Consider the following 144,179-nt stretch of genomic DNA (forward strand, 5'->3'; position numbering starts at 1 on the left):
TGCTTCCTCTATTGGACCTGATCGCCATAGCAGAGCTGATGGGTTTTAGCACACTTTGATCAGCTTTGCCTGTGTACCCCAACAGGGGGCTATTTTCTATTGCCACTGGGGCACCTTTGGATGCCCCTATTACAGTGGAAAAGTACAAGATACAAAAAAAAAAAGTCTAAGTGTCCTCAGAGACCTTTTTAATGGCTGCTTGGGGGACATTATGTGACAAAAATATAAATAAATAAGAATAGGTAATAGTGATATTAGAAAATAAGTAACAATAAATAAAATACAGATAAACCAAAAATGCCCTCGCCAACTGAAAGCATCACCGTAGTTGGTCCGTGCACATTAAACCATACATAATATACAGTGCTGCCCATAATTATTCATACCCCTGGCAAATTTTGACTTCGTTACTTTTATTCAACCGGCAAGTAACTTTTTGACGGGAAATGACATAGGTGTCTCCCAAAAGATAATAAGACGATGTACAAGAGGCATTATTGTGGGAAAAAAAACATTTCTCAGCTTTTATTTATATTTGAGCAAAAAAAGTGTCCAGTCCAAAATTATTCATACCTTTCTCAATAATCAATAGAAAAGCCTTTATTGGCTATTACAGCAATCAAACACTTCCTATAATTGCAGACCAGCTTTTTGCATGTCTCCACAGGTATTTTTGCCCATTCATCTTTAGCAATGAGCTCAATCTTTCAGGTTGGGGGGTCTTCTTGCCATCACCCTGATCTTTAGCTCCCTCCAGATTCTCAATCGGATTCAAGTCTGGACTCTGGCTGGGCCACTCCAAAACGTTAATGTTGTTGTCTGCTAACCATTTCTTCACCACTTTTGCTGTGTGTTTTGGGTCATTGTCATGCTGAAATGTCCACTGGTGCCCAAGGCCAAGTTTCTCTGCAGACTGCCTGATGTTGTCGTTGAGAATCCTCATGTATTGCTCTTTTTTCATGGTGTCGTTAACTGTGATTAGGTTCCCTGGTCCATTGGCTGAAAAACACCCCCAAAGCATTAGGTTCCCACCACCATGTTTGACAGTGGAGATGGTGTTCTTTGGGTTGAAGGCTTCTATTTTTTTACTCCAAATGAAGGAAACATCATTGTGACCAAACAATTAAATTTTTGTTTCATCTGACCATAACACAGAAGACCAGAAGTCGTCTTCTTTGTCCAGATGAGCTTTTGCAAAGGCCAAGCGAGCTTTTGTGTGCCTGGTCTGCATCCATGGAACCCAGCAGTGTGCAGTGTCCGTTGGATTGTCTGCCTTGAGACATTGCCACCAGCAGAGCCCAGATTCACCAGGATGGCCTTGGATTCTTTTTCACCTCTCTAACTATCCTCCTGGCCAGCACAGGTGTCACTTTTGGCTTCCGACCACGTCCTCTGAGATTTTCCGCAGTGCAGAACATCTTGTATTTTTTGCTCAAATGTAAATAAAAGCTGAGAAATGTTTTTTTCCTCCCACAATAATGCCTCTTGTACATCGTCTTATTATCTTTTGGGAGACACCTATGTCATTTCCCGTCAAAAAATAACTTGCTGGTTGAATAAAAGTAACTTTAAGTCAAAATTTGCATGGGGTATGAATAATTATGGGCAGCACTGTATATTAAAAGCAACTAACACAAAATAGGGAACTCACTTTAATAATTTATTTTTGTGTCCGCTATAGTTTGCAAAAGCATTTTAAAAAAAACAAACACTTTTTTCAGTTTTACACAACTAGCAGGGTAACCGGCTGAACTAGATGGACAAAGGTCTTTCAGCCTTACAAACTATGTTACCATGTTAAAGAAAACCTAAAAAAAAAAAACAAAAAAAAAAAAACCTCTCAAAAACAATAAAAAGCCCTAGGCGTTATGTGAAAAAAGTTTTTTTTATTTTGGTACTCCAAAAAATAAAAAGTTGAGATCGTAAAACCACCATGAAAATGTGCTTGGTCATTAACGTCCGCAAAATGGGTCCGCATTCGTTCCGCAATTTTGCGGAACAGGTGCGGACCCATTCATTTTCAATGGGGCTGGAATGTGCTGTCCGCATTTGCTGATCCGCACTTACGTTCAACAAAAAAAATAGAACATGTCCTAGGCATTTTCGATGTGTGGTCTGCAAAATGCGGAACGCACATTGCCGGTGTCTGTGTTTTGTGGATCTGCAAAACACATACGGATGTGTGAATGGACCCTAAGACCTTTTCAGGGTGTCTAAAACCAGTTGATTGAACATTTATGTGACCACAGATAAGGTAAGGCAGGTGGTTGTCTTCACCTTCATACAATGCAATTTTGATACAATAGAAAGTTGAACCTTAGCGTGCTGCCACAGTCAGGGTGGTGCTGCATTTTGGATGCTGTTCCTGGGAGGCAGAGTACTGTTTAGACAGCACGATCTGCTGCCCATGAACGATGACTGAGATGTCAGCGTTTCGCTCGTTCATCGAGTGATCCGCAGGACCTTTAGACGGGCAGATTATCGGGAATGAAGGTCCATAGGAATGCATGTTCCCAATCGGCACAAACATTGAGCCATGTAAATTCAGCTCTAGACAATAATTTCAGACAGTATGCCTTATCAGTAGCATTACCAGTGTGGAGTACTGGGATGGTGAAGCTTGATGCCATTAGTCCGGTCTCTTACATGATGTGGATCAGATAAGGATTTCTAGATCATGATATACATTAGACTCTACATGCCGTTACAGTATGAATAAACCGTGCAGAACCACGGAGGAACATCTTTCAGTAAGTTGGATGTATCCCCTTTGCCCACTCATTAAATATAGAGTGGCCAACCCCCTTTAAACTATCTTTTTGGCAGGACAACCAAGCATTGCTTCCTTAGCACCAACAAGGTAGTTCTGGCAGGTGACCAGATAGTCTGACATCTTCTAACATGTTTGCTCTAATGATTAGAGCAAACATGTTAGAAGATGTCAGACTGAGTATCTGGTCACCTGCCAGAGCTACCTTGTTGGTGCTAAGGAAGCAATGCTTGGTTGTCCTGCCAAAAAGATAGTTTAAAGGGGGTTGGCCACTCTATATTTAATGAGTGGGCAAAGGGGATACATCCAACTTACTGAAAGATGTTCCTCCGTGGTTCTGCACGGTTTATTCATACTGTAACGGCATGTCCGCTAGTTATCCAAGTCTTCCTCTGCGATAGTGTAGCCGATCACATCCGTAAGATGGCCTGCTGCTGGAGTATCACCTGTCTAATCTCGAGTGGCTTTACACATAACTGAGCGCTTTGTAGGATGCTTTGATCTGGGAAGATGCATAGCTCCTGGAAGCAAGTGCAGATCAAAGCATCCAGGAAAGTAGCACATGCTTACAGGGGCCCAGATTTACGGATGTGTGCCAAAAAACAGTTTGAAAAGTGCAGCAATTTAGTGCATCTAGGGTTTCTACAATTTTTCCCGGACATGCTCGACAAGGGGGTGGGATTAGCAGGAAGGGGAATGTCTAAAAATGTGCCATTTTGTGCCAAAAGTAAACCACAATTCTGGCATATAAATCCCTCTGAAAGTAAGCCAACCAATAGTTGTTATAGAGTGAGAGAAAAGTGCCTGTCCCTGCACCACATCCATCATCCAGCCTGAGCCCCGGTGATAAATCTGCTGCAGGTCTAGACAGCCTGTCTAAGCCTACACCATCCATAGGATTAGTGAATCTGGGTCAGTGTTTCTGTAGAAGTCTCTCAAGATTACTGACAGATAGGTCATGTCAGGTGACCCTCCAGCTGTGGTCAACTTATGGATGTGATCAGCAGTGCTGTCACAGAAGGCTTAAAAATTAGGGGCTTGCTGTCATAGTGTGAATGACCTGTGCATAACTACTGAAGAACATACAATGCATTCGGAAAGTCTTCAGACCCTTTCACTTTTTTGACATTTTGCGGCTTGTGCTTAAGTAAAAAAACATTAAACTTTTTCCTCATCATTCTGCACTCAGTACCCCATAATGACAAAGTGAATACAATGTTCAAAATCTATGCTAATTTGTTAAGGAAAAAAATTAAATACTGTATTGACATAAGCATTCAGACCCATTGCTGTTTCTACACCTTGATTGGAGTCCACCTATGGTAAATTCAGCTGACTGCACATGATTTGGACAGAAAATCCCCTATCTATATAAAATCTCACAACTGACAATGCATTATCAGAGCAAAAAGCAAGCCATGAAGAGGAAACAACTGCCTGTAGAGCTCCGAGACAAGATTGTGTGGAGGCACAAAACTGGAGAAAACAATTTCTGCTGCACATAATTCTTAAATAGAGATGTTTGGTGAAACCAGGTCTCTTCCAAAAGCTGCCCGCCCCACCAAATAAGTTGTCAGGAGAGATGTGCCTTGGTAACAGAAGTAACCAAGAACCCAAAGGGCTGAACACCAAAGATCCTGTGGGCAGATGGGAGAAACTTCCAGAAGGTCAACAATCACTGCAGCTCTCCACCAATCTGGGTTTTATGGCAGAGTGGCCAAAAAGAAGCAGCTCCTCGGTAAAAGACACATGAAAGCCCGTCTGGAGTTTGCACAAAAAAATAAAAAAAAGCACCTAATGGACTCTCAGACTGTCAGAAACAAGATTCTCTGGTCTGATGAAACAAAGATTGAAATTTTTGGCTTCAGTTCCAAGCATCTTGTCTGGAGGAAACAGGCACTCCCGACAATGAAGCATGGTGGTGGCAGCATAAGGCTACATTCACACGAACGTATTTTGTTTCCGTGTCCGTTCTGCGTTTTTTTTTGCGGATAGGATGCAGAACCATTCATTTCAATGGGTCCGCAGAAAATGCGGACAGCACACAGTCTGCTATCCGCATCCATATGTCTGTTCCACAGCCCCGCAAAAAAAATAAAAAAAATATAGAACATGTCCTATTCTTGTCCATTTTGCAGACAAGGATAGGCATTGTTACAATGGATTCGCAAAAAAATGGATGCCATCCAATTTGCGGACCGCAGAACACATACATTTGTGTGAATGTAGCCTAATACTGTGGGAGATTGGAGCAAAGGCTCGCCTGCCCTGATTACTTATTTGGTGGGGCGGCCAGCTCTAGGAAGAGTCCTTGTTGTTCCAAACGTCATCTGTTTAAGAATTATGGAGGCCACTGTGCGGTTGGGAACTTTCAGTGTAGCAACTTTTTTTTTTTTTTTTACCCTTTTCCAGATCTGTGCTTCCACACAATCCTGTCTCTGAGCTCTACAGGCAGTCATTTCCTCCTCACGGCTTGGTTTTTGCTCTGATATGCATTGCCAGCTGTGAGACCTTATATAGACAGGGCTGTGTCTTTCCAAATCATCGACTGAATTTACCACAGGTGGACTCCAATCAAGATGTAGAAACATCTCAAAATGATCGAGAAATGAGACATTTGGCCTAGTCTGATGTCCATTAAGGTTTTCATTTCAATATCTACATGGAAAGCTTAATGGACCTCAGACGAGGCCAAAGGTCCACTTTCCAAACATACAATGACCCTAAGCACACAGCCAAGAAAACACAGGAGTTGCTTAGGGACAACTCTGAATTTTCTTGAGTGGCTCAGCCAAAGCCCTGACTTGAACCTAATTGAACATATCTGGAGTGACCTGAAAATAGCTGTCCACCCTGACAGAGCTCAAGTGCATCTGCAAAGAAGGATGGCAGAACCCCCCCACCCCCAAATCCAGGTGTGTAAACCTTGCGGCATTATACCCAAGAAGACTGGAGGCTGTAATCACTGCCAGAGGTGTTTCATCTAAGTGCCGAGTAAGGCTACTTTCACACTTGCGTTCGGTGCGGATCCGTCTGGTATCTGCACAGACGGATCCGCACCTACTGTATAATGCAAACGATGGTATCCGTTCAGAACGGATCCGTCTGCATAACAGCTTTTTCAGATCTGAGTTTTCACACTGTGAAAACTCAGATCCGACAGTATATTCTAACACAGAGGCGTTCCCATGGTGATGGGGACGCTTCAAGTTAGAATATACTAAGAACTGTGTACATAACTGCCCCCTGCTGCCTGGCAGCACCCGATCTCTTACAGGGAGCTGTGATCCGCACAATTAACCCCTCAGGTGCCGCACCTGAGGGGTTAATTGTGCGTATCATAGCCCCCTGTAAGAGATCAGGTGCTGCCAGGCAGCAGGGGGCCAGGCCCCCCTCCCTCCCCAGTTTTAAATTCATTGGTGGCCAGTGTGGCCCCCCCTCCCTCCCCAGTATTAAATTCATTGGTGGCCTGTGCGGCCACTCCTCCCTCACCAGTATTAAATTCATTGGTTGCCAGTGCGGCCTCCCCTCTCCCCCCCCCCCCAATTAAAATCACCCCCCCCCCCCCCATCATTGGTGGCAGCAGAGAGTTCCGATCGGAGTCCCACTTTAATCGCTGGGGCTCCGATCGGTTACCATGGCAGCCAGGACGCTACTGCAGTCCTGGCTGCCATGGTTACTTAGCCATTTTAGAAGCATTATACTTACCTGCGCTGTTTGTGGCCGGCCGGTCGCTCCTCTTACTGGTAAGTGAAAGGTCTGTGCGGCGCATTGCATATAGCACAGACCTGTCACTTACCAGTAGGAGGAGCGCCCGGCCGGCCACAGACAGCGCAGGTAAGTATAGTGCTCCTAAAATTGCTAAGTAACCATGGCAGCCAGGACTGCAGTAGCATCCTGGCTGCCATGGTAACTGATCGGAGCCCCAGCGATTAAACTGGGACTCCGATCGGAACTCTCCGCTGCCACCAATGATGTCCGCCTCCAGAGCGGAATGGAGGCGGAACGGAGCCAAACTGATGCATTCTGAATGGATCCTTATCCATTCAGAATGCATTGGGGATGAACGGATCAGTTCGGGTCCGCTTGTGAGAGCCCTCAAACGGATCTCACAAGCGGAACCCCAAACGCAAGTGTGAAAGTAGCCTAAAGGGTCTGAATTCTTAGGTCAATGAAAGATTTTAGCTTTTCCTTGTCAATACATTAGCAAATATTTTGAAGATTGTTTTCACTTTCTCATTATGGGGCATTGAGTGCAGAATGATGGGGAAAAACTTTCCAAATACATTGTAAAAAAAAAAAAATTATACAGCATTTTTCGCTTTACAAGAAGCACTTTTTTCCCCCAAAAGTGGGGGGAAAATGGCCCTGCATCTTATAAAGCGAATACTAATGAGCGCTTCCATTATGGAAGCGCTCATTAGCACCGGGAAGCGGTGAAGGCTCTGTACTCACCGCTTCCTGGTCCTCAGCTGTGCTGCGCACAGCATGAGTGTGCTCTGGGGCCTCACGCTGTGCGCATCGGGTAACAGCAGAGCCACAGCAGGAAGAAGACAGAGCGTGCTGGAGGTGAGGAGCGGCAGAGTCCAGAGCAGGAGAGGTAAGTGTTTTTTTTATTTTATTTGTTCTGTGTCATGGGGGGCTCATAAATGGCACTGAGGCTTATAGATGGCATGGGGGCTCATACTGGAGGCTCATAAATGGCATAGGGGCTGATCTGAGGTCTGATTGAGGGTCTTATTAACATTGGGTGTCTGATTGCTGGCCTGATCTAAGGTCTAATGAAAAATATTTTTTCCTATTGTCCCCCTCTAAAACCTAGGTGCTTCTTATCATCAAGTGCGTCTTATAAAGCAAAAAATACGGTATAAATTAGTGCCCAACAACTTTAAACTGTCCTTTTTGCAGGACCCTGAAGTAGCACCATCCACTGTGTACTGAATGGAGCTGGTTACTGCAGCACTGCTACCATTTAAGTAATTGGAAGCACCACTGAGGTAATCAGCTGCATCCACTACACACAGACGGCACTGTGTATTTTGGGTGCTGGAGCTTCTGCAGGACAGCTGATTGGCAAATGCGTCAGGAGTTGGACCCTGCCAAACTGATATTTCTGACCTATTCATTCATTTAAAAGTCCTGGAAAATCCCTTCATATCGGAGGGGACCATGTTAGTGTCAAGACAGAACACTGAAACTGCCTTTCAATTAAAGACAAAAAAAAGAAAAATTTGCCTATTTTTTTTTTGTTTTATTTTTTTCACAGACTGAAGTAAACAATAATTATATAAAATAGGACAAAAAGGCGCACACTCCTGATCACTTTCCACACACTGCTTGTGAAAGGGTGGCCACCCCTTGTACCTGGCACAGCTATGTGGGAGCTGGAGAGGGTAGTCTCATCCACAGTCAACATCTAAAGAAAGACCATGGCCCTGTGATCGACTACCGCCAATCAACTAAGTGTAACACCGGCCCAATAAAACGCAATCCTTGCCACAGCGCAACCGTTGCTTCCCACAAGGAACAAGGATGAATGGAGAAAGGGGGGGGGGGGGGGGGGGGGTATTGAGCACACAGTTTATAAAAGGTGCAGATTCATCAAAGTAGACTGTATATGGCAGCCAGCGCGTGCTAATCCAGATCCGATGAACCAATGTTAAGTCATGGCCCGGGCGACATCTGGCCGTTGTCTGGTGCAGAATGTGCTTCACCCTCCAGGGGCGGCTCAGTTCAGGACTGGTTGTTTGTGAGAAATGGCCAAGTCTTTTGACATGTCTTTTACAAAAGGGAACATACAGTGCCTTACAAAAGTATTCACCCCCTTTGACTTTTTTTGTATTTTGTTACATTACAGCCTAAAAGGGGTTTTCCCATCTCAGACAATGGGAGCATATCACTAGGATATGCCCCCATTGTCTTATAGGTGCGAGTCCCACCGCTGGAACCCGCACCTACGATGAGAACGGAGCAGGAAAATGAACGGAGGGCGCACTGCGCATGCGCAGCCGCCCTCCATTCATTTATATGGGTCCGCTGAAAATAGCCAAGCGCTGATTTCCGTCTGCCTCATAGAAATGAATGGGAGCAGGGGCCGCGCGTGCGCAGTGCGCTCCCATTCACTTCTATGGGAGCAGCGCTTGGTGGTGGAAAATCCGGGGTCCTCCAGCCACAGCTCTCCCCGCTCCATTCTCGTTGTAGGTGCGGGTAGCAGCAGTGGGACCTGCACCTACCAGACAATGGGGGCATATCCTAGCGATATGCCCCCCATTGTCTGAGATGGGAATACCCCTTTATGTTCAATGTTTTGTTAATCTGAATTTTATGTGATAGATCAGAACACAATAGTCTAAGTTGGTGAAGTGAAATGAGAAAAATATATAAATAAAACTATTGTTTAGAAATAGAAAACCGAAAATTGGCCTGTGCGTATGTATTCACCCCCTTTGTTAGGAAGCCCATAAAAAGCTCTGGTGCAACCAATTACCTTCAGAAGTCACAAAATTTGTGACATTATGTCCACCTGTGTGCAATCTAAGTGTCACATGATCTGTCATTACATACACACACCTTTTTTGAAAGTCCCCAGAGGCTGCAACACCTAAGCAGGAGGCATCACTAACCAAACACTGCCATGAAGACCAAGGAACTCTCCAAACAAGTAAGGGACAATGTTGTTGAGAAGTACAAGTCAGTATTAGGTTATAAAAAAATATCCCAATCTTTGATGATCCCCAGGAGACCCATCAAATCTATCATAACCAAATGGAAAGAACATGGCACAACAGCAAAACCTGCCAAGAGACGGACGCCCACCAAAACTCACAGACTGGGCAAGGAGGGCATTAATCAGAGAGGCAGCACAGAGACCCAACATACCGCTGGAGGAGCTGCAGAGTTCCACAGCAGAGACTGGAGTATCTGTACATAGGACGACAATAAGCTGTACGCTCCATAGTGTTGGGCTTTATGGCAGAGTGGTCAGAAGAAAGCCATTACTTTCAGCTTAAAACAAAAAGGCATGTTGTGAGTTTGTGAAAAGACATGTCGGAGACTCCCAAAATGTATGGAGGAAGGTGCTCTGGTCTGATAAGACTAAAATTGAACTTTTCGGCCATCAAAGAAAACGCTATGTCTGGCACAAAGCCAACGCAAAACGTCGCCCAAAGAACACCATCCCCACAGTGAGACATGGTGGTGGCAGCATCGTGCTGGGGGGATGTTTTTCAGCAGCCGGGACTGGGAAACTGGTCAGAGTTGAGGGAAAGATGGATGGTGCTAAATACAGGGATATTCTTGAGCAAAACCTGTACCACTCTGTGCGTGATTTGAGGCTAGGTCGGAGGGTTCACCTTCCAGAAGGACAATGGCCCCAAACACACTGCTAAAGCAACACTTGAGTGGTTTAAGGGGAGACATGTAAATGTGTTGGAATGGCCTAGTCAAAGCCCAGATCTCAATCCAATAGAAAATCTGTGGTCAGACTTGGAGCTGTGATTGCCGCAAAAGGTGGCTCTACAAAGTATTGACTTTATGGAGGTGAATAGTTATGCACATTGTCGTTTACTGTTATTTTTTTCCTATTTGTTGTTTGCTTCACAATACAAAAAAATTAAAAAAAATCTTCAAAGTTGCGGGCATGTTCTGTAAATAAAATGATGCAAATCTTTAAACAATCCATGTTAATTCCAGGTTGTGAGGCACCAAAACACGAAAAAAGTCAAGGGGCGAATACTTTTGCAAGGCATTTGTATTACTATGTTGCTGGGCTGTCCATTCACTTATTCTTCAGACCACTGGCCACTTGACGCATGGCCATTCACCCGGTTGGCCCCATTGCTGGATGTGTTATGGACTGATTTTGTGCCATTTAATGCTGTATCCTCTTCTTCCGAGCTGCTTTCTATATCACTGCGTTCGTCTTTCAATACCTGGCAAAAGAAAAAATTGAAAGGCAATGACTAACAAATATTTGTCTTTACACCTTTAAAAAAGGGGAGAGGAAATTAATCACCATTAGTAATGTAGAATTAATCTCTTCACAAGCACCACACTTAGGGCTTATGCACACGGCCGTATGCCCTCCGAGACATACGGTCTGTGAGCGGGCCATATGTCCCGGAACGGCATACATCGTGCGCACGGGAGCGCACAGCATTATAGGTTACTATGATGCTGTGAGCTTCGGGCTGCCCGCGGGGCTATTGTCCCGCACTCATAAGATCATATGAGTGCAGTACAATAGCCCTGCAGGCGGCCCGATGCGCACAGCATCATAGTGACCTATAATGCTGTGCGCTCCCGTGCGCACAATGTATGCCGCTCTGGGACATATGGCCCGCTCTCGGACCGTATGTCTCGGAGGGCATACGGTCGTGGGCATGAGCACTTAGTAAGAGCACGGTTAGGCGTAAATACAGGACGCATTAGCACTGTAGTAATCATGGGTCCTTGTGACGAGACAGATATTCTGCTCAATCCACAGAGCCAGTAATGGCCACCTTCTATAGGCCTGGCCACGGGTATTCTTGTATAGAGTTACCACATGGGTGTGATCATGCTATTATTATTTAGGATACCCAGTCAGCTGTACCAGATCTCATAGGTGCAGCCTGAGTTTCCAGTCTGTACGGAAAAGCATCCTGACTAAATAAAAGTCTTTTTTTTTTTTTTTTTTTTTAACAAGAAACTGTACATTATGACATCTATATTACACAATTACAAAAATCCTGGTGTTATAAAGTCATCTTAGGCCTCATGCACATGACATGCGGAAATACAGACAACGTCTGTGTGACATCCTTTTTTTTTTGGTGTGGACACTGACTTCAGTGGGTCCGCGGACCACATTTTGCAGCCAAGAATAGGACATATTCTATCTTTTGCGAAATGGACATACGGATGCAGAAAGAATACAGATGATCCATGTGCTTTCCGCAAAAAAATAGAACATGTCCTATACTTGGTCCAAAAATGCCAAGCAATGACCCATTGAAGTCAATGGATGCACAAAAAAACTAAAACCGATGCAACAAGGTCGTCACACGCACTTATCCACGTTCTGCAGACTGCAAAATACATACAGAAGAAATTAGTCACCAGTCCGCAACAATGCTGTGCTGCAGGTCCGAAAAGTGTTGTGGGATCAATCACGTTTAAACAGATAAAAAAATAGAGTTCGGACCGCGCATATCATCAAGGTCAGTATGCAAACAATTTTTCTTTCTTCCTTCTCCCTTTTGACAGAGAACCAAGGGCTGCAAATACCCTTTAAATGGATATCCTGCAACTAATAAAAGTTGAAAATAGTATAAGTCCGTATGATTAGGTGACCTGCACTGCACAGATTATACTTACACAGCGCTATGTCAACCAAGGCGTGTATATAATCACTTTGTAGCTTGCTGTTCTTATTTTGGCGGAGATCCACGTTCTCATGCAATACCGCAGGATCTGCACACGGACTTAATTCAGGTATACCCCAGGTGAATCTGCTGTTTTCCGATTTCTTTTCCTAGAGGTTCTGTGAATAAAAGTGGCTTCTGCAATAGTGAAGCTCCGTTGGTGTTTGATTAAAAAATTTTATTTGCACATACTCACAAACACGCTCTTTAAAATTGGCATATAAAAATCCCAGCGTCTTAAACTTTAGCCCGACCCGGGTTTCACTCCTTGAGCTTCGTCAGGGGCACCTGACGAAGCTCAAGGAGTGAAACCCGGGTCGGGCTAAAGTTTAAGACGCTGGGATTTTTATATGCCAATTTTAAAGAGCGTGTTTGTGAGTATGTGCAAATAAAATTTTTTAATCAAACACCAACGGAGCTTCACTATTGCAGAAGCCACTTTTATTCACAGAACCTCTAGGAAAAGAAATCGGAAAACAGCAGATTCACCTGGGGTATACCTGAATTAAGTCCGTGTGCAGATCCTGCGGTATTGCATGAGAACGTGGATCTCCGCCAAAATAAGAACAGCAAGCTACAAAGTGATTATATACACGCCTTGGTTGACATAGCGCTGTGTAAGTATAATCTGTGCAGTGCAGGTCACCTAATCATACGGACTTATACTATTTTCAACTTTTATTAGTTGCAGGATATCCATTTAAAGGGTATTTGCAGCCCTTGGTTCTCTGTCAAAAGGGAGAAGGAAGAAAGAAAAATTGTTTGCATACTGACCTTGATGATATGCGCGGTCCGAACTCTATTTTTTTTATCTGCAAAATACATACAATTGTCTGCATGAGGTGTTACAGGGGTTGTCTCATCTTAGAAAACCCATGCCCCATTGCAGATGCTTTGACAGCTGACTGCCATGGTTTTGTCATCCAGAACCCAGCCGATTTTGCCAGGGGAAGCCTTCTCCATTCAGAAAAATGTAGTATTATATGCCTGTCCAGAGGGCATTACTCCCCTAACCAATCGCTCGCCGCTGCTGTTCCAATACTTAGCAGGTCCCTGTCTGGCATCTCCTGATACTCTCTGTATATTAAGCTAGGTTCAGGAAATTGAGACCATCAGGGACCTGGCAAGCATCAAAGCGGCAGCGATCGGTAAGGTGAGTAATGCTTCTTTTATTTCCACCCAATGTACCCATTATCTACTTAATGTTATCCCGCTAGACTACCCCTTCAAGGGCATAAAAAAGGTGTTTAAAAACTGTGCTGCATTTCTAGTGGAGACCCTCCAATCTGTGTAGCTTCAAAAGCCAACAGGGTTTTGGGTGCCCACTGTCTTGACCCCTTATGGGCAGCTAACAGATGCCCTTGAATAAAGCTCTACATTATAGAAAAGCTACGGTCTAGGTTGGCACTATATACATAAGATTATTATCCATGTTACGCTGGTGCAGACAAGCGATATGAAGTTCAAGTATAAAGCTAGAGAGTGTATACTGTTACCTAGCAGTAAATTTCTACACTGGAATATGAGTTTTGGATCACTTAAATGTAACAAAAGGAATATCTAAGCCACATAATGTGTATTAATAATAATAAATATATTATATATATATATATATATATATATATATATTATATATATATATATTTTCCAGTCATGATTCTATGACTCTAGGGAAGAAAAACAAACGAACCAGCACCTCCATAATAAGTAAATTTGAGAACGCAGGTGCACGCTACCTTGGCTGAAACACAATTGGATTAGTAGAACTACAGGTAACAGCACACTGCTAGTCAATTGCACAAAGATATAAGAAAACACTAAAAAGAATAGCAGCTGCTTGGTGGCCATACTTACTGCAAGTGCAGTTAGAAGCTCTTTGCGCATATAACTGATCAAACATATGTCGAGCCCATCTACCAGACGACAGGAGAGGCGTGTTAGAGTAGGACCCATCTGATTAGAAGCCACCTTGTCGTCTGGTAGATGGGCTCGACATATGTTTGATCAATTATATGCGCAAAGAGCTTCTAACTGCACTTGCAGTAAGTATGGCCACCAAGCAGCTATTATTCTTTTTAGTGTTTTCTTATATCTTTGTGCAATTGACTAGCAGTGTGCTGTTACCTGTAGTTCTACTAATCCAATTGTGTTTCAGCCAAGGTAGCGTGCACCTGCGTTCTCAAATTTACTTATTATGGAGGTGCTGGTTCGTTTGTTTTTCTTCCCTATTGTCTCTGCCACTGGGGGGTGGCGCCCCCTGGTGGTGAGTTTGAACCGCGCACCACTGCCCATTTACCATGTGCTTTTAATCAGATAGCTTGTACAGTTGTATTCTACTTTTCCCATACTGCAGGCTCACAGCCTGGGAGAGGCATGTGTAGGATATAGCTGGGTACTACTTTGCCCAGATTGTAGGCTGTAAGCCCAGGAGAGGCATGTTAGAGTAGGACCCATCTGATTAGAAGCCACCTTGTCGTCTGGTAGATGGGCTCGACATATGTTTGATCAATTATATGCGCAAAGAGCTTCTAACTGCACTTGCAGTAAGTATGGCCACCAAGCAGCTATTATTCTTTCAGTGTTTGCTTATATCTTTGTGCAGTTGACTAGCAGTGTGCTGTTACCTGTAGTTCTACTAATCCAATTATGATTCTATGACTCCACTGTCAATACATGTGTGCATTGAATGCAAAGAATTACACTGAACCAGAGAATACAGTCTGCAAACAGCGCTGTACTCTTTACTATTGGCCAAGGAATCTATTTCTACATATGATAAGGTCCTTAAAAGAGTTTTCAAAGATTTTCATACTGATGACCTATCCTCTGGATAGGTGATCAGTATCTGATCGGTGGCGGTCCAACACCCAGGACCCTGCCGATCAGCTGTTTGAGAAGGCACCGGCGCTCCCGTGAGTTCTGCAGCTTTCTCCGTGCGATGTACAGTGGCTGTGCTTGGTATCGCATTCACTTCTATGGGGCTGAGCTGCGCCTAGGCCATGTGACCAATGAATGCGTCATCATTGGCCTAGGAAAAGCTGTGAGAAGGCAGCGCCGCTGCTTTCTCAAACAGCTGATTGGCGGGGGTCCCGGGTGTTCGAGAGGATAGATCATTAGTATAAAACTCCCGGAAAACCCCTTTAATGGCTATGTCCACCTTCGGGGGCAATTTTTTTATGATTGCATTTTACTCATTTTGGGCTAAAAAGGTTTTTTAATTGGTCTTCATAAAAATATTAAGCCTTATCTCTAAATTACTAAAAAGGTCATAAACACTTATTTAAGCCACATTCAAGGCCAATAATTGAGCTATAATGAGTGTTTAGGAGGTAAGAGATCAGAGATAGTCAGCTGAGCTGCCTAACAGGAGACAGTAAAAATACAGAGCCTGGTACTAGGGAATCTCAAGGCTGTAGAGAGAAAGGGGCTCAACAAGGACCAATTGAAAATAAAATATTTTAGCTCAAAATGAGTACAATGCAATAATACAAAATATTGCCCCGAAAGGTGTACATAGCCTTTAAAGCCTCATTCACATGTCCATGCCCATGGTAAGGTCCATGAGAAGACAACCATTGTTTCACATGCAAAACCCTGATGCCATCCGTTTTGTGTCACTGGTTTTCACAGACCCATAGATTTCAATGGGCATGTTTGGTCCATGACAGACCAAAGTAGTGCCTGCTTCCATGACTTTTTCATTGACCTGCAGTCAGTTGAAAATCACTGTGTGTTTACAAATTACAATAAATGGATCCGTGCGCTGTCACAAATCTGTGATTCAAGTCTGAATAAGGCCTAAAGGGTTCTACTACAATGGACGTTTACCACTGATCACTAGAACAGGTGAACAGAGAACCTCCTATTCCACCTCATTGCATGACTACATTGAGCAGTGTGAATGGATAATGCATCCAGTTACTCCATTCAAAGTCAATGATTCTGATGGAGAGAGCCAAACATCTCTCGATTGTTCTTGTCAGCTGGATAGACACCGAATGCAGAGGCACTGTGCACGCTCAACCATAGCTCCTGCAATCAGTAGAATAAGGCGCTTTGAAACCCCATTCTAGTGATCATGGAAATCCAAGCTCATATAAGGTGGATGGATGATAAACGTCAATTGTGGGAAACCCCTTCAAAAGGACATATGAGGAAAAAACGGCACTAAGATGTACTTATATATTCAAACAGAATTACCTTCCATCAACTACCTGGAGTCGCACTGACTACATTTTATAGTATACTATTTGGCCAAAAGCAAGGAAGAAACCTGGATCCAGTGTCATAAGGTGAGGCCCTGGTGTTCTTGGAACCAGTGGGTCATCACACTCCCTAAGGCCTCTTGCACACAACTATTTGTTTTGCAGTCAACAAATTGTGGATCGGCAAAATAAAAAATGCGGTTCGTGTGCCATCTGCATTTTCTTGCGGACCCGTTGATGTGGTTTGCATCTTTTAGACATATTCTTTTTGTGGAACAGACATAAGGATTGGGAAAGCTTTCCACATCCGTATGTCCGTTCAGCAAAAAGATAGAATATGTCCTATACTTGGCAAAATGCAGACCACAATGGGTCCACAAAAAATGTGGATGCAGACAGTATCCGGTTTTTACAGATCAACAATTTGCAGATGGCAAAATACATATGGTCATGTGCATGAGGCCTTAAAGTGAGGACCACGCTTTGTAGGTCTTCAATATGGACTCCCAAACATGAACGCAGAACTATGCTCACACTGGCATCCAGGCCTTCTAAATAAGCGTATGAATAGAGCCTTAGGCCCGTAAACCGAATATTCGGGAACCAGGCAGCCGTTTAAGCCAGCAGTACTACCCTGTGAGTCATTAAAGGGGTTATTAACCCCTATGACACCCCAACCCCCCCCCCCCCCCCCATATAGATTATACTAACTCCACTCACCAGCACCTGCCACGCGGATCAAAACATCTTGGTGATGGGGGACAGGGGGATAGCGAGCCGCAACGGGGACAAGCCTCCCTAGCATCGCGGGTGACACCAGAGAAGATCCTTGGTCCTGTCGCGGCCTGCTATTGGCTGCTGTCCCTGTCACGGCCTGCTATTGGCTGCTGTCCCTGTCACGGCCTGCTATTGGCTGCTGTCCCTGTCACGGCCTGCTATTGGCTGTTCCCCTTGTCGCCTGATGTTTAGATCTGCACAACGGGGAGATTAAGCAGAGCTGTGCAGGGATCCGGAGTGACATGGGTGCCGGGAGCAGGTAAGTATAATGTGTACCAGGCATGGGGGGGGGGGGGGAGGTGTCATTATAGGGGTTGGATAGCCCCTTTAAGCCTTTCACTGCGGTCATTTTCCAAGCACCACTTGCACGATGTGGGAGTAAAAATCTGTCTTTGGTAACAAAGCTTTCTTTGTGTTAGTTTTTGATACATTGCAGGAAATTTAAACCGGTTTAAAGCCCAGGATGCATACATATACAGCACATGGTCGTTATAAGGTTTTTTATTTATTATTATTTTTTTTTTTTTAGAAGAGAAGGGAAGGCAACACCACATACATTTCATCGCATAACCATGTAATAATTTAGGTCAATAGGAGTGAGGTAATCTTTTCGCCGTTTACCTTGAAGGGGTTTTCCAACATTTTTATACTGATGATTATCTGATCGGTGAGGGTCCGACACCCAGGACCACCACCAATCAGCTATTTGAGAAAGCAGCGGCACTCCTGTAAGCACCACAGCCTTCTCCCCGCTTTTCATAAGCCAGTGACATCACGCTTATCCGATCGACACCGATCAGATACTGATGACCTATCCTGAGGATAGCACAAAAGAAAAATACGTAGCCGAAACGTCGTACTTTACGTGTGTGTGCACTCTTGGCTTCCAATAAATAAACACACCGGACATGCTGCTGTGATCTTTTTGCTATCTACTACTATCCTGAGGATAGGTCATCAGTATAAAAATGTTGGAAAACCCTTTTAAGTACGGTAAGTGGTCTGTATGGAGAAGAACAAAACTCAACCAGCAAGAATTGCAGGGCGTTCATGAATGTAAGAGCAGCTTTGACTCAAGGTTCACTTTGCACAGTACATCATCATCATGTTTACAGGCACATAAACCTTAAGTGCACCTATAAACTGGGCGGAATCAATTTTGTAGCTGAATCCTGCAATCAGTGCGTTTTCAATGGTAAACCAAAAATGCCCTGGTAATATGAGGGTGCGGACACAGTCAGATTACTGCATGTAGTTTTAAAAGCCAAAATCAGGATTGGATCATAAAATGAGGGAAAGTATGAAGGGCAGACACTAGTTATCCTTTTCTTTTTTTTATTCACTCCTGGTTCTGGCTTCCAAAACTGCCTGCAGCCGACTACCGTACCCTAACAGTTTAAAAGTATCAAAATGGCTGCCTCCACTTTTTGCAATTACCATAACCGTGCATTTGATCAGCTGATCTATTAAAAGGGGTTTTCCAGGAGTTAAATATTGATGATCTATCCTAATGATAGGCCATCAATGTCTGATCGTTGGGTGTTGTGGCACCTTTGCCAATCAGCCGAGCGCTGCAGCCTCTTTACACTATATCCCGCACATTGATTCGCAGCTGTGTTTGATGCTGCAGCTCCGTCCCACTTGGATGGGACTGAGCTGTATAAAGGCCATGTGACTGATGGACGTGACTTCTCTGGCCAAGGAAGAGGACAGGTAATCGGAAAACCCCTTTAAATGTATTGTTCTGGCATGTGATGAGGTAATCCCGTTTAGTTTGTAAGTATAGGAACTGATGAGCAGATGTTATGGCGGTGTCACAGGGGTGGATTTGGCATGTTCCACACATGCACCCGAAGCTTCTACTCTGGGTACAACTGCCCTGGCAAGCAGGGTAAAGGATGGGATTTCATCACAGCAGGTCTACCCAGACAGGGTCCTGTGGTTAATCCACCCATGTCTTTATGAAGTTGGAAGCCCAGATTCATTCACGTTCATGAATTTGGGCTGCAGTGAAGATAAAAAGGCATGCAGAAGGTGAAGGTGATGCAAGCAGGAAGGTGGAAACAGCACAGAGAAGACTTACAGGCAAAGGGTGACATTTTCCAGTTCCAACCTGACACAGAGAAAAACGAGGGAGAGAAAGAGTGAGGCAGGGAGTGCAAAGACATCCGAAGATCTGCTCCTGACAGGGTCACCTTGTCAGGACGGAGCGGCAGTAGATAAGCAATAGTCCCATTAGATTAGAAAGAGTGAAATGGGCAATAAAGGACTTTCAAACAGAAGGAACAGACAAGGAGAAGAAAAAGAAAGATTTCTATTACACTTCTCCCCTGTGAGAACACCATCTGCATTGCACTTACCTTTCCCTTTGTCAGAGACCTGTAGGCTATGCGAATGACGAGGTAAGACCAAATGACCTGCAGGACTTGTAAGATTACCAAGAGGCCATTAAACAGCCACCATGAGGGGTAAGGACCGATCAGCTCCCAGCTCTCAAACAGCGTCGTATTCAGGATCCTGCAAAAACCACAATTCCAAAATCAGCATCAAAATCCCAGGAATGAAGACTTCAGACCAGAAGCGAGGAGGTTTCCAGCTTCAATCATTGCTGAATCAAGAAGCTCAAGGCTCAGCATGGGAGATTTTTCCATTTTTACGCTTTCTGACGAAGCCTAATTATCTTGTTATTGCCAGTGAGCAAAACTGTAGGGCTACAATTTTTTGGTACACCGTTTTCAAACCACATTGGGGGAGATTTACTAAGCATCAGAATTATGGCGTAAAATGCACCAAAAAGAATGGCGTTTTGCTTTGCACCAAAATATCAACTGTTTTCTCCTGAATGGTCACCATACAGAATGCATCATGCCAGAAATGAGCTGTAAATGTCAAAGTGGGCGGGGCAATCAAACTGGTGCATCAGCCTCTTACCGGCAGAAATGGCTCAAATTGTTGCAGACAATGAAGCCAGCTTATGTGGTGGTGTTTTGTGTTAAAAAGTCTCATTTATGAAAAGTGAAACCAACTTGTGGTGGGAACAAGTGATCGGTAAGTATTAAAATGCTATTTTTTTCTAACATGAGCTGAACAGCAGGGTTTAGTCAGTAAACTGGCATCCAACAAACAAAAACGTCCCAAGTGTGAAACAAAAGTCGCAATTTACCAGTGGAAATTTTGCTAATATACTTCAAAAGTCACAATTATATTTCAAAAGTCTGAAGTGTGGTCTGGGCAGGAGGTGGCTGAAATGGCACATTTTGGTTTAAAAAAAAGTCGCATTTTTGTGCCGTTGGAGTTAAAAATGTCGCAAATCAAGAGAAATAGCCGAATAATCAAGTTGACATTTTAAAAAGTCACATTTTACAAGTGGCGTGCACCTTTTAATATAGGAGTTGAAACAAATGACCAGTTTTGATTTGTAACTTTAGTACATTTTTGGTGCAAATTACGCCATTATTGCTAAAAGTCCCCCCACTGTCCCAGTATCTAATGCCCTAGACCAGACATGCTCAACCTGCGGCCCTCCAGCTGTTGCAAAACTACAACTCCCATCATTTCCGGACAGCCTACAGTAGGGCATGGTGGGAGTTGTAGTTTTACAACAGCTGGAGGGCCGCAGGTTGAGCATCCCTGCCCTAGACTGTCCAGTATAACATACAGATCATAGTACATCTGAAGCAATATAATCTACTCACAGTAGTGACTTCTGCTAGGTTACCCCTAATGTTTACAATGTCAGCAGCACAATATGGGCGGGGCAGCTGCAGTGTGATTGACAGCTCTGTTCTAGGACAGTGCAGTGCAAACAGTGAACTGACATATTCCGACAGAGGTTTATCTAGATTACTGCAGTCTACTTTTAAAAAATAAAAAAAATTATTCTTTTTTAAGTACGGTATATACTAGACTCAGACAACACCTTTAAATGAGGTCTCTCAGACACTTTTATGCCAACCAAATGACTCCCAGGGATCGATCGGATACTTAAGAACATGCACCCATACCCTTGTAAACATCCATTGCTTTAATACAATACGCAAATCATTTTGCAAGCGCCTCTGAGGGCAGCCCGAATCCCAAGAAGTGTTTCACATCTTACTAGGAAACCCTGCCCAGCTCCGCCGTTTTGTAGCCTGGAATCGTCACATATCTGTATGCCCGATGCAGGACACGTGCAGTACATCTGAGTCCGCTGCCCACAGCAGGCACGGCACATGCGCAAGATTTCTAAGTGGTGAACAGTGGCTTAAATATCAGGTTAAGGATGTCCATCAGGGCAAATGGGAAGAAGAGGGGCAGGGTTTGCAAGTGAGACCTGGAGCACTTGCCGGGATTGGGAACGTCCTTGGGGCATTTACCTACTAATTTGCATAAAACAGCCACAAAGTCATATGGGTTTCTAACTTTGGTTGGCAGAAATATTCTGGGGTGTGTTCACATCTACACTGGAAGCTCCAGTAGGCGTCTCGGACACAGATTTGGGTAAACAAAGCAAAGCAGCTTGTTGCACAATTTCGTCCAGTAAAATGAACACCATAAGTCTTATGCACATGACCGTGTGGCCACCGTCTAAGGACTCATTCACTTGAATGGGGTCTGTGGTCCGCATCAGACAGTCCGAAAAAAGTACTGTATGCACTACTTATTGGTGCAGAGGCATGGACAGAAAACCCATGGAAGCCCTCCGTAGTGCTTCCGATCCGTGCCTCCTGGATTGCAGACCTATTCAAGTAAATGGGTCCGCACCCATGATATGGTGCGCACATGGCTGGAGCCCGTATATTATGGACCCGCCGTTTGCAGGCCGCAGTATGGGCATGGCCAGGCAACGGCTGTGTGCATGAGGCCTAAAGAGACCCAACAGACACTATTATAGTCAGTAGGGCCATCATCTGACAGATCTATGATGGAGCAAAACAGAAATAATACCAGAGAAGTGGAAATGTGAACGAGCACTTAACAGGGGTTGTCCCATCTGGATAATTAAGGCTTATCCTCTGGAACCCATCCCCATCTCAAATACTAAGGATGCAACGCAAGGCCTCTTTCACACGACCAGGTGGCTTTTTCAGTGTTTTGTGGTCAGTTTTTCACGGATCCGTTGTTCCGTTTTTTGTTTCCGTTTCTGTTCTGTTTTTACGTATGACATATACAGTAATTACATAGAAAATATTGAGCTGGGCATAAAATTTTCAATAGATAATGCCGCAAAAACGTAACGGATATGGAAGACATACGGATGCATTTCCGTATGTGTTCCGTTTTTTTGAGGACTCATTGACTTGAATGGAGCCACAGAACGTAATTTGCGGGCAATAATAGGACATGTTCTATCTTTTAATGGAACGGAAAAACAGAAATACAGAAACTGAATGCATATGGAGTACATTCCGTTTTTTTTTGCGGAACCATTGAAATGAATGGTTCCGTATACAGAACGCAAAAAACGGCCCGTAAACGCTAAAAAAAAAAAATTCTCCATCTATTGCTATGGGACTTCTAATAAGAATAAACACACTTGATCCCTTTAAATGGCAGAGGAAATTATGGGATTTCTGTAAAATCTTTGAAAACATACTTACCATATTGGAAAAATCACAAGTCGTGTGGTAACAAACATGAGTCCAAAAATCATGAAGAAGCCATCACATATCCTCTGGTACTTTGCATAATTTGACATTTTTGCTATCTTTTAGGGAAGAAGACATAGTATCAAAGACAATAAATACAACATCACATCCTAGTTTTCTCAAGGGACTAAAGGAAGGATTTTCTATACATGAGTAAAGTGAGTGAAGCAGAGAAATAATTTCACTGACATACGGTACGCGGCAAATTAAAGGACTAAAAACACAGTGACTTAATATATACTAACAAAGAAATTATCAAAAACACAGGCAATTGGGCAATCAGCTCTGTGTCCGGTATGCACATTTGAAGTATTTAGCTATGGAGGTGGCAACCACTTTGCTTCTCTGCAAGGGGTGGTTTCTTCCCCACTCTGATGCCGAGCAGTCACAGCGGACAGCATCAGAGCGGCCTGCTGCAGCATGATCTCGTACTATACAACAAACCTTGCAAGACTGTACTGCACAGTATACTAAATTCAGCCAGGACATCTCACCCAGGCTGGAGTGAGCTGCCACTGCCAGATCATCATCTGAGTGGGATGATAACCCAGCTGAAGTTACAGTAGTATATAGCATAGTCTCTAAAGATCATGCTGCATGAGGCCACTCTGATGCTATCCATTATGACTGGACTGCATCAGGGCATGGAACCATCTTCCCCTTGCAGAAGTGAAGGAGTTGCCACTTCTGTGGCTAACCACTTCATATTTGCATACTGGAAGGACTTAAGAGACCAATCGACAATTGAGAACGTCGAATGGCACTAAAGTGGCGTTTACATGTGACAATGATCAGGACAATGGGGGTAAAAGATTTCAATTACAACCATTCTTCCCCATATATGTTCTGCAGACAAACGATGATTGGCATAACAGATCATCCATTATCTCGATGCTCCATTATTAGGAGACGCACAAAACATTATACAGTTTGCATGCACATTCACTATGGAAACCAATTTATATATTCCTCTTAAAGAGCAACCTACCTCCATCAAGAAATCAGATGAATCATGCAGGCACAGCACCAGAGTCCCGACTCGGACCATGTTATTGACATAAGAAAACGATATCAGGCCAACAGCGGCCAAATGATGAACAAACATGATTAAGAAGTCCTGTCAATGAAGAAACAAACAACTTCAGACATGGAGACCAGGCCTCAAACATGCATTGTATGAAAAGATTTTGTATAGTTAAATTCTAGACTAGTGATACAGCGGATGTGGGAGTAGAGAGATTTCTGTATGCCCTTGGGTTTAAGGAATGTGAGAGACTTCTTAAAACTTTATTCTCAGAAGCAACATAAGTATACAAATGGAGAAATACGTTATCCAGAACTTTGTTACAACTTAATTCTGATTCTTCAGCGCTGCACATATGATAGATATCATGTGGGGGATACGTATAACAACCAGGGCCTTTATTCTCAACATGCATCTTCTGTTAAAGAAAGTATTCACACACAGGACTAGCAACCATCTCCAGCACGTACCAGCCATACACACAGGACTAGGAACCATCTCCAGCACAACCAGCCATACACACAGAGGAGCAGGAACCATCTCCAGCACGTACCAGCCATACACACACAGGACTAGGAACCATCTCCAGCACATAACAGCCATACACACACAGGACTAGGAACCATCTCCAGCACAACCAGCCATACACACAGAGGAGCAGGAACAATCTCCAGCACGTACCAGCCATACACACACAGGACTAGGAACCATCTCCAGCACAACCAGCCATACACACACAGGACTAGCAACCATCTCCAGCACAACCAGCCATACACACACAGGACTAGCAACCATCTCCAGCACATAACAGCCATACACACACAGGACTAGCAACCATCTCTAGCACAACCAGCCATACACACACAGGACTAGCAACCATCTCCAGCACGTACCAGCCATACACACACAGGGACAGGAACCATCTCCAGCATGTACCAGCCATACACCCAGAGGAGCGGGAACCATCTCCAGCATGTACCAGCCATACACCCAGAGGAGCGGGAACCATCTCCAGCACGTACCAGCCATACACACAGAGGGACAGGAACCATCTCCAACACCTACCAGCCATACACACAGAGGAGCAGGAACCATCTCCAGCATGTACCAGCCATACACACAGAGGAGCAGGAACCATCTCCAGCACGTACCAGTCATACACACAGAGGAGCAGGAACCATCTCCAGCACCTACCAGCCATACACACAAAGGAGCAGGAACCATAACATATGGTACCAACCATACACTGTAGCCCGTTAGTAGAGCGACAGAATACAGTCTGCCACAAACCAATCCTGTATTTTGCAGGGTGGGCGTGGGGGAAATCAGAAACTTTCATACCAGCAGGGTACTTCCATTTATAAAAAGAATTATCCCAATCATAATATTATAGCAGAGAATTCTTATTTATCCACATCCGCATACTCGATTACACTCCGTCAATGTCTTGAATGTCTCTGTTGCAATTTTTGACATAGTGCCTTCTTGTTCCATGAAGCAAGGCAAATCACCATGCATCACAGAGGGAACCACCAACTGCTAGACATTCATGGTGTAATTGAGTAGATTGTGTTTACTCTTCGGAAAAACTCTTAAGGCTACAGCCGCTGGCCGTCCAAGGTGTATGAGTTCTGCAAGTAAATCGTAGTTTCACCTGCAAAACCCTCAAACAGCATTAAAAATCAATTTCAACACGTCTAAGCCACCCAGAGGCGCCAGAATGTGTTATCCTATTTAATATACTGACAAGCTTAAAAGGGTTTTCTGAGATTTATATACTGATAACCTCTTTTATATTCTGATGGCCTCAGTATAAATTATTGGACATGTAAATGGTGTTACATGTGGTGATCAAAGTTCCAAGAGCCTTACTGTACACAGACTTTTTTCTGGCATCACTTTGTTTTTTGTCTGACAGCGCTGTTTTTCGTCTTCTTTCTTACAGGACTGTTGATTGTTTTTTTTTTTAAGCATTCATTATGTGTGCTAAATGAAGTTTTTCACCAAAGTGGGACAAATCTCAAAAAAAGAAGGACAAAAGGTTTCTGTGCGCTACGGTGGTGCCGACAGTGGTCAGGAGGGTACTCAAATGCAGAGAGGGTTTTGGATGGTCAGGATAAATAGATGCATGCCAAGACATAAAAGAAGAGCTGCTGTGTCTCAAAGGACAGCCACAGCAACACAAATTGTTTCTGCAGTAGGCCCTGCAGTGACCACCCGGACCATAAGAAACAGTCTATTTGAAGCATGACTATATTCACACTCCACTTGCTCATGTGCCACTGACCTCTCACCATTACCAAGAGCACCTGCACTGGCGCCGCAAGATAGCCAAATGGAGGCTTGAATGGCAAATAACAGTGTTTAGTGATGAAAGCAGGATTTGCCTTGTCATGAACGATGGCCACATCAGAGTTCGCAGGAGGGCTGGAGAACATCTACTGCCATCATTAATACTGCAGAGGCACACACTACCAACACCAGGTGTCAATGTTTTGGGCGCCATCATCTACCATGCCAGTTTCAGCCTGGTATTTGTGCATGGACCATTGACCAGCCAGCTTTTGGTATGTCCAGGACATCGTGGAAGCAGTCCTACTTGCTTTTTACATTTAGAAATGACTGGATGTGGTGAAGGATCTCCCATGCACAGCAGCCAACAACAACCTTTGTTAAACTATGGATCCAGGTTGAAAGAGCTTGGAATGACATCCCACAGGAGGATATCCAGCAACTGTGACTGGTACCATGCCAGAGTGCCAGCCTGTAATGCACCAAGAAGAGAAGCCACCCAGCATTAATGTGACCTTGCCTCAACATATAACCTGCAGCCGAACCCAAAATGAAGGGGGCACCACCTTAGGCTACTTTCACACTCGCGTTTGGTGAGGATCCATCATGGATCTGCACAGACGGATCCGTCAGATAATACAACCGTCTGCATCCGGTCAGAATGGATCCGTTTGTATTATCTTTAACGTAGCCAAAACGGATCTGTCTTGAACACCACTGAAAGTCAATGGAGGACGGATCCGTTTTCTATTGTTCCAGATTGTGTCAGTGAAAACGGATCAGTCCTCATTGACTTACATTGTGTGTCAGACTCAGAACGGATCCGTTTGGCTCAGTTTTATCAGACGGACACCAAAACGCTGCAAGCAGCGCTTTGGTGTCCACCTCCAAAGCGGAATGGAGACGGAATGGAGGCAAACTGATGCATTCTGAGCGGATCCTTTTCCATTCAGATCTCCGTTTTGCCCAAATCGGATCTCACAAACAGAAAGCCAAAACGCCAGTGTGAAAGTAGACTAAGCTGTGCTATCACTGACCAAGCAGTTTACAGTAGGTCTAGCTCCGCTCAAATAGCATTGTTCTCCAGGTGCTGTTTTTTTGGTAGTACATACAGTTGCAAGAAAAAGTATGTGAACCCTTTGGCATTATATGGATTTCTGCACAAATTGGTCATAAATTGTGATCTGATCTTCATCTAAGTCACAACAATAGACAATCACAGTCTGCTTAAACTAATAACAACACACAAATTAAATGTTACCATGTTTTTATTGAACACACCATGTAAACATTCACAGTGCAAGTGGAAAAAGTATGTGAACCCCATGACTAATGACATCTCCAAGAGCTAATTGGAGTGAGGTGTCAGCCAACTGGAGTCCAATCAATGAGAGGAGATTGGAGGTGTTTGTTACAGCTGTCCTGCCCTATAAAAAACACACACCAGTTCTGGGTTTGCTTTTCACAAGAAGCATTGCCTGATGTGAATGATGCCTCGCACAAAAGAGCTCTCAGAAGACCTACGATTAAGAATTGTTGACTTGCATAAAGCTGGAAAGGGTTATAAAAGTATCTCCAAAAGCCTTGCTGTTCATCAGTCCACGGTAAGACAAATGGTCTATAAAATGGAGAAAGTTCAGCACTGCTGCTACTCTCTTGGTTTCTTTACAAGAAAGAGATTGGAATAATAACCTGTACCTTCTTCTCCAGGAGGGCAAGGAATAAGAGCACCTTTCCTGAACAATGTATCCACTTCTCTTTCAAGCGCCCCGTGCGTTTACTGGCCTCTCTCTGAAATGAAGAATTTTTCTGGCGGGGAAGCACTGAACTCCAGCTTGAACCCCTCTTTTAGTGAGGTTAAAATTTAACCGCTGTTGGAAATTCTGGACCAGGCGGGGAGGGAGTTTTTTTTTAATCTTCCTCCCACCCTGGCGCCATTGCGTATTATCCTTTCTGGGGCCAGAGCCCTGACCCTTAAAAAGGAAGCCCTTTGACTTAGAAGAGGAGAATCTCCACCTGTCAACTTTTCCACCCGGGCTCCTATTCTTACCGGTTCTTTTATTCTGACGAAAGGAATTATATTGTCTGCAGTAACCAGAGGGGAACCTCTTTTTTCTATCACCAGCCTTTTCTAATATATCATCCAAGGTAGAGCCAAATAAATATTTGCCCTCAAGGAATATTACATAGGCGGTTTTTTGATGCCACATCTCCTGACTAATTTTTTAACCATAAAGCCCTCCGGGCAGAATTAGATAATGAAGCGGATCTGGGGGACAATCTAACAGCGTCCGCTGAAGCAGCCTCTAAAAAGTCAGCCGCCTTAGCCATAACTGGAATATTCTCCAATAATTGCTTTCTGGGAACTCTATATCTTTGATCTTGAGACTCAAGCTATTTAATCCATAAGATAAGGGCTCTGGCTGTACAATTAGCAGCAATATTAGGCTTAAAGGAGGCCCCCATTAATTCTCATGTAGGTCTAAGAAAACTGTCCGCCTTCCTATCCATAGTATCTTTTAGCTGACCTAAATTGTCAAAGGGAAGGGAGGATCTACGGGACACTTTTGCTATGGGTACATCAATCTTTGGAGCCCGATCCCAAGATTGGCAATCCGCCTCCTCAAAGGGATACTTCCGCTTAATTGATGACGGAATAAAGCTCAGTTTATCTGGATTTTTCCACTCAGATATTAACCCATTCAGGACACAGCCATTTTTCACCTTAAGGACGAGGCCATTTTTTGTAAATCTGACATGTGTCACTTTATGTGGTGACAACTTTAAAACGCTTTTACTTATCCAAGTCATTCTGAGACGGTTTTCTCGTCACATATTGTACTTCATGACAGTGGTAAAATTGAGTCAAAAAATTTACAAAAAATTAGCAAATTTCAATTTATCTACTTTTAGAAAAGATAGTAATACCTCCAAAAATAGTTACTTTACATTCCCCGTATGTCTACATGTTTTGAAAAATACATTTTTCATTTTTTGGGACTTTAGAAGGCTTAAAAGTAAATCTTAAAATTTTTAAGAAAACTTCCAAAACCCAATTTTTTCAGGACCAGTTGAGTTAGGAAGTCACTTTCTGGGGCTTACATATTAGAAACCACCCATAAAATCACCCCATTTTAGAAATTACACCGCTCAAGGTATTCAAAACAGATTTTACGAACGTCGAAGGTCCCTATCACCCTCATTGTGTTGGGTGTGTTCTGACTGCGGCGGGTAGTAGGGTGTAGTAACGTGGTTCGTGTTTGTTCTTGTGCTTGCGATTAAATTTAAAGGGACTGAACGTGTCAGTAGATCACCACGTGGCGGTGACTAGGATAGACATATCCTTCAGAGGGAGAGCTGGTGGATCTTCAAATTGAATACCTCCAGCCCCCACGGGCTTAATGAACAACTGCACTTTGGCTGTTTTAACTAGGGTGCAGGATACTTTGGTCATATGACCTTAACTTGGCATTGGCCAGTATTTCTGTAATTTCTGCGCAATTTGTGACTCTGCTGGCTTCTCTCAACGGACTGTTTACAGTATTTTTCTTTATTATTTGTATTTCATTTATTATCATAGCCATGTATTGTCAAGGCTCTGCCCTTTAATGTCCTTATCACGCCTGGAGCACTTGCCTATTGATGTGACAACGTTTGCTACTTTGCCCACCTGTAGTACTGCAATGTAGCTGACTGATAGAGCGTGCGCTTCACAGGGTGAGGATGTATACTAGTTAAAGTATCACCCCCCCTTTTCCCACGCTCTATGGAGTATTTTCCTGGAATTAAAGGGAACTGGTCACCGGGATTTTGAGGGAACTGGTCACCGGGATTTTGGGTATAGAGCTTGAAAATATGACTCTTCTCTGGTCACAGAAGTAAGATATGACTCTGTTAATTTGCATATGTATCAAATCGTTTTTTTTACACAATAAAAGCACACAGAGCTATGGGGACTGGGTATTGCGGATGTGCTAGTGGCCATCTAGCAACCCATGTCCTCAGCTCTATACACAAAATCCCGGTGACAGGTTCCCTTTAAGCTACTCCTGATACACGCCCCCTTCAGGTTATTTGCATCTCCATGTGTACACTCCAGTAGGCGGAGCAAGGTATGCACGGCACTGGAGCGACACTGAGTAGCTGGATCTGGGACTTTGAACTTCAGCTTCAGCAATGGCGGTGCGCATGCGCGGTTTGACGTCACCACCTGCTGACGTCACATGCGATGAGTGCGCGTCCGGGACGGCCCTTCAGCATTTAAACACACGCAGCAGGGCATTCCTTGCTGCCAAACCTGCCAATACAAAGAGGGGATGCTGGAACCACTAAGCGTCCCTGCACATAGGAGCCCTGCAATACGAACACCTCTATATCAAAGGATCCGGCTCAGAATGCATCAGTTTGCCTCCATTCCGTCTCCTTTCCGCTTTGGAGGCGGACACCAAAACGCGGATCCGTTCTGAACAGATGCAGACGGTTGTATTATCTGAACAGATCAGTCTGTGCAGATCCATGACGAATCCGCACCAAACGCGAGTGTGAAAGTAGCCTAATAACAAACTTTACATTAGGGCAAAACTGATCCGTTTTGGAGCGCTGAACGGATCTCACAAACGGAAAGCCAAAACGCTAGTGTGAAAGTAGCCTTAGCAGTTTTTGATTCCGATTAGACTTTTTTGATTTAGGACATCCTGGAGCTCTGCCATACACACGCTTCTATACTTTTGTGACATCCTAGCCCCGTGTCCCCTGACGATTCTTGGGGTTATAAAAATTTGATGAAACGCGTTGGACCACAGTTTCTTCACCTGGTGATCCCTCGGGAGACAGGATATTGCTCGCTACGGGAACACACGATTATTTTCTAGTTTTTGACTCCCTCTGCACGCAAATAGAGCTAGGGTTGTCTAGGGCCTTGATAATAGGGCAAGGTTCCGGACGGGGCTGCCCTTTTCAGGGCGATGACTCCGTATTAGGAGGTCATCAGGGTGTACTAGCCGGATCAGGGCATACTAGAGACAGTATAGGACCCCTAGCCCAGTCTTTGCACACGTAACGAATGATCACGACCTTTGATGAGACAGCAAGTACCCTCAAGTACAGGAATATATGAGCCTTCATCGAGTGGTTACGTGTCTGAGCTACATTTGCATGGCGTAATTCAACTGGACCAGTAAGATCCACCAATTTTTTACCAGTCTGACTTAAGACATACACCCCTTAGGGTTGTTGTAAGTACACATACGTGCTGCTAGCAGAACCATTGTAGCACCCCTGTGTGGGTTTGCAGACCTTTTTCTCATAGCACGATTATTTTACGGTTGAGGTTTGTTTTCTGTTTTTGAGCACACATAGGGTGTTTCTGTAAACTCCAGTTTCAGGGTAATATATTTTGAGTTTTGTTTGGCTGTTAAACCTTGATGTAAAAAATTTAAGAAGTCGTCTGTCTGAGAAAGGTACAAGTCAGGACCTCCCAAAGTATACTGCGAAAAAATGGGAAACAAATATTTTTAAAGGAGTTCTGCAGTTTGTTTAAACTGATGATCTATCCTCTGGATAGATCATCAGCATCTGATCGGCGGGGGTCGGGACCCCCGCCAATCAGCTGTTTGAGAAGGCAGCGGCAATCCAGCTGCGCCACGGCCTTCTCACTGTTTACCGCAAGCCCAGTGACGTCACGACTAGTATCAACTGGCCTGGGCGCGGCTAAGCTCCATTCAAGTGAACAGAGCTTAGCCGCGCCCAGGCAAGTTGATAATAGTCGTGACGTCACTGGGCCTGCAGTAAACAGTGAGAAGGCCACGGCCAACAGCTGATCAGATGCTGATGATCTATCCAGAGGCTTTTGGAGGGCAGACTTCGCTGGAATAATTTTCTGGCACCATGTTGCATTTGAAGGCACCCTGAGGCACCCAGACAGTGAAAACCGCAAAAACGAGGCTCTAGGGGTGCCAGAACATAAAAGGGAAATTAAAGAAATGACCCATTTTATAAAATGACACCCTTCAATGTATACATCTAGGGGTATAATGGAATTTTTTTTGTTTTTTTTTTGTTTAGGGCGGTGGAGGTGGGGGGGAGAGAGCTATTATTAGATTGCCAAATGGAAAAATGCTAAACTGAAAAAGTATTTCCATGGATTAATTAAGAAATGAATGAAATTAACTTAATGGATATCAGTGGAGGTGTGATAAACTTGAAAGCACTTTCCAATGCAGAGGCCCGGTTTAGAGGGGCAGGTCTGACAGTAGTGAGTGGCGTCTTTCCTAATCCCTCTAACCGAGTAAACTCGACACCTTTTTTGGGGTAGCCTTTTTTTTTTGTGGGTGGGGGGAAGTACTCCAGGGAAATGCAGCCCATGTATTATTCTTGATACCCCAGAAGCACTGCTGACTGAAATACTGCCCTCTCCTTCCTGAACGCCAAAAACACATTTTTTTTCTATTTTTTTCCTGAAATTCCAAGAAGATCCCCCCATAACCAACTGTTCTGTGGGTTACAAAAGGCATTATATAGTGACACTTGGGTTAGGTACACAGCTAAGTTTTTGTACCACACCTTAGATTTTCTTAAGGCACTGTAGGGCTGTAGTACCTGGTCTGAAAGATCCACTCCGCCCATGAACTTGTTGTAATTCTGGATACACACAGGCTTTGTGTTCTGCTCTGCGGTTCCTCGGACTGGGACTGGGGTGGACTGATCTGCATGGATGGTAGTCAACACAAGGACATCCCGTTAGTCCTTGTATTTTAGCAACATCTAATTTTCTGAGCAAACAGCCCTGCTTTCCCCACGACGCACTGTCTGGTCTATAAACCATTTAGGGAGCCCTTTTTTGATTTCTTCTAATTGTGCCACATGTGCCTATGCCTCTGGCAGCAATGCACTTCAGGAGAGGGACACTATTGTAAAAGTTGTCCAAATATAGATGGTATCCGTGGTCCAGCAGGGGGTGGACTAAATCCCATACTAGCCTCCCACTTATAACCAGAACCGGGGGACAATCGGGTCGCTTGATTTTTTAATCTTTTCCCTCGTAAATACGAAAGCGCAATGTATACCCGGATACACTTTCACAGGTCTTATACAACTTCACACCATACCTAGCTCTTTTATTGGGCAGGTACTGGCGGAAATGTAATCAGCCTTTGAAGTGGACCAATGATTCATCCACTGAGAGGCATTTTTTGTGGGGTATATACTTGACCAAATTTGGAATTGTAGTGGTCAACCACTGGCCAAATTTTAAAGAGTCTGTCATAACTGGGGTCGCTTGGGGGTGGGCATTCATTATTATTGCTGAAGTGACAGGTGTCTTGACGGACGGACAGGCTGGAGTGACAGGTGTCTGGATGAGGTGATGACGACAGGACTGATCTGCCACTGACTGGGGCAAATCAGGCACAGAAGAGTGGCAAATCGGCACTGAAGGGGTTAATTATGTGTGTGGCAGGGGATGAGGCACAGAACTGATCTGTGTCACTGATTGGGGCACAGAAGAGTGGCGTTTTGGGACTGAAGGGGTTAAAACTTTTGTGGCGAGTGGATTCTGACAAAACTCCTGACAGGAATTGGGAGGATGAGAGAAGGAGGGAACACACAGTACACAAAGTTCCTCCCTAAATAACGTCAATGCGCTGTGATTGGTCCATCTGCAGTAATGGACCAATCACAGCGATTGCAGGACGGTGAGCGCTGCGATTCGCTCCCCGCTGGCGTCACTGGTTGCCTAGCAACCCCAGGGTGCCGGCAAAACTGAACTGGCAGCGCATCGCTCCGTGCGCTGACAGTGTAACCACTTCACGTACATGCACGTGGGGATGCGGGAAGGGGGTTAAGGAAGATACATTTTTATGAATGAAAAAGCACCGCTTCTTTTTCCCTTCTAATTCATCAAACATTACATCCTGAATGGAAAGAACTTCTTTTGGGTCCTCAATGTTCATGGTAGCCCTAATCGCTTTTAAAAGCTGATCCGTATCTTGAATATGAAAAAGGGGTTTACCACCCCTGTCCTCTTCAGAAGATGAATCTGGGCCCAGTTCCCCACTTTCTAACAAAAAACTCCTCATCAGCTGAATAAAAGTTCCTTAAGTTGCCCAGGGAGAAACTACCCCCTCACAGGCAGATACGTGTAGGGATCCACTTCCTAGGACAGGAAACCACTGAGGAATGGAGAGGCTCTTCCGTTTTTATACCTGTGGGTTTCCTGCCCTGGGAGGCGGACCCCCTCTCATGGTGCGGTCATGGACGATGGGGGAAAAAAAATGACCTGCATTAGCCAATACAATCCTGCAAGTCTCTCTCTTCATATCCCAACTGCCATTCACACAGTCACATGTCCCTTATCAGCCAATAGAAGCTCGCAGGCCCTTAGTCTCCACATACACACAGTTTTAGGGAGCATTCACACGACAGTGTTTTTCTTCCGTGTTTTTGCAGACAATGCACGGACCCATTCATTTCTATGCCTTTCATTGTCATCCGTGTGCTGTCCGTTCCGTGTGTCCGTTGCTTTTATTTTAGAACATGTCCTATACTTGGCCGCAAATTGCGGTCCGTGGCCCCATAGAAAGTCATTGGGTCCGTAAAAAACGGATAGCACACGGAAATGCATCCGTATGTCATCCGTTTTTTGCGCACCCCTGGACTGAAAACATTCTAGGAAACCCTCTTTCAGTCCCATTTCAGTTTTTTGCAGACCGTGAAAAACGGATGACACACGGAAGCACCACGTCCGTATTATACGGATTTACGGAACAGAGACTGAAAGATAACTGAAGACATACGGAACACACGGATCCGTGATTTGCGGAACGCAAAACCAACACAGACGTGTGAATGCTCCCTTACTCCAGGTTTCCATAACAACCAGCCATTTTTCTTCACTGCTGTAGGTCAGCTTTAGACTAGAGCTACACGCCACAACTACACTGCAACATTGATGTCGCACCAATGTTGCTCGACAATTTTTATAATGATAGTCTATGGTGTTGCACTGCGACATGCTGCTACTGGGACTCTACAGTCGCAGAAAAATCCATCTTGGATGGATTTTTTGCGACTGTCGTGTCGCAGTCACAGCAGGTCACATATTGCAGTGCGACACCATAGCCTATCATAAAAATTGTTGAGACAAAATGTCGCGCGACACAGGTCGTCGTGTAGCCCTAGCATTAAAGGGGCAGGACACTGTGGAGGTCACTGTTAAAGAGGCGGGCACTGTAGAGGTTAATGTTAAGGGGCAGGCCGCTGTGGAGGTCCCTGTTAAAGGGGCGGATACCATGGAGATCACTGTTAAAGAAGCGGGCTCCAGAGGAGGTCACTGTAAAGGGAGTGGGGTGCTGTGAAACTCACGGTTAAAGGGGCGGACTGCTGTGAAGGTCAAAGTTAAGAGGATGGGCTACTGTGGAGGTCCCATTTTAAAGTGGCGGGGCACTTGGGGGGGGGGGGGGTGTCAGTGTTAAGGGGTGGGGGACTATGGAGTACACTGTTAAAGGTGCGGGGTGCTCTAGAGGTCACTGTTATGGTGGATACTATCGATATCTTTTAATGACACACACAAATATTAAATTAAATAGATGAACTATACCCGTGCGAAGCCGGGCCCTTCTGCTAGTACATTATAAAAACTCAGCCTTGCAGCATTTCTGTGAATTGACAATGTGTTGACGAGACTGAGGATTTCATTTCTTAGAGACTGGGTGACTTGAATTATTAAGACACGAGGGCAAGAGATGAAGAAAGAATTTGGTTGTGTCCTATAAGTGTCAATTAGCACTGGGGAGAGCAGGAAATGCGGTGACGAGACGATGAAGCGTCCTGTTAGCAGAGGGCATGTGCTCATCAGACACTTCAGAGTTAAATGCCGCATCCAGGTTAGACTGCTCAGATAAGATCCAGATAAGTCAGGTGCTACTTAAACTTTGCCCTAAAGGGCCAGCAAACGTAACAGACGAGTTTTTCTGCTATGAAAAAGCACATACTGGAAGAAGATCCATACATGTGTTATATCATTTGCAATGACATAATTGCAATATTCCTGCAATATTCGTCTGTTTAACATGGGTGTACATGAAAATCATCTTCAGGGTTAGAAAATGATGTCAACCAAAATCAATTTCCATTTCTATTCTTGTTTCCGAAAAGAAGTTGCCCCAGCAGGGTCAGGGCATGTGGGCGTCAGAGGGAATTCCAATACTCAGGAGCCCCCTGTGAAAAGGGCGCTGAACATGTGGCAGCTGTTACTCTTGCCCCTCACTGCTGTCATTAGTGATGAGCACAGGCGAGCTTTGCATCCTAAATCCGAAGTTGCTTCGCTCAAAACTTCGGATTAATGCTGTACAGAGATCCGACTGGTACCGCGGAACCGAAGAAGAGTTCTGTTACTCAGCTGTGTCATGTGACCAGCCATCAGACTTTCCAAATAACACAGCATCTTATGTGTGGACAAGAAGTCAGTTTCTCTATGTATTCCTATGGGATCCTCAATGTCAGTACCATAGGAATGAACAGAGAAGGGACTGGCTTCCTGTCCTGTCTCAGTCAAGAAATCAGAGTGTTGACCCATGACACAGCTGAGGATCAGAAGGGAGGTTATAGCTCACAAATACAGTCTGGTAAGATTACCTTTACTACAGTTTACATCATGTACCTTTCTAGGTATCCAGGTCAGACGATACAAATTTTTGTGGGAGTGCTACTTTAGTATCAAAGTTTGACGTGCTCTGCTAAAAATACCTTTAATAAATGGGTAGTAGGCTAAAGTTGCCCTGGTGAAACTTGTTTACACAGACTAATACCGTGTCAATTCACAGAAAAAAAAAATAAAAAATAAAGAGATTTTTTTTCTTCTTTATCACAGGTCGGAATACAAGGGAAAAGATATAGGTAACACTGGTACAAGTTTGTGGGTTACTGATGTAAAAGGCATCAATATGTCCCTAATTACAACCCTATGGCTAACTCAGCCCAGGGACACCTCCTTGTGGTGGGGGTGCCCTGTCCTCGTGCCTAGACCTATTATACCCCTAGAACGACCCTATATCCCATATTGTGGGCTGGACCATTTGTTGTTAGTCTCAAAATATACCTATACAGGATACTCAATAAATATTTTAAAAAATACACACACACACACACACACACACACATCCCAACGCAACAACGGCTCATCAGGGGGTAATGATCAAGATGTGTAGTATAGATCATAGATGAAGATCAAAGAATAAAGAAAAAAAGAAAGATGATACTTGGCTCCCATGAGGTTATGGTCAGTTGCAAGTGTCCACATCAGAGTGATGTATGCCTGAAAGGTCACAGTATGAAATGGGCATTACTCATAGTATATTTATCAAGATTAAATACACTGCTCAAAAGGGAACACAAAAATAAAACATCCTAGATCTGAATTAATTAAATATTCTTCTGAAATACTTTGTTCTTTACATAGTTGAATGTGCTGACAACAAAATCACACAAAAATAAAAAATGGAAATCAAATTTTTTAACCCATGGAGGTCTGGATTTGGAGTCACACTCAAAATTAAAGTGGAAAAACACACTACAGGCTGATCCAACTTTGATGTAATGTCCTTAAAACAAGTCAAAATGAGGCTCAGTAGTGTGTGTGGCCTCCACGTGCCTGTATGACCTCCCTACAACGCCTGTGCATGCTCCTGATGAGGTGGCGGACGGTCTCCTGAGGGATCTCCTCCCAGACCTGGACTAAAGCATCTGCCAACTCCTGGACAGTCTGTGGTGCAACGTGACGTTGGTGGATAGAGCGAGACATGATGTACCAGATGTGCTCAATTGGATTCAGGTCTGGGGAACGAGCGGGCCAGTCCATAGCATCAATGCCTTCGTCTTGCAGGAACTGCTGATACACTCCAGCCACATGTTAGCATTGTCTTGCATTAGGAGGAACCCAGGGCCAACCACACCAGCATATGGTCTCACAAGGGGTCTGAGGATCTCAAGAAATGCCACCCCACACCATTACTGACCCAATGCCAAACCGGTCATGCTGGAGGATGTTGCAGGCAGCAGAACGTTCTCCACGGCGTCTCCAGACTCTGTCACCTCTGTCACATGTGCTCAGTGTGAACCTGCTTTCATCTGTGAAGAGCACAGGGCGCCAGTGGCGAATTTGCCAATCTTGGTGTTCTCTGGCAAATGCCAAACGTCCTGCACGGTGTTGGGCTGTAAGCCCAACCCCCACCTGTGGACGTCGGGCCCTCATATCACCCTCATGGAGTCTGTTTCTGACCGTTTGAGCAGACACATGCACATTTGTGGCCTGCTGGAGGTCATTTTGCAGGGCTCTGGCAGTGCTCCTCCTGTTCCTCCTTGCACAAAGGCGGAGGTAGCGGTCCTGCTGCTGGGTTGTTGCCCTCCTATGGCCTCCTCCCTGTCTCCTGATGTACTGGCCTGTCTCCTGGTAGCGCCTCCATGCTCTGGACACTACGCTGACAGACACAGCAAACCTTCTTGCCACAGCTCGCATTGATGTGCCATCCTGAATAAGCTGCACTACCTGAGCCACTTGTGTGGGTTGTAGACTCCGTCTCATGCTACCACTAGAGTGAAAGCACCACCAGCATTCAAAAGTGACCAAAACATCAGCCAGGAAGCATAGGAACTGAGAAGTGGTCTGTGGTTGACACCTGCAGAACCACTCCTTTATTGGGGGTTTCTTGCTAATTGCCTATAATTTCCATCTGTTGTCTATCCCATTTGCACAACAGCATGTGAAATTGATTGTCACTCAGTGTTGCTTCCTAAGTGGACAGTTTAATTTCACAGAAGTGTGATTGACTTGGAGTTACATTGTGTTGTTTAAGTGTTCCCTTTATTTTTTTGAGCAGTGTATATCGATCATATACATGTGATTACTTACTGATGGGGACTCTGACCGAGCTTACGCCGTCCGATGGAGGAGCTAACACGGCTTAATTTTGTATGGGTGCGCTGATTATTTAAAGCCTGGCGCCTTAAATGTCTGTCCAGCGTCATTTCCGGTCCTGTGACAGTCAGATAGACGTCACATCCGGAGTTTGGAACGCACAGAAGGACGTCACGTCCTTCATTTGAAAACACATATGTCTCTATATGCGAGTATTGGTAACTACAGGTCTATATATTATCTATGTAGATCTAGAATGATTAAAATAATGATGATAAATTTGTTACTGGGGCGCACCCATCGTTTAGGATATAATAAATAACAGCCAAATATATATTTTTTGTATGTTTTTGTGTAAATAGATGGAAGGAAAACCATAAATGCTGTTATATATAAACAGTGACAGTGGGAGAGGAACGGGTCACCCACATTATAGTGACTGACCAGATCGGATCCCAACAAAGAGAGATACATGATGACTAGATATATGTCATTGCAAGAAAGGCGGCACTTCACGTGCCAGTCCACACAGCTTAGAGCTCATATTAATACTAACCTTTTTTTTTTTATCGGAAAACCCCAGCCCTTACCGTTTGAGAGATCGAACAAAGGGTGGCGACAACCAACATTGAATGATAACCTCCAAATCATCAATCTGTCTAATCGTGTACTGACAGATAAGGAACTGAGTGTATTACAGAGAGGTCTATTGTTCGTACCTACCACCAAGTTTGATACTTTCAAATGGGTTAAGGACCTAAACCTTTTCTGTAGAAGATTAAAATGGCACAAATTCTACCAGAACACAAATAAAAAAAACTGTACTGATCTAGGAATCAATCCTGAAGACTTTCCTGATCTTCAGACTCTGATGGACCTGTGGGATGAAGGGTCAAAAATATTTGGTGAGGGTCCATTCACTAACCTTCGCCCAGTTAGCTCAAAATTGCCACCTCCAGTAAACTCTGAACACATTGACATCTTCCTACGGTTAGTAATCTCGGATCTTGAACAACTCGACTCAAGCCAACAATTTTACTATAATCTGTCAGGATGGGAGTTTCGAGCACTTAGAGATCTGGAGACAGATAGGAAGATTGTCCTAAAGCCGTCTGACAAAGGGGGCAATTTGGTGACACTCGACCATTTAAAATATCAAAAAATGTGTCTAGACTTACTAAATGACAAAAAAAGCTACAGGGTTTTATCAGGTGACCCTTCACCAATATTTTTCTCACAACTAAAATCCCTTCTCCAACAGGGTCTTGAGCAAAAGGTAATCAGTAAATCTGAACATTCCTTTTTACTCCCAAATACCCCACAATTGGCGACCTTTTATGGACTACCAAAGGTCCACAAGGGACTAAATCCCCTAAAAGGCCGTCCAATTGTCTCCGGAATAGGCTCCCTTACTCACCACTGTGGAGTACACCTGGACAAGGTATTATGGGACTTTGTGTCGCGTTTACCTTCGTTCACCAGAGACACGATGGATTTTTTGCGCAAAATCGAGACCATTCCGATTGATCAGGATGTCTTATTGGCAACTATCGACGTAGAATCGTTATACACGTCGATACCACATGACAAGGGACTGGCAACAACTATGCATTTTCTCTCATCCAGGGGAATATAATTTCAAAATTATAACCAATTCATCATAGGTTTACGGGAGTTTACACTAACACATAACTTCTTTTTATTCAATGGTTCTTTTTATCACCAGCTCAGGGGGACAGCGATGGGGAGCCCCTGTGCCCCGACAATGACCTGCTCAGCAACCAAACATATCCACACAGTAAAGGATTTTATCAATTGTAAAACCAAAAGGTGTAATCTATATAGGACAATGTTCTTGTCCGAAGGATTACATTGGTAAAACCTTTAGAGAAATGAGACACATTAACGATATAGCAAAGCACAAGGACACACCCATCGCTAACCATATTAAGGAGCATCATAGCGGCGACGCAAAGTCCATTGTTTTCTCTTCACTTGAGACTGTTCCTCTACCTTTGAGGAAAGGCGACTGGGACCAAAAAATCTTGCAAAAAGAAACGGAATGGATATATCGTTTTCGGTCCCAGTCGCCAATGGGTCTCAACGAGAGACTAACCTACACCTGCTTTCTATGACCTGTTCTTTCTCCCTACGGTTTTTACTCCCGCCTCTACCTCTAGTATTAATATGAGCTCTAAGCTGTGTGGACTGGCACGTGAAGTGCCGCCTTTCTTGCAATGACATATATCTAGTCATCATGTATCCCTCTCTTTGTTGGGATCCGATCTGGTCAATCACTATAATGTGGGTGACCCGTTCCTCTCCCACTGTCACTGTTTATATATAACAGCATTTATGGTTTTCCTTCCATCTATTTACACAAAAACATACAAAAAATATATATTTGGCTGTTATTTATTATATCCTAAACGATGGGTGCGCCCCAGTAACAATCATCATTATTTAAATCATTCTAGATCTACATAGATAATATATAGACCTGTAGTTACCAATACTCACATATAGCGACATATGCGTTTCAAATGAAGGACGTGACGTCACTATGCGTTCCAAATCACCGGAAGTGACTTTATTCCTGTGCGTCTCAAGCTCCGGATGTGACGTCCTTCTGTGCGTTCCAAACTCCGGATGTGACGTCTATCTGACTGTCACAGGACCGGAAATGACGCCGGACAGACATTTAAGAGCCAGGCTTTAAATAATCAGTGCACCCATACAAAATTAAGCCGTGTTAGCTCCTTCATCGGACGGCGTAAGCTCGGTCAGAGTCCCCATCAGTAAGTAATCACATGTATATGATCGATATATTTAATCTTGATAAGTATACTATGAGTAATGCCCATTTCATACTGTGACCTTTCAGGCATACACAGGGCTGGTGCAAGGATTTTTGCCACCCTAGGCAAAAGCTAATTTTGCCGACCCTTGACTCCGCCCATTGACCACACCCCTTTTTCCGCCACCTATTGCATGCAACATTTAACTATGGTCGTGTACCCTGTGCCAGTCTGACTATGGTCGCGTACCCTGTGCCAGTCTATGGTCATGTATATATAATATCCAGCCATTGTCTGCCACCCAGTACCATCCCAGTGATGCCAATCACTCTGCGCTGTTCAGCAGGATGGCACACCAAACACGAGCAGTGCCACCTATTCACTGCCAGGCGCCATTCAGCCACTGTCTGAAATCCTGTGCCACCAGGGCAACAAAACAGTATGCTGCCTTGTGCCCTCTGCCAGTCTGGCACTGTCCTGCACCCTGTACCATTCATAGCCCTTTAGACAGTCTGTGCCACCTATTAGGCTCCATGTGCCACTGCTGGGCACCCTGTGCCAGTCAGAATCTATGGCCCCTAGTCAAGCAGCAGGTGTGCCCTGACCCCTGTACACAAGTGTGTGCCACCCTGCTGCCAGTCACTGTCCTGCAGCCTCTGACACCCTAGTGCAGGTTGTCAGAGTGCGGTTGCTAGGGGTGCTCACCAGGTTCTGCTCCTCGCTGTGCTCCAGGTCCACATTGCCTTGGCTCCTGCCAAGATCATGTGTCTTTGGCGCGTGATGCCGCGAGACCCACCTCTGGAGGTCACTGGTCTCGCGGGATTGTGCGCCCGAAGTCAGGGCCGGTGCAAGGATTTTTGTCAACAGAAGCAAATGTATCATTTCACATTTCTGCCCCTCATGATTCATGTCCATTTCTTGCCCCCCACCCCATGTGCTAATATCATAGTGCCATCCTCTCCCCCTTCCCCCTAATGTGCCAGTATCAAGTGCCTCTCTCCTTCCCCCTCCATGTGCCAGTATCATGGCGCCAATAGGCCCCCCCCCCCTCCCCCGTGGCAGTAAAGCAACAGTCCGGTATTTAAAAAAAAACAAAAACAAACAAACACTTTCAGAAAAGTTTCTCCTGGGACTCGAACTCACAACCTTTACACATCAGAAGCAAGGCCTTTACCCTCACAGCCATGAAAGCTGTATTACCAGTTGCTTAAGCAACTGGTAATACAGCTTTCATGGCTGTGAGGGTAAATGCCTTGCCTCTGATGTGTAAAGGTTGTGAGTTCGAATCCCAGGAGAAACTTTTCTGAAAGAAAGCCTAAATGAGATTTAAATACACCAGGGTCTCGTAGCTGTGTCTCCGCTGCGTGCCGCTCTCTCTGCCCGAAGTGAACTCATCGGAGTACAGGAACAGAAGGAGATAAGATTATGTCAGATGGATGACAAGTAGGGGGCGGGGCGCAGGCGGCAGCCGGCGCCCCCAGGCAGAGTGCGCTCTACGCAGTTGCCTACTCTGCTTATGGGTGGCGCCGGCCCTGGGCATACATCACTCTGATGTGGACACTTGCAACTGACGATAACCTCATGGGAGCCAAGTATCATCTTTCTTTTTTCTTTGATCTTCATCTATGATCTATACTACACATCTTGATCATTACCCCCTGATGAGCCGTTGTTGCGGCAGAAACGCGTTGGATGTGTGTATTTTTTTATATATTTATTCAGTATCCTGTATAGGTATATTTTGAGACTAACAACAAATAGTCCAGCCCACAATATGGGATATAGGGTCGTTCTAGGGGTATAATAGGTCTAGGCACGAGGACAGGTCACCCCCACCATAAGGAGGCGTCCCTGGGCTGAGTTAGCCATAGGGTTGTAATTAGGGACATATTGATGCCTTTTAAAACCGTAACCCACAAACTTGTACCAGTGTTAACTATATCTTTTCCCTTGTAATCCGACCTGTGATAAAGAAAAAAATCTCTTTATTTTTTGTTTTTTCTGTGAATTGACACGGTATTAGTCTGTGTAAACAAGTTTCACCAGGGCAACTTTAGCCTACTACCCATTTATTAAAGGTATTTTTAGCAGAGCACGTCAAACTTTGATACTCAATTACTTACGTGTACACTATTTCATTATCATATGATATAATTTGATACTTTTTTCAAGGAGTGCTACTTTAAGGCCTCTTTCAGACGGGCGTTGCAGGAAAAGGTGCGGGTACGTTGCGGGAACATGCGAGATTTTTCTGCGCGAGTGCAAAACCTTGTAATGCGTTTTGCATGCGCGTGAGAAAAATCGCGCATGTTTGGTACCCGAACTTCTTCACAGAAGTTCGGGCTTGGGTTAGGTGTTCTGTAGATTGTATTATTTTCCCTTATAACATGGTTATAACGGAAAATAATAGCATTCTGAATACAGAATGCATAGTAAAATAGTGCTGGAGGGGTTAAAAAAATAAAAATACATTATTTAACTCACCTTAATCCACTTGCTCGCGCAGCCGGCATCTCTTCTGTCTCCTTCTTTGCTGTGTGGAGGAACAGGACCTGTGGTGACGTCACTCCGGTCATCACATGGTCCATCACATGATCCATCACCATGGCACTTGCTTGCGGATGCTTGCAATTTTCACGCAACCCCATTCATTTCTATGGGGCCTGCGTTACGTGAAAAACGCACAAAATAGAGCATGCTGCGATTTTCACGCAACGCACAAGTGATGCGTGAAAATCACCGCTCATGTGAACAGCCCATAGAAATGAATGGGTCGGGATTCAGTGCGGGTGCAATGCGTTCAACTCACGCATCGCATCCGCGCGGAATACTCGCCCGTGTGAAAGGGGCCTAACTTTGATTAGTTCTAAGGACAGATGATTTTCTACTTACGAGAAGCAGACAGCAGTGCATACCCTCATACTTCTGGTGAGATGTCTTACCTTACGCTTGATATCTGTAAACTGGGAGAACATTAGGGACCAGTAGAACGCCAGCTCTTGAATATAATAGTAGTACAGAGCCTGCGTGAGTGGCTGTTGAAGACATGAACACAAGATGAAGATTTTAATAGCAATATGTAATCAAACACATACATCACACCGAAGATAAAAAAATTATTATGATACAGACTTCTGCTTTAATTTAAATAACATGACTCACAACCAGTTATAGCAGCCATAAAGGTTATGACAGATCCACTGTGTACATGATCCAATATCATCTCATTGAATTATAATGGGTCCAACAGGTTCCCGTTTTTACCATTTTGCAGAAAATATTCTACATCGTTCTGGCAACAGAAACTAACGGCAGTGTGACCAGAGCCTTAGAGCGGCTGCAGACGGTGCAGATTACCCAAGGATTCTGTGTGGAAAAACCGCAACGTAGTACAGTACCAGCAAAGTGTATGAGGTCAGACAAATCTCATGTGCACTTATTTCTTAGGAGCAGAAATAGACCTGCTGTGCGGATCTTGAAGTCTGTAGCATGTCAATTGTTGTTGCGTTTTTCTTGTGCGGATTTTACCCTTTTCAGATCCAGGAAAACTCCTATTAAATTCACACCAAAAACTGCAATAAATACTGCGAATTTATGTGAATTTTTTATGTGCGATTTCAGTGCAGATTATTTTCTGCACATGTGCAGCCACTCTTACAGCAGTTTTTTGCCTTACTAAGGACCTGCACAGATGTTTTAAAGTTGTTTTATTTTATTTTTTTAAAGGGGTTGTCCGGGTTCAGAGCTAAACACTGACATACCCATAATTTCACCCAGGTATCTCCCCCTGACATGAGCATCGGAGCATCTCATGCTCTTTTATTTACTATAACACAGTGTGTTCGGTGACGTCACCGGCTCTGATGGGTGGGTTTTAGTGCTGCCCTAGCCACCCAGGCTAGGGCAGCACTAAAGCCCGCCCATCAGTGCCGGTGATGTCACCGAACACACTGCTGGGCGGAAGCCTCCACCTGGCAGCCCGGTTCGTCACTGGAAATCCACAAAATGCCTTTTCCCTGCGCGATTCAGCGCAGGGCAAAGGATATCATCGGAATATGAACTGCTCCGATGCTCGTCAGGGGGGCTGCCTGGGTATGTCCGGGTTCAGCTCTGAACCCTTTTAAGTAATACTTAGAGAGATATTTCTATCTGGGACATTAATGGCATAGCAATAGGATATGCCATAAATGTCCAATGAGCCGCACCCATGTGAAGAATGGGCCCCAAATGTGTGAAGAGAGCAGGCTGCACATTATTTACCACTATGGGACGAAAAAATTGCCAAGTCCTGGCTAGTGAACGGAGGGGTGGCATTGTGCTGCTCCCCAGTTATGGCAGGGCTCCGTTCTAAGGCTAAATTCACACGACCGTATAAATGAGTCCACATCTGTTTCGCAATTTTGCGGAACGGGTGCGGACACATTCATTTCTATGGGGCCGCTCCGTGCCGCGGCCCTGCAAAAAAAAAATAAAAAAAAATAGAACATGTCCTATTTTTGTCCGCAATGGCTGACAAGAATAGGCATTTTCTAGGACAGCCGCAGCATGTGCAGTCTGCAAAATGCGGAACGCACATGGGTCGGTGTCCATGTTTTGCGGATCCACAAAACACCACATTCATGTGAATGTAGCCTTAAGGTGAGATCCATACCCATCAATATGCCATAAACGTCATGTGAATACATCATTATATAATGACAATTCCTGCTCCTCCACTTTGTTTCAATTCCTCACTATTATTGAGATCTCTGTTTGCTGTCCATGAATAGAAACATCCTGGTTTATATCAGGAGGCCAAGAACTGGCAAAGCCCGGCTCACAAGTGAGAGGTGCATACTACTGTATCCAGTCCGCACAATCCTGTGACCTACATACATCAGCAGCACTAATCCCTCTCCTCTCCTGATAGTTTGCTGCGTGTTAGTAGAATAGAGCCAATAGCTCATGACGTTTCTGGAGGAGGATTATCCAGACGGGACACATGCACTCCGCTGTTAGCAGTACTGTGCATGGACAGCCTTACAGCATATGGAGGTAAATACGGATGTTCCCCTTCACGACTGCAGACATTGTGAAAATAATGAGGAATCAAATGAAGTTTCATAGAATGTGTCATAAAACTGGAACACCTCCAGCGCGTTATTTTCTTTTAATTGTTCTCATAGATCTGCGCATACTGCTGTCTTAGCAGAACAGATGAGAGAGCAGGAAGAGTAGACACATGCTTTCCTTGCTGTCACGCTGCCCTATGAAGTCTCTGCTACCGTGTATGACCCAGTAACTGTTTTGCGGTCCGAAAACTACGGATCCGCAAAACATGGCTGGCACTCTAATAGAAATGCCTTTTCTTGTCCGTGGCTGCGGACAAGAATAGGACATGTTCTATTTTTTTGCGGGGCAGCGGAATGGTAGTGCGGATGCGGACAGCACACTGTGCATTCAAAATAAATGAGTCCGCACCTGTTCCGCAAAAATTGCGGAAAGGATGCGGACCCATTTTGCGGACGTGTCAATGGACGCTAAAAGGGTTTTCCAGTTACAAAAAGTTATCCCCTATTCACTGTATAAGGGGTAAGAGTTAAGCTTGTGGGTGTACAACCACTGGGACTCTCCGATCACCACTATGGGGGCCCTGTGTCCCCCATTTCAAGGGAGCAAAGGTCCAATTGAAGTGGATGGGACTGTTGGAGATCGTAAAGCGCAGTATTCTGCCATCTCTGGCGGTCGCTTAGAGAAGATTGCAGTAGCAGTCTTTCATAGGAGGGCGCCCCATTCTCATTACAGATGGGGGTTCCACCAGTCAGACCCCAACTAATCTAACAGTTATCCCATATCCAGTGGAAAAGGGATAACGTGTTATAACTGGAACACTGCTTTAACATGGCCGAACACTTCAGACAGCCGTCAGCATGTCTGGCCGAAAGCTATTCCTACTGATCTCACCCCCCCCCCCCCCCCCCCAGCCAATAATGTCTATGGCCACCCTCAATGCTACTTACTTGCACAATATTACTACAGCATCATCTTAACTACCACGCAGTTTGCACTGCCGAGAGGCAGGAACAGTTTTGACAGTTCAAGACCTGACTGTCAGATGAAGGTGCAGCAACCCTACCTGATAGGGGTAGTTGTACCAGCACTGTCGTGTATCCCAGAGCCAAGGCGTCTGCAGAGGGAAAAGAAAATACAAAATGGGTTATAAAATCTTCATGTGCAGACAAAAAAAATTAAAAATTCTCTCTAAAAAAAACAAAAAACAAAAACAAAGAAAAAGATGTTTGTTCTATGGCCTCATACACACGATCCTATGTATTTTGCAGTCCACAAAATACGGATACCTGCAGTGTGCATCACACAATTTCCGCGGGCCTCACTGTCAAAATGCTGCTCTTGTCCACAAAATGGACAGAAATAGGACATGTCCTACTTTTTTTTTTTTTTTTTTTTGCGGCCCCTATTCAAATGATTCGGTTTGCATCCATTTAGCAAAAAATGCATATCGGATCTGAAAAAAATACTGTCATGTGTATGAGGCCTAAGAGCGTTCTGCTTGAAAACGAAGTTCGGTGCAGGAGAAAGTTTCTTTTAAAGTGGAATTTCACCTAAAAAAAACATCTGACGAATCAGCAGATATTACACTACTAAAAGGACACCATCAAAAAAATGTTAAATTCTGCAACATGGCGCTGCAGTCAGGATTTTACCTTGTTAAAAAGAAAAAAAGCCTCCATTATCAAACCACATAGGATTGGACAGTTGTTTTTTTTTTTTCATTGCATTCTACTAATTTTGTGCTAAAATATTGTTTTCAATTGGTCATTATTAAAAATAATAATTTGTGTATTTGCAAAGCAAGGGGATTCTCCATTTACACTGAATCCCATCATCTGATGGCTCATGTGAATCTCTTATCTGCGATCTCCTGTAACTCAAACACTTATTTAAGCCATATTCTTATCAGTGTGACAAGCCAGTGTGAATTGAGCCATAATGAGCATTTATGAGCTGTCACGAGTTCAAAGATCAGAGCTACAGACTGAGCAGGCAGCTCTGTTGGATGACGGGGACTCCTGGTGAATAGAAACTGAATGACTGCAGATGCACCCTTAATTAAGAGTGCAGTCTCTTTCCATGAGCTCACGTCGCTCCGTTTCGGGGGGGGGGGGGGGGGGGGGAGGTCAATAAGTCCTGTGAATGTCTACGACACCACACTGCCTATGACTTTGTAAATTAGGTTCATGACCCAATAATATTTTTACCTCTGAACATGGATATATGGAAGTATATATGCATAACCGATGCAGGAGGTGTTCAACCACTCTCTGCGGATCCTCCAGCGCAAGAGGAGATTCGATTACTACCAGTTTTCTACACCAGCCAACAGATGAGGGCTCTGCACGGGGCATTGGGGTTGGTCAATTTCCTGAGGATAGGTCATCAATATAGGAAACCGGACAACCCCTTTAAGAAATGTTTAAGCCATTTGAATGGGACTATTCTAAACCAGGTAACCCTCTTTAACCGCTAATCCTATCCCTGCTTGTTTTCTACAGACATTGCAGACTATAAACCACAGTTTAGAAAGTCCTCTTGCTCGGTCCATAACAGTAAAGATGCCAGTGCCCCATGTGCCCACTTGTGGATGTAAAGAGTTAAAAGTTGGTGGTGTACACACACCATAAGACTGAATATGTCGCTAATGTTTAATTAGCAGACAGGGAGCATCTGCACTTTGAACTTGGCAAGTGTAAGAGCACAGAAAAATGCTGTATATTGCTTCCAGCTAGAAAGCTATTCTGCCAGGACCAGGATCACGCATTGTTTAGCTTATACTATCAAAACCACATTACAAAAGTTGCCAATTTCCATTCACTGACTAAAACACGGCCTTCGTTGCTGAAAACTATGCGCCCATCACAAGCCTTGCGCCAGCCGACACTTTCCGAAAGTGCGATTCTGGAACTTGGCAGCGATTTTCTGCCTGTTTGCTGTATAATCCCTGTTCTCGGAACTTGGTCGTGATGGATGTACACGCAGACTACTTACCGTCCAAAGACACCATACTCCATAGGAAAAGATATAGGAGTAAAATAGAAACCTCCACCTACAAAGAAAAAGGAAAGCGATATAGTCAAAAAAGTAAAAGAGAAAAGATTAAGACTCCATGGTTTATCCATTTGTGATACTATACTGGAGATTTTGCAATGAAACAAAGCCCCATCCCCACTAGTCTTATATAAATTTTATGCACTGACTATACATCCAGATTACATGGATTAGTACACAGACAAAACGGTTGGTACCCTTCCGTTAAAGAAAAACCCACAAACAAAAATAATAAATAAATTACTGAAAATCCACTCCTGAAAATCAGACATTGCTTTTGAATTGTGGTTCAACAGAATAATAAAAAAATAAAAAAAATCCGATTGAAACTGGCCTAGACAAAAAGGATGGAAAAGATTTAAAATAATTTGACCATAAGAACACGTTAAACTAAGATGTGTCCTGAAATTGGCATCACAGGTGTCCTCAAACTTGTAATCAGTCAGTCTGCCTATTTAAAGGGGTGAAACGTAGTAACTGTGGTGTTTGGTACCATGGTGGTAACCACACTAAACATGGACCAAAGAAAACTAAGGAGAGCATGGTCTCAGGAGATTAGATAGAAAATTACAGACAAACATGTTAAAAGGTAAAGGCTATAAGACCATCTCCACAGAGCTTGATGCTCCTGTTACTACAGCTGCACATATTATTCAAAGGTTTAAGGTCTACGGGACTGTAGCCAACCTCCCTGACGTGGCTGCAAGAGGAAAATTGATGACAAATTGAAGAGACTGATAATACGAATGGTAACAAAAGAGCCCAGAAAACTTTTAAAGAGAGTAAAGGCGAACTCCAAGGTAAAAGTACAACAGTGTCAGATGCACCATCCTTTACTGTCTTAGCCAAAGTGGACTTAAAGGGACACTGACAGGCCCAATAAGCATATTTAGGTATATATATATGACAGTACAGGTCTTATCAAGTGTATTAAAATCATCTAAGTACCCCCCTGTCCACCTTATAAATACCGAAAACTAAAGTTTTATAACCTGCTTGTCTCGTCTCCAATCTGCCCAAGGGGCGGCGTTTCATCTCAAAATGCGCCCAGCCAGCCGCTCCCAACTGCCGTTCTGAAGCCCCGCCCAGCTCATCAATATTCACTTCGCTGGGCGGCGGCTACAACTATCCCCGACTCAAGATCCTGCGCATGGGCAATTCAATCCTCTGGGCACGTCCTCCGTCTAATCTTCAGCGCATGCGCCCAGCCGGGGTCACATCGCGCCTGCGTACAGACAGTCTGCGTCTTAGAGGCCGCTGCAGCCTCTGCTTTATGCGCATGCGCCGGACACTTGAGTTGGGGAGAGTTGTAGCCGCCGCCCAGCGAAGTGAATATTGATGAGCTGGGCGGGGCTTCAGAACGGCAGTTGGGAGCGGCTGGCTGGGCGCATTTTGAGATGAACCGCCGCCCCTTGGGCAGATTGGAGACGAGATAAGCAGGTTATAAAACTTTCGTTTTCCGTAATTATAAAGGTGGACAGGGGGGGCTACTTAGATGATTTTAATACACTTGATAAGACCTGTACTGTCATATATATACCTAAATATGCTTATTGGGCCTGTCAGTGTCCCTTTTAAAGGGGTTGTCTCACTTCAGTAAGAAGCCTTTATCATGTAGAGAAAGTTAATACAAGGCTCTTACTAATGTATTGTTATTATCCATATTGCCTCCTTTGCTGGCTGGATTCATTTTTCCATCACATTATACACTGCTCGTTTCCATGGTTACAGACCACCCTGCAATCCATCAGTAGTGGTCGTGCTTGCACAATATAGTTAAAAGCACTGGCCTATGTGCACTCCGATGGTCCCAGCCACCAGAGAGACTGACCCTTTTTCCTATATTGTGCAAGCACGACCACCACTGATGGATTGCAGGGTGGTCTGTAGCCATGGAAACGAGCAGTGTGTAATGTGATGGAAAATGACTCCAGCCAGCAAAGGAAGCAATATGGACAGGTGCACAAGTCTCACTGAGCGTTATAGAAATCACTTGTTCGCTTCAAAAGGTTGTGCAATAAAAAATTTCGTTAAGGGTGCCATCATTTTTTTGTCCAGGCCAGTTTCATTAGTTTGGTTTTTTATAATTATTCTGTTAAACCACAATTCATAAGCAATGTCTGATTTAGTGGATTTTCAGTACATTTTTGTTCATTATTATTTATTTACTTCTGTCAGTTTTAGTGACCATTGTGGACCAACAATTTTGTCCACATGTGAAATCTGCCTTAAAGAGGACCTTTCACTGGTCCTCCTGACATTACAATATTAGTACTGGCAACGTAGGGCATTATTAGTAGATATCAGCGCGCAATTTTTTTTTTTCCAGATCGGCTGCTCTGTTGCCCCACTGTGCCCCTTGTTCTCTTTTGCCGCCCTGTATGATAATCAATAGCATCGGTACAGGGAGGAGGAGACGGCGGCATTTCTCAAGTGGCGTCTCAGCCAGGGAGAGGGGAAAAAATGCCAATACCGGTGCTATTAATTACCATACAAAAGAGAACGAGGGACACAGCGGGACAACGGAGCAGCAGATCTAAAGAAAAAAAAAAAATAGCGCACTGACCTCTACTGATCATGCCATACACTGCCAGTACTAATACTGTAATATCAGGGCCGGTAAAATGTCCTCTAACATAACCTGGGTTGTCCAAGGATTGTGTGGACTAGTTCAGTAAGAAGGAAACACAGCTGATCATGGCCACACCTCAGTCTGATAGAATGTAGGACACACCTAGAAATTCCCACAATACAAGTATCCAAAAATAATAAAAGCTAAAAAAAGAATACATAAAAGGTATAATTAACAAGGTATATCGTGCTGTTTTTTTTTATTTTATAGCATTAGCAAAAAAAAAAAAAATTCTAGTTGGTTTAGTTTCTTAGGCTACTTTCACACTCGCGTTTTGTGCGGATCAGTCATGGACGGATACGTTCAGATAATACAACCGTCTACATCCGTTCAGAACGGATCCGTTTGTATTATCTTTAACATAGCCAAGATGGATCTGTCATGAACTCCATTGAAAGTCAATGGGAGACGGATCAGTTTTCTATTGTGCCAGATTGTGTCAGAGAAAACGCATCCGTCCCCATTGACTTACATTGTGTGGAGGTGGATGCAATTTAAACAAGTAAGACTTGTTTGTTTAAAATCTTTCCCCTCTTTACAATGGCAAATCTGGTTCTGAGAAGGAATTGTTGCGCTTTTATTTCAGGTTCCACTCTTCGGAGGTTTGGATACTGTCTGATCTGTAGACAGCTCTCCATAATGCAGCAGGAAATTGCCTTTTTTAAGGGTCCATTCACACGTCCGTAATTTGGGTCCGCATTCGTTCCGCAATTTGCAGACCCATTCACTTTCAATGGGGCTGGAACGGATGCAAATCCACATTTCCTGGATCCGCATCCGCATTTTCGGGATCCGCAATTTAGTTCCTGAAAAAAATAGAACATGTCCTATTTTTGTCCGCAATTGCGGACCAGAAAAGGCATTTTCTATTATAGTGTCTGTGATGTGCGGTCCGCAAAACACTTACGGACGTGTAAATGGACCCTAAATCTGAGATTTGTAAATTAACCGTTAAACTCAGGCTGAGAACGTTGCAATGCCACTGCCACAGTCTGTGGCTCTCCATAATTCATTTGCAGCACTTTCAGAGTGCAAGAGCAACATGGAGGATGGCTCAAGCGCAGTGGATGAGGAACAATCATCTCCCAAAGACAAAAAGGAGAAGGTGAAGACTGATGGTAAGCAGCTGTTGGTGGGCGATACCATCATAAGAGGTGTGAAGTTTGAGGAAAATGGTGTTGTGAGATGTCTCCCTGGTGCTACCGCTAGCAGGGATAGACGACGGATCCTTAATATTGTTAGGCAAGCAAAGCAGGAAAGGGAGGTGGATGTTATTGTCCATCTTGGGACAAACGATCTGGCTTGCAATGAGGTTTCAAAGGTGAAAGAAGCTTTTCACACACTTGGAAAGGATATACGGGAGGTTGCATCAACTGTTTCATTCTCTGCAGTTTTGCCTGTGCATAACCTTCAGCATGACAGGAAGATGCGCATTAAGGAATTCAATGTATGGCTTAGTGAATGGTGTCTGAACCAAGGGTTTGGCTTTGTGTCTCATGTTAGCTCTTGTTGGAATGGAAAAGAACTGTACAAGAAAAATGGTTTGCATCTTTCTCTCGAGGGAACGAATGTCCTCGGTGAACAGTTCCAAGTATTTGCTAAGGAGCATTTAAACTAGGAAAGGGGGGCGGAAGAGTGATAATCCAGCAGTCCAACTGCCCCCCGGAACAATGTCAGAAGATGCCAGTAGCACAAAGATTAAGAAATGAGAAGCTCAGATTCTTGTCTACAAATGCTCACAGTTTAGGGAATAAGATCAATGAACTTGAGGCTATAATGGCATCTGAGAATATAGATGTAGTGGCTGTTACCGAGATGTGGTTTAATGGGAGTAATGACTGGGATATAACAATACCAGGATTCTCTCTATACAGGAAAGACAGAGAAGGCAAGAAGGGGGGAGGGGTAGCCCTGTATGTTGAAGATAGCATAAAATCTAATTTGATACAAGTTAGCGAGAACAATTTAGAGTCAGTTTGGGTTACCTTGCAGCTTGATAATCATAAGTTAACTCGTGTAGGTGTGATATATAGACCACCTAGCCAAGTCAAAGAATTAGATGATCTACTAGTTGAGGAAATAGCTAAAATGACAATGAAGGGGGAAGTTATCATTATGGGAGACTTCAATCTTCCTGATGTAAACTGGAAAACCAAAATAGCTAGTTCTGCCAGGAGTACAGATATTCTAAATTCCCTACTGGGATTATCTCTACAGTAAGTAGTTGAGGAGCCAACCCAGAAGGAGGCCATTTTAGATTTAGTATTCACAAATCGGAATTTGGTATATGATATTACTGTAAGGGAAAGCTTCCGATCTAGTGATCACCAGTCAGTGTGGTTTACTATAAGTACAGGGACTGAGTCACACCACACAAAAACAAACGTTTTAGAAAAACTTACATTTCTAAAATTAGATTAGAGGTATACAAGTCCCTATCAGATTGGAACAGTTTCATTGGAGTCCAGGAGAAATGGGACTACTTAAATGTGGCACTATTGAAGGCAACAGAAAATTGCATTAGGCTTGTCATTAAAAGCAAAGTACTGTGGTACTCAGCAGAAGTGGCCAAAATCATTAAAAACAAAAAGATAGCATTTAGGAAACCATACTTAAGGAGAGGATTGTGGAACATCTAAAATCCCATGGATTGAAAGATGAAAAACATCATGGGTTTACTTCAGGGAGATCATGTCAAACTAATCTTATTGATTTTTTTGATTGGGTGACTAAAATAATAGATGGCGGAGGTGCAGTAGACATCGCTTATCTAGACTTTAGTAAGGCTTTTGATACTGTCCCACATAGAAGGCTTATCAATAAATTGCAGTCATTGGGCTTGGACTCCCATATTGTTGAATGGATTAGGCAGTGGCTGAGGGACAGACAACAGAGGGTTGTAGTCAATGGAGTATATTCAGACCATGGTCTGGTTACCAGTGGGGTACCTAAGGGATCTGTTCTGGGACCCATATTGTTTAATATCTTTATCAGCGAAATTGCAGAAGGCCTCAATGGTAAGGTGTGTCTTTTTGCTGATGACACAAAGATTTGTAACAGGGTTGATGTTCCTGGAGGGATACACCAAATGGAAAAGGATTTAGGAAAACTAGAGGAATGGTCAAAAATCTGGCAACTAAAATTTAATGTTGATAAGTGCAAGATAATGCACCTGGGGCGTAAAAACCCAAGAGCAGAATATAAAATCAGTGATACAGTCCTAACCTCAGTATCTGAGGAAAGGGATTTAGGGGTCATTATTTCAGAAGACTTAAAGGTAGGCAGACAATGTCACAGAGCAGCAGGAAATGCTAGCAGAATGCTGGGGTGTATAGGGAGAGGCATTACCAGTAGACAGAGGGGGGCGCTCATGCCGGTCTACAGAGCACTAGTGAGACCTCATCTGGAGTATTGTGCTCAGTACTGGAGACCATATCTCCAGAAGGATATTGATACTTTGGAGAGAGTTCAGAGAAGAGCTACTAAACTAGTACATGGATTGCAGGATAAAACTTACCAGGAAAGATTAAAGGACCTTACCATGTATAGCTTGGAAGAAAGACGAGACAGAGGGGATATGATAGAAACTTTTAAATACATAAAGGGAATCAACAAGGTAAAAGAGGAGAGAATATTTAAAAGAAGAAAAACTGCTACAAGAGGACATGGTTTTAAATTAGAGGGGCAAAGGTTTAAAAGTAATATCAGGAAGTATTACTTTACTGAGAGAGTAGTGGATGCATGGAATAGCCTTCCTGCAGAAGTGGTAGCTGCAAATACAGTGAAGGAGTTTAAGCATGCCTGGGATAGGCATAAGGCCACCCTTTATATAAGATAGGGCCAGGGGCTATCCATAGTATTCAGTATATTGGGCAGACTAGATGGGCCAAATGGTTCTTATCTGCCGACACATTCTATGTTTCTATGCTAGGATGGATCCGTTTGGCTCAGCAGCGAGCAGCGTTTTGGTGTCCACCTCCAAAGTGGAATGGAAATGGAACGGAGGCAAACTGAGGCCTTCTGAGCGGATCCTTTTCCATTCAGAATGCAAACTGATCCGTTTTGGACACTTGTGAGAGCCCTGAACGGATCTCACAAACTGAAAGCCAAAACGCCAGTGTGAAAGTAAACCCAGGCCGCTTTTACAAGGCCAAACTATGTGCACATCTTTCCATCTGTACTGCAAAACGTGTGGTCATTGTGGGCGTTAACACAGGAGAAAAATCAAACACTTCTATTTTTTTTGACAATATGATCTGTCATGTGTCCTTTAAAGCAGAAGGTGTGATATCTACAGTCTTACTTGGCATGCTGTACATACCATCCAACCTCACAGTAGGAAACATTTCTGTGCAATATTTTTCTATAGTTCCTTGGTATTGGAAGAAAAGAAATAAAATAGAAACGAAAACCATATGTATAGTATATGTATGCCTTTTTTACTTACATGCTCTCTGAAAATTTCCGTACTAAGCTTGGCTTATCCTGATTCCGCCTCTGCCTAAACCACCTCTGAATTTTACGTGCGTCCCAGTCCAGCTGTTTGGATAGTCCCTCCAGGTGCTTCCCATCGGGACACTAGGATATAGAAGAGCAGCATTAGAACAACAGGATACACACCTCACAATGCACAGAGTTAGGCCTCATGCACACGACCGTTGTTGTTTTGCCATCCGTTTTTCATGGCTCCTTTGTTCCGTATCAGAGTTTTTTTTTCTTCTCTGATTTAAGTCCTCTTCCGTTCCATTATTCCACAAAACATATCCGTATGCGATCTTTTTTGCGGATCGGAAACAGAGACAGTAACTTATTAATCACCAAACACATGAGCAATATGGGCTGGGCAACGCATTTCTACAGTATGGATACGCAAAATACGGATGTGTTCCATGTGCGTTCTGTATTTTTTGCAGACCCATTGACTTGATTGGGGTCTCGGACCGTGATTTGCGGACAATAATAGGACATGCACTACTTTTTTGCGGAACGGAAATACGGAAACGGAATGCACACGGAGTACCTTCCGTTGTTTTTGCAGACCCATTGAAGTGAATGGTTACACATACGGTATGCAAAAAAAACAACAAACGAAAGCGGAAAGAAAATACGTTCGTGTGCATGAGCCCTTAAAAAAAGCATTCCAGCATTTTTTGGACATGCAGTATAATGCCAAGTTACCATTAACATCCATGTAGTCCATAGCTCGCTCTCCTGTGTAGCTGACTTCCTGTGAACTACAGCATTACATCATCACCTCTAAAATGCCTGCTGTCAGCTCTCAGACACCTCCCCTCCCCAACCCAGCTCCTCTGTATTTTTCCTCCATGCATAGAGAGCAGATGAAGATACGTCTTTTATCTAAGGGAGACAAAGTACAGTGATATTGAAGACTACTCCACTCAACCATTAGCTGCCCAGACTCATACTGTCTGTTTCCTTGTGTGTGCTGTATGCAGAATCTCCAGTGTATCCTATGGTAGGCAGCTTCACACTGCTCAACCCAACCTCCTGCTAATAAGTGTTGACAGGAAGAAACATATCACAAGCAGTACGCATGGGGGTGAACAGGGTGAAGCTGCATCACCTAAGAATATACTGAGAATCTGGGTCACTGATCTATCACTTGTTGCCCTTAGAGTAGAGCGGTGTGAGGAGATGCCACCTCGTATATCTCTGCAACGCCTCGGGCATGCTGGGAAAGTAGGCTGCATTATGGGAACCAAATCAGAGTGGAAGAACTGGCAAACAAGATGCCAGACAACCAAGGACAGGCAATAAGAGTATGATCTGTGGAGGTACGACCTCTGGAACCTCAACTGATCATGAGAAAGGGTCATTTCTGCCCGCCTATGACTGGCGAAGAAGTCTGAAACGCAAGAGGCCACTCTATCTCCATGGGACTGCCGAAGAAAGACCCCCACAGTGCTTGCTTATCTTCCAAGAGTTAGAACATGCCGTAAATTCATGTTACTAAGTCTGTAGCCAATCACTGGCACCAATCACATGCTGACGGTTGTGATTGGCTGCAGCAGTCATGCTGATTTACAGCACATCCCCGAAAACAAAAAGACCGACAGGTACCACTGGAGAAGCAAGGAATTTAGTAAATCAATTTGTGGTTCTTCTAATGCACAAACACAAGGCAGTATGATGGATTAGGATCAGCACGTCATTCACAATGAACCCTGTTGAGAGACTAGGGTGCCGCTTGCTCAGTTCCCACATCACCTCCCCTAAAATAATCTATAATTTCATGAGCTTGATCGTCAAAAAGAAAAAACAGACATTCACATAGTAATCTGTAACAGACCCATTAAAGCGGATGCACCACAAGCGCATTCAACTCTCTCCAACCCCCCCCCCCCCCCAAACCAAATAAATATGCATTACATAAGTATTTAGGCAACTATTACCTGTTCTGTCTTCATTACTAGTCACTTTATCACTATAAGGACCATGATGCTAACGCAGCCCTGTGGGTGGGAAGCAGCACTGGAACGTATGACCGCTGCTCTGCTAGCACAGGCTGTATTGTCCCTGCAGCTTATGTATGTACTGCGCTCCACCCGTCCTTCCTGAGCAATGCGGAGATCCCAGCATGTCCTATAATGTGAAGGGCACATCTCTTCCAAAGCTACCACCACTAGAGACTGGAAAAACCTGCACTTGGGCAAAATAAATAAGTGCTTATCCAGGAGGACAAAAGCTGACTGTCTATTGCCAGCTATTGACAATAGGGATGAGTAAGGCTACTTTCACACTAGCGTTGTTTTAATCCGGCGTTCGATTCCGACACCGGAACTGCCCGCCGGATCCGGAAAAACGCGTGAAAACGGATTACATTTGAATCCTGATTAGGATTTTGATCACAATGAAAAAATGCATTGGAAAAAACGGATCCGCCATTTATGGACTTTAACTTTTTTTTCACATTTTTCGGGTTTAACATGCAAAAGCCGGATCCGGTTTGACTGAACACACAGCACCGGATCCGGCGTTAATGCAAGTCAATGGGAAAAAGACCGGATCCGGCGTTCAAAGTGTTCAGGATTTTTGGCCGGAGGTAAAAATACAACATGCTACGTTTTTCTGAAAAGCCTGATCAGTCAAAAAGACTGAAGTGAAGACATCCTGATGCATCCTGAAGGACTGACTCTCCATTCAGAATGCATGGGGATAAAACTGATCAGTTCTTTTTCGGATTTGAGCCCCTAGGACGGAACTCAGCGCCGGAAAAGAAAAACGCTAGTGTGAAAGTACCCTTAGAAAGGGACTTGATAGCGGCGCTGCTTCAAAGCAAGACCCCAAACGGAAATAGATGATGAATCCTTCATTTGCTGGATGACAACATGTTTCAGGACTACACTAGTCCCTTCGTCAGGTCGATTGCGACTTAACCAACATGACATGTTATAACTGACCTGACGAAGGGACCAGTGCAATCCTGTAATGCGCGGTCATACAGAAAATAAGCCATCATCATCTTTTTCCATTTGGAGTTTTGCTTTGAAGCAGCACTGCTAGCATGTCCCTTTCTTACTCATTCCTTTTGTCAATCTTCTGGTCCTAACCCCTGAATCCGGCAGGACAGCGAGCATCAGCCAGCGCTAAAAGCTGTTGTGCCCCGAGCCCAACCATAGAGGTGAGCAGCGCTCACCTTAGTTCATCTCGTTTCACTGATGGTCGTGCCTCTATATTCACACCTACCCTGCAGGACTCCCTATGCCTACTTGGTAGTCACCATCAGGAGAAACTATTACCCGAAACCCATAAAAATTTATTTTGGTTTTGGCATACATTTCCATGTCATGTTCCAAGTGCCAGATGTTGACTTGAAGGGGTTATGTCATCTCAGACAATGGGGGCATATCGCTATATCCACACTGCTGGGACCCGCACCTATATTGAGAATGGAGTGGGCCAAAGTGGTGACTGGAGGACTCCGGTCCGGCCACCACCAAGCGCTCTCCCCATAGAAGTGAATGGGAGCCGGCGACTGCTCCCATTCACTTCTATGGGCCCTACAGTTATAGCAGAGCCAGCGCTTGGCTATTTTCAGAGGCCCCATAGAAAATTAATGGAGGGAGGCTCTATTTAGGAGATGGGTGCGGGTCCCACACCTATCAGACAATGGGGGCATATCCTAGCGATATGATCCCATTGCCTCAGATGAGACAACCCCTTTAAAAGGAGGCCATCCAAGCAGACCCAGCTTCTCTCCTCCTGGATAAGAGCTTCCTTACAATCCCTTTTCCCATTACCTGGCCAATAAGACTCCCTTCACAACCTTCGACAAGCAGAAACTTTTCTTTCCCAGATCCACTTGGGCAGGACACAGCAGACGGACATTTACATTGGAATTACATCTAAAATATAGGGGGCAACTTTAAATGGCCATGAGAGGAGTAACTGTCCACAAGCATCTTTAACAATGACTACAGACTGCAAACATGGCCGTACCATTTGCTATTGAATTAGATAAGACTTTAATGGAGCAGCAATCCTTTTTAACCAGCACTGAAATATGATCAATCACGTCCAGATATTGTGTGACACAGTCCTATTCACCGGAGGACAAAGCCACAAGCTCTTATGAGATGTATGACAATGGGCACACCTGTCCATCAGACAGGGCCTAGGAACATGACACCAACTCCTCTAAAGGACAGGACCAGTATACGGCCTGCCTAATATATGGAGAGCACAAACAAGAGATGGATGTCGGCTCTCTGCTTAGAGAAGAGTCCGTCCTCAGGGACTGCAATGGCTAATGGGGGTCACGTAACCGGTCAGTCTCCTCAATCCCACTGAAATTGAAGGGATTTTCCAGCTAATATCTAAAGTTCATGACCAGCTTTACTTCATAGAACACAAGTGTACGTTTCGAACCCTTCAAACGCGTGTTTGCATTTTGCACATCGAATTAGAGCAAATGACAAAAGGTCTAGTGGTCTATATCAGAGATGTAAGCAAATGAGGCTCTTGATCCCAACAGCTCAGGGCCTGTTCAGACTGCATGAATCTGAAAATGAAGCACAATGGGTGCTAATGGATCAGACTGGTTTTAATGGGATCAGACTATTTTCTTTCTAGGTAGAACATCCCAGCGGACTACGCCGTTCTCAATCCTGATGGAACCCATTAATGGCAATGATCTCTTAGGATGCGGCTTCCATCTACTAAATGAAAACAGGCTGCAAGTGGAAAAGTTCCCATACATATAAAACTAGAAAGAAAGCAGTGGGGGAGAGAGAAGAATACTACACAAGTCAGTGGTGTCATTCCCCCTTACCCCATCATTATTTTTTTCAGATTTTATTATTTATTTTATGCACTTCTATAGCGCTGACATATTCTGCAGCGCTTTACAGACATCAGCATCACCCTGTCCCCAATGGGGCTCACAATCTAAGTTCCCCGTCACTATGTCTTTGGGGTGTGGGAGGAAACGCACACAAACACGGGAAGAACATTCAAACTCCATGCAGATGTTGTCCTTGGTCGGATTCATACCTAGGACAGCAGTGCTAACCACTGCCTCGTGATATTAAAGTACAAGGAGCGAGGCACACAGCAATAAATTTTATGGTCTGCCAGGACCAAGGCAGAGCGTTATCTCCTTGTACCGTGATATTCTGTCGTTTCACATCTAAGGTCTCACACAAAACCCGGTCATCAATGAACGCGAACTCTGCCCCTCGGTGTTGGCTCCGGGGTGGATGACCGATCAGAGCCTTGGAAATAACAGCTTTAAACTGGCCATACATGCAAGATCTAATGTGCACGGGGGAAGCACGACACTCACCATTAGACAAACGTGTATTCTTTTATTAGCTCCATAACATGTACAAATCACGAGTATAGCAAGATACACACAGGGTGGCCGACGGCCGTTTCACGTACATAGACTGCAAGCTTGTCTAATGGCGAGTGCCGTGCTTCTTCGATACCTGGAATATTTTGGAGAGTCTTCTGTTTGGCACTGAGCACCAACAGACATTGTGGAACCACAAGTCTCAGGAGGTGATCCTGGTCGGTGAGCGGTAGTGCAGTCTTTATACCTTAAAAAGGATTTTCTGGATAGGTCATCAGTATCTGATGGGTTGGGGTCCGACACCCGGGACCCACACCAGCACTCTCAGTACCGCCGCAGCTTTCCCTAAGCCATGTGAGGTCATGTGCATTGGTCACATGGCCTAGGCGCAGCTCAGCCCGCAGCTCAGCCCCACTGAATTGGGCTGAGCTGTAATACCAAGCACAGCCACTGTCAAATGGTTGGCGCTGTGCTTGGTGAGAAGGGAGAAGGCCGTGGCGCCACTGCAAGTACCGATGCATTCTGAAACAGCGATTGACGGGGGTCCAGGGTGTTGGATCACAGGTCATCTGTAAAAATATCTCAGAAAACTCCTTTAATACTGGAGTAATATGTACGGGGTCAACCTGACAGTAGCTCTGTGTCTCAGGAGTGTTGCATTTTCAACTTGTCCTTTGTTCTTCTGGAGATAAGCAGCCGCTATAGCTGATAACTTCATGCTCCCTACTGCAGTAAAGATGCACACTCTACTGCTTATTTGTGATATGCAGGCTAGGTGACTACCTCACTAGTGTAAGTGTGGCTGTAAAGACAAGAGAGTGTCAGGACGGCAGCCAGTGCTCCCTCTAAGGCGCAGTGTAGCACAGATGTTGTCCCCACTCAGGATAAGTTTGCTACTGGATCATAGGGAGAATTGTGCAGCCATCAGCCGCTCATCCTCTCTATCCCCTCTCTGCACAGTTCTCCCTATGATCTGTGCAGCCATCAGCCGCTCATCCTCTCTATCCCCTCTCTGCAAAGTTCTCCCTATGATCTGAGCAGCCATCAGCCGCTCATCCTCTCTATCCCCTCTGCACAGTTCTCCCTATGATCTGTGCAGCCATCAGCCGCTCATCCTCTCTATCCCCTCTCTGCACAGTTCTCCCTATGATCTGTGCAGCCATCAGCCGCTCATCCTCTCTATCCCCTCTGCACAGTTCTCCCTATGATCTGAGCAGCCATCAGCCGCTCATCCTCTCTATCCCCTCTCTGCACAGTTCTCCCTATGATCTGTGCAGCCATCAGCCGCTCATCCTCTCTATCCCCTCTCTGCACAGTTCTCCCCATTATCTGTGAAGCCATCAGCCGCTCATCCTCTCTATCCCCTCTGCACAGTTCTCCCTATGATCTGTGCAGCCATCAGCCGCTCATCCTCTCTATCCCCTCTCTGCACAGTTCTCCCCATTATCTGTGAAGCCATCAGCCGCTCATCCTCTCTATCCCCTCTCTGCACAGTTCTCCCTATTATCTGTGCAGCCATCAGCCGCTCGTCTCTATCCCCTCTGCACAGTTCTCCCTATTATCTGTGCAGCCATCAGCCGCTCATCGTCTCTATCCCCTCTGCACAGTTCTCCCTATTATCTGTGCAGCCATCAGCCGCTCATCGTCTCTATCCCCTCTGCACAGTTCTCCCTATTATCTGTGCAGCCATCAGCCGCTCATCCTCTCTATCCCCTCTGCACAGTTCTCCCTATTATCTGTGCAGCCATCAGCCGCTTATCCTCTCTATCCCCTCTCTGCACAGTTCTCCCTATTATCTGTGCAGCCATCAGCCGCTCGTCTCTATCCCCTCTGCACAGTTCTCCCTATTATCTGTGCAGCCATCAGCCGCTTATCCTCTCTATCCCCTCTCTGCACAGTTCTCCCTATTATCTGTGCAGCCATCAGCCGCTCGTCTCTATCCCCTCTGCACAGTTCTCCCTATTATCTGTGCAGCCATCAGCCGCTCGTCTCTATCCCCTCTGCACAGTTCTTCCTATTATCTGTGCAGCCATCAGCCGCTCATCGTCTCTATCCCCTCTGCACAGTTCTCCCTATTATCTGTGCAGCCATCAGCCGCTCATCCTCTCTATCCCCTCTGCACAGTTCTCCCTATGATCTGTGCAGCCATCAGCCGCTCATCCTCTCTATCCCCTCTGCACAGTTCTCCCTATGATCTGTGCAGCCATCAGCCGCTCATCCTCTCTATCCCCTCCTTGCATTCATCTCTATAATTAATGCAGGGAGGAGACAGGTTACGGCCTCCTGTTAGATCATGGATAACACTGGACCCAAGGAATTCAACATTAATCATTCCCCCTCCTTGCACCAGGAACCCTTAAAGGGGTTGTCCAGTTTCAAAAGGAACTGGACAACTCAAGGTCTCAACCTCTAAGATAATACATCATTACTTACCTGACAGATCCCATGCCACTTCTCCCAGCAGGGCTCTGTTTTCCTGGCTGCAGAGGTGGCGTCACGATGACAATACATCATGACCGCTGCAGCTAATCACTGGCCTCAGCTGTGCACTTAAAAAGGTTAGTGATTGGCTGCAGCAGTCACACGTCATTGCTGCAGCCGGAAAAACAGAGCCTTGCCGGGAGAACTAGAGCAGTGGCGGAGAATCTGTTATCTGTTCTTTCTTACAAACTGCCCCCCCCCCCCCCCCCCCCCCCCCCACAATCCCAAGTTGTCTGGCTCCCTGTTGAAACTTCACAACTCTTAATTGCTGACTAACCCCTTCACTGCTCCCAAAACCCCCAGGGAAGCTGGAGTTAACCCCTCACTGCCATAAAACACCTGGCATACAGAGATTAACCCCTTCCCTAGCCGGGACCCCAAAGGATCTTTATACAAACCCTTTCACTGCCCAAAATGACCAAAAAGATTTTTTTAACCCCTTGACTGTCATAGTCCACCAGATATATTGCCATTAATCCTTTTCTCTGATCACTAGGAATGCTGACATTAATGCCCATACTGCCCAGGACCACCAGAGACACAGACATTAACGCCTATACTGCCCAGGACCACCAGAGACACAGACATTAAACCCTTCACTGCCATGGACCAACAGGGATGTAGATGATAACCATCACTGTGCTGTTAAATACTATTTGCCTGGATGTGATGCGGTCCTGTATATCTGGCAGGTTTGATAGCTATTAGCTAATTATTAGGGCGTTCCACATTAATATTTAGTTAATATGAATCTGTTTTGCCCAACACGTAGGAAGCAGTGTTGGGCTCCATAACTGGGCAGCTCACTAGATTTCCTCAGGAAAGTTCGTTAATATTAGATTGACGGGGGGAGAGGGCGATTCCCGACACCCCAGGCAATCAGCTGTTCGTATAAGCGCTGCTTTCTCTTCAAACAGCTGACTGGCAGGGGTGCTGGGAGTCGTCCACCCTGGTCGATCTGATACTGATAACCTATCCTGAGGTCATCAATATAGAGATGCAGGACAGAGCAATGTAAAGTCACTGACCTTTGTGATGGAAATGAAGACTTTTTCTAGGATGGCATTGGGCTGTGCTCTTCTTGGTCCACTGTCCTGCAGGCCCAGTCGTAGTGCACAGGGCTTAGCAATAAATCTAGAAAAGACCAGAAAATCTAATCAGATATCAATATTCAACCAAAGCATGACTGCTTTACAGGGTATAGCTACACTGCAAATCCCAAGACTCCCATTCAGGGGACGTCCACAAGTCAGAATTAAACCCGACATGCACTTTACAAGTGACCCATTAGCCTCATTGTCATTTAGTGAAGCAAATACGTGGCTTCTATGTGAGGAATCTGTAGGATGCTCATTCTGCTCACAGATTTTTTTCCACAGCAAAGTGAACATATGAATGAGGTGTAAAATACACTGTTCATTTGCACTGCATACACAATGATTGCTGATAAGGATTTATTTGCAGAATCCGTACTTAAAGGGGATATCCCATGACTAATGTAAAAAATGAAAAATCAGGCATCATATCAGTCTCTTTCTAACAAAGCCAGAACCAGCCCTGTACCTCACATGGGTCCAGAGATCTCCACGTTCATTACTCTGCTAGATTTATATCAAGCTGAGAGCTCAAGGGGAGTGTCTTTACTACTGCAGCTCAGTGGGCGTGTCCATGGTCTCCCTATCACAGCTCAAGGGGAGTGTCTTTACTACTGCAGCTCGGTGGGCGTGTCCATGCTCTCCCTATCACAGCTCAAGGGGAGTGTCTTTACTACTGCAGCTCGGTGGGCGTGTCCATGCTCTCCCTATCACAGCTCAAGGGGAGTGTCTTTACTACTGCAGCTCGGTGGGCGTGCCCATTCTGCTGAAGATCTCTCCCTATAACAGCTCAGGAGAAGGTTGAAGGATAAAACTGAGCATGTGCAGCCATCTCAGTGAGCAGGACAAAGAAATAAGAGGGGGGGGAATAAATAAATTTAAAAAAAATGCAGGTGGCGCTTTGCAGATACATTTTATTGAATAAGTCTGTGGCTACTGGCTATGAATTTTTTTTTTTATTACATGCAATTACAAAAGTAATCAGATGCTGTAGAATATTTTTGGTGGGACAACCCCTTTAAAAAGGTTTTCCAGAATTAACAATGCAGCTGTATGGGGATAAGCGATTACAGTAGTGATCCTTCATACTGTGAATGAGATCGCTGCAGGTAAGTGCAATGGTCTCCTTCACTAAGCCAACTGTTGGGAAGGAACACTTCCTTCCCCACAAACGGCTGTATATCGGAGCACTTAAACCAGTCACTATGCTCAGGATAGGTTATTGATATCAAACCGGTGGGGGTCTAACTGACAGCAACTAGGTCATCAATATTTTACATTAGGAAAACCCCTTTAAATCTTGAACGTGTGAACATGCCATCCAGTGTATGTGTCAAATACTAAGTAAGGCTAGTATTAAACCTGCAGATCAGGCAGATAATAGTCGGGAAGGAAGCATTCCTTCCCGACAATCGCATGCAGGTCAGCGGAGGAGACCACCCCTATTACATGCAGTGATCTCCTCCACGGTATGAGGAGCAGCGATAGTTATGCCATCTCTCATCCCTATACAGAATCACTGTTTACCGACAGCAGGCACAATCTGCAGCCGGCAAGCGATGATTTTTAAACCTGCTTAAAAAGGTTGCGACTACCCCATGATCATTCATCAGGCAATCAGCGACACTATTACACAGGGCGGTTCATCGCTAGCGAGCATTCCTATGAACGCTTGTCAGCGATTATCTGCCTGACAATGGCCTGGCGGAATACTGCCTTAAAAGGGGTTCTCCAGGAATTAAAAAAATTAAAACACTTAATTATTTTATAATATATTCACAAATACATTGCATTACGTAGAATGGCTTGTTTTGTCTAAGGAGCAATCATTAGGTCAGCGGCCACTTTATTTCTCCTATCAGTACACACAAAACCTGTCCTAATCACACAGGAGGACAAGTTACTTCAGAGCACTTAGGTTATAAGCTGCTTCATCCTCCTTTCTGCTCTGCTTGTCAGGAATCATGATCCTGAATACAGGTGAATCTCTGTTGGAATGGAGAAGATGAGACATGAGAGGAGGTGGGGTTGTGGCTAATGAGCAGCTGGACTTGTATGCAGTCTCCATTACCACAGTCTGTCCTGTCCTTTCCGTCCTCTCTGTACTTCATGTCTCCTCATGAACTAAATTCCCCAGAGATTCAGCTAAAGTTCTTATGAGGAGGAGGAGGAGGAGGAGACAGCTCTTTACCTTAGTGTTGTAAAGTAACTTGAGCTCATGTGTGATCAGGACAGGTTTTGTGTGAACTAATGGGACAGCGGCCATTTTGTTTCCCCTTATGATTGCTCCCCAGACAAAACGAGCCATTATAAATAATGAAAGGTATTTGAGACTATATTCAGAATAAAGTAATATTTAAGTATTTTCATTTTCTTAATTCCCCGGAGAACCCCTTTAATGGAGCACACTCTCAGCAATATGCTCCATTATATAATGCTCTTCTGTAATAACTATAAATTAAAGAAAGCGATTTAATGACTTCCATTACATAAACTGAGAGTGATTCTGTGATTATAAAAGATATTATGTGGCATATTATGTTTTTTCCTCTCTGTAGGATTAGGATGAGGCTTCGCAGTGATCACAATATTACTGCAACTTTTAAACCTACATAACAGGTTTTAAACTGATTATATAGCTCTGTGGGAGGCAGATATATAACACTGATGGTACCTGGCTTTAGTTTTTCATAGTCTCCAAAGTGCCCAAAAAAGTTTTAAAGCTATGCAAATTACCTATTGCAAGTGCCCAGTGCGCCCCGCCTTACTTGTGCCCGAATCCTCCCCTCTTTATCGTCTGGCCAGCCCTGTATCCTTGCGGCGTCATTTTCGTCTCCATTCATAATCCAGCGGCCTGTGCAGTACATTGCCCACTGTGGACAGAGGCATACTGATATGGAGTGCGCATGCGCCGGTTACTGGTTACTTAACACAGCCCCTGATTTATCATACCTTCGCTCCAGAATTCTGGCATTAAAAAGACGCATAATAGGGCTTTTGCAACTTTTTTGCACGAAATTTATGCGATTGCACAAAATGTGCGACTTTTTACATTTGTACACCTCTCACTCCAGTTTTGTAATATGGGTGGGAAAGTGGGTGTAGTTAGCTATGGTAATAAGTTTCACTCCAGATTTATCATTGAGACTTTTTTTAAAAGCCGCAATCTCACTCCAGGAGGAGGGTGGAGGAGCTTCTCTAGACAGACGTGTTAGATTTGGCTTGTCCTTAAACCTATCAAACATGTGACATTTGATAAATGTGGCACAAAGTACAACAACACAGACTCAAGCAAAACTGACTTCAAATATTCTCTTCATGATAAATTCCCCCCACAGTGTTTGACACATTTACTGAGCCTTTAAATGGATTGTCTTCCAAGTTTTTTTTTTCCCCCCAGTAACTGCCCACCCAGGAGGACCTGTGAAGAGAAGTAGGATACTTACCAGCTCCCAGACGCTCACTTCTGGCTCAGGGGGTCTACTGCTGTCTTCACTGCACTTCGGTCCCTGCATGAAACTTTTGACATGCATGGGGGCCCATAACCAATGACTGGCCATAGTGGTGATGTGTCCCCAAGCAGGACAGTGAAGACAGCTGAGAATCGGGGAGCAGTTAAAGGGAATCCTTCACCTCTGGCAAGCCCCAATAAGTAGAGTAATACATGTATGAAACACATTCCCCCGATGATAGTCACCCCCATTACCGTCACTGAGCGGCTGCACATCAGCCATGAAATGTGTGAAGGACTCCTGTGCATGCGCACATAATGGAGAAGACTCCAAGAGAAGTCCTCTCTACGCATTCATCGCCTGGTTTGTGGGTGCATGGCAGGAGAATGGGGGCAAGTACTGATGTGGAGTCAAGTACAGTAGAACCCCTGCTGCTAATAGGATTTGCCGGAGGTGACCGATTCGGTTTAATCAGAATCGTCACCAGGATCTTAGGGCCCAATCAGATGACTGTAGGTGATTCGTGCCCATATTGCAGACCGCAAACAGCGGGTCTGCAATATATGGGCACCAGCCGTGTGAATCCAGTTATCACAGTAACCCGTTGATTTGAACAGGTCCGCAATCCGCAAGATATTGCGCAGTGTGGAACGGAGGCACGGATCGGAAGCCCATGGAAGCACTACGAAGCACTTCCGTGTGCATTCGGGTCCATGCCACCACGCCGCGAAAGATAGGACATGCCCTATCTTCTGCCATATATTGCAGACTCATTCAAGTCAATGGGTCCGCATAAAGCTGCATGGTTTCTGGGCAGATCAGCGATTACAAATCACGATCTGCTGCCCAGAAACGATCATTTACTTGCAAGCACTAAACAGGATCCGCTGCTGCACCTTTAGACGGGCAGATTGTTAGGAATGAAAGTTTCTGTCCGAATATCGAGCATCTTTAGACTATTATCTGAAGTAATACATCAGTAGTACTAAAAAAAAAAAAAATATATCATAATAATATTTTCTACTCCGCTCATTCAAGCTGTGCTGAAATACACTGTCAATATGCACAGGAGTCCACTCCATTATGTTAGCGCCGCACAGACTGCGCATTTCAGTGCACATTTGATTGCGGACAGCAGGGGAACAGCGGGTAGTAAGAAAACAAAAAAATAGCAATCTGGAGCCTTCATTTGCTGTAGTACTCGTGTATCACTGCAGAAAATCCAGAATCGCGGCGACTGCCTTTCAGTATGCTTCCCTGACAGCCGCCGCGGGGTGGGGTTATATAAAAAAAAAAAGGGGTTGTCCAACTTCTGTCTTGAGACGCTCCTACGCTTTCTATGCCATCCCTTTCTTGGAGTAAGTACGCTACAATTTTTGCAACTTTTTTTTAAAGAAATTGGTATATCTGGCGTAAATCAGCACGATAGACTAACCATGCCCACCTTCCAAAGTGGGACTGAGTGGATAAAAATGCAAACGGTCTCAAAATTTATTAGCAAATAGACACAGAGTCACAAAGCCCAATTCTGCAAGTTTTTGAAGCAAGAATTGTGGAGTGCGAGTCTCTATAAATTCCCCGTATGGGTACCACAGTAGAAAAATAGGGGAACCAGTAAGTGTCCCTGCAAATTCACCTGTGTTCAATCTGTGTAGTTATTGTTACTAAACCTGCTCCCCTTTACTTACAACCTGTCACTGAGCAGGTCGCTGCAGAGTCATCTTATTAACCCTTCACAAGCCAGTATGGAAGGCAACTTGCCTCGGATACAAAGACGTCTATTAACCATGTCACAGAGATGCCAGCATATAACCACTGGTAAAGCCCGCAGGACTGGTGCAGACAGCGTAAAACCTATGCAGACTATTTCACCGGACTGTACCTCGTATAGCCCCCCCTCTCCCCTAGCAGCTCAAGCTGAAATTTCACATCCATGTGTCCATCCCTGAGCCTCTCGGTAAAAGCCTCCAGAAACCAGCACACACCACACTGGCGCGCACTAAGCTCGTACCTTCTTTTGGGAGTATTTGCTATTTGTTCACCTGCTTTAGGTTTCATGCACACGACTATATCCATTTTGCGAATTCGCAAAACATGGATTCCAGCGGTTTGCACGCCGCATTTTTCTACTAGAACTGGCTATTTTTGTCTGCAAAATGGGCAAGTTGGACATGTTCAATAATTTGTGGAACAGCCACGCAGATGTGGACAACACAAGGAGGACGCCCGTGTACCGTCTGCATATTCTGCACACCCAGAGTAAAGAACGGGTCCATGTGTGAGCTGTAAAAAATCCAACTACGGTGGTGTGCATTTGTGCGCAGATCCCATGGTGAAAGTGGGCTGAATCCACAGACGGCAGGAGATTACTTCCATGTGGATTTGCCGATTGTGCCAAGAAAGGACATGTCCCTTATTGATGCCGAAACCAGTTTTCCTGGAGTGTAATATTTATGGCCTGTTCTCAGAAAAGGTCGTCAATATCTGACTGCTGGGGGTCTAAGGCCTCTTGCACACGAAAGTATTTTCTTTCCGTGACCGTTCCGTTTTTTTTTTGCGGACCGTATGCGGAACCATTCACTTCAATGGGTCCGCAAAAAAAAAAAATGGAAGCTACTCTGTGAGCATTCCAAATGTCCGTATTTCTGTTCTGCAAAAAAATAGAACATGTCCTATTATTGTCTGCATTACGGACAAGGATAGGACTGTTCTGTTAGCGGACAGCTGTTCCGTTCTGCAAAATACGGAATGCACACGGATGTCATACGTATTTTTTGCGGACCCCAAAATACATACTTTCGTGTGCAAGAGGCCTAAGGGTACTTTCACACTAGCGTTTTTCTTTTCCGGCACCGAGTTCCGTCTTAGGGGCTCTATACCGGAAAAGAACTGATCAGTTTCATCCCTATGCATTCTGAATGGAGAGAAATCCGTTCAGGATGCATCAGGATGTCTTCAGTTCAGTCACTGAACGGCGTTTTGGACGGAGGAAATACCACAGCATTCTACGGTATCATCTCAGTCCAAAATTCCAGATCAGTTGCCACTGTGTGAACATGACCTAACAGTTTTTAACACCAACCACTCTCAATAAATATACATAACACTGAGAAAATTGGAAACACAAACTTCCAGACCAGGAGACCTGCCAAACACTTAGGCCCCTTTCACATGAGCGAGTTTTCCGCGCGGGTGCAATGCGCGAGGCAAACGCATTACTCCCGCACTGAATCCGGACCCATTCATTTCAATGGGTCTGTGTAAATGAGCGTTGTTTTTCACGTATCACTTGTGCGTTGCGTGAAAATCGCAGCATGTTCTATATGCTGCGTTTTTCACGCAACGCTGGCCCCATAGAAGTGAATAGGGCAGCGTGAAAATCGCATCCGCACGGATGGTTGCCAAGAGATATTGTTTGTAAACCTTCAGTTTATCACGCGCGTGCAAAACGCATCAATGCGCATTTCATCATGCGCAATAAAAACTGAACGCAATCGCAGACAAAACTGAATGAGCTTGCTTGCGAAATCGCGCATTTTTAACTGAACGCATCCGGACCTAATCCGGATCGCTGCAAGGGGCCTAAGGATACGCCAGATCAAATCAAAAACTGTTGCAAAATCAGACCGAAATGGGTTGGTTTTATGGCCCCAATACTGCAGGATTGCAACGCTAGTGTGAAAGTACCCTAAGCTGCGTTTTTTCCCTGCAGCATGGGAATAAGATTTCCGACATCTCACCCACTTTGCTTGCACTGTAAACTCTGCAGATTTTCTGCACAAAATAAGAATCTGCAGCTTTTACGCCACATGTCGCCGCACCCTTAAAGAGCATCTGTCGGCAGGATCAACTCTACTACACCATACACACTGTCTGATAGGGTAGATTCTGCTGATTAAAAGGGTGCCTGTGTTGTGAAGTGGCTGTAGGGTTCCTTATGCAAGTGCACTGAGGATGGGGGATTTTGCCCAAAAAATATAAATAAATAATGAATGATCTCAATTATATTCCATTTAAAGATGATTATCAATTTTTCACAATTATTTTTTCTGGCAAGGCCTTTTTTTCTAATGACATCATGATTATGTAAGAGCATTAGAGCGCTAACTGCATAATCGCATATGTGTTGTAGGGAAATAGTCTATACGATACATGCACCAGTAATAGGAGGGTGCAGCCACCCACCGGTCGGAGTGGGATTGGTGGATGGGATCGGCGCGGTGGTAGGAGGAAAGCCTACAGACCTTCAGACAAGGTGCAGGTCCCTGTAATCAGGTGGCGGAGCCCATTCCGTCACCGCTCCCCCGTACCAGAGCCAATCACCGGGGCACATGAGGAGCCGGGATCTGCCAGCTGTCCCCGGAATTAGGCCCTTCTTCTGCAGGATGCACTCTTCAAAGTCTGGCGCCACCTACACAGGAGGAGGAGAGTAATGGCAGCTACACTTTCATTCGCCAAACAGGTCCCACGCTTGAACTCAGTTTGCACTGAGTGAAAAAAATTAATCAGTATGATGATTTTTCCAAAAATATTTTTTTTTATAAAAAATAAATATCGCCAGGCAGTGCACTAAAAGTGCAAATTACGCCTCAAGCCCTGTTTTGCGGTCTGCAAATCATGGATTCCCAAATATGGATCCTGGCCGTGAGCATGCCGCCTTCCCCCCCCCCCCCCCTTTTCTAGAGAAAAGTCCTATCCTTGTCCACAAAACAGATAAGAATAGGACATGTTCTAATTTCTTGTGGAGCCACAGAACAGACTTACGGTGTACTGTCTGCATCTTTTGAGGCCCCATTGAAATGAATGGGTCCACATCCAATTTGCAAAAAACATAGCTCGGATGTGGACCAAAACTATGGCCGTGTGCATGACGCCTTAAAGGGCTTCTGTCACCCCCAAAACACTTTTTTTTGGGCTTGTTAAAATTCTTATTTAACGACTATTCCCTATATAGGGCTCTTACCTTTGTCTGTGGCTTCTTTTCCTTAAAAATCGATCTTTTAAAATATACAAATCACTTCACTACCAGCAAGTAGAGCGTCTACTTGCTGGTAGCCGCCGCAAAAAACCGCCCCCTCCTCCTGTTGATTGACAGGGCCAGCGAGCGCTCTCCTCCTCCGGCTGGCCCTGTCAGCATTTCAAATCCCGCGCCCGTCTTCATTCGGCGCAGGCGCTCTGAGAGAAGGACGCTCGCCTCCTCAGCACTCCCTCAGTGCGTCTGCGCCGATGACGTCTTCTCTTTCGATGACGTCAAAAGGGTTTTCCGAGATTTTTTTTAACTGATGATCTATCGTCTGGATAGCTCATCAGTATCTGACCCCCACTGATCAGCTGTCTGAGAAGGCATCGGCGCTCACAGTAGTGCCACGGCCTTTTTGCACCATTTTCAATGGGGCTGAGCTGCGCATAGGCCATGTGACCGATGAACGTGATATCACGTGTCCTCGGCGCAGCTCAGCCTCATTGCAGCGAATGGGGCTGAGCTGAGATACCAAGTACGGATGAGTGAATCGACTTCGGATGAAACACCCGAAGTCGATTTGCATAAAACCTCGTTCCAATACTGTACGGAGCGAGCGCTGTGCCAACACCTGGCTCCGAGACTTCATGTAATAATTTAATAAATTGATTTCTACTGTAAAAAAAAAACATTTCCCGAACTCTGGTTCAGTTCTTAAGTGGTACCTTGGAACCGAACCCGAGCTCGGGAAATGGTTTTTTACAGTAGAAATCAATTTATGAAGTAATAACTTCGGCTCATCTGAGCCAATACATTCTAATACTGTGAGGAGCGCTTGCTCCATACAGTATTTGAACGAGGTTTTATGCGAATCGACTTCGGATGTTTCATCTGAAGTCGATTCGCTCATCCCTAATACAAAGCACAGCCGCTATACAATGGCTACGGCGTGACTCCAAGCGTCGCTCCCTTCTAAAACAGCTGATCGGCCGGGCCCCAGGTGTCAGACCCCCACCGATCAGATCCTGAGGATAAGTCATCAGTTAAAAAAACCTCGGACAGGCTCGTTAATGCTTCTGTGGTGAGAGGCCAGCTGTTCACATCGAAACGTGAGTAACTGACAGGCGGGCAGGCCACCAGATCAGTTACCGTAGGTAAGTCTAGTGCATTCACAGGGCGATGACATAAGCAGCTGACAGCGTTACCGGCCCCTGCCCATCAATGGGATCTCGTGTAACCAGCCATATGTGCATTGTCCGCTGCCCTGCCTCACAATGGGAGTTGTGTAATGAAGCATAATGTTTACCCAACCACTGGGCATGGCCAAACCCCCCCCCAGGATGTATTTGCTATCCATTATGTATGCACACATGTCGTAGGCCGCCGGCCCTGTCATTTGTCTATCCGAGAGCTTGCGAGCCACAGCAATCATTCACTCACCTGGTGTGTGTTTTACCAAATACTTGCATTTCCCAATAAATACACACTGAAGCATCTTTCATACAACTCCACGTTCTGCTGTCACTCTGTTATTCCTCCTGGAAATTAATTCATATATTGACAACTGGGGGTCAGCATTCCCCCTGTTAAAAAGGGTGTGTCCCTATGCACTGACGGTCACTGCGCAGGGCTAGGGTCAGCAACCTTTGGCACACCAGCCATTGTGAAACTACAACTCCCAGTATGCACACGTGCTCGGCTGCTCTTGGAACTTCCACAAAAGTGAAAGGAGCATGCTGGGAGTTGTGGTTTCACAATGGCTGGCGTGTCGGAGGTGGCTGATGTACAGACATGCCCTAGGACATGGGGAATGGGAACGGACAGATTTATAGAGCTAAACCTTCTGATTACAGATCAAGTATTCATCGACTCTATGATCGCATGCTGTCAGATCTGGAAAGCCTTTTCCAAAGCAGAGGATGCACTACATTATTTCCAGAAGAGTAAAAATACTTCTGAGTATTTTTAGCTGAGGAGGAGTACAAAAGTTACAGCAATTCAAATAAGTACTACATAGGCCTACATGACGTTAACAGGCTGCTATTTTGCCATTTATGGAACCATTACTAGTCTTATCCTCCATGTATAAATAGCAAATGTAGACGATTTCACATTTATCTGACATCATACACTAAACAGGGGACCACTGCCGCCACAACAGAGCCATCCACAGGGCTTCTATAGCAGTGCCGCCACAACAGAGCCATCCACAGGGCTTCTATAGCAGTGCCGCCACAACAGAGCCATCCACAGAGCTTCTATAGCAGTGCCGCCACAACAGAGCCATCCACAGGGCTTCTATAGCAGTGCCGCCACAACAGAGCCATCCACAGAGCTTCTATAGCAGTGCCGCCACAACAGAGCCATCCACAGAGCTTCTATAGCAGTGCCGCCACAACAGAGCCATCCACAGGGCTTCTATAGCAGTGCCGCCACAACAGAGCCATCCACAGGGCTTCTATAGCAGTGCCGCCACAACAGAGCCATCCACAGGGCTTCTATAGCAGTGCCGCCACAACAGAGCCATCCACAGAGCTTCTATAGCAGTGCCGCCACAACAGAGCCATCCACAGGGCTTCTATAGCAGTGCCGCCACAACAGAGCCATCCACAGAGCTTCTATAGCAGTGCCGCCACAACAGAGCCATCCACAGAGCTTCTATAGCAGTGCCGCCACAACAGAGCCATCCACAGAGCTTCTATAGCAGTGCTGCCACAACAGAGCCATCCACAGGGCTTCTATAGCAGTGCCGCCACAACAGAGCCATCCACAGGGCTTCTATAGCAGTGCCGCCACAACAGAGCCATCCACAGGGCTTCTATAGCAGTGCCGCCACAACAGAGCCATCCACAGGGCTTCTATAGCAGTGCCGCCACAACAGAGCCATCCACAGGGCTTCTATAGCAGTGCAGCCACAACAGAGCCGTCCACAGAGCTTCTATAGCAGTGCCGCCACAACAGAGCCATCCACAGGGCTTCTATAGCAGTGCCGCCACAACAGAGCCATCCACAGGGCTTCTATAGCAGTGCCGCCACAACAGAGCCATCCACAGGGCTTCTATAGCAGTGCCGCCACAACAGAGCCATCCACAGGGCTTCTGGTTGATTGAACTTTGTATAATACAGGATAACGAAATACAGTTTGCATCTAAATCAGAAGTGCAATAAAAAACTAGTTACCGCATATATACATAAGGATAGTGTAGAAAATAGGAATAGTTTTGTACAGATTATGTACAAATAAGTTAAGTATACAGGTGTTTATATTGCTATACAGAGAGCAAATATACAGATGTACTATGGACAAATATACAGATGTGCTATGGACAAATATACAGATCTACTGATGAACTGTTCTATATTGCTATACAGATGGGAAATATACAGATGTGCTATGTATATACAAATTTACAGATGTATAGTAAACAGATCTGCAGAATGCTATGAATATACAGTGCCTTGCAAAAGTATTCACCCCCCTTGACTTTTTTCGTATTTTGTTACATTACAGCCTTAACCCCTTAAGGACACAGCCTTTTTACACCTTAGGACCAGGGCCATTTTTTGAAAATCTGACCAGAGTCCCTTTAAGTGCTGATAACTTTAAAACGGTTTGACTTATCCAGGCCGTTCTGAGATTGTTTTTTCGTCACATATTGTACTTCATGACACTGGTAAAATGGAGTAAAAAAAAAAATTTTTTTTGCACCAAAAAATACCTAATTTAACAAAAATTTGAAAAAAATTAGCAAATTTCAAAGTTTCAGTTTCTCTACTTCTGTAATACATAGTAATACCCCCAAAAATTGTGATGACTTTACATTCCCCATATGTCTACTTCATGTTTGAATTGTTTTGGGAATGATATTTTATTTTTTGGGGATGTTATAAGGCTTAGAAGTTTAGAAGCAAATCTTGAAATTTTTCCGAAATTTACAAAAACTCAATTTCTAGGGACCAGTTCAGGTCTCAAGTCACTTTGCGAGGCTTACATTATAGAAACCACCCAAAAATGACCCCATCTAAGAAACTACACCCCTCAAGGTATTCAAAACTGATTTTGCATACGTTGTTAACCCTTTAGGTGTTGCACAAGAGTTATTGGCAAATAGGGAGGAAATTTGAGAATTTCATTTTTTTGTCTAATTTTTCATTTTAACCCATTTTTTCCACTAACAAACCAAGGGTTAACAGCCAAACAAGACTGTATCTTTATTGCCCTGACTCTGCCATTTACAGAAACACCCAATATGTGGCCGTAAACTACTGTACGGCCACACAGCGGGGCGTAGAGTGAAAGGTGCGCCGTTTGGTTTTTGGAAGGCTGATTTTTATGGACTGGTTTATTTACACCATGTCCCATTTGAAGCCCCCTGATGCACCCCTAGAGGAGAAACTCCCTAAAAGTGACCCCATCTAAGAAACTACACCCCTCAAGGTATTCAAAACTGATTTTACATACGTCGTTAACCCTTTAGGTGTTGCACAAGAGTTATTGGCAAATGGCGATGAAATTTGAGAATTTCATTTTTTTGCCTAATTTTCCATTTTAACCCATTTTTTCCACTAACAAAGCAAGGGTTAACAGCCAAACAAGACTGTATCTTTATTGCCCTGACTCTGCTGTTTACAGAAACACCCCATATGTGGCCGTAAACTACTGTACGGGCACACAGCGGGGCGTAGAGTGAAAGGTGCGCCGTTTGGTTTTTGGAGGGCTGATTTTGCTGGACTGTTTTTTTGGCACCATGTCCCATTTGAAGCCCCCCTGATGCACCCCTAGATTATAAACTCCATAAAAGTGACCCCATCTAAGAAACTACACCCCTCAAGGTATTCAAAACTGATTTTACAAACTTTGTTAACCCTTTAGGTGTTGCACAAGATTTAATGGAAAATAGAGATACAATTTCAAAATTTCACTTTTTTGGCAGATTTTCCATTTTAATATTTTTTTTCCAGTTACAAAGCAAGGGTTAACAGCCAAACAAAACTCATTATTTATGGCCCTAATTCTGTAGTTTACAGAAACACCCCATATGTGGTCGTAAACAGCTGTACGGGCACATGGCAGGGCGCAGAAGGAAAGGAACACCATATGGTTTTTGGAAGGCATATTTTGCTGGACTGTTTTTTTTGACACCATGTCCCATTTGAAGCCCCCCTGATGCACCCCTAGAGTAGAAACTCCAAAAAAGTGACCCCATTTTAGAAACTACGGGATAGGGTGGCAGTTTTGTTGGTACTAGTTTAGGGTACATATGATTTTTGGTTGCTCTATATTACACTTTTTGTGCGGCAAGGTAACAAGAAATAGCTTTTTTGGCACCGTTTTTTTTTTGTTATTTACAACATTCATCTGACAGGTTAGATCATGTGGTAATTTTATAGAGCAGGTTGTCACGGACGCGGAGATACCTAATATGTATACAATTTTTTTTATTTATGTAAGTTTTACACAATGATTTCATTTTTAAAACCAAAAAAATGTTTTAGTGTCTCCATAGTCTAAGAGCCATAGTTTTTTCAGTTTTTGGGCGATTATCTTAAGTAGGGTCTCATTTTTTGCGGGATGAGATGACGGTTTGATTGGCATCTATTTTGGGGTGCATATGACTTTTTGATTGCTTGCTATTACACTTTTTGTGACGTAAGATGACAAAAAATGGCTTTTTTTACACCGTTTTTATTTTTATTTTTTTACGGTGGTCATCTGAGGGGTTAGATCATGTGATATTTTTATAGAGCCGGGCGATACGGACGCGGCGATACCTAATATGTATACTTTTTTTTTATTTATGTAAGTTTTACACAATGATTTCATTTTTGAAACAAAAAAAATCATGTTTTAGTGTTTCCATAGTCTAAGAGCCATAGTTTTTTCAGTTTTTGGGCGATTATCTTGGGTAGGGTATGATTTTTGCGGGATGAGATGACGGTTTGATTGTTACAATTTTGGCGTACATGCGACTTTTTTGATCACTTTTATTACCTTTTTTGGGAAGTAAGGTGGGCAAAATTTCAATTTCATCATAGTTTTTTATTTTTTATTTTTATGGTGTTCACCGTTCGGGTAAAGTAACATGACCGTTTTATAGATCAGGTCGTTACGGACGCGGCGATACCAAACATGTGTAGGGAATTTTATTTTTTTCATTTTTTATCAGTGATAAATGTGTTTTTTGATTTTTACTTTTTTTTCACTTTTATTCACTTTTTTTGACCCAGACCCACTTGGTTCTTGAAGATCCAGTGGGTCTGATGTCTGAATAATACAGTACAGTACAATATATATTGTTCTGTACTGTATTTTACTTACACTGAACAGATCTATGCTTTCAGCACAGATCTGTTCAGCACCATGGACAGCAGGACGCCTGAGAGGCGTCCTGTTGCCATGGGAACCTTCCCCGTCTGCTCAGTACTGCTCAGAACTTCGCAGACGGGGAAGGGTAAGGAGGGGATCTCTCGGGGGGCTCTCTGGGGGCTCTCTCCCTCCCCATCGGGGGGCTGCAAAGGCACAGCAGCCCCCCGATGGGAGAGGGAGGGAGCTCCCTGCGCTGTTAACCTTTTCCATACAGCGGTCCGTACGGACCGCTGTATGGAAAGGGTTAAACGGCTGACATCGCATCGCAGATGTCAGCCGTTTATACCAGGGTGCCAGCAATGTGCTGGCACCCTGGTATCCCCACTAGACACCAACGATTATACAAGGGGAGGCGGGCGGGGGATCGCGATCCCGCCTGCCGCACCGCCCGCCTCCCGCACCGCCCACACCGCCCGCAACCCTCCCCCTGCACCTCCCGCCACCATAAAAATCATTCGGGGGTGCAGGGGGGGGTAAATAAAACTTTTTTTTTGGCATATAAAGTTTCTGATCCCTGCGGTCAGGGACTGCGGGGACCAGAAACTTCAGAAATCGCAGCAAACCGCAGGTCTGAATTGACCTGCGGTTTGCCGCGATCGCCGACATGGGGGGGTCACGGGACCCCCCCGCGCATTTAGCCTAGGTGCCTGCTCAATGATTTGAGCAGGCACCGGGTTCCGATCACTGCCAGCCGCACGGCAGTGATCGAAAATACACAGGGCGTACATGTACGCCCTGTGTCCTTAAGTACCAGGGCACAAGGGCGTACCTGTACGCCCTATGTCCTTAAGAGGTTAAAGGGAACCTGTCACCGGGATTTTGGGTATAGCGTTGAGGACATGGGTTGCTAGATGGCCGCTAGCACATCCGCAATACCCAGTCCCCATAGCTCTGTGTGCTTTTATTGTGTAAAAAAACAAAACGATTTCATACATATGCAAATTAACCTGAGATGAGTCAAAACTTGAAAATATGACTCTTCTCTGGTCACACAAGTAAGATATGACTCTTCTGTTAATTTGCATAAAAGGCAGGAAGTACAAAAATGCATAATCCTTATTGAATTTGTCTGCAAATTAAATTAAAAAAGTGTAATTTATATGTTTAGGGTAACACAATGAATATTTAGAAATGCTCAGTGAGGGTAGCATAGTAGAGGTGACAGGTTCCCTTTAAGTTCAATGTTTTGTTAATCTGAATTTTATGTGACAGATCAGAACACAATAGTCTAAGTTGGTGAAGTGAAATGAGAAAAATATATAAATAAAACTATTGTTTGGAAATGGAAAACAAAAAATTGCCATGTGCGGATGTATTCACCCCCTTTGTTAGGAAGCCCATAAAAAGCTCTGGTGCAACCAATTACCTTCAGAAGTCACATAATTAGTGAAATGATGTCCACCTGTGTGCAATCTAAGTGTCACATGATCTGTCATTACATATACACACCTTGTTTGAAAGGCCCCAGAGGCTGCAACACCTAAGCAAGAGGCATCACTAACCAAACACTGCCATGAAGACCAAGGAACTCTCCAAACAAGTAAGGGACAATGTTAATGAGAAGTACAAGTCAGGGTTAGGTTATAAAAAAATATCCAAATCTTTGATGATCCCCAGGAACACCATCAAATCTATCATAACCAGATGGAAAGAACATGGCAGAACAGCAAACCTGCCAAGAGACAGACGCCCACCAAAACTCACAGACCGGGCAAGGAGGGCATTAATCAGAGAGGCAGCACAGAGACCTAAGGTAACCCTGGAGGAGCTGCAGAGTTCCACAGCAGAGACTGGAGTATCTGTACATAGGACGACAATAAGCTGTACGCTCCATAGTGTTGGGCTTTATGGCAGAGTGGTCAGAAGAAAGCCATTACTTTCAGCTAAAAACAATAAGGCACATTGTGAGTTTGCAAAAAGGCATGTGGGAGACTCCAAAAATGTATGGAGGAAGGTGCTCTGGTCTGACGAGACTAAAATTGAACTTTTCAGCCATCAAATAAAACGCTATGTCTGGTGCAAACCCAACCCAACACATCACCCAAAGAACACCATCCCCACAGTGAAACATGGTGGTGGCAGCATCGTGCTGGGGGGGATGGGACTGGGAAACTGGTCAGAGTTGAGGGAAAGATGGATGGTGCTAAATACAGGGATATTCTTGAGCAAAAACTGTACCACTCTGCAGGGTTCCAGATGGCGACCAAAATGGTCGCCAATGCGACTTAAAATTGCTAAATGGCGACAAGACTTTGTAGTCTTGTCGCCATTTACGCCTAGACCCGCCGCTGCTCTGCCTCTCACACACGAATAACTGACATGGCACGCGCTGCTGTCAGCACGTGCCATGTTCTTCTCAACAGCACAGGGGAGAAGGAGGCAGTCCCTCCCCCTGCACCGCTGCCACCAATGGGCTGATAGCAGGGAGGAGGAGGAGAGGGGCTGTGGCCACTGCACCACCAATGAATATAGTTTATGCTTAATGCAAACGCAGGCTGCACTGCGGGTGCCAGCCATATCCCATACCCGGCACCAGCCTCTATGACTGCGCACTGCGATCCGCCGCTATTAACCCGTCAGGTGTTTTCCCAATTACAAAGCAAGGGTTAACAGCCAAACAAAACTCATTATTTATGGCCCTGATTCTGTAGTTTACAGAAACACCCCATATGTGGTCGTAAACCGCTGTACGGACACGGCAGGGCGCAGAAGGAAAGGAATGCCATGCGGTTTTTGGAAGGCAGATTTTGCTGGACTGGTTTTTTTGACACCATGTCCCATTTGAAGCCCCCCTGATGCACCCCTAGAGTAGAAACTCCAAAAAAGTGACCCCATTTTAGAAACTACGGGATAGGGTGGCAGTTTTGTTGGTACTAGTTTAGGGTACATATGATTTTTGGTTGCTCTATATTACACTTTTTTGTGCGGCAAGGTAACAAGAAATAGATTTTTTGGCACTTTTTTTTTTGTTATTTACAACATTCATCTGACAGGTTAGATCAGGTGGTAATTTTATAGAGCAGGTTGTCACGGATGCAGCGATACCTAATATGTATACAATTTTTTTTATTTATGTAAGTTTTACACAATGATTTCATTTAAAAAAAAAAAAATAATGTTTTAGTGTCTCCATAGTCTAAGAGCCATAGTTTTTTCAGTTTTTGGGCAATTATCTTAAGTAGGGTCTAATTTTTTGCGGGATGAGATGACGGTTTGATTGGCACTATTTTGGGGTGCATATGACTTTTTGATCGCTTGCTATTACACTTTTTGTGACGTAAGATGACAAAAAATTGCTTTTTTTACACCGTTTTTATTTTCTTACGGTGGTCACCTGAGGGGTTAGGTCATGTGATATTTTTATAGAGCCGGTCGATACGGACGCGGCAATACCTAATATGTATACTTTTTTTTATTTATTTAAGTTTTACACAATGATTTCATTTTTGAAACAAAAAAAAATATGTTTTAGTGTTTCCATAGTCTAAGAGCCATAGTTTTTTCAGTTTTTGGGCGATTATCTTGGGTAGGGTATGATTTTTGCGGGATGAGATGACGGTTTGATTGGTACTATTTTGGCGTACATGCGACTTTTTTGATCACTTTTATTACCTTTTTTGGGAAGTAAGGTGGGCAAAATTTCAATTTCCTAATAGTTTTTATTTTTTTATTTTTATGGCGTTCACCGTGCGGGGAAAGTAACATGACCGTTTTATAGATCAGGTCGTTACGGACGCAGCGATACCAAACATGTGTAGGGAATTTTATTTTTTTCATTTTTAATCAGTGATAAATGTGTTTTTTGATTTTTACTTCTTTTTCACTTTTTTTTGACCCAGACCCACTTGGTTCTTGAAGATCCAATGGGTCTGATGTCTGTATAATACAGTACAGTATATATTGTACTGTACTTTACACTTTGTCTGAACAGATCTCTGCCTTTTAGCACAGATCTGTTCAGCACCATGGACAGCAGGACGCCTGAGAGGCGTCCTGTTGCCATGGGAACCTTCCCCGTCTGCTCAGTACTGGTCAGAACTGCGCAGACGGGGAAGGGTAAGGAGGGGATCTGTCGGGAAGCTGTCTGGGAGCTCTCTCTCCCTCTCCATCGGGGGGCTGCAAAGGCACTGCAGCCCCCCGATGGGAGAGGGAGGGAGCTCCCTCTTACTGTTAACTTTTTCCATACCGCGGTCCGTACGGACCGCGGTATGGAAAGGGTTAAACGGCTGACATCGCATCATCGATGTCAGCCGTTTATACCAGGGTGCCAGCAATGTGCTGGCACCCTGGTATATCCACTGGCCACCAACAATTATTCAAGGGGAGGCGGGCGGGGGATCGCGATCCCGCCTGCCACACCGCCCGCCTCCCGCACCGCCCCCACAACTCCCCCCCCCTACACCACCCGCCGGCAAAAAATCATGCAGGGGTGCAGGGGGGGGGGGGGGTGTAAAATCTATATTTTAGGGACACTAAAGTTTCTGATCCCCGCGGCAAACTGCAGAAAGCGCAGCAAACCGCAGGTCTGAATTTACCTGCGGTTTTCTGCGATCGCCGATACGGGGGGGGTCAAATTACCCCCCCCCACCCTCCCCCTGCGTTGTTACGGGATGCCGGTTGAATGATTTCAGCCGGCATCCCGTTGCGATTAACCCCCGGGGCGCCGGAATCCCGATTTAAAGTTAGGACTTACCGGTACGCCCTGAGTCCTTAAGGGGTTAAGCCTCTATGACGGAACTCAATACCGGAAAAGTTTAACGCAAGTGTGAAAGTACCCTAAGAATGATGCGTGCCCAACGTAGACATCTCTTCTTGTGAACATCCTCAATGGCAGGAAGTGGAGTCCCTGTGATGCGTTGGGCGGCTTTCACCACCCGCTGCAGTGCCTTATGGTCAGCCACAGAGCAATTCCCATACCAGACTGTAACACAGTTGGTCAGAATGCTATCGCACAGCGGTAGAAGTTTCACAGTGTGTCAGCAGACAGGTGGTTTTTTTCAGTGTCCTCCAAAAAAAATTTTTAAAAAAGGGAGGCGTGGATGTGCCTTCTTGACTAGGCTGGAGATGTTGGTTGACCAGGACAGATTCTCAGAGATGTAGGTCCCCAGGAACTTAAAGCTGGAAACCCGGATACTTGGGCGAACACCCTCTGAGACCCAAACTAGGACCTGTAGTTCCAATGCCCCCACTGTCCCTCTACCAACTGTCGCCCTAGATTTATATGTTGGCCCACAGCTTTAGTATCAGCCGCTGATATAGTTTGCAGTCACAGCTGATGCTTAACCAGACCACGGACACCACGACTGAAGCGCGCGGATCTCCAACCAGCAACAACCATCTCATCCCATAGTCAGTACCCCAATGCCACCCCCAGGTTTGAGCTTGACCCCCTGAGAACACCTACCCCAATGCTAACTGTGCATTGGTGGATGTATTTCCCTGAGGCCAAACCTCTCAGCTGAGACTACATGCAAGACCCCCTGTGGGGGACAGCACCACTGGGTCTACCCATGGGAGTAGCGGCTGGGAGAACAATGGCTTAAAGAGGACCTTTCACTGGTCCTGACATTACAATATTAGTACCTGGCACTGCAGGGCATTATTAGTAGATGTCCCTGCGCTATTTTTTTTCACATTGGCTGCCCTGTTTGTCCGCTGTGCATCCTGTTCTCTTTTGCCGTCCTATATGCTAATAAATGGCATCGGTACAGGGAGGAGGAGATGGCCACATTTCTCAAGGGGCGTGTCCTTCTCCCCGGCTGTGAGCTGCCCAATCGTAGCAGAGCACGTCACAGGGAGAAGGAGAGACGTTTTTCTCTCCCTGGCTGTGACGCTAGCGAGATGGTTCTCTTTCTAGGGAGACACCTCTTTGCATATTTGTTTCCCATGATGAAGCATTGCCAGTAAGGCTCCGTATCATTGCGTACTAATGTGCAGTATGAAAATGACCAACATCTGGCAGAATACCTGTCATCTGCAGTTACAAAAGTGTAAAAGCACATCAAATCACAGATGCCATTAAAAAAAATAGTGATGAGCAGCATAGGCAATATTCATTTCCGCAAATTTTTGGCCTAATATCTGCCATAAATTCACAAATTCTAGATTTTGTGATCTCCAGTCATTATTTTGTTGATTGCAAAAATCGGCAGTGTAATATGCGTGTATTGCGTGCGCAATACAGGCGTGGCTCACTGCTGCTACATTTTTCAAGCTGCTAGAAGTTTCCTGAGACTGGAGAAATCGAATCCCTATCACACTACCCAACACCCTGCACTGGAACCTATCAGCTACACTATATCACTATCTAACCTACACTGACTATCTACCAATGTATCTGTAAAATATATTATAATATATATATATATTTATATATATATATACATATATACACACACACACTCACCTAAAGAATTATTAGGAACACCTGTTCTATTTCTCATTAATGCAATTATCTAGTCAACCAATCACATGGCAGTTGCTTCAATGCATTTAGGGGGGTGGTCCTGGTCAAGACAATCTCCTGAACTCCAAACTGAATGTCAGAATGGGAAAGAAAGGTGATTTAAGCAATTTTGAGCGTGGCATGGTTGTTGGTGCCAGACGGGCCGGTCTGAGTATTTCACAATCTGCTCAGTTACTGGGATTTTCACGCACAACCATTTCTAGGGTTTACAAACAATGGTGTGAAAAGAGAAAAACATCCAGTATGCGGCAGTCCTGTGGGCGGAAATGCCTTGTGGATGCTAGAGGTCAGAGGAGAATGGGCCAACTGATTCAAGCTGATAGAAGAGCAACGTTGACTGAAATACCCACTCGTTACAACCGAGGTATGCAGCAAAGCATTTGTGAAGCCACAACACGCACAACCTTGAGGCGGATGGGCTACAACAGCAGAAGACCCCCACCGGGTACCACTCATATCCACTACAAATAGGAAAAAGAGGCTACAATTTGCACGAGCTCACCAAAATTGAATTGTTGAAGACTGGAAAAATGTTGCCTGGTCTGATGAGTCTCGATTTCTGTTGAGACATTCAAATGGTAGAGTCCGAATTTGGCGTAAACAGAATGAGAACATGTATCCATCATGCCTTGTTACTACTGTGCAGGCTGGTGGTGGTGTAATGGTGTGGGGGATGTTTTCTGGGCACACTTTAGGCCCCTTAGTACCAATTAGGCATCGTTTAAATGCCACGGGCTACCTGAGCATTGTTTCTGACCATGTCCATCCCTTCATGACCACCATGTACCCACCCTCTGATGGCTACTTCCAGCAGGATAATGCACCATGTCACAAAGCTTGAATCATTTCAAATTGGTTTCTTGAACATGACAATGAGTTCACTGTACTAAAATGGCTCCCACAGTCACCAGATCTCAACCCAATAGAGCATCTTTGGGATGTGGCGGAACGGGAGCTTCTTGCCCTGAATGTGCATCCCTCAAATCTCCATCAACTGCAAGATGCTATCCTATCAATATTTGAAGGCAAAAGGGGGTCCAACACCGTATTAGTATGGTGTTCCTAATAATTCTTTAGGTGAGTGTGAGTGTAATATATATATATATATATATTGGAAAGCACAGCAATGTAACTGCTCTTTCTCAGAACTTTAAAAAACTGCAGAAAATGGCTGCTGGGGAGGTTCTTATATAGTAAGGGGTAGGCAACTTTCCTATTGGTTGCTAGGGATGTTGCTAAGCTCAGACACACATTGCAGCCTTCTCATTGGCCCACAAGCAAGAAGCAGTAAGTACTGATGGAAAAAAAAATCTAGAATATTCGCGATTACGAAGATATAGCACTATATTATACAACTTCGCAAATTCTTGAAGTGCCAATATTCGAAATAAAAATGCACTAATAATAATAATAATAATAATACTAATAATACTAATAATAACAACAACAACAACTCAAGATTATTCAAGAACGGTGCTTTATAGCAAAAATCCAGGTTTTACCATACCCTTAAAGGGATGGACCAGGACTTAGATACCGATGTTCTACCCTCAGGATAGGTTACCAATATCAGATCGGCACCCCTGTCGATCAGCTACTGGTGTCGGAAACTATGCAGTGGACAGAGGACTCCCATTCACTTACCCCAACATGGCTGCTACACAGAGGACGGAAAGCAGAGCTTCTGGCTCCAGCTCCTGTATAGCGCCCATCTGATCATGTGGGTGTGGAGGTGTCGGACCTCCACCAATCTGATACTGATGACACATTCTGAGGATAGACCATCAATATCTGGATCCCGGACGACCCTTTTAACATTGTATTGTATCATTGATACTAATATTTTATAGGCAAGTACCATTGGGATAATAAGACCATGTTCAAGCAGCTGGATGAAGCTGGGAACGTGCCAGTGGATCCACAAGGAGGTGAACCCTAATCCACGGCAATAGTGAACATCCCGCGGATTAACAATCTGCGCTGCATTCATTATTCTCCGGCATGACGGTGACATAGAAGTGGATGCTGTCAGGATTTAGGTGTAAACCTGACAGAATCCTGAGCGTCTGAACATGGTCCAAGTCTGCAGGGTAAGTTCGGAGCCTATCTAAGGGCTGATTAACACAGGTGCTTTTGGCTTTTGTGTTCTGGATGCTTGGTTTTAGTGACAGAAATATTATTACCGATGTATATTTGTGAAAACTTCATTTTATGTCGCTGGTGATTTATTTATTTATTTTAAAATATGCTCCATTATGGACGTTTGCTCGCAATAGAAGTCCATGAAGTTTAATTAGATATAATACCGTGCATCAGTATGGCATCCAACAGAGGTCACGATATGTTTTTTCCGGAAGAGTAAAAATACTCCTCTGACCATTTTTGAAGAGTATTTTTAGCCGAGGAGGAGTACCAAAGTTGCAGCAATTCAAATACATAATACGTAACCTGCACTTGTTCACATTTGTGTTGGAGGCTCCATTGCAATTCTGTCAAAAAGATCGGATAAAAATGTCTTGTATGCAGGACTTTGGTAAAAAGACAGAATCCCAAAAAGAAACTGAACGAATATATTATAAAAGAAATAAATATATACTGGTGTGTGAACGCACTCTAAGAGGTATTAATGCAGGGGAACCACAACCTCAAGCAATTATCGGCAAATAATAAAGTAGAGTCCAGTATAGTGGATCTTCCGTATACTTTATCACTTAGCTATAATATCCTGCTGGGCATTTACTGCACACATCACACACATTCATAGATCTCACACAATACAGCGGTAACTGGATTCGAGGGTCCTAATGTATCGGGAAGAGACTTCACAGAAAGCATAAAATGGGCTTCAAAGGAGGCTGTACCAACCCAATCACAAAGACGGCAATACACACAGCAACCTCTGCACGTGATCTATGGGAGAACGATCGTCACGGCTGCCTGGTCCTAGAACCCCCTGATATGCCGAGTACACTGACGGGCACAATACAAATAGAAGAAATGCACTAACCACATTGGAAAGTATATGATCTTTGGTACATAAAGGTCTTTGGGTTACATGACTGTAGGCTGAATTGTGAGTCATGATACTTTCCGGCAATCCAGGGGAAGAACAAAAAACTTTTAATTTTTTTTTACTTTTTGTTAAAAAACAAAATAAATGAGGCTCACCGTACCTCCCCCCTCTCGTGTAGATAAAGTTACTACAAGCCACTTACTAATGTATTGTGATTATCCATATTGCCTCCTTTGCTGGCTGGATTCATTTTCCATCACATTACACACTGCTCGTTTCCATGGTTACAATCCATCAGTGGTGGTCGTGCTTGCACACTATAGGAAAAAGTATCAGCCTCTCTGGTGGCCGGGACCATGGGGGCGACATAGGCTAGTGTTTTTTCCTATAGTGTGCAAGCACGACCACCACTGATGGATTGTAACCATGGAAACGAGCAGTGTGTAATGTGATGGAAAATGAATCCAGCCAGCAAAGGAGGCAATATGGATAATCACAATACATTAGTAAGTGGCTTGTATTAACTTTCTCTACATGATAAATGCCACTTACTGAAGTGAGACATCCCCTTTCAGTAGTTTCACTTTAGATTTATCACTCCCATGTTTTTAAAAAGTTGACAAGAAAGTCCAAAACTCACTCCAAAAAAAACTGGAGCGTTTCTAGACAGAAGTAGTAGTTCTAAAGATGCACCAAATTTTTACAAATACCGTGCGACATTTGATAAATTTGGCCCAAGTACTCCAACGCAGACTGAAGGAAAACGGACTTCACTTATTACCATTATGATAAATTCATGCAAGCCAAGGAAAAAGTGCCCAAAAAAATCGTCATCAGTTCCTTGCGGATTTTGCCACAGATTTCATCCTCTGCACTTCATGTGACGTTACGTGCAGATTCCATTGTAGGCATTTTCCACATATTTTGGATGAGATTTAAGATCTTGTTCACTTTCCTGCTACTAATAAATCCACGGCATTCCCACCATGTGTGGACGTGCCCCAGTACTGATCAGTAAGATGACAGTACCGCATCAGCATTTCCATACTGAAGCGTAAAATTATTTCCCCGACCCCAGGAAAAGCTAGAAATGTTCTCTATGGCGATGGGCGAGTTCATGACAAATCCCTTGTAGACGAGCGTGAGCGGAATAGGTCCGGATGCATTGCGGATGCGTTCAGTGAAAAATGTGCGATTTCGCACGTTTATTCAGATCACGTTCAGTTGTCCAGTTTTTATCGCGCGGGTGCAAAGCGATTTAATGCGTTTTGCACGCTCGTGATAAAAAAAACTGAAGGTATATAAAACAACATCTCTTAGCAACTATCCGTTATGCTTGCGGATGCGATTTTCACGCAGCTCCATTCACTTCTATGGGCCAACGTTGCGTGAAAAATCGCAGAATATAGAACATGCTGCGATTTTCACGCAACGCACAAAGGATGCATTGAAATGAATGGGTCCGGATTCAGTGCGGGCGCAATGCGTTCGCATCACGCATTGCACCCGTGCTGAATACTTGCTCGTCTGCAAGGGGCCTAAGGAAAGTCATGCAAGTCGATGGATTAAACGCAGCTGATTTATCTACAAACAGGGCAACCGGACAGATGACAACGTGAGGTTCCATGAAAGCGCCCACACAAGCTTCTCCACCCCTCCAGGCACCGACCACCCTGAGCAGTGTTTTCTGGCCATAGCTCATCAGGGCTGGAGTTTGTGTAGGAAGATGACCGATCTCTTGGACGTAGAGGAGGCAATTAAAGCCAAGGGGTTGCAACCCAATCCCCGACAAGGATCTCTCGCTGTAACTAATCCATAAGTGCTAATGCCGAGGGACTAGTCCTGTCACTTCTGGCCACACAATCCCAGGGAGCTCCATTCAGGACATTAAGGCCAGGTTCACACCTCCCTGAGTAGCTGTGGACTTAGTCGCGGGTGAAGTCCGCCAGCTTTACCACGGCAAAAATTACGTGTAGTACATGCAGTTTTTTCAAAGTTTGCGGAATCGCAGCAAACAATGAGGAAGATTCTTCCGCTGTATTTTCAGTCACGTGTGGACATGCCCCAAAGGGGTGTCCCTATCAGGGACTCATACGGCATATCGATAGGCTCTACAGGGAAGTGACACTACAGGGGTTATATATTTTCCTATGAAAAGTAAAAACAGGAAAAAAAAATAAAAGCCCAATAAAAGATTGACTTTTTTGGTTAAAAAAAATAAAAATAGACAAAGGTTTTAGGTGGCGTGTTCCTGCACATTTGTGTTTTTAGTGGCCTTTTTTCCTTTCTTTTTTTTGTTGTTGTAAAAACACCAGCTACAGATGCTAGCTGAAGAATTAAAGAGGACCTCTCCCCGCTCCTGACATGCCTGTTTTAATAGCTTCATGTATTCCCCATGTAATATCAATTCTGGAACATCTATTCTTATGTCTCTATGTTGTGCAGTTCCTGTATTATTTCTACTAGAAGTTATGAGTGAATTGCTAGCAGTCTGCAGTAAGGGTACAGAGGGGTGGTAACAAGTTGGGGGGGGTCACTGCACAGTCTGATAATGGCAGCACTGACTGGATAGTGTTAGGCTCCATTCACACGTCCGCAAAATGTGTCCGCATCCTTTCCGCAATTTTGCGGAAAGGGTGCGGACCCATTCATTCTCTATGGGGACGGAATGTGCTGTCCGCATCCACATCCGTGCTTCCGTTTCCGCAAAAAAAATAGAACATGTCCTATTCTTGTCCGCAATTGCGGACAAGAACAGGCATATTCTATTATGTCGGCAATGTGCGGTCCGCAAAATGCGGAACGCACATTGCCGCTTTCCCTGTTTTGCGGATCCGTGACTCTGTGTATCCGCAAAACACATTGCGGACGTGTGAATGGAGCCTTACTGTGAAGGGACACACCCCCAACTTGTTACCACCCCTCCGTACCCTTACTGCAGACTGCTAGCAATTCATTCCTAACTTCTAGAAGAAATAATAAAGGAACGGCACAACATAGAGACATAAGAATAGATGCTCCAGAATTGATATTACATGGGGAATGCATGAAGCTATTAAAACAGGCATGTCAGGAGCGGGGAGAGGTTCTCTTTAAAGGAAATCTGAAACGCAGGCCACACTATTTTTTTTTTTATCTTTTTAAGAATGCAGCATGCTAAAGCTAACAATTTTAGATCTCACAAAAACAATGGTAGAAAAAACAAAAAAAACAAAAAAAAACATTTGGTTATTCTGTCCTTTTTTGGAGGCAAAAATAAAAAAAAGGGACCAGTGTAAAATGCGTGTTAAGAACTTAAGATATTAACTACTGGCTTTTTTTTTTTTTCTCTCTTTTTCAAACACAGAAAATACGTCACAGGCTCCGGCCATAAGGCAGTGCAAACATCACCACGCTGGTTACCCGAGCTTCCTGTAATATTTTCATTGCAAAAAGTGGAAAAACTTGTACGTGTGGTCAATGTCATTAGGAAATCTCTTTTAGGGAAGAGGTGGCCCCTCGGTAGCTGCCTGGGTTGCATAAATGTGCTCCACAGCGGTGGAAAAATGGACTTCATTCTATATTACTTACGTGTCAGCGAGAACAGACAGGAGGCTTATACTGGAACACGTGACTGGGCATACTGGGCATACTGGCCACCTTAGATTGTTCTCTCTTCTCTTAGGTTCTCTTCACATCCGCTTTGGCGGCTCAATTCAGAGCCCCCAGTGCAGGTTTATCGCTCTGCGCATCTCGAGAAAGCGAGATATATCTATATACCTGCAATGACATGACGGACATCCTGATGGATCCATCACAGTCTGAATTTCACCTTTTTCACTTTTCTACTCCTATGACGGAGCAAGAAAAATGGACTCCCTGATGGAGATGTGAACCTAGCCTAACATTCCTGACCCCAGCATACCAAGCCCGGCCCTCCTTCGGGAGCTGAAAGGCTGCCGCTATGACGGATGTAGGGCTCACATCACATGCACCAGGGACATTTGCCGAGTTTCGTGTCGCCCTGCAGAAGAGATGTACTGCAGCGCCCTCATGCACGCAGGCATGTACCGCACATCCGTGCTGCAGGGAAGTCATCAGAGACCGAGGGAGGTGGGGGACTTAGCAGATGATTTTAAGTCATTTTTTCATTCTATCACACTATGGTGTGCTTCTGTTGGGTTTTGGTCTGCGCCTCTGCACCGTAAAAAAACGGGTCTGGATCCATCTGGAGAATCTGCATGGATGTTGCCCGTGCATTGGGGACCGCAAATTGCGGTCCCCAACGCACGGAACGGCTGATCAACGGCCGTGTGAATGAGCCCCAACATTATTACCCCTATCCACGGGAGAGGAGACAAGTGATCACTGGTGGTGCGACCGCTGGAACCCCTAGCTTTCACGAGAATGGGGATTAAACTGCTGCTGAACTGCCCGTGGTGGTGCCCAACGCTCCATTCACTTCTATGGGACTGCTGCAAGCACTGCAATCGGCAGCAGCATAGATGTCAATGGAGCAGAGGACACACATGCACACCACCGCTACATTCTCATAGGGCGGTTCAGCTGTACTTTCAGACCCCCACGGTCCCAGAGGTCAGACCACCAATGACCAAACACTTATCCACTGTTATATAATTAGGGGCAAAATGTTATTAGTGCTCATTACCAAATTGATTACCAGATCAACAATTACTACTCTGATAAAATCTAACTTTCCCTCAATGTCTGATGCGTTTTTCTTGCCTGTAGTGGAGATGTGCGCTCTCTCCCACCGCAGCACTGATACTCCCAGCCCTACACTGGTGGCCGTTACATCACTGACCACTAGGACATCTGGACTTATGAATACTCACTGACTGACATACTGGCTTGTGAGACAGAAACAGGTGAACAGATCTTAAAAACTAAAGTTCCCTCCCGACATGTTTCGTCAGAGAACTGGCTTCCTCAGGGGTAACGGGCAGAATAGAAGACACTCGTCACAAATGAGGAATAAATAACCTCCCTGATGTAACCGACAGAGGATTAATCCAATAAGAACGCAGAGACGTCATCTAGGGGGATGTGAGCGAAAATCGCTCACCCCTTTCACTATACGACATGTCAAACTCACCCCCACTCCGCTACTGAACCAATCGTAGAGCGGGTGGGAGGTTCCTGGATTACATGCGGCGCGAGGATACGCTGCGCACAGACTCCGAAAAGAAGAAGAACCAGAAACATCTAATGCGCATGTCCTGCGCGATACTATGGTGCGCACAGACTTGGAGGTAAGTATGTTTCTATCAGCTGTGCCCGGGTGGACAGCGTTCTGACACGCGCTACACAGAGATGCGCATAAGACTTAGACATTAGCGCACAGTGATAGGCAGGAACTATTCCTGATGACTTAAGATCACTCCAAAAATCAAATGGGAGAGTATAAGGAAAAGTAATAAAATACTACATAGGGATAATATCAAGACATGTGAGACAATACCATGCAGGAGATCCTAAGTGCCTCTCTTTTTGGGGCATATGCAAAAAAAAAAAAAAAAACACTTGGAGTGAGAAGAGGTGATTTGGATAGACTGAGGGCTCGTTCAGATGAACGTGTTATGCCCGTTGCCGTATTGCGCACCGCGTTTGCGGATGCGCAATACACGGGAACCGCGATGTGGCCATTCCGCATCACGGATGCAGACCCATTCATTTCAATGGGTCCGCAAATCCGGAGATACGGAACGGAACACTATGGAAGCACTACGGAGTGCTTTCTGGGGTTCCGTGCTTCCGCACCGCAAAAGGATAGAACTTGCTCTATCTTTTTGCGGAATGAAAGGATCGGGGACCCATTCAAGTGAATGGGTCTGCGATCCCCATGCGTCTGCCCCGCGGACGGAGCTCGTGCATTGCGGACCACAATTTGCGTCCCACAGCACGGGCTTCACACGTTCGTGTGAACGAGCCCTTCCTGCGAGAAGAAACCAAGTGGATTTATAGACTGGATAGCCTGAGCCCAAAAGGACTTCATGAAGGTTTCACTTTCTTCCTTGCTCCAGACCAAGGTTGATGTTTTCTATCGGAATGATCTCAGAATCTCAATAATATATAGGGTGAGCAATGACAAAGCCACAGCCTGCGTATTTATTTTTTTGTCCATTACAACATATTATTAATTTTATTTATAACTATAATTGTCAAACTTATTACTATGTAGCAATTTATTTCACTCTGAGTTGTTGTATTTGTTGAAGTTATCACTCTGTAGTTATTTATTGCATCACTAGGAACATCCTTGTCCTGACGGGGAACTTTAGTTTTTAAAGGGAACCTGTCACCTCCTAAATGCATGTAAACCCGCCAGCAGTACCTCAGGGTAGCCCGCCGTGTGATACTAATCATACTTTTTATCCTGCAGTCAGATGCTGCATAAGGTCAGAAAACAATCCTTTATCCTCCGTCCGCGCTAATTTGCATGTGAGCTTGAAGCCAAGGTAACCACGCCCCCTCTTGCCTTTGAGTGACAGCCCGCAAATCAGCTTCGCTTTCCGAAGTCTCGCGCATGCGCGGTGCCCTCTATTTTACTGCGTGATCCCCTGCGCTGACATGTCCAGATGTCCTAGTGGTCCACCAGTGTAGGGCTGGGAGTATCAGTGCTGAGCGCACATCTCCACTACAGGCAAGAAAAACACGTCAATCAGGCACTATTCAGGGAACAGTTTAATTTTAAAACACTTTTTTCAGCTCAGTCATTTTAGTACACTATTAAAAGTTATATTTAGTAGTAATTGTTGATCTGGGTCAAGTTTGGTAATGAGCCCTGGTTGTTAATGTACCTTTACTCAGATCGGGTCCTTGATGCCATTTAAATGTTATCAGTGGTACAAACCCTCTAAATGGTGATCATTAAAACACATGGAAGCCACTGAATAAAGCCTCAGTCACACGTCAGGGTTCAGTCAGTGATTTCCATCAGTGATTTTGAGCCAAAACCAAGTGCAGCTCTAAACACAGAAGGAGGGCAGATCTTTCCCTTAGGCCTCATGCACACGACTATTGTTCTGGTCCGCACCCGAAGCTGCAGTTTTTGCGGCTCGGGTGCGGACCCTTTCACTTCAACGGGGTTGCAAAAGATGCGGACAGCACTCCGTGTGCTGTCCGCATCCATTGCTCCGTTACGTAGCCCCGCAAAAAAAATATAACATGTCCTATATTCTTGTCCGTTTTGCGGACAAGAATAGACATTGCTACAATGGGCCACCTGTTCCGTTCCCCAAATTGCGGAAGGCACACGGGCAGCTTCCGTGTTTTGCGGATCCACAATTTGCGGACCGCAAAAAACTGAACGGTCGTGTGCATGAGGCCTTAGGCTACATGCACACAAACGTATTTTGTTTCGTTTTTTTTTTGTGGATAGGATGCAGACCCATTCATTTCAATGGGTCCGGAAAAAATGCTGACAGCACACCATGTGCTATCCGCATCAGTATGTCCGTTCCATAGCCCCGCCCAAAAAATAGAGCATGTCCTATTCTTGTTGAAACGCATACGGTCCGCAAAAAAAATAAAAAAGAACGGACACAGAAAGAATATACCTTCATGTGCATGAGCCCTAAGGCTTAAAGAGGACCTTTCACCTGTATAAACTATGTGAACTGAGTATGCTGCCATATAGAGCGGCGCCCGGGGATCTCACTGCACTTACTATTATCCCCGGGCGCCGCTCCGTTCTCCCGTTATGCCCTCCGGTACCTTTGCTCTGTAAGTTATAGTAGGCGGTGTCTTCCCTTGTCCTGTGGGCGTCTCCTTCTCCTAGGCTGCAGCGCTGGCCAATCGCAGCGCAGAGCTCACAGCCTGGGAGAAAAAAAACTCCCAGGCTGTGAGCTGTGCGCTGCGATTGGCCAGCGCTGCAGCCTAGGAGAAGGAGACGCCCACAGGACAAGGGCAGACACCGCCTACTATAACTTAAAAAGCAAAGGTACCGGAGCCTATAACGGGAGAACGGAGCGGCGCCCGGGGATAATAGTAAGTGCAGTGAGATCCCCGGGCGCCGCTCTATATGGCAGCATACTCAGTTCACATAGTTTATACAGGTGAAAGGTCCTCTTTAAAGAGGACCTTTTATCTGTTTAACCCTAGTCTAATTAGGGTCTTACCTTATAGGGCGGCCCCCACTGATGTCATTTTTTTTTTTTTTCAAAGAGCGCCTTCCTGGCTATGAGCGGTGCGCTCCGATTGGATGCACTCACAGCCAGGGAGAAGAGAACCGCTCCAGTCTCCGCCTAGTATAACCAAGTCAGCTAATTACAATATAAGACACCTAAATCAACGGGGGACAAGAGCGGAGAAAATAAATAAATGCGATGACATCATAAGGTAAGACCCTAATTAGACTAGGGTTAAACAGATGAAATGGCCTCTTTAAGAAAGCCAAAGTGGGAGCTGACAGACAGGGGCCCAGAGCTGTGGCCGGGTCATAAATGGCCGTCTTTAGGAGTACATCCATAACAAGACGTGTAAATGCAGCACGATCTACTGGGAAGACGCATCTCGTGACTGGAAAGACTCGGCGGCGTTTACATGCTCCATTTCCTACATAAGGCTGCACAAATTGAAGCCTAGTTAGAGAGGTTCTCCCATGATTAATGTAAAAAAACAAAATCAGACATCATATAGTACATGACAATCTCTTTCTAACAAAGCCAGAACCAGCCCTGTACCTCACATGGGTCCAGAGATCTCCCCATTCATTGTTCTGCTAAATTAATATATTCAAGCTGTCAGCTCAGGGGTGTGTCCTCTCTGCTGTAGCTCAGGGGTGTGTCCTCTCTGCTGTAGCTCAGGGGTGTGTCCTCTCTGCTGTAGCTCAGGGGTGTGTCCTCTCTGCTGTAGCTCTCTCCCTATTACAGCTCAGAAGGCAATTAAAGGATGGAACTGAGCACATGTAGGCATATCAGTGAGACAGACAGAGAAATAAGAAACAGAGCAAACAGCAGGTGGCGCTATACAGCTCAAGTCCATTGCATAACTTAGTTGCTTTACTACAATTTTAATTACATGCGATCAGAAAAGTATTCTGAACCAGGAACTGGTTTGAAAACTGCACAATCATTTTTGTGGGACAACGCCTTTAAAAGGATTCTGTCACCGGGATTATGCCCATCATCGGCCTCTTTACCACTTGATCATCTGGTGATCACGTGTTTCTGTGGCAGAATAAATCACTCTGCCGGCTGCGCGTCGTCCTGTATAATCAGGCACCTGCCGCCGGCAATGAATCTCTATGAGGGCTCATGCACACGAACATATTTTCTTTCCGTGTCCGTTCCGTTTTTTTTGCAGACCGTACGCGAAACCATTAATTTCAATGGGTCTGCAAAAAAAAACAAAAAAACAACAGAAGTTACTCCGTGTGCATTCAGTTTCCGTATGTCCGTATTTCCGTTCCGCAAGAAAATAAAACATGTCCTATTATTGTCTGCATTACGGACAAGGATAGTACTGTTCTATTAGGGGCCAGCTGTTCCGTTCCGCAAAATACACACGGTCGTGTGCATGAGCCCCGAGGATGAGGGATGGCAGTAGTGAGCCCTCGCCCTCATACAGAGGGGATGATGGCTACATGTTAGTTTGACTCTCTCTCAATAGCCAATTATCAGGATTGGACACTTCGTTATTCAGTCAGCCCGTGTGAAAGGGCCTTTATACTATATGGACGCCGTCCCGCTGGGTGCACAGAGCTTATCTGTGGTATAGAATAGTGGAGCTCTGCCAGCGACGGGCAAAGTAAATAAGCCAGGACACCGGCTCCAGGTCTAAAGGTGCACTTACACGTAGATTATTGGGAAGAGCAGCACGGAAGGTGTGAATAGGGCGAAAGACAAACAGACGACTACATTATCTGGTTAGAAGAGTGATCGGGATAGTCAAAACGTCAGCTCCAATAGTCCAGAAAGCCTCTTCACAAGTCTGCCTTGTGTGAACAGATCTCAAAGGGGCTGTCCGATTTATCAGAAAACTTCACCAAAGACCCTTAAAATAATCCCCTGCCGCTCCAGTCCTCATCTCTGGTCTGTGCTCACAGGCAGCAGTGACATGGCAGTTTATGGCACATGACTACTGCTGCCGCCAATCACTGGCCACGCGACTGCAGAGGCGGTCACGTGCCATGGACAGCGACATCACCGCTGCAGCCAGAGCAGCAACAGCGCTGGAAATGGCAGGGGATTAAGTCTACTCTCACACTGGCGTTTTGGCTTTCCGTTTGCGAGATCCGTTCAGGGATCTCACAAGCGGTCCAAAACGGATCAGTTTTGTCCTAATGCATTCGGAATGGAAAAGGATCCGCTCAGAATGCATCAGTTTGCCTCCGTTCCGCTTTGGAGGTGGACACCAAAACGCGGCTTGCAGCGTTTTGGTGTCCGTTTTACGAAACTGAGCCAAACAGATCTTTTCTGACACACAATGTAAGTCAATGACACAATCTGGCACAGTAGAAAACGGATCCGTTCTCCATTGACTTTCAATGGTGTTCAAGACGGCTCCGTCATGGCTATGTTAAAGATAATACAAACGGATCCGTTCTGAACGGATGCAGACGGCTGTATTATCTGAACGGATCCGTCCATGACGGATCCGCAGAAAACGCGAGTGTAAAAGTAGCCTAAAGGGGTTCCCTGGGCTTTTAATATTGATGACCTATCCTCAGAATAGGTCATCAATATCATATTGGTGGGGGTCACACACCAGGTAACCCCGCCGATCAGCCGTATGAGGAGACAGTGCGCGCAGCGCGCACATGTGCCGTCTCCTGTCTCTCTTCCTGCTCACGGCTGCTCTGCCACAGACAGCAGCAGAGCAGAAAGAGAGAAGGAAGAGGGTACGGGCACACTGCGCGCGCCGTCTCCTCATACAGCGGGGGTGCCGGACAACCCCTTTAAGTCCTAAGTATTTTAACACACACAGGGGCTTTGGGGATATTTTCAAATAAATTGGACATCCTTTTAAGGCCCCCTGCACACGATCAGGATTGCGTGCGGATTTTCCGCGCGGATTTGCGTGCGGAAAATCCGCACCGTAGGTCATGTCCATTGTACTCTATGAGAATTTGAAATTCTCAATGCACACGATGCGGATTTTTTCCGCGCGGATTTTGACCTGCGGTGCGGATTTTAAAATCCGCGACATGTCAATTAATTTTTTTTTTCCTGACCGGATTTTCTTCATTCACTTAGTGAAATCCGCATGCGGAAAATCCGCACCGAATCCGCACCAAATCCGCACGCAAATCCGTATGCAAATCCGCACCAATTAATGAGGATTGACCGCACGGATTTGCCTGCGAACACCTGCGGATTTCAGTGCGGATTCTCCGCACATGAATCCTGATCGTGTGCATGTAGCCTAAAGGGGAGTTCCAGTAATTTCAAGTTACCCCCTATCTGCAGGATAAGCATTAGATCAGTGAGGGTCCTAACAATCACAAGAAAGGGGACCCCGTACCCCACAGAGCCCCACCAAGTGAACAGAGTGGCCGGTTGGCCATGCACACTGCCGCTCCTTTAATCTCTATGGGACCTGACAGAAATAGAGCGGGGTACCTCCGTTATCGTGATCCTGGGGGGTCCCAGCGGTAGGTCTGATAGCTCCTGTGGATAGGGGATAACATGTACCTACCAGAATACCCCGACCGGTCACTCATTATAAGCAGTGTGTGCGGATGGAGCTGAGCACACACGTACACGCTAAAGGCGCTTTTACACGGACCAATTATCAAGAAGGCTATTTGTATAAAATCTCGCTCCTGATAATCTGCCGGCAATGACCCGATGAACGAGCCGGCGCCTGTCCAACGGGTGATCCTGTCGCGCTGCCATTAGTGCCTGCGCAGTAGATTGTGGTGCACAAGCAGCGATCTGCTGCGCTGGAACAATGATTTTCTATGGGGACAAGGGGTCACTATTGATCGCTTGTCCCCATACAGCAAGGGGGGGGGTCAATAAATACATGACGTATTTTACCGACTTTTCCCATTGAATTATATATCTGCTCAGCTCCTCCTGCTCTGCACCGTGCGGCCTCCAGATGCACTGCATGTCCATGGGGAGATAAAACACAGAAGTTAAAAAAGGATTTTTTGATTTTTATTGCTGTCATTAAAGTCATTTCATATTAATATAAACCTGAACCAGCCGACAGATCACATTTATCTATGACTCAGGGGACAACCTTTGCACCTTGAACAAGGATTGTGATCACAGCAGGCAATGCCCGGCACAGAGGCAGGCGATGGCAGGCGGTCAGATGGGCAGGCAGTCCCTGCACAAGGTGCAGCTTTCAGCGATGCAATCTCAGATTGCTTTAGCGCAAATCCAGTAAGACGCCGCTTTAACACAAATCCAAAATGTCATCCCCGCACCCCAACACACAACGGGCACCACGGACAAAGGCACACGACCGAAGGAGGAATGTATGGAATAAGGCTACGAGGAACCCTGGCATGACCCCGGCGCTCTGCATTACCTAATTTAAGGAACTTTCATTGGCGAATACAGTGGCACCCAACCCCCGCAGCAGCTGTTTGAAGAGAAAGCAGCACTTGTACGAGCACTGCCTTCTCTTCATTGTTTACCTGCCCGCCGTGAGGTGAGCGGCTGTAATTACAAGCCGTCCCATTCCCAGACAGACCGAGCCGTCCCATTCCCAGACAGACCGAGCCGTCCAATTCCCAGACAGACCGAGCCGTCCAATTCCCAGACAGACCGAGCCGTCCCATTGAAGTGACTGGCGTAGCTGTAATTACACTGCTCACCCCCACCGACCTGATATCAATGACCTATCCTGAGGACATCAATATAGAAATAGCAGACAACCCCTTTAACGTGCATCAGGGAGCACTCAAGTGACCCATCAATGGTCCAAACAGAGGAGAAGACTCCCTGCTTTGGCTAAAATGGTGGCGGGAAAGGGGGGGGCACATTCCATCCAATAGCCCCAAACATCTCCAAAGGGCTTTCTGATGATCAGAACAAAATGTATGGGGGGAAGGGGGGGGGGGGGTCTCTATTGTTTGCATGATCTCTGTATGCAGTTTGTATGTTCTCCCCGTGTCTGTGGGTTTCTTCCAGGTTCTCCGGTTTCCTCCCACACTCCAAAGACCTACTGATGGGGACCTCAGATTGTGAGCCCCATTGGGGACAGTGAGCGATAATGTCTGTACAGTGCTGCAGAATATGTCAGCGCTATAGAAGGGAGTAAAAAAAAAAAAAAAAAAAATTCTTTGCACAAGAACCTGAACCTGCAGAACATCTAAATGATCCACCTAAATATCTAAGGATGACTTTAGAGGGGTGGAATTTCTAAATCTTCGCTTCTATGCCGCTACTATAAAACAGTGCGGGCTTACTGCCCAAAAATTCACAGCAGAAAATTTGCAGCGTGTCTACCACGTGTGAACATACCCTAAGGCCTCATGCACGCGGCCGTTGTGTGTATTGCGGATCTGCAAAACACGGATAGCATCCGTGTGCGTTCCGCAATTAATATAACTGCCTATTCTGGTCAGCAAAACGGACAAGAATAGGACGGGGGTATATATTTTTTTGCGGACCAGGGAATGGAGCAACGGATGCGGAACTGCGGCTCGGACGCGGACCAAAACAACGGCCGTGTGCATGAGGCCTAACAAGGATCTTCTCCCAGGACCCCCATCATCAGCCCTGAGGAACACTATGCCATCTGTCTTCCATTGCAGGAGGATCTCCCAACATGTACCTCTGACAGGAGGCAAATGCTGGATGTGAACAGAGCCGAAAACCTGCAGATGTTCTGGTATGAGAAAATCACGAACAATCTATAATCATCAGTCAATTCTGACCTCTGTCTATTACATCGGCTCCTATGTTCCTCTCATAAGGAGTCTATCCTGGGTTTCCCAAAAACTGCCCTCGGGGGATCTAAACAGGGGGCCATAATGACATAGCTGGTGGTTTAAAGGATGGGCCGGATATCCGGGGGGCACGTCTCCAGGGCGAGTAATGCTGGAGGATGGAGATAATGGATGTCCTACCTCCATGATAAATCATTCATCACAGAAGGACAACTGATCCCTGAGGGTCTGACCACTGGGATCCCCACCAATCAGCAGAATGGGGGCTCCCATCTCCCATCTGACTAGAGCGGGGAGTCCATCATGTGCACCTCGGCTCTATTCAAACCTAGCCTTAGATAAAAGGGCATGGCCACATATGTTAAAGGAGCTGTCCGAGATTTTGATATTGATGGCCTGTCCTGAGGATAGGTCATCAATATCAGGTTGGTGGGAGTCCGACTCCTGACACCCCTGCTGATCAGCTATCTTCCTAGGCCAGTGACATCACCTACTTTGGTCACATGGTCTAGGCACGGCTCAATCCCATTCAAGTGATGCTGCAATACCAAGCACAGCCACTATCCAATGGACGGCGCTGTGCTTGCCGAGCTGCGAAGAGGCTGTGGTGCTCACCCAAGTGTTGTGGCCTCGTTACACTGCTGATCGTCAGGGGGCTGGACCCCCGCCCATAGGATACTGATGACCTCTCCTGAAGACAACCTCTTTAATAACATAAAAAGTAGACCCCAGACTACATACAATGTCAGACCCCTTAAAGGGAACCTGTCATCAACGTTATGCTGATCTCACTGAGGACAGCATAACATAATGACAGAAATGCTGATTTCAGCGGTGTGTCACTCATCAGCTAAAAGTAAGAGGTTGCCGAGAACCAGCATCATAATCATTACAGCCCAGGCCTGGAAAAGAGTCAAATCTACCTGAGAAGAGTCCTGGTTATTATAATCTCCTGCTCTCCCCGTCCATCTGCTGATGATTGGCAGTTCTCTCCTAGAGAGAAAGGGAGACAACTAGGTAGAAGCCGGTCAGTCATCAGCAGGAGAGCAGCAATAACCAGGACTCTTCTCAGGTGGCCGTGACTCTTCTCCAGGCCCAGTCTGCAATGATTGTGATGTTGATTCTCGGCAACCACTTACTTTTAACTTTTATATGACAGACCCCCGAAATCACCTCACCTGTCTCTACTTTATTCTGCCGTTAGTATGGACAGCACAAAGTGGATGACAGGTTCCTTTTAAAGGGAACCTGTCACCGGGATTGTGTGTATAGAGCTGAGGACATGGGTTGCTAGATGGCCGCTAGCACATCCGCAATACCCAGTCCCCATAGCTCTGTGTGCTTTTATTGTGAAAAAGAAACCCGATTTGATCCATATGCAAATTACCCTGAGATGAGTCCTGTGCTTGACTCCTCTCACATACAGGACTCATCTCAGGTTAATTTGCATATGTATCAAATCGTTTTTTTTACACAATAAAAGCACACAGAGCTATGGGGACTGGGTATTGCGGATGTGCTAGCGGCCATCTAGCAGCCCATGTCCTCAGCTCTATACACAAAATCCCGGTGACAGGTTCCCTTTAAATATATTCAGATCCAAGACCCCCAATATTAAAGGGTTTGTCCAGTTTTAGAAAAGAAGAAAAATAAGCCGCATTACTCCGCCATCACATCCAGCGATCCCCCGGCTACAACGATGACATAACGTCGATGACATGACACCCTCTTAATATCAGAATAATAGGGTGACCACAAGCGATGCCGGGTGAGCCGTCATGTCCGCAGTTGGCAGATATCTCCTGTGCAGCAGGCACTGAGGACCTGATGATGCCATCTGAGGACACCTTACTGTGGGTGCTCCTGGACCGACAACTTGCCAGCCCCATAAAACTGATGGCAGCACCCAGTTACTGCCCCAACTGATGCCACAGACAAGAGCCCGCACTGCTCAGTCCTGGGCATGAACAGGTCAGAAGTGGAGTTCCCCTTGAAGGGATGGGGACAGTCCGGCGTGCAGATGTGTGGGCCGGGGAATGGTCCGGGACATCTCACCTCTCGAACAGCAGCCTGAAGGCGAAGATCCCCAGCGCCATGGGGAAGGCGTAGATGAGGTGTCCGGCCCGCGGGTACTGCTCCCCGCTCTCCGTGTCCGCCAGGTCCGCCCAGGTGACATTCTGCGGGAGCCAGAAGCGTTCATTCCAGAACCAGGCCGACAGCGCAGACATCTTCCAGCGCTCCCCAGCTCTTCACACTGACACGGAAACTAGGAGGGGCCGACAAAGCTGCTGCTGCCGCCGAGGCCCCGCCCACACAGCAGACCGCACCCGGAATATCTTCTCACCGCGCCCGCCATCTTTCTACACCTCGTGGCCGCGGGAGGCATTTTTCTACACTCGGCTGTCACCCGCCATATTGCTGCCCCCAAATGAGGACTATGTCACGGGTCTCCCTCACATGACGTCACCTATGTGCGACAACCTGGGGGGCGGGGAGCATTGAGCCTTACACCCGAAAACCTAACACTTTTCTAAAGGCTACTTTTTTTCGCCGTCATCTCTCTTTGCCCCATGACCTAAACCACTTAGGAGCCCATATACTCTAAGCATTACCATGTGCCTGTACTGACCAATCATAGCAGACGCCTGACTGGTTGCCATGGGAAACGGAAGGCATGGCGCTCATTGTAGCGAATTATTTGAGCTACGTTTACGTCATTTTTTACGTGACGGATATGGCTTAGGGCGGAGCCATTCAATTCAATGTGGCTGTAAAAAATGCAGACAGATTCAGTTTGCTGTCCGCATTCGTACTTCCATTCTTCGGCCCCGCAAAAAAATAGAACATATATCACGGACAAGGATAGGACTGGTCTGTTGAGGGCCTGACCTTCCATTCCGCAAAATGGGGAACGCACAAATCCAGTATCCGTGTTTTGTGGACCGCATGGTACGGCCTTGTGCAAGAGGTCTTATTATGTTGCTCTTGTTACACATTTGGGGCAGATGTAACAAAAGTGAAAATAAATAGGAGTGGGTGCCCTATAGCAAGCAAGAGTCCATTAGGCTACTTTCACACTAGCGTTTTTACTGGATCCGGCAGGGCTCAGCGAAAACGCTTCCATTACTGATAATGCAACCGTCTGCCTCCGTTATGAACGGATCGGTTGTATTATCTTTAACATAGCCAAGACGGATCCGTCATGAACTCCATTGTAAGTCAATGGGAGACGCATCCGTTTTCCATAGTGTCAGAGAAAACGGATCCGTCCCCATTGACTTGCATTGTAGGTCATGACGGATCTGTCTTGCTCCACATCCCATGATGGAAAGAAAACCGCAGCATGTTGCGGATTGCTCTCCGGTATGAGAACGCAACCAAACCGAACGGAATGCATTTTGGAGCACTCCGTTCTGTTCAGTTACGTTTTGTCCCCATTGACAATGAATCGTGACAAAACTGAAGCGTTTTTGCAATGAGCCGGACCGTGGTAAAGTTACACGGATTCCAAATGATGCAGTGGGTCAGGATATGGGTTTAATAATCTATAGTTTGTTCGTGACGCCAATTGCAGCGTGCGCATGGTACTGTCGCAGTGCCCTTTAAGGATGTTGTAACTCACGTACCAGGTTAGGAATGCCAGAGTGGTGTAATGTCTCTGTATGGTAGTAGTAATGGTGTCAACGGTGTCTCCTACCTGGGTACGGCTGGACTCCTGGATCCTGGCTCACTTGCAATAAATTGGGTGTGGTGCTAGTAGGAGTAATAGAGGAATTTGCAGCAGTAATTGAGATCCAGACCTTTGGTAAAGTTCAAACTTGTCTTTACTGGTTGTAGCTTTCATCCAAGCAAGATACAGCATTAGTCTTTGGTCCCAGCAGGTATTGGCAATGTGTGGCAGGAATATATCTTCTGCTCTATCATGTACCTGGAGCTTTGCAGGAAAAGACATCTGCTTTGTAGCTCTAAACTGTGGCAGGAATTTGGCTTCCGCACTGTCTATCTTCTGCTGTCTGGGGACTGACTAGCTGAGGAGGAATATGGCTTCTCCTGGGTCTCTGGACTTTGACTCACAGTTAGCTTCACAGGGTATGCTTCTTCCTTGAATTCTGGAGTTGTCTGCTTGCTTCTTCCAGCTGAGGCTGCAAGGCTCAGGCTGGGGATGATGATAAATTGTCTCAGCCGAGACAAGATCCTGGCTTTGGATCCCTATATCTGGGAGCTCCTACACGCACAGCCTTCCCCTAGCCGGGGGTGGCTGGGACACTAAATTAACTTCCTTCTCCACCCATGAGGAAGGATGTGGGCACAGCCCACTTCTGCTCACAGACGGGGGAGCTAAACTGGAATAAACTATTCCAGCTCAGAAACACTAAACTGTAGCTAAGTCCTTGCTAACACATTGCTTCCACCTGCTGGTGAACATAGAAATTACAGCAATATACATGTAACAAGGCTTTCAATGCACATTTGTCAGGATATGATGTAAAATTACATAAGATGACAATGTAAATGCTCTTAACAGGTTGTAGCGGGGTAAAAGAGTTTCATAACACAACTCTGGGGTGTTACATTTTTTACTGGTATTGAGACCCTATAACGGATCTCAATACTGGAAAATAGAAACGCTAGTGTGAACGTAGCCTTAGTCAGAGGCACTTAGGAAAATGAAAGGGGCTTCTTACTGTACGGTACCAGGCAAATGATTGGACACCTCTTTATTCCATGGTTTTTATTTTCATCTTCATGAGGTAGTCGCCTGGAATGGTTTTCAGTAACAGGTATGGATTGTCAAGAGTTAATTTGTGAGATTTCTTGGAGACCATCAGTGGTGTTGTGCAGGGGTAGGATTGGTACACAGTCCAATACAGTCTTTAGTCCTGTTCTACTGCTGTTCCCATCTACATTATGGCAAGAATCTGTCAACTAAGTAAAGAGAAACAGTCATTGCATTAAGGCTACATGCACACGATCGTTCCGTTTTTTGCGGTCCGCAAATTGCGGATCTGCAAAAAATGGAAGCCGCCCGTGTGCCTTCCACAATTTCCTGAATGGAACAGGCGGCCCATTGTAGAAATGCCTATTCTTGTCCGCAAAACGGACATGATAGAATAGGACATGTTATATTTTATTTGCAGGGCTACGGAATGGAGCAACGGATGCGGACAGCACACGGAGTGCTGTCCGCATCTTTTGCGGCCCCATTGAAGTGAAACGGCGGCTCGGATGCGGACCAAAATAACGGCCATGTGCATGAGGCCTACAACGTTAAGGTCAGTCAATCCCAAAAATATCCCAAACTTTGAAGGTGTGCTCAAGTGCTGTCATGAAAACCATCAGATGTTAATTAGTGGGCTCTTTAGAATGAGCCTGTAACGAGGGGCCGGCGACGTGTGCTTCCTTCACAGCGCCGCCGGCGCCCTGCGCAAGGAGAGGGTCGAGAACGCAGCCTGCATCCTCGTCTCCATGGCAGCAGGCGAGCAGCAGAGGAGCTGAGATCCGATAATGATGATCGGTGCTCAGCTGTGTTGGGCTGTGTACTGTGAGTCACGTGACGCTGGCCGTGTCATGTGACTCACCAGCCAGGGCTATTTAAACAGGCAGCCTGCTGGCCACAGATTGCCTGTGATTGGTCTTATTTAGGGTTGAGCGAACCCGAACTGTAAAGTTCGGGTTCGTACTGAACTTTAGGTTTTTTAGACCCCGAACCCGAACATTTCCGTAAAAGTTCGGGTTCGGTGTTCGGCGCTTTCTTGGCGCTTTTTGAAAGGCTGCACAGCAGCCAATCAACAAGCGTCATACTACTTGCCCCAAGAGGCCATCACAGCCATGCTTACTAATGGCATGGCTGTGATTGGTCAGTGCAGCATGTGACCCAGGCCCTATATAAGCTTGAGTCACGTAGCGCCGCCCGTCACTCTGCTGTTACAAGTGTAGGGAGAGGATGCTGCTGGACTTGTGATTTCAGGGAGAGAATAGGAGAGAATCTAACTCAGCAATCTACCTAGAAATAGTTGTGTGGGTGCAGGACACAATCGTTTTACCCTGCCCTGAGGCCATTGACCAAAAAAAAAAAAAAACTTTTATAATTCTGTTAGTTAGGTGGGTGGCGGCGGCGGCGGCCATTTTATGCAAGCTCAGTGCACCAGCACTGCTTATGAGCTTTTGGGACATTTTAAATCACCATTTTTTTGGGCAAACTACAACATCTTGATTACTCAGTATGCAATTTAAGCTAGAAATACACCCATCATTTTCTGTGGTTTGAAAAACACTCTTTTTTTTTCTTCAAAAAACAGTATTTTCCAGATCTGCAAGTGTTAAATTCAAGTTTAATATATACAGCTTTCATATTATGCTACCAAAAAAAGACTTTTTTGGCAATCTACAACATCTTGATTACTCAGTATGCAATTTAAGCTAGAAATACACCCATCATTTTCTGGGGTTTTAAAAACACACTTTATTTTTCAAAAAACTGTATTTTCCAGATCTGCAAGTGTTAAATTCAAGTTTAATATATACAGCTTTCATATTCTGTTACCAAAAAAAAATAAATTGTTCAGAGCACTGATGTAATTCAGGCTATGTAAACACTCCAAGGCGAGAACAAATAATGGGCCCCTATTGCAGGAGGGGGGAGTATCGTTATTTAAAATGTAACTTTTAATAAGGTCAAAAAATATCAGATTAATAAAACTCACTACATAAATGAGACATACATACACATAGGGACCAAAGGAATGGTACCCGGCTGGTAAAGACAAAATACTGTTCCGTCCGGGGAGACGTGAACAGTCTTACCAGACCCTTTGTAGGTAGTGGGAGAGGTCCTCGGATAAAGGAGACAGGAAACGTGATGACCAAGCCGTTCGGGAATGGGTGCTGTAACAGTGGAACCGTGCAGTGGAGCACTAGGAGGATTCCTAAGCAAGCCCTGCCTAAGGTGAAGGGGGCTATTATACTGCTACCTATCTATACGGAGCACTCGCCTTGAAAAAGACGACCCCGTCCGGTAGCCTGTCCCTAAGGTGGACCTTACCCTACAAACTACAGAAGTTATGCCAGTGGATTGTTGATAAAGGTGCTTCCAAAGGTCTCCCGACGTGGCACGTTTCTGTCCGTGACTCTTCAGGGAAAGACTGCAGGAAGACAGGAGGGTAGCGAGCCACAGGTATCTGGCCTGGGGCTCAATAGCACACTGGAGAAAGAGAGACAAGCTGGGAAGCTTGTGTGCTGCTATCCTGGTGTAGGATGCAGTATTACACTGGAGGGGTAGTCCAGTGCTGGGCGGTCCGGGAGACACAATGGTCCCAGGCAAATGAGACCCTTCTGGTTGGGGGTAGCAATGCAATGAACCAGCCGCAGTGATGTACCCTAGTAATGGGTTTTAAATAATCGCGCCCCAGGTCCTTCGCCCCTCCCTCTCAGTTGCGTCATCGCTGTGTCACGCCTACCTGAAGCGCCGCTCCTACCCGGTCACGTGACCCCAGCGTCAGAGAGTCTGCGCCGAGGCAGCATCCACAGGGCAAGAGGCAGACGCCGTCAGTGACGCCACACGTCGGCAACATCACATGAGATGGGCGGGAGCGAGATGGGCGGAGTCCGGGATCATACAGCCAATGGTCAGATGGTCTGGTGATCATGTGGGACGCACAGGGTATGCGTCACCATTGATGGTAAACAAAGTAGTAAAGCCTAGAAACGGCTAATGGCATTTGGTGCAGGAGTCATAGGCAGACAGGTGATCAATGCAGCGAATTGCTGCCGGGGGGGGGGGGGGGGGGAAGGGGGTGTGCAGAGTGACATGAGATCAAAGCTATTATATATGTCCCGATGACACGGATAACCCTGCAATCGGGAACAGTTGCTGGTATTAGAAAGGCGCTCTACAGATTAGGAGCGCGCATGGAGAAGGCAGGTGCAATCAGGTTGTGCATCTGCTTTTGCCGCCACAAGGACCCCATGCTCGTAGCGGTGTAGGCCAGCATGGATCCATGTGCAGCAAGGTGTATACCAGCCTAACCGTATGCGCAGAAAAATATATAAAGGCAGTGTGCATGAAGGGTACGCAGGCGCAGGCTAAGGCAGAAGGCCCTAATTGTTGATTAACGTGCATGTTGCCCTTGATGTAACATCCGGGCCACAGCGGCAGCAGCATGACAGAGATATTTTTTGACCTTATTAAAAGTTACATTTTAAATAACGATACTCCCCCCTCCTGCAATAGGGGCCCATTATTTGTTACCAAAAAAAGACTTTTTTGGTAATCTACAACATCTGGATTAGTCAGTGTGCAATTTAAGCTAGAAATACACCCATCATTTTCTGTGGTTTGAAAAACACTCTTTTTTTTTCTTCAAAAAACAGTATTTTCCAGATCTGCAAGTGTTAAATTCAAGTTTAATATATACAGCTTTCATATTATGCTACCAAAAAAATGACTTTTTAGGCAATCTACAACATCTTGATTAGTCAGTGTGCAATTTAAACTAGAAATACACCCATCATTTTCTGTGGTTTGAAAAACACACTTTTTCCCCCCAAAAAACAGTATTTTCCAGATCTGCAAGTGTTAAATTCAAGTTTAATATATGCAGCTTTCATATTCTGTAACCAAAAAAAGACTTTTTTGGCAATCTACAACATCTGTATTAGTCAGTGTGCAATTTAAGCTAGAAATACAACCATCATTTTCTGGGGTTTGAAAAACACACTTTTTTTTTCTCAAAAAACTGTATTTTCCAGATCTGCAAGTGTTAAATTCAAGTTTAATACAGTCCTGATCAAAAGTTTAAGACCACTTGAAAAATGGCAAAAAAATCATATTTAGCATGGCTGGATCTTTTTTTTTTTGTGTACTTATAATCCCTATCCTGCGATATATCTATACATTATGTTATTAATCATTTTCGTTCAGTAGATATGTCAAAAAACATACTTTTATAATATGCTAATTACCTGTCTACCAGCAAGTAGGGCGTCTACTTGCTGGTAGCAGCCGCAAAAAAACGCCACTTCGTCCTGTTGATTGACAGGGCCAGCCGCGATCTCCTCCTCCGACTGGCCCTGTCAGCATTTCAAAAATCGCGCGCCTGTGTTGATTCGGCGCAGGCGCTCTGAGATAAGGAGGCTCGCCTCCTCAGCACTCCCTCAGCGCGCCTGCGCCGATGACGTCTTCTCTTTCGGTGACGTCATCGGCGCACGTGCGCTGAGGAGGGGGGCTGTTTTTTGCGGCTGCTACCAGCAAGTAGACGCCCTACTTGCTGGTAGACAGGTAATTAGCATATTATAAAAGTAAGTTTTTTGACATATCTACTGAACGAAAATGATTAATAACATAATGTATAGATAGGGATTATAAGTACACAAAAAAAAAAGAGTTTAGTGGGGTGACAGAAGCCCTTTAACAAGGTTCCAAGTAGAGCTTCAACATGCAACAAGAAGAAATGGGAGTGAGACAAAACATTTTTTGAGCAATTCAATTTAATGAAAACAACGAATAAACTGAAACAGGCTGTTTTTCAGCTGATCAAAAGTTTAGGACCACACCTCCAAAAAAAAACTAAACCCCCCCCAAAACAGAAATCCAACTTCCAAACATGAACTCAGTAATGAGTAGCTCTGCCGTTATTGTTTATCACTTCAAAAATTTGTTTCGGCATGCTTGATGCAAGCGTTTCCATGAGGTGAGTGGGAACATTTCTCCAAGTGGTGAAGACGGACGCACGAAGGGCATCTACTGTCTGGAACTGTTGTCCATTTTTGTAAACTTCCCTTGCCATCCATCCCCAAAGGTTCTCAATTAGATTTAGATCAGGGGAACACGCAGGATGGGCCAAAAGAGTGATATTATTCTCCTGTAAGAAGTCCCTTGTCCTGCGGGCATTGTGTACTGTAGTGTTGTCCTGTTGAAAAACCCAGTCGTTACCACACAGACGAGGGCCCTCAGTCATGAGGAATGCTCTCTACAACATCTGGACATAGCCAGCGGCCGTTTGACGCCCCTGCACTTCCTGAAGCTCCATTGTTCCACTGAAGGAAAAAGCACCCCAGACCATTATGGCGCCCCCTCCACTGGGGCACGTAGAAAACATCTCAGGTGGGATCTGCTGGTCATGCCAGTAATGTTGGAAACCATCAGGATCATCAAGGTAAAAAAAATTCAGAGAATAAAACTTTCTTCCACCTTTGAATGTCCCATGTTTGGTGCTCTCTTGCAAAGTCCAAACGAGCAGTTCTGTGGCGTTCAAGGAGACGAGGTCTTTGAAGATGTTTTTGAAGCCCTTCAGTCCCAGATGCCGTCTGATGGTTATGGGGCTGCAGTCAGCACCAGTAAAGGCCTTAATTTGGGTCGAGGATCGTCCAGTGTCTTGACGGACAGCTAATTGGATCCTCCGGCTCAGTGCTGATGAAATTTTTGTTGGGTCTTCCACTTGACTTTGTTGTTCCATAACCCTCAGGATCATTTAAGAAATTCCAAATGACTGTCTTACTGCATCCCACCTCAGCAACGATGCAGCGCTGTGAGAGACCCTGCTTATGCAGCTCAACAACCCGACCACGTTCAAAAAGGGAGAGTTTTTTTGCCTTTGCCATCACAACGTGTGACTACCTGACAGAAAATGACAATGAATCCACATCTTTGCACAGATTTGGCCTCTTAAAGGCATGGGGTCCTAAAATTTGGATCAGCTGAAAAACAGCCTGTTCAATTAATTGAATGCTCAAAAAATGTTTTGTCTCACTCTCATTTCTTCTTGTTGCATGTTGAAGCTCTACTTGGAACCTTGTTAAGATCCAACAATGTAAAATATGATTTTTTGCCATTTTTCAAGTGGTCTTAAACTTTTGATCAGGACTGTATATACAGCTTTCATATTCTGTTACCAAAAAAAGACTTTTTTGGCAATCTCCAACATCTGTATTAGTCAGTGTGCAATTTAAGCTAGAAATACACCCATCATTTTCTGGGGTTTGAAAAACACACTTTTTTGACAAAAAAACACTATTTTCAGGCCTTGCAGCATCAGCACGTGTGAAATTACAGGCTTATATACTGCTGTCAAATTCAGTTGTTAAACAAACACTCGTTTGGGCACAAAAAATTTAGTTGGCAGCCTTTGATGCAGATGTCATTGTGAGATACACCCTTAATACATTTGGGTTACAGTCAGAGATTTTAAATACCGCCATTTGGTGCACCAATATTGAATTCAGGCCTACACTGGTTCAGGCCGTGTGAGATACCCCCTCTACATACAGGGGTTTGAATCAGGCATTTGAAATACAGCCATTTTGTGCAAAGATATATTTACTACAGGCCTACACTGGTTCAGGCCCTGTGAGATACCCCCTCTACATACAGGGGTTTTAATCAGGCATTTGAAATATAGCCATTTAAGATACAGCCATTTTGGGCAAAGAAATATTTACTTCAGGCCCTGTGAGATACCCCCTCTACATACAGGGGTTTGAATCAGGCATTTGAAATACAGCCATTTGGAATACAGCCATTTTGGGCAAAGATATATTTACTTCAGGCCTACAGTGGTTCAGACCTTGTGAGATACCCCCTCTACATACAGGGGTTTGAATCAGGCATTTGAAATACAGCCATTTTGGGCAAAGAAATATTTACTTCAGGCCTACAGTGGTTCAGATCGTGTGAGATACCCCCTCTACATACAGGGGTTTGAATCAGGCATTTGAAATACAGCCATTTGAAATACAGCCATTTTGTGCAAAGATATATTTACTTCAGGCCTACAGTGGTTCAGACCGTGTGAGATACTCCCTCTACATACAGGGGTTTGATTCAGGCATTTGAAATACAGCCATTTGAAATACAACCATTTTGTGCAAAGATATATTTACTACAGGCCTACACTGGTTCAGGCCCTGTGAGATACCCCCTCTACATACAGGGGTTTTAATCAGGCATTTGAAATATAGCCATTTGAAATACAGCCATTTTGGGCAAAGAAATATTTACTTCAGGCCTACAGTGGTTCAGGCCCTGTGAGATACCCCCTCTACATACAGGGGTTTGAATCAGGCATTTGAAATACAGCCATTTGGAATACAGCCATTTTGGGCAAAGATATATTTACTTCCGGCCTACAGTGGTTCAGACCTTGTGAGATACCCCCTCTACATACAGGGGTTTGAATCAGGCATTTGAAATACAGCCATTTGAAATACAGCCATTTTGGGCAAAGATATATTTACTTCAGGCCTACAGTGGTTCTGTCACGGGGTTCCGAAGGTGCACTCGGTCCCCCATTGCCCGCAGAACTGTTGCTTAGCTTTTGGAATGAGGTTCTGTGTTTGACCTCATTCCCAGGGCGGCTTTACTAGCTGGGTGGCTCCCTGCTCCTAGTCTGCCTTGAGCACCGAGCTGATGTCACGGAACCATGAACCAGACGTACAACAAGAGATAAGTGAAAATAAGAAGGCTTTTTTGAAAATAAAGCTGTAAAGCAAAAGTCCAAACGGATGGTGAAACCGAGCAGAGTCTTTGCGAAGCCAGAGGTCAGGAACCAGGGTAGCCAGGGTAGTCAGACGAAGCCAGGATCAGGAACCAGCAGGGTAGTCAGACGAAGCCAGGATCAGGAACCAGCAGGGTAGTCAGACGAAGCCAGGATCAGGAACCAGCAGGGTAGTCAGACGAAGCCAGGATCAGGAACCAGAAGCAGCAGCAGTCTTAGAAGCATGTGAACACAAGAGGACCAAGCAAGGAACTGAAGCCAAGGACCTCCTATATATATGAGCTAGGCATCCAGCTCCTCCCAGGGGAAGGAGGAGCCGCAGGGTGGAAGGCTACAAGAAACCCAGAAACCAAGATGGCCGCCAGCACATGTCAAACGAAGGAGAGCAGCAAGCAGGTAAGACCATGACAGCTGATCACTCGGTGCTCGACTGGTTGGTCTGTCGGTCATGTGACGCTGGCCACGTCACATGACCCTCACTCCCCACTATAAATACAGGCAGCCTGCTGGCTACAGGTTGCCTGTTAATTTCTAGGTTCCTGGCTATTTGTTGGACTGCTGAATACTTACCTGATCCTGTTCCCTGACCATCCTTTTGCCTGCTCCTCCTGTACTGCGCTTCCGTCCTGGTATTGTGACCTCGGCTCCCACCTGACTACTCTCTTAGGACTCCTCTTGTACTTCTCTGCTCTCCTGGTATTTATGACCCCGGCTTTTCCTGACAATTCTCTGCTTGCTCCATTTGTACTTTGCAGCTTTCCTGGTATTGACTCGGTCCGTTCACGTCCTGTTGTTTGTCTGTCTGTCATCCCTGCACTTACTCCAAGTTAGGGATTGCCGTCCAGTTGTCCCCTGTCATTAGGACTCGCAAGGCAAGTAGGCAGGGCCAGGGGTAAGAGTGGAGCGCAGTGGTCACTTCCCTCCCCCCTGTGTGTGTGTGTGTACGCGACCGTTACAGATTAACAGGCCCAATAACCACTGTATTATGAATCCTCTGGTGACCCTGACTGACCATGTCTCTAATCTGACGCAGAGGGTGCAGGAGTTAGGGGAAAAACTCTGTTCTTTTGAGTTAGGGCAAGGTTCTTCCACTCCTCAGGCCTCCAGTCCGCATTTTGAGCCCCAGATTAAGCTCCCAGAACCCTTTTCTGGAGACCGGAGGAAGTTTCTCTCTTTATTGGTACAGGCTGGGGTCTCAGTAAAGTCTGATACTTTACCCTCTATTGTTAGAGAATATTCTGATGTATTCTCATCACCAACCCCGGAGGTTCTACCCCCCCATAGACCTTATGATTGTACCATAGAGCTAGTAGAGGGGGCCAAGTTTCCTAAAGGATGAATTTATAATCTTTCTATGCCCGAACGCAAGGCCATGGAAGATTATATTAAGGAGAGCCTTGGTAAAGGGCATATTAGACCTTCTGTCTCTCCTATGGGGGCAGGGTTTTTCTTCGTTAAGAAAAAAGATGGTGGTCTTAGGCCATGTATCGATTACCGGAGATTAAATAAAATCACTGTCCAGAATAGATACTCCCTCCCATTGATTCCGGATTTATTTAACCAGGTTCTGGGGGCAACCTGGTTTTCCAAAATTGACCTGAAAGGGGCTGTGACAGTCCGTTATTTGGCTCACCTTTCCAGAGGTGAAAAGGTAGGGGGATTAGTCAGATTATTTCGCAGAAGGAGACCTCAGGAGACAGAAGTGCATTTCAACTGGCGTCCTGCCAGCTTTTATTTCACAGGTTGCATTAAAACACAAAAACATAAACAAAACACCTAGCCTTGTCCAGGCTCTAACTAAACAATAGGTCCCTCTCTAGGACGTGGATGAGCTATCCTCAGTCCACCCAAAATAAGCACGCTGTCTGAACAGCAACCTGTGATACTTGCAGTTTGCAGGCTCTGGACCTTCAGGGTCCCTCAGTGAGATGTGGCTTCTCTCACTCCCAGGAAGTTCTGAGCAAGTGTGTTGTCAGCCCAGGTATCTAGCAACTCCCCAGGTGCAGCTCATCAGGACCCAGGCTTAGGTTTTTTAACCCTTTCCTAAATAACTTTCTTCAGCATATGCTAAGAACCTGGGAGACACATATATACCCTCAATTACTTCACCCTGTGAGACACCACATTCCCCCCCCCTTTTGCACTAACCTATGGGTTGGGGCACCCTGGCTTGACAAACAGTAAGTACGAGACAAACCATCTACATTTCCCTGGAGGCTGCCTGCTCGGTGCTGTACTGTGAACCTAAAAGGCTGGAGGGACAGAAACCACCTGGTAACCCTACTATTCTTTTCCTTGTTATTCTGCATCCACTTTAGGGGTGCATGGTCTGTGATGAGGGTGAATTCTCTGCCCAGTAGGTAGTATTTGAGAGCGTCCAGGGCCCATTTAATGGCCAAAGCCTCTTTCTCTACAGTGGCATACCTCTTTTCATGGTCATTCAGCTTCCGACTTATGTATAAGACAGGGTGTTCTTCCCCATCAATTATTTGTGATGACACAGCTCCTAACCCAGCCTCCGAAGCATCGGTTTGCAGTGAGAAGGGTTTATGAAAATCCGGACATACCAGTACCGGCTGGGAGCACAGGGCTTGTTTCAAGGATTGGAACGCCCTCTCGGCCTCTGGGGTCCATTTTATCATCACCAAATTTTTTCCTTTTGTAAGATCGGTTAAGGGAACCGCCATAGATGCAAAATTAGGGATAAACCTTCTGTAATACCCTGCAATTCCCAAAAACGACCTCACTTGCTTCTTGCTTAGGGGTCTAGGCCAGTTTTGTATTGAGTCTATTTTGTTTAGCTGGGGTTTGATCAGACCTCGCCCAATGGTGTATCCCAAATACTTGGCTTCTTCCAAGCCGATGGCACACTTTTTAGGGTTTGCGGTGAGACCCGCCTGTCTTAGTGAATCCACGACCGCCTGCACTTTTTGTAGGTGAGACTCCCAGTCGCTACTGTAAATTATTACATCATCCAGATATGCTGATGTATAACCAATATGTGGCCTTAGGATCCTATCCATCATACGCTGAAAAGTCGCCGGGGCCCCATGGAGGCCAAATGGCAACCTAGTGTATTGGAAATGACCACTGGGTGCAGAAAAAGCCGTCTTTTCCTTGGCCTTTTCAGTTAGCGGAATTTGCCAGTACCCTTTAGTTAAGTCCAATGTTGTTAAGTACCGAACACTACCCAGCTTGTCTATTAGTTCGTCTACTCTCGCCATTGGGTAGGCGTCAAACTTTGAGACCAAGTTTAACTGGCGATAGTCATTACAGAACCTTATGGACCCATCAGGTTTGGGAATTAAAACGATGGGACTAGACCACTCACTTACGGACTCTTCTATTACCCCTAGGTCTAACATCTTGTTAATCTCTTGGGTAATGACCTCGCGCCTCGCTTCGGGGACCCGGTAGGGCTTAATCTTCACCTTAACACTGGGTTCTGTGACAATATCGTGTTTTATCACATGAGTGAGGCCTGGGAGTTCTGAGAAGAAATCGTTATTTCTCATAATGAATTCCTGTGATTCCTGTTTCTGATGGGGAAACAGGGACTCAGCAATTCTAACCTCAGGTACGGTGTAGCTTCGTGGTACCGAGTTTACCACCAGAGCTTCCCTATCTTTCCAGGGCTTTATCAAGTTAATATGATAGTTCTGTTCGGGTTTTCTCTTCCCGGGCTGATGAACTAGATAGTTCACCTCGCTTATCTTTTTAACAATTGTGAAGGGCCCTTGCCATTTTGCTAAGAATTTGCTCTCTACTGTGGGTATTAATACAAGCACCCGGTCCCCTGGGCTAAAATGACGCAGTTTCGCACCCCGGTTATATATTCTACTTTGGGCCTGTTGGGCTTGCTGCATATGTTCTCGAACCAAGGGCATGACTGCCTTGATCTGGTCCTGCATCTGTGACACATGCTCAATTATACTGCGGTACGGGGTAGATTCGTGCTCCCGCGTCTCTTTAGCTATGTCGAGTAGCCCTCGGGGCTGCCTGCCATACAGAAGTTCAAAGGGTGAAAACCCCGTAGACGATTGCGGTACTTCTCGTATGGCAAATAGTAAATAGGGAAGTAGGCAATCCCAATCCCTACCATCCTTGGCAATCACCTTTCTTACATGTTTTTCAGGGTTTTATTGAATCTTTCCACCAATCCATCCGTTTGCGGATGGTAGACTGAGGTTCGGATATGCTTCACCCTGAATAGCCGACATAATTCTTTGGTCACCCTGGACATAAATGGGGTGCCCTGATCCGTTAAGATCTCTTTAGGGATCCCAACCCTACTGAACACCAGGACCAACTCCTTGGCTATGGTCTTTGCCGTCATATTTCTTAATGGAATAGCTTCTGGATATCTGGTGGCATAGTCTAGGACCACCAGTATGTACTGATGTCCGCGAGCTGATTTCACTATAGGGCCTACCAGATCCATAGCTATTCGTTCGAATGGCACTTCCACAATGGGTAAGGGTACCAATGGGCTTCTAAAGTTAGGGGACGGAGATGTATATTGGCACTCGGGACAAGATGCACAGTAATCTCGTACCTCTGCTACTAGCCCTGGCCAAAAGAAACGCATTAAAATTCGTTCTTTTGTCTTTTCCATCCCCAGATGTCCCCCCAACAAATGACCATGTGCTAGATCCAAGACCATCTTCCTAAATGGCTTGGGAACTATCAGTTGTTCTACGATGTCTTCACCTTGCTTGTCTACCTGATACAGTAAGTTATTTTGCATCGCAATATGGGAATAAGCAAGCGTGACCCCTGGGTAAACCAGAACACCATTTATTATTTTTACATTTTCCCGGGCCCGAACCAAAGTAGGGTCATTCAGCTGCGCTGTGGCAAAATTATCGCGTGAAACCTTTATATCCGCTAAGACATTTTCAACCCTCTCCTCTGGCTCCCCACTTACATCAGTGGTTTCGGTGTCCCCTGACATTACATCAAAAGGAAACACGGTCTTATCAGGAGATGACAGAACCTCATGAAGAAGCTCAGGTTCTGTGACTCCTGTTGCCCTTTCTCCAGAGATCGTAACCACTGTTGGCTCTTTAACCCTTTTTTCCCACAATTCCCAGAAAAAAGGAAAATCCCTCCCCAGTATTACGTCATACATGAGAGTGGGTATTAACGCTACCTGACAGGTTACCTGGTTGAGCACAGTTCCTATGGTAACACGTGCCGTATTATACTCACGAGTTTCCCCATGAATACAGGTGACCCCTACTGACTGGGTCTGTAAGCTATCGGAGTTTACCAAACTGGCTTTGACTAATGTGATCATACTGCCAGTATCCAGGAGAGCCTGCACCTCTCTCCCCTCTACTGAAACAGGACACAGATGTTTATCGACCTTTTCAGGGGTTACAATAGAACAAACCCCTTGGGCAAACATCGATTTCATATTTGGCATAGCACTCATATCACACTGCGTGGGCTCTGAGTTTAACGGACAGTTAGCAGCAATATGTCCTGGTCCCTTACACCGGAAGCATTTGATAGGTTCTGGTCTCAGAAAGTCAGACTTGGACCTTTCGAAGCGTTCCGGCCAGAGTTCAGCTTTGGACCTTGTGTCCCTGTTAGGGGCCCCACCCCACGCAGGAGTACCCCCCTGCCGGGTACTTTCCTGGGTTAGGCGGGGCTTTTGTAGCAGGTCCTTTGCCGCAGCATATCTTTCCACCAGAGAGACCAACTCATCTGCGCTGTTAGGGTCACCGTGGGTAACCCACTTGCATATTTCAGGTGGAAGGGCTCTAAGATATCTGTCCACTACCACACGTTGGACAACCTCTGGAGCCGATAGAACATCTGGTTGTAACCACTTCTTGGTTAAGTGTACCAGGTCGTACATTTGGGAGCGAGCTGGTTTGTCTGCCTGAAAACCCCAATGGTGCACTCTTTGGGCCCGAACCGACAAAGTAACTCCCAGACGGGCCAAAATCTCCGCTTTCAGCTTACAGTAATCCTGAGCGTCGGCAGGATCCAAATCATAATAAGACTTCTGAGCCTCTCCACTCAGAAAGGGGGCTATCAACCCCGCCCACTGATCTAGTGGCCATCTTTCACGCTCAGCGGTGCGCTCAAAGGTCATCAAATAAGCCTCCACATCATCCGTGGCAGCCATCTTTTGTAGGTAGTTCCCAGCACATATGTCCTTCTTCCCCATGGGACCACTTTCAGTCAACCAAGGGGTCTGGTCTGCAAAGCGCTGCACCACCTCAGTCAAAGCAACACGATCTTTGTTTTGCATCTCGGTTAGAGGGGTAAGTTGCATTGCCATAGACCGCGCCAGATCCTCTGTCTGCCGATTAGCTTCTTGCTGCACTTTGTTTGCATGTTGCTGGGCTGCGGTGGCTTGCAGCAAAGCCTTTAACATATCCTCCATGTCAGGAGTCTTTCTCTGCAGCAATGTAGCAGGTTTTACCCAGGACATATACCTGTTCCCAAGTCCAGAAACAATTTGCATTCAGGCGTTACCCTTAGCAACCAGCTGTTCAAGGACCAGAAAAATTTCCAGCAGCAAGCCCCCTTTAACTCCACACAGTTTTTTTTTTTTTTTTTAAAGTATTCAGCAGCACCTGTTCCACTGAGCAAACGGGCTTCTGGCCCTTTAAGTTCCCACACAGCACTGCAGCATTCAGCTTTTCTGAGGTGTCGTTGACCGCATCCTCCACCAATTGTGACAGTCCGTTATTTGGCTCACCTTTCCAGAGGTGAAAAGGTAGGGGGATTAGTCAGATTATTTCGCAGAAGGAGACCTCAGGAGACAGAAGTGCATTTCAATTGGCGTCCTGCCAGCTTTTATTTCACAGGTTGCATTAAAACACAAAAACATAAACAAAACACCTAGCCTTGTCCAGGCTCTAACTAAACAATAGGTCCCTCTCTAGGACGTGGATGAGCTATCCTCAGTCCACCCAAAATAAGCACGCTGTCTGAACAGCAACCTGTGATACTTGCAGTTTGCAGGCTCTGGACCTTCAGGGTCCCTCAGTGAGATGTGGCTTCTCTCACTCCCAGGAAGTTCTGAGCAAGTGTGTTGTCAGCCCAGATATCTAGCAACTCCCCAGGTGCAGCTCATCAGGACCCAGGCTTAGGTTTTTTAACCCTTTCCTAAATAACTTTCTTCAGCATATGCTAAGAACCTGGGAGACACATATATACCCTCAATTACTTCACCCTGTGAGACACCACAGGGCATACAATCTAATCCGAATCAAGGAGGGAGACGAATGGAGGACGGCGTTCAATACTCCGGTAGGACACTTTGAATATCAAGTGATGCCTTTTGGACTCAGCAATGCCCCAGCTGTGTTCCAAAACTTCATGAATGACATTCTTAGGGAGTACTTAGGTAAATTTGTTATTGTCTATCTTGACGACATTTTGATATTCTCTCCTGACTTCGAATCCCATGTGTTTCATGTTAAACAAGTATTAGAGGTGTTGAGGGAGAATCAGCTATCCGCTAAACAAGAGAAATGTGTCTTTGGTGTACAGGAGATTCTGTTTCTAGGGCAAGTTCTGACTCCTCACGCCTTCAAGATGGATCCTGGTAAGGTACTAGCAATTAAGGAATGGGTAAGACCTTCATCCTTAAAGGCCTTACAACGGTTCTTAGGTTTCGCCAATTACTATCGTAAATTTATCATTAATTTTTCCGTAATTGCTAAACCGTTGATCGACCTTACTAAGAAAGGGGCGGATTTGGAGAATTGGTCTACTGGGGCCATTTCTTCATTTGAAAAATTAAAAAAGGCATTTAGTAGCGCTCCCATTCTGATCCAGCCTGATCAGGAGAAACCTTTTATTGTGGAGGTGGATGCGTCCGAGGACAGCGTAGGAGCAGTCCTTTCACAAGGTCCTGCTAGCCTCACTAATCTGAGACCATGTGCCTTCTTCTCCAGGAAATTCTCTCCCACGGAGAGAAACTACGACATAGGGAATAGGGAGCTGCTGGCCATTAAATGGGCATTTGAGGAGTGGAGGCATTTCCTGGAGGGGGCAAGACATTGTGTAACTGTTGTCACTGACCATAAAAACCTTATGTTTCTCGAGTCTGCTATGAGGTTGAATCCCCGTCAAGCCAGATGGGCTCTGTTTTTTAATCGTTTTGATTTTTCCATCACGTTCAGGCCGGGAAGTAAAAATGTGAAGGCGGACGCATTATCTCGTAGCTTCCAGGCTTTTCAACCTACTGAGGTACCACCTGAATCCATCCTACCAGCAAAAATCTTCTTAGCAGCTCTTACCCAGGATATCTCGGCTCGCATTAGGTCTGAACAACATCTGGCACCGGTATCCACCCCAACAGATAAGTTGTTTGTTCCCGTACAATTTCGTCTCCAGCTGTTGGGTGAGTGTCACGATTCTGCCTTTTGTGGACATCCGGGTGTTGAGGGCACTAAGGATCTGGTTTCTAGATCTTATTGGTGGCCCACTCTAACTAGGGATGTCAAGTCCTACGTGTCAGCCTGTGAGGTTTGTGCCAGGTCCAAGACACCTAGGACTCGCCCTGCTGGTAACCTACGACCCCTACCCATTCCCAGTAGACCCTGGTCCCATATCTCGATGGACTTTATAACTGACCTACCGCTGGCGGAGGGTAAGACTGTGGTTTGGGTAGTGGTCGATAGGTTTAGCAAGATGGTTCATTTCATTCCCCTGTCTAAACTTCCGAATGCTAAAACCCTGGCGTCTATTTTTGTGAGAGAGATTGTTCGTTTACATGGCATCCCGGAAAATATTGTTTCTGACAGGGGTGTGCAGTTTGTGTCCAAATTCTGGAGGGCCTTCTGTCAAAGATGTAAAATTTCATTGTCTTTTTCTTCCGCCTACCATCCTGAGAGTAATGGGCAGACTGAACGCCTTAATCAGTCTGTGGAACAATTTTTGAGGTTGTATGTTGCTGATGACCAGCAATTATGGGTCAAATTCCTTCCGTTGGCTGAATTTGCTTTGAATAACCGTGTCAATTCTTCTGCTGGGGTCTCCCCTTTCTTTTGTAACCATGGTTTTCATCCCCGTTTTCATTCTGGGTCGTCCGTCTCCTCCTTTAACCCTGAAGCGGATAAACTCTCCTCCGAACTGTGCACAGTTTGGGCCCGGGTTCAATCGAACCTAGAAAAGGCTCAATGTTCTCAAAAACTCAAGGCCGATAGGAGACGTTCAAGGGGGGTAAACTTTCAGGTTGGGGATAAAGTATGGTTGTCCTCCAAGAATCTATCTCTCAAGGTAACTTCTAAAAAATTTGCTCCTCGTTTTATTGGACCATATAAGATCACGGAAGTGATTAACCCGGTATCTTTTAGGTTGGAGCTGCCTGAGTCATTCCACATTCATAATGTGTTCCATAAATCTCTGCTTAAAAAATATTTTGAACCGGTAGTACCATCAAAAGCCTCGCCTCCGCCGGTTCTTGTTAATGATGCTGTCGAGTATGTGGTGTCTAAAATAGTGGATGTCAGGAAGGTGCGTAATTCCTTGCAGTACCTGATTCACTGGAAGGGGTATGGACCTGAAGAGAGATCTTGGGTACTTGCCAGGGAGGTTCATGCTCCTAGACTTGTTTGTAAATTTCATTTAGAACACCCTGAAAAGCCATTGCCTGAAGTCTTGGGTCCGGTGGCCCCTCGTAAAAGGGGGGGTACTGTCACGGGGTTCCGAAGGTGCACTCGGTCCCCCATTGCCCGCAGAACTGTTGCTTAGCTTTTGGAATGAGGTTCTGTGTTTGACCTCATTCCCAGGGCGGCTTTACTAGCTGGGTGGCTCCCTGCTCCTAGTCTGCCTTGAGCACCGAGCTGATCACTTGGTGCTCGACTGGTTGGTCTGTCGGTCATGTGACGCTGGCCACGTCACATGACCCTCACTCCCCACTATAAATACAGGCAGCCTGCTGGCTACAGGTTGCCTGTTAATTTCTAGGTTCCTGGCTATTTGTTGGACTGCTGAATACTTACCTGATCCTGTTCCCTGACCATCCTTTTGCCTGCTCCTCCTGTACTGCGCTTCCGTCCTGGTATTGTGACCTCGGCTCCCACCTGACTACTCTCTTAGGACTCCTCTTGTACTTCTCTGCTCTCCTGGTATTTATGACCCCGGCTTCTCCTGACAATTCTCTGCTTGCTCCATTTGTACTTTGCAGCTTTCCTGGTATTGACTCGGTCCATTCACGTCCTGTTGTTTGTCTGTCTGTCATCCCTGCACTTACTCCAAGTTAGGGATTGCCGTCCAGTTGTCCCCTGTCATTAGGACTCGCGAGGCAAGTAGGCAGGGCCAGGGGTAAGGGTGGAGCGCAGTGGTCACTTCCCTCCCCCCTGTGTGTGTGTGTACGCGACCGTTACAGGTTCAGACTGTGTGAGATACCCCCTCTACATACAGGGGTTTGAATCAGGCATTTGAAATACAGCCATTTGAAATACAGCCATTTTGTGCAAAGATATATTTACTTCAGGCCTACAGTGGTTCAGACCGTGTGAGATACTCCCTCTACATACAGGGGTTTGATTCAGGGATTTGAAATACAGCCATTTTGTGCAAAGATATATTTACTTCAGGCCTACAGTGGTTCAGGCCCTATGAAATACCCCCTCTACATACAGGGGTTTAAATCAGGCATTTGAAATACAGCCATTTGAAATACAGCCATTTTGGGCAAAGTAATATTTACTTCAGGCCTACAGTGGTTCAGACCGTGTGAGATACTCCCTCTACATACAGGGGTTTGAATCAGGGATTTGCAATACAGCCATTTGAAATACAGCCATTTAGGGCAAAGAAATATTTACTTCAGGCCTACACTGGTTCAGGCCCTGTGAGATACTCCCTCTACATACAGGGGTTTGATTCAGGGATTGGAAATACAGCCATTTGAAATACAGCCATTTTGTGCAAAGATACTGTATATGCCGGCGTATAAGACGACTTTCTAACACTAAAAATTATTTTCAAAAGTCGGGGGTCGTCTTATACGCCGGGTATACTCAGATCCGATGGTATATTCTAACCCCCAGGCGTTCCCATGGTGACGGGGACGCTTGCCTGGGTGTTAGAATATACAGGGCCCCACCGCTCACTACATTTATTAACTGTAATCTGTAACTTTAACTTTAAATGAGCGCTCATGTCTTTACTATTGTACCTTACTCTCAGCTCCGCTAACAGGCAATGCGGGCGGCGCTCACTCACTGACGTCTGACGTTACGTGCCTGCTCCTTCCACTAGGCGGCGCAGGCACGTGACGTCAGTGAGTGAGCGCCGCCCGCACTGCCTATTACCAGAGCTGAGAGTAAGGTACAATAGTAAAGACATGAGCGCTCATTTAAAGTTAAAGTTTACAGATTACAGTTAATAAATGTATACTCCTCTGAGCGTCGGGGAGGGGGATCTGTGGATGGCACTGTCATGGGGAGGGAGATCTGTGGATGGCAGTGTTTAGGGGGGGATCTGTGGATGGCACTATTTGGAGGGGGGTCTGTGGATGGCACTGTTATGGGAGGGGGATCTGTGGATGGCACTGTCATGGGGGGATCTGTGGATGGCACTGTTATGGGGAGGGAGATCTGTGGATGGCACTGTCATGGGGGTGATCTGTGGATGACACTGTTATGGGTAGGGAGATCTGTGGATGGCACTGTTTAGGGGGGGATCTGTGGATGGCACTGTTTAAGGGGGATCTGTGGATGGCACTGTTTAGGGGGAGGGGGATCTGTGGATGGCACTGTCATGGGGTGGATCTGTGGATGACACATATAGCATAAGATGCTATATAGTGTCATCCATAGATCCCCCCCATAGCAGTGTCATCCACTGATCCCCCTCCCCATAACAGTGCCATCCACAGATCCCAGTCAGTTCCCTGGACTGGAGAAGATCGTCTTGAAGACAGGGAGGGCTGGGCATTCAGGGGTAGTCTTAAACGGCGAGTATAGCCCAAACCCAATATTTTAAATGGAAAAGTTGGGGGTCGTCTTATACGCCCAGTCATCTTATACGCCGACATATACGGTATATTTACTTCAGGCCTACAGTGGTTCAGGCCCTGTGAGATACCCCCTCTACATACAGGGGTTTGAATCAGGCATTTGAAATACAGCCATTTGAAATACAGCCATTTTGTGCAAAGAAATATTTAATTTAGGCCTACACTGGTTCAGACCGTGTGAGATACACCCTTTACATACTGTCGTTCTATTATACTAATTAAACACCCATTTAGGGAAAGATCCTAAATTCGAAAAATATGAGGAGAGCGTCAAATAAGGGACGTGGCCCAGGTCGTGGTGCTGCTGGTGGAGCTCCTGTTGCAGGGAGATGACGTGGTCGATCTGTGCCAGCTACACGCACAAGTAAAAACCCCTTCCTCAGGTGCAAGTAGGCGACAAAACCTACAGCGGTATTTGGTCAGGCCTAATGCTGCTCTACGAATGGTGAGGCCTGAACAAGTACAGGCGATAGCTAACAGTGGATCCAGTTCCTTCACATTGTCTCCCATCCAGTCTCCTGCTGAAAGACCACAGTTGGCACCTGCAGCCGATGTCCATCAGTCTTTCACCTCACCCCTTGCAAATCAGCCAAGCAGTCTGAGCCCCAAGTCATGCAGCAGTCTGCTTTTTGATGACTCTGTTAGCAGGGTTTCCCAAGGCCATCCACCTAGCCCTGCCCCAGAAGTAGAAGAGATTGAGTGCACCGATGCCCAACCACTTATCTTTCAAGATGAGTACATGGGAGGACCATCGCAGCACGTCTCGGATGATGACGAAACACAGGTGCCAACTGCTGGGGCTTTCGAAAGTGTGCAGACCGACAAGGAAGTCAGGGGTGAAGACTGGGTGGAAGATGATGTGGAGGACGATGAGGTCCTCGACCCCACATGGAATTAAGGTCATGCGAACCCCACATGGAATCAAGGTCATGCGAGTGACCGATGTAGTTCGGAGGAAGAGGCGGTGGTCGCACAGAGCCACCAGCACAGCAGAAGAGGGAGCAGGGTGTAAAAGCGGAGCGGCCGTCCTCTAGACAGTACACCTCCTACTGCCCACCGCAGCAAGGGACCGAGCACACCAAAGCCAGCTCCAAGGAGTTCCCTGGCGTGGCAGTTCTTCAGACAATGTGCTGACGGACAGACACAAGTGGTTTTCACGCTGTGCAATCAGAGCCTGAAGCGAGGCATAAACATTCTCAACCTGAGCACAACCTGCATGACCAGGCATTTAAGTGCAAAGCACGAGCTGCAGTGGAGTAGACACCTCAAAAACCAAGAAAGGTCTCTGGCTCCTCCTGCTTCCTCTTCTGCTGCAGTCACGGCCTCTTCATCCACCTCTGGAGTGACAGTGCCACCTGGCACCCCGCAAACAGAGGATCTGCCAGCAACACCAACACCTGGGTCACCAAGCATCTCCACAATGTCCCACGGAAGCGTTCAGCTCTCCATATCCCAAACGCTGGAGAGGAAGAGGAAGTACCTGTCACGGATGGTGTTGCAGAAAACTGGAAGTTATAAATAAACATCCGACTGACTTGATCCCAAACTAAGGAACATATGGGTGAGCCCTATAAAACCCCTAGAGCTCTCCCTGACTGCTATGCCCATGCAAAGATCTTTATGATAGATGATTGCATGCCCTCATACCTAGACTGTGTGACACCTGAAAACCCTATAATAGTGAGGGGACACGACCACCGGCTCCCTGCACTTAATACGGAGGGAGTCAGGGTCACCTAGAATCAAGCCAGCACGGAAACACAAATAAAGGAAAAAGACTTATCTGAACAACCAGCAGTTGCAGCCTCTAGCAGTGAACACAATCCAGGAAGTAGTATAAACCGCAAACTGAGGCAGTATGGGAGGGAATATAATGGAAGGCAATCAGTGTAAATAGATGACAGCTGGGAGAAGGAAAAGAGATGACAAAGTGAAACCAAAACAAAGAACATCATGCAAGAGGTACAGAAGAACGTCTGTCAGAGCTTCTCAGAGAGCTGGCGGTGACAGTACCCCTCCCTCTACGAGTGGACTCCGGACACTCAGAGCCCACCTTCTCAGGATGGGACCTATAGAAAGCCCTGATGAGACGAGTGGCCTTAATGTCCGCCACTGAGACCCACATCCTCTCCTCATAACCCTCCCAATGAACGTGGTACTGGAGATTTCCGCGGATAATGCGAGAATCCACAGTCCTAGAGACCTGAAATTCAAGATTACCATCAACAACAATCGGAGGAGGAGGCAAAGAGGAGGGTACAGTGGGTTGGACATACGGTTTTAATAGGGACCTGTGAAAAACATTGTGGATCTTCCAAGTCTGAGGAAGATCAAGACGGAAGGCAACGGGATTGATGACGGACAAGATCTTGTAAGGCCCAATAAACTTAAAACCCAACTTCAAGGAGGGAACCTTCAGTTTGATATTCTTTGTAGACAACCACACCAGATCACCCACATTCAGGTCCGGACCAGGCACACGTCTCTTATCCGCCACACGCTTATATCTCTCACTCATCCTCTTCAGATTACCCTGAATCTTTTGCCAAATAAATGACAAAGACGAGGAAAATCTCTCCTCATCAGGTAAACCAGAAGACCCCTCTCCAGAGAATGTCCCAAACTGCGGATGAAACCCATATGCACCAAAAAATGGTGACTTATCCGAGGACTCCTGGCGACGGTTATTTAAAGGGACACTGAAAGGGCCAAAAAGCATATTAAGGTGTATATATATGACCGTACAGGTCTTATAAAGTGTATAAGAATCATGTAAGTATCCCCCCTGTCCACCTTATAACTACAGTAATGTGAAGTTTTATAACCTGCTGGAATCGGGTTCAATCTGCCCAAGGGGCGGTGTTTCACCTCAGCTTGAGCCCAGCCAGCCTCGCCACAACTGCCGTTTGAAGCGCCGCCCAGCTCATCAATATTCACGGCGCTGGGCGGCTACTAGTGTCCGCGGCTATCTTCAGCGCATGCGCCCGGCACCCTCACTGGCCGGGATCGCATCGCGCCTGCGCACAGTCTCATTCTCAGAGGCAGCCTCTGAGAATGAGACTGTGCGCAGGCGCAATGCGATCCCGGGTGCCCAGCAAGGACAGTATCGTGGTGCTCCTTAAAAACCTTGTGCCGTAAAGCGAGAGGCACAAACAACCTCCCAGGAGGACAAAGATCAGGAGCCTCTGCCTGGGCTGCCTGAACCTCTGCCTCCAAATCAGGACAAAGAGCAGAGACGACCACCCCTTCAGCCAAAATGGGACCCGGGTCTTCAAAGTTCCCCCCTCCCGGAAAACAACGTGACAGGGCATCAGCCTTCACATTTTTAACCCCAGGGGAGAACGTGACAACAAAATTTAACCTAGAAAAGAATAAAGACCATCTAGCCTGTCTTGGGTTCAGACGCTTGGCTGATTCCAAGTAGGCCAGATTCTTATGGTCGGTAAACACGGTAATAGGGTGTCTGGCTCCCTCTAGCCAATGGCGCCATTCCTCAAAAGCTAATTTGATGATGGCCAACAACTCCCTATCTCCCACATCGTAATTTCTCTCTGCGGAGGAGAGTTTCCTTGAGAAAAAGGCACACGGTCGCCATTTGGCAGGAGAGGGACCCTGAGACACGACCGCACCCACACCCACCTCAGAAGCGTCCACCTCAACAATGAAAGGCAGAGAGACATCAGGTTGTACCAAGATGGGAGCGGAAGCAAAACTCTCTTTGATACTAGAAAAGGCGATCTACCGACCAGGAGGAAAAATCTACCCCCTTTTTAGTCATATCAGTGAGTGGCTTAACAACAGAGGAATAATTCAAAATGAACTTCCTGTAATAATTGGCAAAACCCAAAAACCACATCAGCGCCTTCTGATTCTCAGGAAGCTCCCACTCAAGCATAGCACGGACCTTCTCAGGGTCCATGCGAAAACCAGAAGCAGAGAAAAGAAAACCCAGAAATTGAATCTCTGGAACCACAAACACACATTTTTCCAGTTTAGCGTACAATTTATTCTCCCGCAGAATGAGCAAGACCTGACGTAGGTGGTCCCTATGAGTTTTGAAATCAGGAGAAAAAATCTAAATGTCATCTAAATACACCAGTACAAATTTCCCCATTAAATGATAAAAAATGCTGTTCACAAAATGTTGGAAGACGGCCGGAGCATTCATCAAACCAAAGGGCATAACCAAATTCTCGAAATGACCCTCAGGGGTATTGAAGGCCGTCTTCCATTCGTCCCCTTCCCTGACCCTGACCAGGTTGTATGCCCCTCTTAAATCCAACTTAGAAAAAACTTTAGCCCCAACAATCTGGTTAAACAGGTCCGGGATCAGAGGAAGCGGATATGGGTCACGAATTGTGATACAGTTCAGCTCCCTGAAATCCAGACATGGTCTTAAAGAACCATCTTTTTTCTTTAAAAAAAAAAAACAGCGGAAACAGGTGACTTCGAGGGTCGGATGTGTCCCTTTCTCAGGCTCTCAGAGATATAAGTACGCATAGCGACTCTTTCAGGTTGGGAGAGATTATATAAATGTGATTTTGGCAGCTTGGCGCCTGGGATGAGATTAATAGGGCAATCGTACTCCTGGTGAGGGGGCAACTCCTGGACACCACTCTCTGAAAACACATCCGAAAATTCAGAGCGAAAAGATGGTACAGTCTTGGTAGAAACCTCTGAAAGAGACGCCGTGAGGCAATTCTCTCTGCAAAAGTCACACCAACCATTTATTTGCCTTGCTTGCCAATCAATGGTGGGGTTATGTTTAGTGAGCCAGGGTAGCCCCAACACTAGAGGAGTAGGTAATTTGCTTAGGACGAAACATGACATATCCTCAACATGAGCATCACCCACAGTCAAACGGATATTGTGAACTATGCCCTTTAACGATTTTTGAGAAAGTGGAGCGGAATTGATAGCAAAAACAGGTATATCCTTTCCCAAAGTGCATACCTGGAAACCATGTGTTATAGAAAATTGATTATCAATGAGATTTACAGCTGCTCCACTATCTACAAAAATCTCACAAACAATGTTCTTGCTATCTAGCGCCACCCTGGCAGGTAGGACAAAACGGGAACTACAAGCAAACGGCAAACCTTCAATTTCCGCATCTACCTTGCCAATAGTAGCAAATGGAAAGTTTTTAGAGGTTTTTTTTTTTGTTTCTTTATTACCCTCAGAAAACTCCCTGAATCTCCTAGAGGGGCAAACATTTGCAAAATGATTTATACCCCCACAACAGAAACAAACCCTCCTCTGAGAGCTGAATCCTCTACTATCAGAGGCAAGCAAACCCAGCTGCATGGCCTCCTTCAGACATAGTTTCTGATAGGGGCACGCAGTTTGTTTCCAGATTCTGGAAGGCCTTCTGTTCTCGCTTGGGGGTTCGGTTGTCGTTCTCTTCTGCTTTTCACCCGCAGTCGAATGGCCAGACCGAACGCGTCAATCAGAATCTGGAGACATATCTGCGCTGTTTTGTGGCAGAGAATCAGGAGGATTGGTGTTCTTTTTTGTCCCTTGCTGAGTTTGCTTTAAAAACCCGTCGCCAGGAGTCCTCGGATAAGTCACCATTTTTTGGTGCATATGGGTTTCATCCGCAGTTTGGGACACTCTCTGGAGAGGGGTCTTCTGGTTTACCTGATGAGGAGAGATTTTCCTCGTCTTTGTCATTTATTTGGCAAAAGATTCAGGGTAATCTGAAGAGGATGAGAGAGAGATATAAGCGTGTGGTGGATAAGAGACGTGTGCCTGGTCCGGACCTAAATGTGGGTGATCTGGTGTGGTTGTCTACAAAGAATATCAAACTGAAGGTTTCCTCCTGGAAGTTGGGTCCTAAGTTTATTGGGCCTTACAAGATCTTGTCCGTCATCAATCCCGTTGCCTTCCGTCTTGATCTTCCTCAGACTTGGAAGATCCATAATGTTTTTCACAGATCCCTATTAAAACCGTATGTCCAACCCACTGTACCCTCCTCTTTGCCTCCTCCTCCGATTGTTGTTGATGGTAATCTTGAATTTCAGGTCTCTAGGATTTTGGATTCTCGCATTATCCGCGGTTCTCTCCAGTACCTCGTTCATTATGAGGGTTATGGTCCTGAGGAGAGGATGTGGGTTCCAGTGGCGGACATTAAGGACACTCGTCTCATCAGGGCTTTCCATAGGTCCCATCCTGAGAAGGTGGGCTCTGAGTGTCCGGAGTCCACTCGTAGAGGGAGGGGTACTGTTACCGCTAGCTCTCTGAGAAGCTCTGGCAGACGTTCTTCTGTACCTCTTGCATGATGTTCTTTGTTTTGGTTTCACTTTGTTGTCACGTTCCGCCATGGGGTTAAAAATGTGAAGGCTGATGCCCTGTCACGTTGTTTTCCGGGAGGGGGGAACTCTGAAGACCCGGGTCCCATTTTGGCTGAAGGGGTGGTCGTCTCTGCTCTTTATCCTGATTTGGAGGCAGAGGTTCAGGCAGCCCAGGCAGAGGCTCCTGATCTTTGTCCTCCTGGGAGGTTGTTTGTGCCTCTCGCTTTACGACACAAGGTTTTTAAGGAGCACCACGATACTGTCCTTGCTGGGCACCCGGGGAGTAGAGCCACAGTGGATCTCATTGCTCGGAGATTCTGGTGGCCGGCTCTTCGTAAGACGGTTGAGGGTTTTGTGGCAGCTTGCGAGACCTGCGCTCGTGCCAAGGTCCCTCATTCACGGCCATCGGGTTCTCTCCTCCCATTACCCATTCCTTCCCGTCCTTGGACGCATCTGTCCATGGACTTCATTACGGACCTGCCTCGTTCCTCGGGGAAGACTGTGATTCTGGTAGTAGTGGACCGTTTCAGCAAAATGGCGCATTTCATTCCTTTCCTGGGTTACCCAATGCTAAAACGCTGGTGCAAGCATTTGTTGATCACATTGTCAAATTGCATGGCATTCCTTCAGACATAGTTTTACGGAGATCTGCTACCTCCAGTGAAAGACCCTGCATGCGGTCAATCAAGGCTGAAACCGGATCCATGCTTAAGACGGTAGTGGCGGTTTATAATGTCACGGATGGTGTTGCAGAAAACTGGAAGTTATAAATAAACATCCGACTGACTTGATCCCAAACTAAGGAACATATGGGTGAGCCCTATAAAACCCCTAGAGCTCTCCCTGACTGCTATGCCCATGCAAAGATCTTTATGAAAGATGATTGCATGCCCTCGTACCTAGACTGTGTGACACCTGAAAACCCTACAATAGTGAGGGGACACGACCACCGGCTCCCTGCACTTAATACGGAGGGAGTCAGGGTCACCTAGAATCAAGCCAGCGCGAAAACACAAATAAAGGAAAAAGACTTATCTGAACAACCAGCAGTTGCAGCCTCTAGCAGTGAACACAATCCAGGAAGTAGTATAAACCGCAAAGTGAGGCAGTATGGGAGGGAATATAAAGGGAGGCAATCAGTGTAAATAGATGACAGCTGGGAGAAGGAAAAGAGATGACAAAGTGAAACCAAAACAAAGAACATCATGCAAGAGGTACAGAAGAACGTCTGCCAGAGCTTCTCAGAGAGCTGGCGGTAACAGTACCCCCCTACCCACCCACAATCCCTAGTCCTGAATGCCAGCATTTCTAAATCACTGGCCTTTGAAATGCTGTCATTCCGTCTGGTGGAGACAGATAGTTTTAAAGGCCTTGTGGCTGTCCCACAGTACGTATTGCCCAGCCGCCACTACTTTTCAAGGCGAGCCATCCCTTCCCTGCACAACCAAGTAGGGAACAAAATCAGGTGTGCACTGCGCAACACCATCTGTGGCAAGGTGCACCTGACTACGGATACATGGACCAGTAAGCACGGTCAGGGTCGTTATATCTCCATAACAGCACACTGGGTAAATGCAGTGGCGGCTGGGCCTGAGGCGGATAGCAGTTTGGCGCATGTCCTTCCACCACTGAGGATTGCAGGGCGCTTCAGTTTTCCTCCTGTTGCTTCCTCCTCCTACTCTGCTTCCTCATCCTCTACCAGCTCCTCATCCGGTCAGCTTCACCACCTTCACCACCAACTTCAGCACAGCCAGGGGTAAATGACAGCAGGCAGTTTTAAAACGTATCTGTTTGGGAGACAAACCCCACACCGCGCAGGAGCTGTGGACGGGCCTTGAACAACAGACCGATGAGTGGTTTGTGCCAGTCAGCCTCAAGCCCGGCCTGGTGGTGTGCGATAATGGGCGAAATCTCGTTGCAGCTCTGGGACTAGCCGGTTTGACGCACATCCCTTGCCTGGGGCATGTGCTGAATTTGGTGGTGCAGAGATTCCTTAAAAATTACCCCCACATGTCAGAGCTGCTGCATAAAGTGCGGGCCGTCTGTGCGCGCTTTCGGCGTTCTCACCCTGCTGCTGCTCGCCTGTCAGCGCTGCAGCGTAACTTTGGCCTTCCCGCTCACCGCCTCATATGCGACGTGCTCACAAGGTGGAACTCCACCTTGCACATGCTGGCCAGACTATGCGAGCAGCAGCAGGCGATAGTGGAGTTTCAGCTGCAGCACGCACGGGTGAGTCGCTCTGCGGAACAGCACCACTTCACCACCAATGACTGGGCCTCCATGCGAGACCTGTGTTCCTTGTTGCGCTGTTTCGAGTACTCCACCAACATGGCCAGTGCCGATAACGCCGTTCTCAGCGTTACTATCCCACTTCTATGCCTCCTTGAAAAAATGCTCCTGGCGATGATGGAAGAGGATGTGGCACAGGAGGAGGAGGAGGAAGAGGGATCATTTCATAGGGTTTCCGGCCAGTCATTCCCAAGTGGCTCCGTGGGTGGGTTCCTGCACCCACAAACCCAAGGTACACATTTGTCCAGCCAGGGCACAGTTTAGGAGGATGACGAGGTGGAGGAGGAGGAGGAGGAGGAACCATGTTCACAGCAGGGTGGCACCCAGACCAGCTCATGGCCATCACTGGTGCGTGGATGGGGGGATACAAAGGACACAGACGATACACCTCCCACAGAGGACAGCTTTTCGTTGCCTCTGGGCAGCCTGGCACACATTAGCGATTACATGCTGCAGTGTCTCCGCAACGACCGCCGAGTTGCCCACATTCTAACTTGTGCTGATTACTGGGTGGCCACGCTGCTGGATCCCCGTTACAAGGACAAAGTACCGTCCTTAATTCCCTCACTGGAGCGTGATCGTAAGATGCACGAGTACAAGCGCACGCTGGTAGACGCGCTGCTGGTGGCATTCCCACCTGACAGCGGGGGCACAGTGGAAGCACAAGGCGAAGGCAGAGGACGAGAAAGAGGTCGCCAATGCAGCTGGGGCACCACCAGCACCTCAGAAGGCAGGGTTAGCATGGCCGAAATGTGGAAAAGCTTTGTCAGCACGCCACAACAACCAGCACCACCAGCTGTAATGGAACGTCTTAGCAGGAGGCAGCATTTCACCAACATGGTGGAGCAGTATGTGTGCACACGCCTACACGTACTGAATGACGGGTCTGCCCCCTTCAACTTCTGGGTCTCCAAATTGGGCACATGGCCTGAGCTTGCCCTTTACGCCTTGGAGGTGCTGGCCTGCCCTGCAGCCAGTGTATTATCTGAATGTGTGTTTAGCACAGCAGGGGGCGTCCTCACAGACAAGCGCAGCCGCCTGTCCACAGCCAATGTGGAGAAGCTCACGTTCATTAAAATGAACCAGGCATGGATCCCTCAGGACTTGTCCGTACCTTGTGCAGAATAGACATGTATACCGGCCTTAACCAGCCATTGTTATACTGCAGCGCAATTGCTCATGTTTGTATTTTGGATATTTTACACTCTTTTGGAGTGTACCTTAATTTTACAAAATTTAATTAAAACTAAAAACCTGTGTTGGCTATCTCGTCCTCCTCCACCTCCGCTTCCACCTACTCCGCTACGTCCACCACCTCCTCAAACTCCTACTCCATATGGAACTCCACCTCATAAATCCATTTATTTTTTTTGTACGTGTTTTATTTTATATCATTTCACTACTTTGTCATTTACATTTTTGGGTGAAATTCACCCATTTTTGGGTGTATAGTACCACTGCAATACCTAGTAGACCGGTAAAAAAAAATAAAAAAATTGTCAGTTACATTTTATGGTGAAATTAACAAATTTTGGGGTGTATAGTACCACTGCTATACCTAGTAGACAAGTTAAATAAATAAAAAAATTGTCATTTACTTTTCAGGTGAAATTAACAAATTTTTGGGTGTATAGTACCACTGCTATACCTAGTAGGCCAGTTCAAAAATAAATAAATTGTCATTTACATTTTAGGGTGAAATTCACCAATTTTGGTGTGTGTATAGTACCACTGCTATACCTAGTGGACCGGTAAAAAAAAATAAAAAATTGTCAGGTACATTTTATGGTGAAATTAACCAATTTTTGGGTGTAATATACCCCTCCTCTACCTAGTTGACAGCTTAATAAATTTCTATAATTTTTCTGTTACATTCTTGGGTTGACATTATTCAATTTTAGACGTGAATATACACCTGCTATGCATAGGTGGCAGGGAATAAAATTTAATAAATTATTCAGTAATTAATGCGCACCACATCCTTTCATTCAATGCTTAAACTTTGAAAAGTTGTCACACTTTTATGCTTTAATAACTTCTCCCATATTTCAACTTTAATTTTAAATTTGAAAAAATGAATCCTCCTTGGATGTGGTCTCTCTTTCTCACGCTCCCTCTCTGGCCTGGAACCCCGATTCCCCGCCACCCATGATCACCATGGTAGGCGCATAAAAGAACATCGAAAGTTGATAGAGCAGATATCAAATTGGATCGTGAACATCACAGGGACGTGCGACATGGTGGGGCAGTAAGTGTGCACACACCTACGCGAACTGACTGACAGGGGTCAGCCCCTGCAACTTCTGGGTCTCCAAATTGGGCACATGGCCTGAGCTTGCCCTTTACACCTTGGAGGTGCTGGCCTGCCCTGCAGCCAGTGTATTGTCTGAACGTGTGTTTAGCATGACTGGAGGGGGTTATCACAGGTTATATTTCCCAATGTTTTGTGGTGGACCCTAATTTTAAAAATAAAATTTAAAACCAAAAACCAGTGTAGGCTACCTCCTCCTCCACCGCCACTTCCACCTATACTGCCACCTCCACCGCCTCCTCAACCTCCTACTCCATATGGACCTGGTCCTCCTAGATCAGTGCTTCTCAAATAGTGGGGAGCGCCCCCCAGGGGGGGGGGCCAGGCTCCGTAAAGGGGGGCTCATTCAGGGCCGGCCTTTGGGGTGTGCGGCCGCACAGGGCGCCATAGCAACAGGGGCGCCGGGCGGCCGACAGCTCGCAGTGTAATATGCGGCAGGGAGATGAGCGCTTCCATTGTGGAAGCGCTCATCTCCCGTCTGATCAGAGGCCGGCGCAGGCGCTGGATGCGATGTACGGAGCGGGGGCCGGGGGAGGGACTGGGAGGAGGAGCTGGGGGCCGGCAATAGCGGTGGGGCGGTGCGGTCACTGTACTATAGCCCCGCCCCACCGCTCCCTCCGGTATACTAATATAAAATGTATTATTGAATTAAAAGTTATTAAACATGCCCCCCTCACTCCTAATAGTACCGTATATCCGAATTTCTTCTGTATAATCCCGGCAGGCAGGCCGGGCGGCCGGCGCGTCCCTCAGTGATGTCACGTGCCTGCGCCGTCTGCTTTATGAATGAAGCAGGCGGCGCAGACAAGTGACGTCACTGAGGGACGCGCCAGCCGCCCGGCCCGCCTGCCGGCATTATACAGAAGAACATCGGATATACGGTACTATTAGGAGTGAGGGGGGCATGTTTAATAACTTTAAACGGCGGCGGGCACACGGAATCTGTGGATGGCACAGTTAAGAGGTGGGGGTCTGTGGATGGCACTGTTATGGGCTGGGGGGGCACTGTGGATGGCACTGTTATGGGTTGGGGGGGTCTGTGGATGGCACATATATAACAGTGCCAGCCACAGATCCCCCGTAACAGTGCCAGACACAGATCCCCCCCATAAGTGTCCGTCATCCACAGATCCCACCATAAGTGTCCGTCATCCACAGATCCCCCCATAAGTGTGTGTCCGATCCACATTTCTTTCTTTTTTTATTCTCTTATACGTTAATAAGGATACAGTGTTATGCAGAGGTGTACTTATAACAATTTTATAGACAAATGATACTATTTACATCCAGGTGTCCGCTCAACTCTAGTCTTATTTCATTCACCAGCATATTGTCTGGTAGTGTTTGTTGTGTTTTGACCTCGCTCTGCCTCCTGCATTTGATGTTACCTCTTGGCTTTGACCCCGGCGTGAGTTTGACTTGATCTTGCGTTTCCCTTTTGTATTGTTGTTCCTCCTGACCTCTGCTTGTATTGACTTTGATATTTGATTAACCCCTCAATGCCTGCCTGTCACTTTGTTTGTTGTTTTCTCCTTTTTTGTATTCTTACCTTTAAGGCCCTGCATGTACTCTGATTAGGGACCGCCGTCAAGTTGTACACCATCGCCTAGGGCGGACCGTGCAAGTAGGCAGGGACAGAGGTGAGGGTGGTGCTCAGGGCGGAACACACTCCTCCCTTACGTGACAGAGCCGTTGTTTTAGAAATGCTTGTACAGGCTAGAGGCTGGATTTTCTACACCTGTGGCAATCGGACTGAATGAAATACACAATATTTTTGTCCTTCTAGTGTGTATAGTCAGCTGTGAAGACCATGTATAATTACAGAGCGAGGTTGCCAAGTGCTGAGGCGCATAGTGTATAAAAGTCTCCAGTGCTCAGCTACTAACTCCAAACCTCTGGCATTAACATCAGCACAAAAACTGTGCTGTGGCCGGAGCTCCATGGCCGAGCCACTACACGAAAGCCTTACATCTCCAAGCACAATGCCAAGTGTAGGATGGAAAGGTGCACAGCACGCCACCACTAGACTCTGGAGCAGTGAAAACATGTTCTGTGCAGGGATGAAGCACTCTTCTCTATCTGGAAGTCTGATGGACCAGGAGAACGTTACATGCCTGACTGTGTATTGTGCTAACTATATAAAGTTTGGTGGAGGAGGGATAATTCTGTAGGGGTGTTTTTCAGGGGTTGGCCTAGATCTCTTGGTTCCGGTGAAGGGACATGTTAATGCTTCAGCAGTTGCATGCTTCCAACTTTGAGGGAACAATTTGGGGAAGACCATTTTCTGTTCTAGCATGACTGTACCCCAGTGCATAAAGCAAGGTCCATAAAGACATGGTTGGGTGGGTATGGTAGAACTTCACTGGCCATGACCTCTACCTCACTGAACACTTTTAGAATGAATCAGACCATCTCATCCATCATCAGTGTCTGACCTCACAAATGGTCTTCTGGATGAATGGGCAAAAATTTACACAGACACACTGCCAAATCTTGTAGAAAGCCTTCCCAGAAGAGTGGAAGCTGCACAGAAGGGACTAACTCCATATTAATGCCTATGGATTTACAATGTGTAGGTGCCTCAATACTTTTATCCATATAATGTATAAACAAGGTCAAGTCACATTATTATGACCAGTTCCCACGTCAGACGCCGGCAGCGCATAGCTCATGAAGGAAGTCATGTGTCGTGAGCTGGCTTGGTGGCTTTTACCATGGCCCTCACAGTTCCCTGATCTGAACATCATTGAAAATCTGTAGATAGACCTCAAAAGACCAGTTTATGCAAGACTGCCCAGGAATCTCACAGAACTTCAAGACTATTGCAAGGAAGAATGGATGACAATCCTTCAAACAAGAATTGAAAGACTCTTGGCTAGCTACAAAAAGTGATTACAAGCCATGATACTTACCAAAGGGGTGCTACTAGGTACTAACCATGCAGTTTTGCTTCAGGCCCTTTTTCTTTTTTTGTTATTTTGAAAATGTAAAAGATGAAAATTTTAAAAAAAATTGTTTTTGCTTCCACCCAGAAGTTTTAAAAAATCCAATTTTTTCTCTAAAAAAAAGTTTTTAAGGACACAAAATAAAAACCCCTCCACATAATTGGTATTGCTACATCTGGAACGATCTGAACTATATGGTTATCACATTATTTATCCCACACAGTGATGTACATAATGAAAATGCCAGATTTGCTGGGTTTTGTTTATCCGTTCCTCAAAAAGCTCAATAAAAACCAATTAAAATGTCTTATGTACCCCCAAAAGAGTACCAATGAAAACAATCAACCTTCACACAGCTCCATCTAAAGTAAATTAAAAAAGTTATTAGAGTCTTGGGAGGCAGCGATGCAAAATTATAATATTTTTTTTAATTTACCGTAATAAAATTGTTTATTGGACAAAAATAGTAAAATGTAAACCAAAAAAAAATCTGTGAAGGAGATTTATCAAAACTGGTGTAAAGGAAAACTGGCTTAGTTGGCATGACAGTTGCACATAAATCCGACTAGGATGGATTTTTTGCGACTGTCGTGTTGCAGTCGCAGTATGTGGCATGTCACAGTGTGAAACCATTGACTATTATTACAATAAATGCTGCGCAACTTTTTTGCAACAAGAAATTGTGTGACAAATGTCGCCGTGTATCCCCAGCCTAAAAAATACAACTTATCCCACATACAGATACATTTTTTTTGGAAAAATAAAAGAGAGATGGCTCTTGGCATAGGTGGACAGCAGAGGGTCCATGTGCAAGAATAGGATGTGGGCCTCTTGTTCTTTAAAGGGGTTGTCTGGGTTACAGATATTGATATCCTTTAGGATAGGTCATTAATATTATATTGGCGGGGTCCGACTCCAAGCACCACCACAGATCAGCTATTTGAAGGGGCTGAGGTGCTCATCCAATATTGATCTGATATTGAGGACCTTTCCTGCGGATATCAGTATCTGTAGCCCGGACAACCCCCTTTTACAGCTAATTTATCATTAGTGTCAGGCTCATCACAGTGCGCTTCACTTCGACTCTCCAGGCAATCCTTCATCTGATAGATCAAAGTAACCTTGGTGCCCCTTTTATATTGTGGTATGGACCCCCCCCCCCCCCCTTCCTTACCTAAAGGGCTACCCCTATGGTACCTCTTTCCCTGGCTTTTGAAATGTGACAATCAAAAGATGTTAAAAAATTGCTTGGTCTTTAAAGTGAAAAACAGGCTGGTCACCAAGGGGTTAAACAAGTAATGGACATACAGCTAAGGGCTCATGCACACCAATGTATGCATTTTGCGGTCCGCAAAACACGGATCCGCAAAAAAAACGGATGATGATACACCTGTTTTTTTGCGGCTCCATTGTCACAATGCCTGTCCTTGTCAGCAATATAGACAAGAATAGTACATGTTCTATTTTTGTTTGCGGACTTATGGAGACGGAATGCACACAGAGTAATAGGGGTCGCAGTTGCGACCAGGCCCCTAACCCAGAGAGCCCCCCCTTGCCAGTGGTGCTGTACTTTTCCCTTTATAAGATGCAGTGCATCTTATAAAGGGAATACTAGTGAGCGCTTCCATAATGGAAGCGCTCACTAGTCTGCAGAAGGAGGGGGAGTGTCACAGTCATTACCTCTGGCTGTGACCTTCTGTCTATGCTCTCGCTGCAGCTCCGTTCCTGTGTGTTATTTGTGGCTCTTTATGGGTTAACTCCCCTGTGTGTCTATTAGGAGTTAATCCTCTCTGTCTGCTCCATGG

At 45.6% G+C, this 144,179-nt stretch overlaps 1 protein-coding gene across 1 annotated transcript; it reads right to left on the reverse strand.

Annotated features, from left to right (window-relative positions):
• Positions 1-10,391: 10,391 nt before the first annotated feature.
• On the reverse strand, positions 10,392-106,541 carry CERS5 (ceramide synthase 5). Its single transcript, XM_040426004.1, has 10 exons — positions 106,103-106,541; positions 65,872-65,977; positions 56,996-57,126; positions 49,857-49,914; positions 47,926-47,976; positions 44,753-44,845; positions 23,775-23,903; positions 22,739-22,845; positions 19,517-19,673; positions 10,392-10,701 (listed from the first exon to the last, which is right to left on the reverse strand). Exons 1-10 carry the CDS (start codon positions 106,273-106,275, stop codon positions 10,552-10,554), a joined length of 1,155 nt encoding a protein of 384 aa, XP_040281938.1. The 5' UTR covers positions 106,276-106,541; the 3' UTR covers positions 10,392-10,551.
• Between the last annotated feature and the right edge of the window lie 37,638 nt (positions 106,542-144,179).

This window comes from Bufo bufo, chromosome 3 (genome assembly GCF_905171765.1).
Source record: "Bufo bufo chromosome 3, aBufBuf1.1, whole genome shotgun sequence".
Lineage (NCBI taxonomy): Eukaryota > Metazoa > Chordata > Amphibia > Anura > Bufonidae > Bufo > Bufo bufo.

What these genes read in the sequence shown, in the direction of transcription:
- CERS5 (XM_040426004.1), bottom strand. Translation starts at nt 106,275, where the DNA reads ATGTCTGCGCTGTCGGCCTGGTTCTGGAATGAACGCTTCTGGCTCCCG. An exon ending in CGGAAATTTTCAGAGAGCAT is followed by an intron (nt 49,915 to 56,995) that starts GTAAGTAAAAAA and finishes TTTTCTTTGTAG; the next exon opens with GTGGAGGTTTCTATTTTACT. An exon ending in GAGTATGGTGTCTTTGGACG is followed by an intron (nt 47,977 to 49,856) that starts GTAAGTAGTCTG and finishes TTCCCTCTGCAG; the next exon opens with ACGCCTTGGCTCTGGGATAC.